The sequence below is a fragment of the Miniopterus schreibersii genome (genome assembly GCF_964146895.1).
Source record: "Miniopterus schreibersii genome assembly, chromosome: 5".
In the NCBI taxonomy this organism is placed as follows: domain Eukaryota; kingdom Metazoa; phylum Chordata; class Mammalia; order Chiroptera; family Miniopteridae; genus Miniopterus; species Miniopterus schreibersii.
The window spans coordinates 48,591,557-48,696,455 of NC_138106.1; the positions used below are offsets into that span (position 1 = coordinate 48,591,557).

Sequence of the window (104,899 nt, forward strand, 5' to 3'; positions counted from 1 at the left end):
CCCGGACCCCGGACCCTGCTCCGGAGGTAGAAGACACCCCCTTCCCTCCTCCTTGGAGATGGAAGGAGGCTTACGACGTGGGGGGCTTAGGACTCCGCCAACGTTCTCTGGGCCAAGAATGGGAATTTTTTTTTCTTTCTTCCCGATAAAAGGCCAGAGAGTCACAGTAAAATAAAGATAAATCCCGTGCCTGAACTCCTACGCATTCTGCAAGACTCAGGTCGAGAGCTGTCTACACTGCGAGACCTCGGTGCCCGCCAACAGCTCCCTCCTCCCACTCGCGCGCGGAGGGACGCGCGGTCCTCCCCCGCCAGAGGCAGGCGCCTGGACGGAGCGCGTGGCCCTGCGCTCCGAGAAGGCCGGGTGCGTTGCTCACCCCGGTCCCGAGCCCCTGGCATGGCGCCCAGCACCTATCAGGCGCTCAAATATTTTATGAATAAGGGGGAAATTAATTTCCTTGGTAGGAAACCAGATTTTTCTTTTTTACCCTCAAGTACCACACACTCCTTTGGGTAAGCAGTTTGCTAGTCTGGTCCATAAAGAGCCAAATCCCCTTTGATGTAGCAATTCCATTCTTGGGGAAATTTCCAGAACAAGATAATATTTGTGCAGATGTTAGTAACAGGATGATTTATTACAGAAAATAATAATTTTAAAAACCACAAAAAGCAAACAAACAAAGCCAAGACTGTCAACAAAAGGAAACTGGCTAAATAAATTAAGGTAGGGTAACTTAGGGTTATTATACAACCGTTAAAATGATAAACATCAAGGCGAGAGTGTCTCAAAATGTTTTTAGAACAAGGGGAAGGCATTTATGTATAAAGGGAAAAAAGACAAAAATATGAAGCAATATGATAAAGCGGATAAAGTGTTTACAAAATAATTATTAAGCCAAAAAGCAAAAAATTGTACAGTTAATGTGCTTAAAAATTTTAAAAATGCAGATTGCTGCTCTGTAAAATAAGGATTACACCTATTTTAAGAGGTTCTTGTGTTGTTAAACGAGATGTTAGAGGAAAGTGCCTGAGACATAGTGGATACTGGGCAAAAAGTTTCCATTTTCTTATTTCAAAAGAATGCAGACTCATGTCTAGAGTCTCAAGTACATCCTCACCAAAGCCCAGTTCTGCCCATTTGACTTCTTTCCCCTCAAATGCAGGGTAGGAGAAGGGGTTGAACAAATGTTCAAGCACTGCCTTAAAGTGACGGGGAGGGTCTAGTTAATAAGAATAAATGCCAAATCCTCCCTCGGGCCCAAATGCCTAGCAACACAAGTTCAGTACAGGTCAAAATAGCTTAGTGATTTTAGTTGGCTACAAGCACAGCCAGGTCAGTGTCTCAAGGCTGAATTAATTCAGCACCAAAGCTGAATGATGTCGGAGTCTTAGGCAGAATTTATACTCTTCAATATTCAGCTTACAACCTGGGCATAAAGTTCAAATGCCTTTAAGAAAGCATCACCCGGAAGAGCTAATATTACTCCCCCCTTAAAGATGAAACTGAAGTTTACACTGGTTAAGGTGTATAGGATTGGGCAGCCAGAGGGTGGAAGAACCATGACCTCAATCTGACCAGCTTGACCATAGCCAAGGTGCTGGACCGCTTCACTGGTTGGGTCCCAATGTGTACCTCCCCCGCTAGAGGTACAGGAGATGCTTTTGAGTGGTACACAGACAGTGAGGTTAAATAACAGATCACGTGGTGAAAACTGTGCCCTTTCCAGTTCTCTTGAGCCTATGATTATGTCAAGGAAGAAGTATCATTTTGTGGTACTTTGTCTCAACACCTCTCAACATCTGCTAATCTCCTGTTTCAACAAAGAGAGAGGCTGCCTCAGGCTCAGCACCTTTGCTAGGCAACACTTCCTAAGTAGAATTTAATATCATCACTTTCTCTTCCTTCGGATATTATTCCTTATGCTGTTTGGTTCCAATTTGTTACAGGTTTTCCACTTACAAGGTGATGAAGTTTGCATTTAAGATAAAATTACTTAACCTAAAAAAATTGGGTAATTTGAAAGAAAGATATTAAAAACTAATAGGACAAGTGATATTTGAACATGATAAAAATGGGAAAATAATGGAGGTGGTACTGAGATGCCTGCCTGACATTTGCCCCACACTCCGTCATGACCAGTGAATGGGAGGTATGGGGAGGCAGGTTTTAGTTAGAAATGAATGAGAACTTTCTGACAATCAGAGCTGTCTGGGAAGATGTGCTGGGGCTGCCTTGGGGGTGTTAACCACATTCCCTTCCTCCAGGGCTTGACTTAGAGGTTAGATGACTGCTTGTCACTAACGATGCCATGGGAGGTCAAACACCAGGTAGGCTAGAAGCTTTACAGTTCCTGCCAGCCAAGACAGTATGAGGTTCTTGACAGCTTAGCTTCCCAGGGACCCGACCATTGGAGAGACTGGATTTTGAAGTTACATTGCTCCCTTTAAGGAAAAAACCCCAGAGAAGAGTTCCAAGTGCGCTTCGAGCAATGGCAGCAACTACTGTGACAACCTTATAGTTCAGGGAACACTAGATTACCCCCAAGGTAACTGCTTTGGAAGAGACAGCATCTGGGGAGATTTGAAAATGTTGGGGTGTTTGCTTACAATTCAATCATTTACTCTACATTTACCCCTTCTCCTGGTGTAGCCTCTATTCATAGCCATCCCCAAGGGCCGAAAGGATGGGGCTTCTCCTCCTTCCTTCCACACATCAGCATTTCCCACTCCCAGGTTTCTTTGCGTGGTGTCTGCTTACCCCAAAACAGCTTCCCCTGCTGTTCATTTTAATTAGTATAAACATGCTTGTGTGGTGGAAAAGGTACACAGCGGTTAAAAAGTTACTTTGGTATAGAAAGTTTACTTTGCAACCATTTAGCCTAAAAATTTATGAAGTACAGAACTGTGTTCTGACTGCCTTAAAATCCCAGAGTATTTGACACATGAGATATCTTAGAAGTCACCTGGGCCCATTGCCTCTAAGGGTAGAAATGCTCTTAGGAGCTTATTTGGCAGGTTAGATAGAGTGAGGAGAGCCCTCTGAAGGAGTAACTGCCTCCACTAGAATAAATGCATCTAGGGAAAGCTCATTCAATTGTCAGACAGCTCCGTGGGATAGAAAGTTCTTTCCTGAGGCATCCCTGATGCCTCTCTTTCTTCACATTCCACATCCAACCCACCTGCAAGTCTTGTTCGTTCTAATTTCCAAATATATCTAGAATCTACCTCTTTCCCCCACCCCCGCTAGTAGTGGCTTCATCCAAGCCAGCATCATCTTTCTCTTAGAAAACCTCCTAACTGGTCCTGCCTCTCTACAGTCTGTTCTTCCCACAGCAACTGGAGCGATACATTTCAAACAACTTGAATGATGTCATTTCTCTGCTCAGAACCCTGACAGTAATGACTTTCTATCTCACTCAGAGTAAAATCCAGTAAAATCCGTGGCCCATAAAGGCCTGCATTCTCTAGCTCTTGGCCATTTCTCTGATGCCATCTTTTAAAACCTTTCTTGGCTCCACACACACTGGTTTCCTTGCTGGTCTTTAAATGTGCCCGGCATATCCTGCTCTGGAGTCTTTACACTTGCTTTTCTTAGTACGGAACACGCTTCTCCCTCATTTTTTTTGCTCTCTGTTTGAGTGTTGCCTTCTCAGAGAGGCATTCCTTTGGGATGTCTAACCCCTAGTAGCATAGCCCCCTTTTCACCCCATTTCATCACTATTTCTTTACCCTGCTTTACTATTTTTTAGGGTGTTGTAAACTTACTGATGGTTTGAGAGCAATAAATTGGGGGGTGTTAATGGGGTCGCAGAGAGGTTAGAGCAAACACAGCACCGAGAACAATTTAAAATGAATATTAAATACTCTGTTCTTTAAACACTTAGGGAATTCAGCTACAGTGAATTTCTCTTTGACTGTCTTTCCTCCTGGGTCCCTAGTCTTCTCTTTGATCACTGTAGGGTTTTCTTACTCTGATCTGTGGCCCATCATCTTTTTATTCTAACTCAGGATACTCTGAAAAACTGAAATAGGGCCTATCTTTTCTATTTGTTTTTGTTTTAATTAACTACTTTACTTGAAGTATAACATATGTTTAGTAATATGTACAGTTTGACCAGCATTCCAGTCTATAAAAACCCCAGAGAGTTATCACTGTCCTGACTTACAACATCATGGATTACTTATGTTTAAATTAGTGGAGTTGCTCAGTACTCTTTTATATCTAACTTCTTTTATTCAACAATCTGTGAGATTCAACCATATTGTGCAGTCATTTCTTCCTTTTCATTGCCGTATAGTATTCTATTTTGTGACAATATCAGTTTATTGATCCATTTTACTGTTGAATTGCTTCCAGTCTTGAGCTATTATGAATAATGTTGCCATGAATGTTTCTTTATATGTTTCTTGGTGTACATGTGTTTACATTTCTATTGGGCAATATACAGGAGTCGTATTACTAGGTTAAAATGTATGCATATGGTTAGCACTAGAAGATATTGCCAAAGAATTTTCCAAAGTGGTTATACCAATTTATATTTCCACCAGTAGTCAGTGAGAGTTCTTATTTATTCATCTACTTATCAACCCTTGTTACTACAGATATCTGTTTAAAAATATTTATTACTCTTGTAGGTATAAAGTAGTATCCCATTGCAGTTTTAATTTGCATTTCTTTTATGACCAGTGAAGTTGAGTCCCTTTTTTAATATTTACTATTTGTATATTATCTTTAATGGAGTATCTCTTCATGTCTCCCTCCCCGACCTGTTTTAAAAAATTGGGTGATCTCTCTTCTTCTATATGTGTTTGTTTTTTAAAAAATATTCTAGGTTTATATTCTAGGTTCTTTGTCAATTATTGATATTGAAAATAATCTTTTCTAATCCTGTGGTTTTACTTTTCACTCTCATAAGAGTGCTTTTTCATGAACAGAAGTTCTAAATCTTAATGCAGTTCAATTTATCTATTTTTTCCTTTATGGTTAGTGTGTTTTTGTCATGCTTAAGAAATCTTTGCCTACACCAAGTCATCAAAATATTCTCCAATGTTATCTTTTAGGAGCCTTACTGTTCGCCTTTTACATTAAGATCTATAATCCTCCTGGGTCAACGTCCATTTTTTTCTCAATGAATATCCAGTTGACTTGTCACCATTTATTGAAAAGATCAATCTTTCCCTACTGTTCTGTGTGTCACCTTTGTCAGTCTTAAAGTACCCAGATATGTGTGAGTCTGTTTCTCGACCCTATTGTATCTCATTGATTTATTTGTGATTTCTTTTGCCAAAATACCACACTGTTTGATTTATTGTGGCTTTAAAGTTTTGAAATCTTAGATACAGTAAGGTCCCTAAATTATTCTTCTTTAAGATCATTTTGGCTTCTCTTGGACCATATGCATTTTTAGAATCAGCTTGTCAACACACACCCACTCACACACACCAATACATTTTTTAAAAAATTGATTTTAGAGAGGGAGGAAGGGAGAGAGAGAAATATCGATATGAGAGAGATACATTGATCAGTTGCCTCCCAAATAAGCCCTGGCTGGGGATAGAATCCACAGTCTGGGTATGTGCCCTGACTGGGAATTGAACCCACAACATTCCAGTGCATGGGATGATGCTCCAACCAACTGAGCCATGCTGGCCAGGGCACCAATATTTTTATTTTATTTTATTAGATTACATTGAATCTCTAGGTCAATTTTGGGGGGAAATTGGCATCCTTATAATATTTAGACTTCTAGTCCACAAACACAGCATATCCTTCCACTTATTTAAGTCATCTTTAATTTCTCTCACTAATATTTTATAGTTTTCTGTTTATCAGCCTTGCACTATTTTGGTAGATTTGTTCCTAGGTTTTTGATGTAATTGTATTTGCATCCTTTTAAAATTTCATTCTTTTTATTTTTCAAAAAATATGTCTTTATTGATTTCAGAGAGAGGAAAGGCGAGGGAGAGAGAGATAGAAACATCAGTGATGAGAGAGTCATTGATCTGCTGCCTCCTGCACACCCCCTGCTGGGGATCGAGCCCGCAACCCAGGCATGTGCCCTGACCCGGAATCGAACCGAGATCACCTGGATCCTAGGTCGATGCTCAATCGCTGAGCAGTGCTGGCTGGGCTAAAGCTTCATTCTTAATTATTTGTTGCTGATAGCTTGCTGTACTTTTTCCTTAGGACATATCATCACCTCACCACTTGACATATATATTTATGTTAGTGTCTACCTCTCTCACAAAATGTAAACTTTGTGAAAATAGAGACTTTGTCCATTTTGATTACTGCTTTACCCCCAGTGCCCCAAAACAGTTGCTAACACATAATAGGCACCATAAATATTGCTGAATCAAATTGACTCGCATATACTGTTGAATATATTGAGCTGAAATCTTCTTCTTGCAACTCACACTTCCTTCCTCTAGGACAATATGGAATAAATCTCCTTATTCCTTTCTGGTGGCTCTTCCACTATCCCCTGGCAGCACCCCCTTCCCAAAGCCAAGCACTTCAGTCCTTCAGGAGTTCTTCACAAGGCAGGTTTTAGAGACTCTCATCACACTGTCTGCTTCTTTTATATGAGCTCTGGTTTGCCAATGTTCCCTCCCAATCTGGGCTCCCGGCACTGATCTGACCCGTGGGTTAGTGTATTTAGAATATTACTTGCCTGAACTGGCACATTCTTATTTGCTGAGTCACAATATTGATGCATAATAAGATTGTCATTGAACAATATCCCCCAGCCTGTATTACTGAAATAAAGTTTAGATATTTTAACATAAATGCAAAATTTTTGTCAGAAGTAGTTATACTCTGAAGCTAATAAAAGCTTCAGCTTCAAGGTCCTTCATTTCTAAGGCCCCTGTGAATGCAGGGAGATTGTGAAAGTTGAGTAAAGGGAACTAACTCCATGGCTGTGGTGATTTCTTTATCATGTTAGTAAATATTCACTTTTGTACTTTAATTTTTTGTATTCATAATGTTATATTATTTAATTAAAGAAGGGCTTCCAAATTCTATAGGCTTCAGGCCTTGCAAAACCTGTATCTGACTCCACTAAATTTTAATCTAGAATTCCAATTAATTGAGATCATTTTGAGTCTTGATCCTGTCATCAATTATATTATTAACCCCTTTGTATATCTAGAAAATTTGATAAGTAGGTCCAAGTAACTTAACACCTACAAACCTAGACAGGGCTAAAGTCCAGTTCCTGCTGCTCTTCACTTATTTATGCTTTTGGGTAAATACCAATCTCTATACCAACTCTCTTTAGAATCTAATACTTGGTGACCAGATTACCATCTAGGTCTCATTTAACCATCCAAGTAACATTACTATCATGAGAGACTGGCTAAACTCAAGGAATTTTATAACACCTTCCCTACTGTATGCCCAGTAATTCTGTAAAAAACAAAAAAAGAAATTATATTAGTTTGGTTCAACTTGTATCAGTGAACTCAATATGACTCTTGATTCTAAATACTAAAAAATATTGTTTAATAATATCTTTTTTTGTTTTTCAAACAAAAATAAAATTAAAAAATAAATAAATAAAAACACTATGCCAACAAATTTAAATACCTAGATGAAATGAATAAGTTCCTAGAAAGACACAAACTACTAAGAATCACTCGGAAAGAAGTACAGAATTGGAATAGGCCTATAATAAGCAAAGAGATTGAATTAGTAATAAAATAACTTCCTACAAAGAAACATCTAGGCCCAGATGGCTTCACAGATGGACTGCACCAAACATCTAAAGAATTAACACCAATCCTTCACAAACTCTTCCCAAACACAGAAGAGGAGGAAACACTTCCCAACTCCTTCTATGAAGCCAGTATTACTCTATTACCAAAATCATTTATAGACTTCACAAGAAAAGAAAATTATAGACCAATATCCCTTATGTATGTAGAAACAAAAATCCTCAACAAAATACTAGCAGACCAAATCCAGTAGCAACATACAGAAAGAATTATGTACCATGACCAGTTGGGATTTATTCCAGTGATGCAAGGTTGGTTTAACATCTGAAAATCAATTATTGTAATAGAGCACATTAATAAAGTAAAGGGAAAAAACACATGGTCATCTCAATAGATGCAGGAAAAGTTTTTGACGAAGTGCAGCACCCTTTCATGAAGATAAAAACACTGAACAAACTAGGAATAGAGAGATCTTCCTCTACCTGATAAAAGGGCATCTTTTAAAAATCCACATAAGGTGAACGACTGGATGTTTTCTCCCTCAAATAAGAAATAAGACAAGTAGACCTGTTCTCACTACTTCTATTCAACATTGTTCTGGAGGTTCTAGTGAGGGCAGTTAGGCTAGGAAAAGAAAAAAACCCATTCAGATTGGGAAGAAAGAAGTAAAACTATCTTTGCTCAGTGATGAGAGTGTTGGCCAGGTTTGACTCTAGCTGAGGGCACGTACCTCGGTTGCAGGCTCAATACCTGGGCCCAGCCGGGGAGCGTGCAGGAGGCAGCCAGTTGATGTGTCTCTCACACCGATGTTTTACTAGATCTTGCCAAACAGTTTCCCAAAGTGGCTGTACCTATTTATATTCCCAGTAGCAATAAATAAGAATTACAACTGCACCATAACTTAAAAAAAAAAGGCACCAAATACCACTGAATTACACACTTTAACAGGGTGAACTTTATGGTATATGAATTGCATTTCAATAAAACTATTATTAAAATTTAAACAAGACAATAATATTTGAAGAGGTCAATAAAATAGAAGAAATAGAAAAGTAGTCCAAATAAATGAATAAGTGGAGAGTAATGCCATTTTATGCATAAAAAAATAATATTATTATCGAGATTATTTATCACCAAATTAATATATAAATGCAGTGTAATCTCAATGAAAAATTGCTTTAATTTTCTTCAAGATGATTCTAAAGTTCATCTACAAATGTAAATACACAAGAAAAACCAATAAAATTTTAAAACAGGAAAAATATCAAGGAGTGACTTGCTCTAGCAGAACAAAAGCTTTTATGAAGTTAATAATTAGAGACTGTGAAACCAGGTTCAAGAAAACTATGGATTTAGTTTGTGATAAATGAATAATTGTTCATCTTTTTTTGGAAAAATAAAATAAAACTACAATTCACAATACATATAAAACTAAATTCCATATAGATTCACTAGCTAATTTAAAAAACACAATTATTAGAATAAAACTTCTGAGTATATTTTTATAATCTTGGGATGGGTAAGACCCTCCTATGCTAGATAAAAAAACAGTTACCGAAAGGGAAAGAGAGATGGATCTCACTACACACAAATTAAAATTTTCTGTACAATAAAAAGCATTAAAAACAAAGAAGACAGGGAGAAAGTATTATACATAATAGGCAATATAATTTAGTCACATTTAGAGGGCTTCTACAAATCATTAAGTAAAATATGAGCCACCTGATAGAATGGACAAAGTATGTGAACAGGTAATTTACAGATGAAAAAATATAAGTAGCTAGTAATACAAAAAGACGTTTAACCTCTCTAGCAGTCGTGGACATGTAAACTAAAATACTAAGATCTTTGACCATCAGATTGACCAAAAATAGTTATTTTAAGTTTTATAGTACTCATGGTTGCACACAGTGTAAAGAAATGAGTAATTTCATACACTGTTGGTGTGAGTTCAAAGGGCGTAGCCTAGTTGGAAGGCAATTTGGCATTATCTACCAGTTATCTAAGAACATAGTCTCTAAAAATACATGTCAGTCTGAACATCTTCCTTCAGAAAAGAAGCACGACTTAACAGAGGGCTTCCCTTGCACAGAAAAACTGGGATTCCCATTGGTATTAATGGGAGTAAAACCTAATTTACCAATATTTATCAAAAGTTTGAAAATTTCATAGCATCTGATCCAGTAAATTCCATTACTGGTAATTTGTCATGAGGAAATTATCCTATGATAAAACCTTTATACATAAATATATCCATAGCATCAACCTTAACAGCAAAATTTTAAAATTTATTTAAATAGGGATATATTAAATAGGGATATATTAAATAATCCATGGAAAATCTGCTCAATAGACTACAATTTGAAAATGATATTTATGAAGATAATGTATTATTAACATAGAAGGTACTTCTGAGATTATATTTGCAAAAAAGTCAGGGTACTAGATGAATATGAATGATCACAGGTGTGTTAAACAAATAAACATGTACAACTTGGAAAGCTCCTTTCCCTATAAGCCCCAAGGTCCCGTATCCCATCCGTGTCTCCCCATTCCCTGCCCCCTCCTCTGCAGGGCTCCTCTTGTGTCTGTCTGTCTGTCTCTGAGTTTGTCTGCACTGCAGCCTGACTCCCCAGTTTCCTGGCCTCTACCCTCTCTCTCAGCATGTGCCGCTCTGGTCCCCTGTCCCCCGGCTTCAGTCCACACGGGCACGGCCCTTCTCCCTTCCTTCCCCAAGGCTTCAGGAATACAAGGCGGGGGTCTACACTAGGTACTTACTGAAGGGGTAGAGATAAAAGAGGGGTGTTTGAACACGGCTGGAAAGAGCATCAGAATGAAGGAACATTACTGTTCCTGGATCAAATTCTCTTCCCTCTGCGGTCGTCTGGGGCCAACTGCTAAAGCAGCAATGGGCTTGCCTCTCCTTCTGAAAAAATCACACGCATCTTTGAACCGAGGAAACGTTTGGTGGCTTCAACCGCACGTGTGGCTGGCGCGGCTGCCGGGGCTCTGTCTGGGCCTGGCTTCAGCGCTGCCACCAGGCCCGGCCTAGGGAGGCCCCGGGCCGACCCCGAGCCAGGTGAACGTGACGTCCTGTGACTAAACAGGGTGACAGGCTGAGCCCGCTTCCACAGGCAAGAGAGGAAAGGAAATTCTTCAGCCTCCCAATAGGAACAGCTTTTGCTGTCCCAGAACCACATCAGACAGAATTAAACAAAACTGTGCTTTCCTGCGAAGGGTGCTGCTCTCATGGCCACGGGCTCGAGGAAAGATGACTCGCGTGGCTCTGTGCCCCAGTCAGCTGTGTCCCCCGGCTGCAGCCAGTAGCCAAGGAGGGAGCAGGACGTGACCCCGAGTCGCCCGCCGAGGTTTACAGCCGGAGGGCAAAGCCGGAGTGTCTTCAGGATGCTTAATGGGGCTGCAGCCTTATTAAGCCCCTGTTAATGAGCACGGCTTCCTTCTTTGTCAGGATAATGCCTTCTGGGATTATAGGGGGAGCCTAGTCTTTAGCTTTCAGGAAATAAACGTGGGTTTTTGTTTTTTTTTTGGTCTTACCTCACAGCTGTGAACCCAAGATTAACCATTTTACTGTCACAGTATTGACCTTAACTGTGATGTCCCAAGTTCATATCTGAGTGTCTAATTACATCTCAATTCTTGATTTTTAAAATTGTTGCCCGGTGATGAAAAAGAAAACCTTAATTACTGATATCAAACGTCCTTTCCAAAAAGTGGCTCAGGCTCTTTTGAGAAGTAAGATTCTGGCCTTATTTTTGTCTCTGTGGTAGAAGCTTATCTCCTCAAATTGTAGATGATTTAATCGATTGGGTTCCATCAGAATTTCTAGAACGAAGCTTACCCGCTCAGGTAGAGAGACATGGAGAACGCCTCTCTTCTCCCCTGACAATCCCTTCTCATTCAGTGCCATAGACTGGTTTGGGACACAGTGCAGTTCAGGGGGATCCCCTTTTACCCAGGTATCAGGCTCCCATGAGCAGAGTCCCTGCAGAGCCGAAGCTTCCCTTAACCGCTCAGGGAAGCAGCTAGAGGAGGTGGCCTTGCAGGCAGGTCCCCACCCCACCCTCTCACAGTTCTGGGGCCAGTGACACAGATGATGAAACAGAGAAGATAGTTTCTGCTGCTCCACTGGGAAAGTGGGTTTACTGAAGACCACCAGGGTGTGGGATAGAGCTCTGGTCAGGAAAGAGAGCTCTGAATCCTGGTGTGGGGGCTGAGGCTGGGTCACTGTTCCGCCGGGTAAAGCTAACACTATGCAATTTTATGTGTTGAGCAGGTGGTTGGCAAAGCCTCCCTGGCCAGCTCAAGTTTTCCTTTTAGCTAAGCTTGACTAAGAATGCTCATAAGCATCACCCGGTGCTTTTTATATATTTATTTTTAAAAAAGAATATTCAGCCCTGGCTGGTGTGGCTCAGTTGTTGGGTGTCGTCTTGTGCACCAAAAGTTTGCTGGTTCAATTCAGGTCAGGGCTCATGCTCAGGTTGAGGGTTCAGTCCTCAGTAGGGGGTGTGCAGGAGGCAGCTAATCAATGTTCTGGCTTCACATCGATGTTGCTCTTTCTCTCTTTCTTTCTCTCTCTCCAAAAATCAATTTTAAAAAGTATATATATATTTTAAAAAGAATATTCAAATTGCTCTCTGCTTCTGTGACCACGTCTGCCTAGGAAGGTGGAAGGTAAATTGGTCCAGTAAGGCACTTGGATCAGGTGAGTGGAGGAAGTCTTTTCCTTGCGTGTGGGCTTAGCTGGGCTCAGCTGTCCTGGAATGCCTCTGGCATTCTTTACAGACCTGATCACCAGGCCTCTGAAAGCATCTATGGGGCCGCAGAGACCACCTCCACATTTATCCCAGAGATGCAGCCTCACTATTTGAGAGAGGCCCCAATAATAAAAGCTAATCAAACAATACAATATTTATTGGGCACCTAATATGTGCTCAGCACTGAGTTGGGTGGTGAAAAAGTTATAAAATTATAATGCCTATCATATATTTAAAAAACTATGGGAGGCCCATTATTATCACACATTTCACACATAAGTAAACTGAGGCAGAGTAAGGTTAAACAGCCTATCTAAGATTATGCGGCTGATAGAGCGGAGATTTTATTGTAAATGCCAGGCCCTGAGCTTCAGGAAGACATTAGAATGTCCTTTCCTGTCATTTTAGGACTTCTAAGATGCTGAAACCATGAAGATATAATGGTTTATCTTGCAGACTATGGTGACAGGGAAAATGTGGACTAATTAGCTGCATACCCTGTCTTGTGTCCCAATACGTCCATTTGGGTTTTGTGACAAGATTTCTACTATAAATGTGAGGGCCTTTCTCAAGGCAGAGGAGGCATTTTCATGCCGCTGTTTGAAACAGCACTCAAATGTACTTTTATTTACTTTACTATCTGTTTGTTCATCTAAGCACGGAGGATTTTATCTGGATCAGGTTCATCTGGTAACTCCAGAGTGATTTTTCCACCCCTACATGCTCCAAACCCCTTACGTTAGGAGTTTTCTTCTTCTCTCACCTGTTTATTGGCTGCCTTTTCTCAGAACTTAGTTTCTCAGAACAAGAATGACTCATGCCATGCCAAGTCAGCAGGGCGGCCGAGAGTGGGAAGTAGAGTCAGGTCTGGAGTTTATGCCTGTTAGATGGTGGTTCAGAGGCAAACGCTGTCAGACAAAAGATGAATTGGTGGCCAAGGCACGAAAACCACAGCGATCAGACAATTAGAATAAGTCACAATGAGAGCCGCTGGGGAGGTGAGCCAGGCACAGCGAAGCCCCAACACCCATTCTCTCTCCCAGCACCGGCTCTTCTTTTTCCTTGCACTCACTAATATACTACCAAGTCTGTGGAAATTTGCTACAGCTACTCTAGGAAACTAGTAGAGTGAATGATCCGGCAAATGTGTCATTTCTATATACTGCAGGGATAAATTGACTTTTTAGATTTAAATAAAGATATCATACTAACAAGGGCTGATTTGTCTTTTCCTGAAGAGACCTAAAGATTTTTCCTCGCATGTATGAAGAAGTTGAGAACTTTAGGGAGTTCCTCTGGAAGGCAAAGATAATATTGGGTTTTATTACTCAGATGTTATAGACCCTATCAAAAATTGTCACAGAAACCTTGCTCTTGAGAGATGAATCGGTGAAGATGGATAACAACACGAGGCTTGTTCAAGTTACTCCTTAAATCCTCCTTGGTGTAAATAGAGGCCAAAAAACCAACCAACCAACCCATCAAACTATGTAGTTGAAGATTTTGATATAACTAATATTTTAATAGCACTTCGCAATTTGCAACATTCTAATAAGTTAATTATTTCACTTGGTTTTCTGCACAAGAACTCTGTGGATTGACATTATCCCTTTTTATATAGATGAGAAGACTTGTCTCAGGTAAGTTAAACAACTTGCCAAGGTTTCGCAGCTAGTAAGTTGTTTAGTTAGGACTCTTAAACCATGTGAACTTCTTTTTTTTTTTTTTTTTTTAAAAGAAACTTTACTGTGTTTGATACTCATTTTAAAATGTTTTGTTCTATACTTGCTTATGAGAAAACACTTCTAGTAATTAGGAAGCTAATGCTGCGTGCTTTCTTTTTTTGGGAAAATGGTGGCCTACATTATTTGTATCAGTTTTCCCTCTAAAAATTGACTAAAAATAATGATGAAAAACAATTTCTAAAAATCATCAAAGAGATAATAAAATAGTAAAGAATTAACAACTAAAGGGAGAAAGGAAGGCATAGGAGATGATCTAATTTTGAAGGCATTTCTAATTCTGGCAAATGTGAATCTTGTTTTCAATGGACTCTCAGATCTACCCAATGGGAGACTATAATTGGAATTCTTCGAAAAGTAAGCTAGCTTCCAAAGGGCTACACCTTCAAGGTTATGGAGAAGCAGAAATAATTCATCTGAAGTAGATTTGCAGCTTGAGCTTATGTGCTTTGGCTCATCTAGGGAACCTCTTATCAGGAACTTGGTTTAAAGTTTTCTCAGTGAAAACCCTTCTCTGAGGAAGGCGTTTTCATTTTGGCTATAGTATTTCTATAAATTCAAGGTCAATGAGCAGCACAAAGTTAAAGATAACCATGCACTAAAGGAAACAAAGTATACAGAAACAAACACACAAAGATTTTGGATATTGGCATTATCTGTCTATAAAAAAAATATGCTATGTTTTTAAAAATAAAAGACATTCTTTAAAACATCTACAGGGAACAGGATATTTAAAAAAGTAGAGAGAACCAATAGAACAAATAAAAATTAATAGCTAAGATAAAAAACTCAGTAGAAATGTTAACATTAGATTAAACATAGTTAAAGTTATAGGTTATTGAATTACATGATAGAATAGAAAAAATTTCTAGAGGAAAATAAGCTGAAGAACCCAGATAAAAAGTTAAAAAGACAAGGAGGATAGCATGGAAATATCTAATGAATTATTTAGAGTTGCAGTAGGAGAGGAAAGGGAAATTTGGAAAAAGAATATATAAAGAGATAATAGCTGATAACTTGCTGGAAATGAAAAAGAGACATCACCAACTTAAGAAGCTTAACAAAACCCAAGCAACATAAATAAAAAGAAATCCAGACCTAGATACATTCAGAACTCAAAAGACAAAAGGAAGATTTTAAAAGAAACCAGAGTAAAAAAAGACCAATTGCATTCAAAGGAGTAGCAGCTTGTCATTTGATTTCTCAACAAAACAAGGAAAACTACTAGACAGTGGAATAATACCTTTAGTGCACTGAGAAAATAAGTGCCAATATAGAATTTGATATCTGTCAAGAAAAGGGTAAATAAACCAAAGGTGAGAGAGTGTTCCAAGAGTAGACCTTCACTAAAAGAAATTCTAATGCATGTACTTCAGCTAGATAGAAAATGATGCTAGAAGGAAGGTGTACAATTTAAGAAGACATAAAAAGTAATAAAGTAGTAAGTATGTGGATTAGTTGATTATGTCAAACAATAATGACATCTGTGGTATTAAAAATGATATAATAAAATACATGACGAAATTATATGTAAATCGAAAGAGGTTTGAATGGAATTAAAAATGTTCTGTAAGCCTTGGATTGTCCAAGAGGAGATAGTGATTAACTATACACTTTTATAAGTTTGTATGTTGTAATTTCTGTGTAGTCTTTAAAATAATGGAAACAAGATGTTTAATTTCATAACTAGGAGAGGAAAAAACTAGAATGTTGGGAAATACTTTGAAAAGAAGACAAGAAAAAAAAGTACAGAACAGGTGGGACAAATGGAAAGCACAAAATAAAATGATGTATTTTACTGAAATTTACCGGTAATTACAATAAATATAATAATATTGACAAACTAGATATATAAAAACTAAAAATTTTTACACATATCTAAAATATAGACTTTGAGAGATTAAAAGTATAAGGATGAAAAAAGACACAGCCTGCAAATACTAACCAATAAAAGCTGGTGTGGTTAATTAACATCACACAAAGTAGACTTAAGGCAAAAAGAATTGCCATATGTAATGAGAATAACGTTATAACAATAAAAGGCTCAATTCACCAGGAAGACATTACAATTTAAAATTTATAATGCACCTAAAAACATGGTCTTTAAAATATACAAAGCAAAAATTCACAGGATTACAAGAAGTAGTAGAAAGATGCACAACTATAGTGGGAGATTTCTCTCAGGAACTGATAGAATAACATACAATACAAAAAACTAAGGATTTAAAAGATTTAACTAACATGATTAACAGATTTAACACAATGAACACATACAGAACACTGTACCTGACAACTGCAGAAATTACTTCCTTTTCAAGCTCATAAAGAATGCATTAAAAATTTTATCATATACTGAGCCATAAAGAAGTAAAAAAAAATCCAAAAGCTGGAAATCATGAAGATTATGTTCTCTGACCACAGTGTAATTAAGTTAAAAATTGGTAACAAAACAAAAACCGAAAACAAACCAGGAAATTTGCAATGTTTAAGAAGAAACACATTTATTTATAAATTAATATAATAAACACATTTATAAATAACTCATGGGTCATATAAGAAATCATAATGGAATTTAGAAAACACTATGAGCTAAACAATAATGAAAATGCTGCATAGCATACTTTGGGGACAGTTAAAGCAGTCCATAGAGGGAAATTTATAGCCTTAAGTAAGTAGATCAGAAAGGAAGACCACCTGAAGATCAATGGATGAATCATCAATTTCAAAAAGTTAGAAAAACAATTACAAAATAAACCAAAACAAAGTAGAAGGAAATAAATAAATATAAGAGCAGAAATTAATGAACTAGAAAACAAGCACATAATAAAGAGGATCAACAAAGCCAAAAGATAGTTCTTTGAAATGACTAATAAAATTCACAAACTTCTGGTAAGACTGAATGCATGCCTGAGAGAGAGGTGGGCGTGAGAGGTCGAGAGAAGGAAAGTAAAGGTACAAATAACCTATGGCAGGAATGAAAAGGAGTCATTACTACAGTTCTTGCACACATTAATATGATACCAAGAAGATTTTATAAACAACTTTATGTCAATGCATTTAAAAAGTTAGATAAAATGAACAATTTCCTAGAAAAATGTAACAACCAAAACTGATTCAGGGAGAAAAAGTAAACTTCAATAGTAACATACCACTAAAGAATCGTATCAGTAGTCAAAATCTCCTTACAAGAAAATCCCAGGCACAGGATGCTCTACTAGCAAGATCTATCAAACATTCAATATAGAAATATGTTTCAATACGACACAAACTCTTTTAGAAAATAGGAAGAGTGGCATTTGTGCAACTTATTATCAGCAGCTAATATACATTTGATACCTAAACTGGACTACAATAGTACAAAAAGGAAAACTGCCAGACAGTCTCATTCATGAAAATGGTGCAAAAGTCTGAAACCAAATATTTTGCTAGTCAAATTCAGTCATATATAGAAAGGATAAGTTGCCTTTATACCAGAGATATAAAGTTGGGTAACTTTAGAAATACAATTGATACAATTTACCGCTATTAATGAAATAACATAGAAAAATCATATTCTTGTCCCAAAGATACAGAAAGTCATTTGATAGCAGTCACTATCAATTTATAATAATAGTATTAAAATCTCTTAAACTAGAATAAAAAGAAATGTTCTTAATCTGATAATGAATGTTTATAAAAACCTACCACAAACATTATTTGTGATGGTCAAATATCAGAAAGCATCTCTTTTGAGATCAGGAATAAACAATGCCTGCTATCACTTTTCATCACTGTTGTACTGAAAGTCCTAGCAAATATAATAAGGCAAGGAAAAAAAATAAATGGTATAAGAATTGGAAAGGAAGAAATAAAGCTATCAGGTGACATGATTGTGTAGATATAAAACCCTGAAAGAATCTATTCTTAAATTAGTAGAATTAGCCTTGGCTGGTGTGACTCTCAGTTGGTTGGGCACTGAAAGGCTGAAGGTTCGATTCCTGGTTAGGGCATATGCTGGGGTTTTGGGCTCAATCAGGGGTAGGGGGAGTGCAAGAGGCAGCTGATTGATGTTTTGCTCTCACATCAGTGTTTCTCTCTCTCCCTCCCCCTTCTCTTTCTCTGAAAATCAATTTTTAAAATTAAAAAAAAAAATTAGAATTAATAAGAGTTTAGGAATTTTGCTTGTTATCAATCAATACACAAAATAAGTTATAGTTCTAGATAACAGTAGTAGCTCATTAGACATGAAATTAAAAATATCACACCAAGTGTCAAGGATTATGTCTATCAAAAGATAAATAGGTGAGTATGGCCACCATGGAGAAAATTTTAGCACTTTATTGAAAGTCATTGAAGAAGACATAAATGATTGGAGAGTCCTACCACACTCATAAGATGGAAGATATGAAGGTGTTCATTCTTTATGAATTGATGCATAGATTTAACGTAATAGCAGTTAAAACTTAAAACCTCTGTGAAATTTGACAAGCAAAGATAGTGAAGACACAAAAGTGAGAGAACTTGTTAAACCAGACATTAAGACTTCTTAGTAAGACCTAAATGGTGTAGCCCTGGTGTGTGTGAGGATAGTAAGTAAACAAATGGACAAAACCTAGAGCCTCAAAGCAGATTCATGCATCTGTGGACAGGTGACTTAGGGTAGAGAGAGTATGTCAGGGCAGTGGAGAAAAGGTGGATTTTTTTTTTAATAAACAGTGCTGGGAAAATTGGGTATTCATACTGAAAAAAAAGTATTTGGAACATTGTTACACAAAAATAAATTCTAGATAGCATTTAAATGTGAAAGAAAAAAACCAAAAATATTGAGCTACACTGGCCTGGTGTAGCTCAGTGGTTGAGCGTCAACCTAGGATCCAGGTGATCAGGGTTCGATTCCTGGTCAGGGCACATGCCTGGGTTGTGGGCTCTCATCAATGACTCTCTCATCATTGATGTTTCTATCTCTCTCTCTCCCTCTCCTTTCCTCTCTCTGAAATCAATAAAGATATAATTTTTAAAAATATTGAGGAGAATATCTTCATGACTTTGGCTGGAGGGACTGTAAAAAGCACTAATCATAAAGGAAAAAGATTGATGCTTTTGACTGTATTAAAATGAAGAACTTATGTTAATCAGAAGATACAATAAAAAGAAAGGAAAGGTAAGCTATAGAGGAAAAAACCTATACAACTGACTAAAAACCCATTAGTAATCAGAATACATAAAGAACTATAATAAAAAAAATAAACAATCCAATTTAAAAATTGTGAAAAGACTTAATAGGCAATTTATGATAGAGGCAATCTAATTAGTCAATAAGCCCGTAAAAACATGTAATTAGGGATATGCAAATGAAAACCACCGATAAAACACCATTACACACCCACCAGATTGGCAAAAATTAAAGAGTCTGACAATACCAAGATTTGACAAAGATAGAAAGCAGTGGAAATTGTCATACATGTTGGTGGGTATTTAATTTGGAATAGCCCTTTGGAAAATAGTTTGACTTTGTCTAATAAAACAGAAGCTAAGCATATCCCATGACCCTATGTACAAGCCTTAGGGACACCTGTGCACATGTGTACCAGGACATGTGTATAAGAATGTGTTTAAGAAAAAAAATTCCACTGAGTAAATTTGAAGACCTAATTGACTTTATTATCTGATTTATGAATCGGGGAGCATCTCATTTAGCAAGTAGAAAGGCACTCTGAGGAGTTGAAAAAAAGGAAGGTTTTTATAGGCAGAAAGAGGGTGGAGCAGTGGAGCTTTTGCAAAAGAAAAGAAAAGATTGTTTCAGGCCAGGTCATCTTTTTTGAGGGGAAAGGGAATGGCAGGGGTCTTATGCAAATTATCTCTCTAACTAGTGCTAATTAGGAATTTTCAGATTAACTGAAATTTCACATTCCTAGGAGAGGTTAGATACGGCAATTGGGTCTTGGTTTGCTCTCGTGGGGGTAAATGACTCCATTTGGGGCCTGTTATTTCTTTTTTAGCAATTCTCCCCTTTTGATCAAACTCTCAGCCTGAGAGATGTGCTGCCCTCAGCTGCCACTCTCCAGTTCTTGCAACTTTTGTTGCTCCTTTGTGGGGTACTCCTAGGTGCTGACATTGTGCCCCATCTTGGAACTCTCACAGGCCATGGCCCCAGGCTCACAGCTTTCAAGATTGTCACCTTCTCTTTCGTCCCAGGTACTCCAGTTCTAGGGAGATATTTGCTTATTAGTTAGCAGTTGTGAACATGCATTTAAACTTCCCCAGTTGCCCAGCCGGGCGTGGCTCAGCGGTTGAGTGTTGACCTAGGATCCAGGCCATCGGGGTTCGATTCCCGGTCAGGGCACATGCCCGGGTTGCGGGTTCGATCAATGACTCTGTCATCATTTATGTTTCTGTCTCTCTCTCCCTCTCCTTTCCTCTCTCTGAAATCAATAAAGATATATTTAAAAAAAAAAAAAAGACTTCCCCAGTAGTGTTGAACCAGGTACAGCAGGTGGTGTTGACCACAGCAGGCATCTCCTTGCTCAGCCAAAAGATAATCGAAGGTAATTCTATTATCAAGAATAACTTTGGCCAGAGAATCTGAGGATAAGGGGGCAGCTATTGCAGATTCTGCAATATTTTCAAGAGCTAAGGAGAATTTCCTTATTACACTTATTCCTCATTTGTACTTATTCCTACCCAGGGAAGTAGGGGCCTCACGAAGGTCCTTTTAAAATTTAAATAATGAAAGCCTCCTGGCAAGTCCTTTCTAACTCAACAATGTAAATTCAGGGTTGACCAATGAGGCATCCAAGTTCACTTGTGAAGCTAGGGTTACAGTTAGATAATCTAAGAGGCATTAACCGACTGTGTGCCAGCTATATGGAGAATGACAACCACCACAGACAAAGATAAATCCTATTGGGCACAAACCATTCCAATAAGATGCCACTGTGAATAGACCCATTTTTCAGGAATTGCTGCATTTACCTGTTCAAGCCAGGGGTCACTCTGGGTTTTAATGCATATGGGAAATAATTTCCTAGCCTGAAACAAAGAGTCATCCTAAATGCTTTGTAAAGACAGGTGCTGCTGTTGAGAACTCTTAGTGAATGGGGAAGAATCTGAGCTAGATAATTATGCATAGATTGGAATCTCGGATGACAATTCCAGCAATCTGAAAGGTTACCCCTCTTAGCAATGGCCTGGGAGACACGTGATGGTGTGATCTTTTCAGGCCAATACTGGAGTAAAGGAAAGGACAAGAAGGAGACAGTGTTTCAAGTTTATTGAAGAGTAAGTCTTGATCCTTGGTCTTGGGCAGAAACATTCCACATTGATGTCAGTGACTTCCCTTCCTCATCAATTTGATTTGGAGGTCTCCAGTGTCTGTACAGGACCAGATGCCAGGGAGAGCATGATGTATATTCACAACTTAATATCTTCTAGTTTAGAAGCAGTGTCAGTGGTCAGGAGTACTTGGTAAGGTCCCTTCCAATGGGGCTCGTAGACTCCGTCTTCCTCTGATGATGCTTCCAGGATACGAGTACCAGGCTCTAGACTGTAATGAACAGGATCCTTTGAATCGGGATCTGGGAAGGCTTCTTTAACCTGTTGATGACAGACTTTAGCATAAGACATTAAAGACTTACAGTAGCTGGTCATACTAACATGGACGACCGGGGATCAGCAGAAGGTTGTATACCATAGCCCCGACTGTTCATTTCATTTACAGGCATTGTTTACCCATCTTAATGCTCTACTTTTGGAGCGAACTGTCCCAATGTTACAAGAACATCAGGATGGCAAAAGTCTGGCAATGAAGTGTCGTTTTCGGCAGGTGAACTTTGAACTACCAGAGCCACGTTGCTGGCCCTACAGATTTGCAAGACAGAGAGAGTTGTTTCCAGTTCCCCAAGACCTGGATTGCAGCCTGCATAATATCAATGGAATGACACACCCATCCACCTATTGTGGAATGTTTCTTTCCTAGGTTTAGCATAGGGGAGAAGGCGTGAAAAAAATCCTATTAGGCTCCGAATGTCAGCTTCTGATTTGAACAAATTTCTGTTCAAAGGTTATTAATTTCTTTCAAGTATCTTGTCAGGTTTTAGCCAGGACAAGGCAGTAAATATTTCTGGCAGCACTACACAGCTCCATTCATTTTAATTTTAGTTTCTTCTTGGCTGTTTAAGTGAATAACAGCAGTTTTCTAGAAAATCTCTCAAGAGTCCCATCAATTTGGGGAGGGGCCCTCCTTTGAAGGTGGGTATGAAGGCCTCAGAGAATTTGCATAAGATCTTGAGGACAATCTCTTCTCCAGTGTCCTAGTTCATTACAATTATGACATCGATTTCTGGGCCAGTGTTTTGTTAGTGGTCACTGAGGAGGGTGGAATGAGGAAGCCTAAGGTATTGTTTTAGATACTTCTTGTATTTTTAATTTTTAATCATTAGTCTTTTGCAATGAATCTTTCAATGAAGGTATTTTGGAGTCTGAAGGCTTTTGTAAGCTTCTGCATACCAATTAAAGTAGGCATCCCATTTCTTTTTGTTCAACTGGCATCCTTTGCTCTCAAGGGCATTTCTTAAATAACAATTTTGCTTAATTGGAACTATAATTCTCTATAATGACCATTGTTAATACTTTGCCATTTTGTTAACTATCTGCAGTTTCTGGGACTATAATTGTTAAACAGGTGTGCCAGAAGGTGGCATACTCAAATTTTTAGATATAAAGGATCCCATTTCTCTTAACCTTTATCTGCACAAAACAAGACAAACCTGTGCACCTAAATATATCAGCAGTAACCAAGAGATATTACTGCATCCTGGCCAAGAAAAGGCCCTGTGGGCACCACTGACAATTCCCGTGGACTGGGGAAAGAATTGAACCAGCAAACCCCAGGAACAGGACAGCGGACTGATTCCTAACAAATGGAAAACTGCAGCTGGCACCACACCAACAGTTCCCAACATGAAATCTGGGAACAGAATTAAGGTCCAGAGTTTTCCACTATATAACCAGTAACCGAGGAGATGTTACTGTGTCCTGGGAATTGTAGTCTGAAAGGCTAGGGGCTTGGTTCTGGGGAGAGCCGCCCACCAGCTCAAGCTGGATCTTCCCTGTACGGGAAAGCCACTTAGATTGGGAGCTTAAATGCAAAGAGAGGGGAGATGGGTGGAGGGGGACAAGGGGGGGATGGGGGCCATCTGTAATACTCTTAACAATAAAATAAATTTTAAAAAACCACACACAGGAAAACTGAGAGGAACTTACAGATAGCCCCAGAAATGGTGAGAAAGACAGTGAACTCAAAAGGGTTCCTGGGTACCACTCCTATGTTTCTCGTCCCTGGAGCCGCTGGAAGTCTCCTTTGATCTCATCTCTGCCCCCAAATCTGTAATAAACCAAAATTCAACCAAGTAAATTTGAAGATATAGTTGGCTTTATTAGGTGACTCATGAATCAGGCAGCTTAACATCTAGCAAGTAAAAGGGCGATACCAGGAGTTGTATAAAATAGGTTTTTTTATAGACAAAAAGAGGGTGGGGCAAGTGAGTTATTTGCAAAACAAACAAACAAAAGGATTATTTCCGACAAGGTTATCTTTTTTAAGGGGGGAGGGTAAAGAGAATGGCAGGGGTATTATTATGCAAATTACCTTACTAGTGCTAATAGAAACTGTTTAAAGTTCACATTTCTGGGAGAGGTTGCAATTACGTTTTGGTTTGCTATCATGGGGGCAAATGACTCCATTTTTATAGCTCCCATTTATTGGCCTATTATTTCTTTTTAAACAAATGTTAACAGTATTCTTCGTAACAACCTTTACTTGGGAAAAATTCAATTGCCCATCAAGAATAAGTGGATTCTCAAAATCATGCTGAATGAAAGATACTAGTTGCAAAAGTATATATACTGTATGATTTCATTTATGTAAAATTCTTGAAAATCAATCTATTATCTATAAATTAATCTATAATGACAAAAAGCAGACCTGTAGTTGTCTGAGGGCCAAGGATGGAGAGAGGAAGGGCAAGAAGAACATTTTGGAGTTGAAGCTGAATCTTGGTTTTGGCAGCAGCTCTTTGGGCATATAAGTAGCATGAATTAAAAACTTAAATATAAGCCTGGCCGGCGTGGCTCAGTTGGTTGGGCATTGTCCCGTGGTTCGATTCCTGGTCAAATCACATGCCTGGGTTTTGGGCTTGATCCCTGGTAGGGGGCATGCAGGAGGAAGCCTATTGATGTTCCTATCTCGCTCTCCCTCTCCCTTCCTCTCTCTCTAAAATCAATAAAAACAGTAAAATATTTTAAAAAACTTGAATGTAAGACTTAAAATCATAAAACTCCTAGAAGAAATCACAGATGGTGACTTTCTTGATGTAGGTCTTGGCAATAATTTTTTGGATTTGACACCAAAAGCAAAGGCAGTAAAAGCAAATAAATAAATAAATAAATAAGTAAATAAACAAGACAACATCAAATAAAGAAACTACAAAGCAAATGAACCATCAATAAAATGAAAAGGCAACCTACTGAATGGGAGAAAGCGTTTGCATGTCATATATCTGATAAAGTGCTAATGTCCAAAATACATAAAGAATTCATATAACTCAACAGCAAAAAATAATATGATTAAAAATGGGCAGAAGATATTAATAAATTTTTCCAAAAAAGGCATATAGACAGCCAGTAAGTATATAAGAAGATGTTCAACATTAATCATGAGGGAGATGCAAATGAAAACCTCACACCAGTTAGAAAGGCTATTACAAAAAAGACAAGAAATAACAAGTGTTGGTGAGCATGTGGAGAAAAGGGAACCCTTGTGCACTTTTGATGGAAATGTAATTTGGTACAGTGACTATGAAAAACAGTACTGCCTGACCGGGTGAGGCTCAGCGGTTTAGCATCGACACAGGATCCAGGAGATTGTGGCTCAATTCCTGGTCGGGGCACATGCCCGGATTGTGGGGCACTCGGGAGGCAGCCAATCAATGACAACTCTCTCATCATTGATGTTTCAACTCTCTCTCTCCCTCTCCCTTCCTCTCCCAGAAATCAATAGAGAGATATTAAACAAACAAACAAACAAACAAACAGTACTGAGGCTCCTCAAAAAATTAAAAATAGAACTATCATATGATCCAACAATTCCACTTCTGAGTATTTACCCAGAGAAAGCTAGAACATTAACTTGAAAACATATATGTATCCTCATGTTTACTGCAGCATTATTTATAATAGCCAAGATATGGAAGCAACTTAAGTGTCCACTGATGGATGAATGGATAAAGAAAATGTGATATATATATATATATATAATGGAATATTATTCAACTACAAAAAAGAATGAAATCCTACCATTTGCGAAACCTGGATGGACTTTGAGGGGATAACGCTAAGTGAAACAAATCAGACAAAGACAAATTCTGCAAGATCTCACTTACATGTAGAAACTAAAACAAACCAACAAACCAAGATCATAGATACAGAGAACAGATTGGTGGTTGCCAGAGGATGGGGTGGAGTAGGGTGGGGGGCACAGGTGGGTGAAGGGAGTTAAAAAGTACAACTTGTAGTTTATCAATAAATGTTATGGGGATATAATGTAAAGCATGGTGACTATAGTTAATAATAATGTATTGCATATTTGAAAATTGCTAAGAGAGTGGATCTTCAAAGTTCTTATCACAAGAAAAAAAATTGCACAACTGTGTGGTAATGGGTGTTAAGTAGACTTATTGTGATATTTTGCAATGCATACAAATATCAAATCATTATGTTATACACCTGAAACTAATATAATGTTGTATGCTAAATTATACCTCAATAAAAATATTTAAAAATTAAAATGAAGATCCTACAGGCACATGCACAATTTGTAAAAATCTCACAAACATAATATTGAGACAAATTAGTCATAAACCAAAAACCATGTAGTATGAATCAATATAAATTTCAGAAACTGAGGCAAATAAAACTATATTGTTTAGGATGTATATATAGAATGTAAAACAATAAATCAAACAAAAAAGGTTTATCACGAAGATAGGATAAAGATTACCCCTGGGGGGATGGTAGGCTTGTGACCTCATTTCATGCGTTCTCCATCCCTTTTGATTATATATATTAAGTAGGACCCCTGATGGTGGCCCATCTCCTTGCCTCTAGGAAAACCATGTTCTATGAGCTACCTCTAAGGATCTCTGCAGGTTGCTGCCCCCTCTCCCCCCTTACCCCCTCCCCTGCTGCTGTTCCAAAATTACTATAATATAATAATTATACCCATTAACTCTGATGTTTAAGTGCTGCCTCTGGCTTCTGGTTATTCCAGAACCTTGTCATTCCCATTGATATTGTAAAGCCCACTTGTGTAATAGCTTCTTCTGTCAGTCCTGGCCTACAGAGAACAGATTCTCCTGGACTTTCAACAATGCATGAAAGTCCCCCTCTCACCAGCGTATTTCTTACCATCTTGGCTAATGAAGTGTCTTTCAGGCCCTCCTTGGAAACACAACAGTGGCAGGTCTTCCAGGTTTATACATAAGCTCCTTCCAGCATTCCAACTTCTCTAAGCCTTTTGAGATTCCCTCTATTTGCCACAGCATCTCTGGCACCCTCTGCTGCCTTTACTGTGGCCCTGTTTTTTCCAGTCTTCAAGCATCCTCTCAGTAGTGTATTAGAACTGTCACCCAGGACCCCTTTACAGACAGGTGTTACTGAATTCCTTATTTAGATTTTTTTCTGCCTCCCTTGATTCAGTACCCCCAGGAGCCACTCCCAGGCAAGCTTTCCAGGTTCCTGCCAGTACATGCTAGCCAAGTCCTGCAGCTCTTTTGGTTTATTTTCTCCCTCTTTCCTTAGCAAGCCTGGTACTTCCCTGGTCAGGTTTTGCTTAGACTTGATCTTAACTATATTCCTGGTGGTCAAAGGGAGGTGGGGACAGGTCCTCAAGAGGGCAAGGATTATCTTAAAAATAGAGTTGCCAGATTTAGCAAATAAAAATATGGGAAGTAGGAAATTAATATCCTAAAAAATTATTCATTGTTGATCTGAAATTCAAGTTTACCTGGGCATCTTGCACTTTATCTGGCAATACTATTTGTAAAGCACAGCTTCATTTGAGAACTCTTTATAACCTTGAAGCAGCGGAAGGGCTCTATCTTCCAAAAAGGGATTGTTGGTCACCTCTGTAGGCACAGAGGCTTCAGGCCATTCCAAGTTCTCCTAAACTCCTCAGCCTGACCTTCAGCTGTGCCTCCCCTCGGGCGGCAGGAAATGAGTGTCTCTTTAAATGCTGTCAGGGAGATACTCTGACTCTGCTGCTCAAAACTGTTGATTAGCTGAGCCTGTGATTTTCTCTCTGCAAAGAATCAATAGTGATTACCAAGACCTCCTCGGGTCCACAGTCCTTCCTTACAGTGCCTGTTGCTCCTGTACCTTTCAGCTGCCTGAGACAGTGGTTTCTATACTTCTCAGCACAATGGAATCACCAGAGGGCTTCTAAAACACTGGTACCCATGTCCTACCCCCAGCAACTGTGATGCGATTAGTCTTAGGTGTGGTCTGGGTTTAGGAATTTAAAAAAAATTTTTAAATATTTGTTTAAATTACAGTTTACCTTTAATATTATTTTGTATTAGTTTCAGGTATACAGCATACATGGTTAGATAATCATATGCTTTACAAAGTGTTCCCCCCAATATTTCCATTACCCACCTGGTACCATACCTAGTTATTACAATATTATTGACTATCTTCCCTATGCTGTACGTCACATCCCCAGGACTATTCTGTAGCTACCCATCTGTACTTCTCAATCCTTTTTGCTTTTTCACCCAGCCCTGTAACCCCCTTCCCTCTGGCAACCATCAGTATGATCTCTGTCTACGAGTCTGTTTCTGTTGCTTGTTCATTTATTTTGTTCTTTACATTCCACATATACGTGAAATCATATGATATTTGTCTTTCTCTGACTGACTTATTTCACTTAGCATAATGCCCTCTAGGTCCATAACACACTCTAGGAAATTTTAAAGAAATTTCCAGGTGACTTGCATGCTAGGACATTGTGCCTGCGAGTGCATCCCCTTGTGCCTCTATCCCATTAGGGCTCACTGCAGGTAAGTCTTAGTAATCCACTATCACAACTTCCAGGCAGTATCAAGACCTAGTCCCCACCGTCGTCATTCGGCTGGTGAGTAATCCGACTACGAAATCTCATCCTTCGTCTTTACTTCCTAGGACCCTTCCTGGTATCAGGTGTCTTAGAAAGGGTTCCCTAGATGCCGAGCCGAAGACAGGGAATCTTATCCAAGTGACTTGCTGGGAATGCTCTTAGGAAAAGAGAGGGAAGAAGTCAGGAATAGGGCAGGAATAAAAACCAGCAAGAGTGTGGTCCTAGCTGGAGACCTAGATCCCACAGGGAGCTCCAGAACACAAATTCTGCTGTAGAGGTAGCCCCATCTTGAGGCAAGGGGGCTGAGCTTTTACCTTTTTTTTTTTGAATCCTCATCGGAGGATATTTTTTCCATTGCTTTTCAGAGAGAGTGGAAGAGAGAGAGAGAGACATCGATGTATCAATTAGGAATATTTTGTTTCTAGAACAGAAAGTCTGATTTAGGGAATAAAATCAACTTGAGGAATAAAAAAAGGGGTGGGAAAAGAGAAGGAGAGGGAGAGAGAGAGAAAACGACTTATTGGCTCACGTAACTGAAGAGCCCAGGAGTAGATTTGTTTCAGGGGTGGCTGAAGGGGCCTGCCTGACATCACCATGATCCATCTCTTGGATCTGCTTTCTTAGGACTGGCTCCATCTTTGGGTTAAACATGAATTAGACAATAAGCTGAGTGACAGATATGCTGGTTTCCTCAAAATCTACTTACTCCTTTTGACAGCAGTTCCATGATTCCTGAATCAAACATCCATGCCTGGATTCTCTCTTTCTTTAGGATAAATTATCTCCGAACACCACCAGGTCTTCCCCACCACTCCTTTCCTCATGATTATACCAGAGCCTCAGCATAGGACCACTTGGGTTCACATTGCACCATCCTGCCCCAACACAACAAAATACTTGGTCACTGTCCCGCTGCTCTCATAATTCTTTTGTCTTCTCTTTATTCTCATACTAAATTACTTCAGTATGCTTTCTTTTTGGTTCTCTTTTCTCTTCTTAAAATGAGCTCTTCAACTTCTACAAGATGATGCAGCCTTTTCTCTTCTTCCCAAGATAATACATGCAAACTGTTTAACACAGTTCCTGGCACATGGTGGGCTCAAAAAATAGCGATGCTGATGCTGATGACAATGACAGTGATGATGCAACATCACTCCCTTACATAGGTTTGAGAAGACTTGGCAATTGTTTCTAATACTTAACACCCCAATGCAAGATTTTCTTCATATCTCACTTTTCCTGCTACAAACAAACCATTGCTAGTAAGTTCTGGATATAAGCAATTACACGGGGGAACGAAATTTCTTAAAATTCTCATTGACCTGCCATCTCGTTTCTTTAAATCTTGTTACAATATTTTTTTCCCTCCCAAGACTATTTAAACCCTGAGGACATTCACACACGTTAATATGCATGGCTGGTTCGGACACAGACACAGATTTATTTTTAATGTTAAAAAAGCATTCCTTTTCTTTCTTTTAAAATTGATAATGAGAGTCTCAAACTGTAAGAGAGTTCAATAAATAAATTTAAAACTAGAGAAGAAAACTAATGAATTGGTAAAAAAAAAAAAAAAAAGAGGACTGATTAGACTGTTTGGATTGACTTCTTTTTTTAATGGAATAGACTTGATGTTTTCCCATCAAGTGGGCACAGCTCAACTGTTCTTACAGAGGCCGTGAGGTCTGAAGCCTGAGGGCAAATACTTGATGTGTGCAGTTAAAAAGTGGCAGGTGGACTGGTGGAAACAGCATACAACTAGTTTGTGCTACCACTCAGCAAGGCAACCATCCCTGGCATGTTTAAACTTCGCATATATGCTTTGGGTTGCAAATATGAATTTAAGAAAGAGTTTTAATTATTTAATAGTCAGTTATCTAGAAATAAAGAGCCCCTGCTTCCTGCTCTGGTCTCTCGTATCTGAAATTATCCTCTGCCCTAATTCATGCTGGGTCTATGATAGAGAAAAAGACCTACTCACCCTTGGTGATTAAAAGACTGATGTATAATGCTATTTTTAGTCTGCTAGCTATGCCTGAGACATCTAGCCTTTTCAGCATCATATTTTAGGGTTTCTTTCCTCTCATTCTGACTTAGTACAGAGAACTCCTGTGGTTCATCTCTCATAAACAACTCCCTTAAGTTTCCATTGCCCTGTCATTGGAGTCTGCTTCTGTAGCGAAGTCTACTTGGCCCTGCCCCTGGTCTGATGAGCCCAGGCACCAGGATCCAGTCTCGAAATGTCAGGAGGCTTTGCCTAGTTCAGATCCTTAGAAATGCCATACTTGTGCCAGTTTCCTAACTGATCTTCCTGCCTCTGATTTGCACACACCCCTCTCCCCAACAAACCGTCTTCTGCATGACTGACCTCAAAATCTTGGCTAGGGACCCCTGCCCCCCTTTTTATCTCAACCTGACTGCTTAGAATTTTATTTAGCAAGAACAGAGCTCTCTGCTACCTTAACAGAGAAGCAGATATTTTTTGAATGTCTGTAAATAATCTTGACAAAGGGGAGATGAGGAAGGTCTTAGAGAGATGGCTTTGGCCTCAGACAGTAAAGATGGAAAAGTCCCATGGGCATAAGGTGATTGCATCAATCATCTCAGTCCTTGGGTTGAGATGCTGAGAGAGCGACTTCTTCATGTGATGCTGATGTAGGAGCAGTTGTAGGAGCATTTCTGGCTTTCAGCAAGGTGTGGAGGGACTTCTGGGCTGAGTGTCATATGCAAATCCTCACCCAGCCCTATTACTCCACGAGGGTTTCCTCTTCCCATTCTCCCACTACTAATGCCCCCTCGTCACCCCCAACCCCACTCTGCTACAAGCTTCACAATTGCATGTTTGCTGGGTTCCTCTCCTCTCTCTTCCTCTCCTCTTTTCTTCTCATTTGTATAATCTGGATTGTCCTTGATCTCATGAGGTATGTATGCATTATTAACTCTATTTATACATAAGGAAACTGAGAATCAGAGAGATTAAGTAATTTGCCTAAGGTAACATGCCAACTATAGCAGTGCCAGTCTATCCCACCCAAAGTCCACGCTCTTGCTGCATTACCCTGTGCTCATGCCCACTTCCCAGCTCTTCCAGCGAACAGGAGGAACCAAGCGGCACCTTGGTCTGAAGATTGGGAACCTAATCTGGTCATGGCTCTCTTTGGTGTTTGGTGAATCCCTCTTCTCTTTGCTCTCATGTGCCACATAAAATGGATGCTTTCTAAGTTTTTTCCATTTCTCAATAGACTGTTAGGAAGATTTAGTGACTTTTTACTCTGAACACTATATATTTTTTTAAAAAACCATACATTCACAGCTTTTAATCTCTGAAACAATGATATACAATCAGATTTTAGGAAGAGAAGCCACTTGTAGCATTGAGCTGGCACCAGTGTCAGGACAGAGAACTAATTTCTGAAATAAGTTAGTGTATGTTTAAAAAAAGTATCTTTTCATAATAAAAACACTTGAAAAGTACTGAGCACTCTAATCTCTATGTTACACTTGCTTTTAAAATACTTTACTGTTCTTGTGTGTATATGAGTAGGAAACAATATGACTGGTGCCAGGAGGAGGAAGGCTAGGATACTTCATCAGTAGACGGCCTTGATCCAAGACTAAGCATCTCTGGTTCCTCCAGCTCTGTGATTCTGATTTAGACTCTGCAGGTATAGGGTCCTATAAATATTGAGATGTATTTCCCTTTCCTTTTCCACTAACATTTTTTATTACTACAGTCAAAAGTGTAGATTAATAGGAAGTAATTTGAAAAGTGGGAAATCTTATGTGCTTCCTCCTAAGATGTGAAAACTGATTCTAATCTCTTTTCTGCTTCCTTCATTATTAATGCCTTTTATCCTTAATACTTGTTCACAGGAAAGTATTAAGTAATATATAAAGAACAGACAGAGATAACTGCCTACATGATTAAAAGTGTTTTGTGACATGCAGGCAAACATAAAGTGCAGCAAGGTTCAGAAATGTTGCCATAAATGGACAGTTTTCCTTTTCTATTTTACTTTAACCTTGCCACCGCCCCACACCTCTGAGTGAGTTCACTTCACTTTCTGTGTCCCATCTCTCCAGACCCTGTCTCCCAATTCCTGTGATACCCAGCCTCCATCAGTCCCCCATGAGGGACAATAACTAGTTGGCTTCTTTTAAGCTCTAAAATATAGTTTCATGAAATGAGAGGTTTTACTTTAGTTAATAAGGATGTCTACTAAAATTGAGGGGTAGAAACAGGGCATATCACTACCTCCTGTGTAGAATCCTGTACTCTGTTAACCCTGCTTCCTGTTGGCTGGGAAGAGCTGGTCTGGTGTGAAAGCTCTGAAATAATGGGTTCTGGAGGCTGGGATGGGTGAGGGGATGATTATCCTGGGTAGCCAGAGGCAGCTCTTTAAGGGAGTGAATCCAAGTTGTACTTAGAGTGGGTAACTAAAGTTCTAACCTGGGAGGAGGAGCTGATTATCAAGTCTGAGTGGTGTGGCAAGGACAGGAGGCAATTCAGTGGTTGAAAGCCAGGGCAGTTAGGGAGAAGTTGGCATGTAGAGCATGAAACGGCCCAGACCAAAGGGTTTAGAACTAAGGCTGTGCACAACCAGGAGAATACTTGCTTATTCAGTGACTTGAAGTTCTCCTTGGGAAACCTGGAGCTGCTCTATAAATTGGTCATTGGCCAGAGTCATGGTGCTTGGTGGGGAAGGAAAGTGTTGGAACAAGAATGAATTATTGCTGGAAAGGATGTTCTTGGATAAGAAGGATATGGTGTCAATTTTGTGCAGCCTGGGTAACAGTGAAGTATGTGGACCCACAAAGGTGGTGGTATTTGAATCAAGCTTTAACAAGAGTTCAGTAAGCAGAAAGAGATGGGGAAGAACATTCCAGAAATATTCCAGAATAGCATAAGTGAAAAACCCCAGATAATACAAGCTATATTTCAAAAATGATCAGTAGCTAAACTGGGCAGAATTATGGTTTTACAATATGAGAAGAGGAACAATAAGGTTGGTAAGAGAGTTGAGTTAGTTTTGAGTCACACTGTTGATGACTTTGGGTTTTAGGTTGAAGGCAGTCAATGGTAATGTTCTTGAAAATTTTGAGTAGTGGAGTTCCAGGTAAGGTGGTAGATTAAATATACACATCTAATTCCATTACCTCTTGAAATTCCATTAAAACTAAAGAAAAAATTATTTTTAAATTTAAATGGAAAAATTTAACAAGTGCAAGAATAGGGAAGGAGACAACAGTTTGGAATCTGAAAAGTAGGTGGATGAGTGGTAAATAACTGGCAAGACAGGACAGCCAAATCTTATTTGCTGGTTGGGAAACCCAAGAAACAACCCAATTTACACCCCAGCATCATAAAAAAATCTCAAGAACTGGCAGGACTGGTAAGCAAGTGAGGGTGAAGATACGGAGAAAAAATCAAGGCCGAAATAAAGAAGATTCGGTAAGGTTGTTTGAGAAGCAGCTGGAGCTGAGCTCCCCTTTCCTATTTCACACCACTGCACAACCTCCCTCTCCCACCCTGGCAGAAGCCTGGAGTCTTGTTGTCTGGAGAGGGTAAAGAAAAAAGTGTTTGAATTGAGAGACATCTCACACATTTGAAGATGGAGTTACCATACTGAAAATACATGGGTCAAATAAATTTATGTATACTAAGTCAAGACTGCAGAGACTGCACCACTAATACACTCATGAACACACACACACGTGGAATATATACATGAAATATATGGAATATATGTGGAATATACATAGAATATGTATAATATATGGAATACACACATATATAATAAATCCATGCACACATATATGTGCATGCATGTATAAGTATATACATACTATATATACACTACATATTGGTATAGTGTGTCTGTGGAAAGATACATCAGAAGCTGGAGGTTGGAATTGCCTCTGTGGTTAGGATAAAGGAATGTGAGAGGGGTCTTCTTTTCACTGTTCACCTCCTTGTTCCTTTTGATGTTCTGGACAGAATGCAGGGTAAGAGAGATAGTAGACTAGGGTTAGTTGGGTGGTGATTGTCATGTTCTTAGAAATAAGAGCCTGACTGAGAAAAGAAGGGGTGGATGCTAAAGCTGGAGGGACACTTGCCTGGCCTGGATGTGGCAATACAGTGGAGGTGAGCAGTGGGTGTTGAGGGAAAGGTCAGAGGGGAGTAGTCAGAGATGACTCTGTGCTTTCCGGCCTGTGCTAACACATATGAGGGCACTGAGTGGATGAAACTGGCTTCAGAATAGTGGAGGGAGGAGGGTGAATTGCAAAAGAACAGTAAGTGGCAGGGGCGGAGGGGGAGGATTGGGAAGCAGCAATTGTAGTTTACTTTCCCCCTGACCAAAAACTCATCTTCACTGGTCAAATCATGTGCCTTATCATCCACAGCTTCTGCCTTATGAGATGATGGAGTGGCTTCAGGAAAAGTAAGTGACATGTCCTCAGGAGGTACCACCTTGGAGGGCTGAGCTAGTGTAATGCAAGATGTGGTACAGGCACTCAACCTGCAACCAACCAAAATGCTGTCTGTTATGGCCAGAAAACATGGAGCTGGGAAATAAAGGGATAGAGGGGGTGATGCTTTCCAAAATGTCACCCAGCTCTGCCACTTACTAAGTTAGAGACCGTGGATAAATTGCTTTAACCTCGCTGTCCCTAAGTTTCCTCATCAGCAAAATGGGCATCATATCCCAATACTGACATCAGAGGGTCATTATGAGTATTAAGTGGGATAGTAAATTAAAGGTTCAGAAGAGTCCCTGGTACAAGGTAAACCTCTTTTAACCTTTCTTGTCCTTCTTTTCCCCAGAAAAGAAACATAGAAGGAACCCAGAAGGTCTAGAGAATTTAATATACAAAGGAAGGATGTTTTTACCAGAGGACATATTAATGTTTCATTCAATATTTAAACAAATAGTTTTGAGGTACTATCTTAGGTTCCCTGGGATTCATTGATGAAAAAGTTAGACACATTCCTGCCCTCACAGAGCCTAGACAGTTTTCCCCCCAGAATTTCCCTGCATTTATTTATTTATTTATTTATTTATTTATTTATTTATTTATTTATTATTTTTAATTGAAATATCATTGACATGTAACGTATTAGTTTTAGACTTACAAGATAATGATTTATGCTGTGAAATGGTTACTACAATAAGTTTAGTTAACATCCATCACTACACATAGTTACAAATTATTTTTTCTTCTAATGAGAGCTTTTGAGATCTATTCTCTTAGCAACTTTCAAATATACAGTATAGTTATAGGAATTTATAATAATGTAAGGACTACTTTTACATTAGCCTTTGTTTAGTGTATATAAAAGCACACAATTTAAAAATTACACAGTATACAAGGTAACAAACTGAAAAGCAAGTATCTCTTGCTTAACTCCAAATTTCCCAGTTGTCTTTAGAAACAACCTGTCTTACCCAATCTTTTATGTCTTATTACTGAGATTAACATATAGAATTATATTAGCCCCTCTTTCTCATACAGTGGTTGGGGAAAGGAAAGAGGAGAAGGTTTGGGATGAGTCAGAGGCTTCTAGTTGGGGTGCTTGGACAATGAGGCTACCACAGAGACATCAAGATGAAGGAAGTACATTAGGAAGACGGAGTAACGTCAGTCTACAGGGGTTGAGTAGTACTGATGAAGTAGAAGCAAAAAGTAGACTTTTACATCAATTTAATGAAAATTTACTGAGAACTGCTTTGTACAAAACATGTTAGGAACCAACAAAATGCTTAGAGTCTAAGGAAGGCAGAAGCAGGGCAGAGCACACAAATGGTAATGTTACAAGAACAAGCATGGCTATCCCAGTTGTCTAGAACTCTCCAGGGTCTACGGAGCTATTTCTGTAGCCTCCCAAAGTTCTCTCTAGGTTTCAACTGAAGCTGCTCCATCCCTTAGTGATGTTGCTTTAGAGCCAGGGTCTGGCTATTATATTCCTCTCCTGCATCCAGTTTTCTAGTTGAGAACGATGCTCATTGTCTTCAGACACAAGTTCACTAGCACTGTTCTGGGCCAGCCAATATGTTCTTAGGGTATCTATGAGCTAAGTAAGTCAACTTCTGGATGATTTGCATCCTGGTCTTACTAATTTTATTCCAGCTCTTTGTCTCTCAGCCATTAGTTGGAAAAGTCCTAAGTGTCCCTCCATTTATCAAGATGATAGCCCTCTATCCCAAGCTCCGCTTTCAGCCAGGTGAAACATCACAACAACCCGGTATCATCAAAACCTCTCGCTGACCACCCAGGAAACAACTGTCTGTCTTAAGTCCACTTGGACAAACTGTCCGTCTATTGCTTGTCCCAAGGCTTGTGAAAGGACTGGACAGACTGAGCATTCATATGCATCTCTGTTGGTCAAGATCTTTCATTTTTTTCTTTTTTGAGTATTGTGATCTCTCTATTGGCTCTTGCGCAGTTGCCCAGGCCACCATCTCAGCCAGTTTTGTCAACAAGAGAAGTAGGGCTCACGATGCACAGCACTGTCCTGCTTTATCCAGCACTCTCGGCTAAGGCTTAGCGATAGCTTGTTGGACACGTGTGTCCTCTTCAATGTCATCAACAACCAACATGGAAATGGCTCCAGGATCCAGAGTGCTTCCATCTCTGCCTCTCCTAGTCTCCCAAATTCTGAGTTCGTCTGCTTTCCTCACTGACCCTCACAGAAGAACAAGAACTCCTTACCAGAGGGTAGACATTTCTCAAGGCATCATAATTATATTACTAGAGTACATATTTCTTTATATTTCAAAATGTTAATATTAACACTATATACAGACATAAAATATATAGCTCCCACTTAGACTGGAGAGGGAGGTGTCCAGTCATTGATATACAGGATAGATTGAGGTACTACCTTAGAATCCAGAGTAGACAAAAGGCACTATTCAAAGAAATGGGAGTCCTACAGAAAACACACTGTGTAAAATTAAGAAAAGAGATCGAATCTGAAACAGGAGGCATCGGTCCTAAACATTAGGAGCCAATCAGTGTGCTCTGAGAGGAAAAGCAGCAGATAAAATCTGCTCCTGGCATAGGAAAAAGAGCTGGCATCATAGAGAGGCTGTTTCATTTAGAGGGGTCCTAGAGCCTCCACTGTTATTAATGGTAATATTGTCTTGCCCTCTGCGAAGGTTAAGAGAGATAATAAAAAGGTCAGCCAAGCCCTAGCCAGTTTGGCTCAGTGGTTAAAGCGTCAGCATGTAGACTGAAGGGTCCCGGGTTCGATTTCCGCCCAGGGCAGGCTCGACCCCCAGCCCTGGTTGGGGTGCATGCAGAGGCAACCAGTTGATGTGTTCCTCTCACATTGCTGTTCCCCTCTCTCTTTCTCCCTCCCTCCACCCTCTCTGAAAAGCTATGGAAAAACTACCCTCTGGTGAGGATTTAAAAAAAAAGGTCAGCCAAGAACTTGAAAAGGAAAGCATGTATATCATAGGCTTGTGCACTCGAAACCTATATGATCTTATTAACCAATGCCATTCCAATAAATTTAATTAAAAAATAAAAAAAATAAAGAGGAACCACCCCACAAGGGATAAAAAAAATAGTCAAATGGACTTTACTCTTTAATTAAAAATGTGTAGCACTTTTATCACCTGAGGCTGTCTCCGAAATGTTAACACATTGGGCTTCGTCAGACCTTTCAGGTACACGGTTTTCTACTCTGGAAAAAAAAACAAAAAAAACAGTTGGGTTAGATTTCACAGTAGAGCCACTTCCCTTTTTCTAGATTTCAATGACAGGGCCAAATATAGGGGGCACTGTGATAGGAGTGAGGTGAAACAAACTATTGAAGAGAGAGGTGGAGAAGTGTCATCCACACTTCCTCCAATAACTACCCTTTACTTTTGTCTCGGCCTGTCCCTGCCCTGTGCTGAGTCCCTGCTGCCTTCCCTCTGTAGGCTCTTCCCTTCCGGACCATTTCTGAACTGAGTCTGACAGGGCAGGCAAGATCTCAGGACCTTGGCTCACCACCCAGGATCCCTAGGCTCACAGTGGCTGGTGTATCCAGAGAGGCCCTATGCACCCTGGGATCTGAACTGCGTCTCTGTGACCAGGCTCTTCACTGAGGGTTGCTTTGACCCCAGGCCATGCAGCTAGAGCCCTGGCATTCTTGACAAGCTCGATTCCTCAATGGGGATGGAGGTATGGACAATCTGATTGCGTCATGTTGTGAAAGGACTGATTACCAGGAATCTTCATGTGTTCCTTCATGCACACATTCAATGTTTTCAATAAATATTTATTGAGCACCTACTATACTCCATGCGCTGCTGGGTGCTGGCGGTACAGTGATGAGCTTAACTGATACGATCCCTGCCCTCTATAGAGTTTAGTTTAGTTCAGTTTATAGAGTTTAACAAGACAATAACGCATATATGTAAATATACTTGGTATTATAAAGTAAGAGGACAGGGATTCACATGACATTATCATAGGCTGACATAATCTAGTTTGGGAAGGATTTTTAAGAAAGTGCTGCTTGAACCAAGATCTGAAGGACGAAGTGAAGAAGTAGCAGAAGAATATTCCAAGCAGAGGGCACAGCAGATTCAAAGACACGGAGCTAAATGGAACACCCTGTCATTCCTCACGTATTCGTGCGTTCACTCCACACGTGTGGGATGCTCACCAGTCCAGGCATCGTGCTGCGCCCCGGGGTCACCGTGGTGAATATGACTCAGCCGCAGCAGACCCCTTTGGTAATGACTGCTCACTTGGCCGTGACTGAGCACTGCGCATCGGACACCCCGCCATCCATTTACAACTAGGACATTTTCCTCCAGGTCCTTCTCATCTCGCTTTGCTTTCCCTCCCCGTTAGCTCGTGTTTGCTGGAATCTCAGCAGGCCTCAGATTGAAGCCTAGTCAAGTTATAGACCCTCTGGGAATCAGACCTCTTTCAACAACGTTGTAGGGTCAGGACTCACCTTTCCTGTTCGCTCTCTTCCTCTTCTGCTTGGACGACTTCTGAAAGAGAGCAAAACCACCTCAGAAAATGCATTGCCCAAAGACACTAAAAGAGGAAAAGTGCGAAGAGGCTCCGAAGTCCTAGGACTCAGAGAAAAGTTGTAGCATCCCATGTGAAATAGATGGTTACTTGAATCAGCATCAGGGGCACTGGGAAGGAGCTCCTCGCATCCAAAACGTAAATGTCTTCATTCGCTCACTGTGCCGCAAGTTCTAAGGTTGAAATAGGATTTTCACTTACAAATTTAGTCTTTGCTAAAATAAAAATACTAGTGGGAGGGGTAACACATTTAGTTTCAGCCGTCAGTTAGTGATCAGACAAGAGTTTCCAATCCTTTTCTGAAAGTAAGATTTAGGAGGAAAAGATGATGTAAAAGTGGGTTGGCCAGCTGGCACGACCAGCTACACAGTGTCGGATGCATGGGCCCGAGTGGGGAAGCTCCAGCCGGCTGGACCTCCCAAAGCCTGAGTTGCTACTGTACGGACTTACTACTGATGCAACCTGGGGTGCAAATTCCTCTAGGCTGACTGCTGTGATAGTGCTAGGTCCCACTCAGAGCCTGACAGCAGGGGTTGTTAACCTGGGTGTCCATGGAGGAATTTAGGGACCACAGGGATCCTCTCAACAGCTCCCCTGACGGTTTGAACACTTTCTATCAGTGGCAGTTCTCTAGTGTGTGTGTGTGTGTGTGTGTGTGTGTGTGTGTCTGAGTGCATGTTGAAAAATAATCAGCTTTATTGAGGTATAATTAATATACAATAAAATCCAATCATTTTTCATAGAGATTTTGGTGAGTTTAACAAGGGTATTCAGTCATGTAATTACCACCATAACCAAGATATAGAACATTTATATAAGTCCCCAAAGTTCCCTGCTGCCCCTTTCCCCCACCCTATGCCCTGGTAACCACTGATCCACTTATGTCACAAGAGCTTTGCTTTTTGCAGAATTTCGTATAAGTAGGATCATATAGTGTGTAGCGCTGTAGCGCCTGGAGTCTTTCACTTAGCACACACAATGCTTTTGAAATTCATCCGTGTTGTGGCATGTTACCAGCATTATCCCACCATTAGTTTATTCATTCGCCAATTGATAAAACCTCGGGATGCCAGGGATGCGTACCATAAAGAAGGCTGCTGTGAACATTCGTATGTGTGCCTTTGCGTAGACATGTGGTTTTTATTTCTCATGGGAAATATCTAGAACTGCAGGGCTGTGTAGCAACAGTGCATGAGAATGTCAGTAGTTTCACATCTTCCTCAGAACCCGGTACTTATTAGTCCTTTTAATTTTAGCCATGTTCGTGGGTATGTAATGGTATCTTGTTATGGCTTTCATGTGTATATCCCTAATGACTAATGATGTTGTGACTGTGTGACTATGTTTATTGGTCTTTTATATACCTTCTTCTGTTAAGTGTCTGTTCAAGTCTTTTGCTCCCTGCCTTTTGTTAAATGGATTGTCTTCTTATTACTGAGTAGTAATATATAATTATATATTCTGGATATAAGTCCTTTATCAGATATACATTTTTGCAATATTTTCTCCAAGTCTGTGGCTTGACCTTTCATTTTCTTAAGAAAATCAAAGGGCAAAAGGTTTTAGTTTTGATGAATCTCAGCTTATCAATTTACGTTTTTATGGTATGGTTTGCACACATTGTGCCCTAAGATTTGGGTAAGGTAAGGTCATGAAGATTTTCTCTTCTGCTTTCTTTCAAAAGCCTTTTAATTTTAGCTCTTACATTTAGATATATAATTCACTTCAAGTTATTTTTGTGTGTGCCTAGTTTCATATTTTCCATGTGGATATCTAATTGCCCAACATCATCTGTTGAAAAGACTACCCTTTCTGCATGGAATTACTTTCACACCTTTGTCGAATCAGTTGGCCATGTGAGTTTATTTTTGTACTTTCCATTTTGTTCCATTGACTGATGAGTCTGCTTTCACCAGTATCATGCTGCCTTGATTACTATAACTGTATAGTGAACCTTAAAATTAGGTAGTATAAGTCCTCTGTTTCGTTCTTATTTTTCAGAATTGTCTTATTTTTCTTGTTTTGTCAACTGTAGATCTTTTCCATTTCCACATCACTTTTAGAATCAACCTTTTAATTTCCACTAAACAATCTGCAAGGATTTTTATTGGTATTGCATTAAATCCATAAATCAACTTGGAGAGAATGGATATCTTAATACCTAGTCTTCTGATCCATAAACATGGCATGTTTCTCCACTTACTTAGATCATTTTCATTTCTGTGAGTCATAATATTTTTTAGTTTTTAGTATACGGGTCTTGTATTTGTTTTTTTAAATTTATTCCCAAGCCTTTAATATTATTTATGTTACTGTAACTGGTATTTAAATTTTGTTCAGTGTCCAATTGTTTGTTGTCTGTATATAGAAATACTATCGATTTTGATTTTGTATATTAACCATGTATCCTGTGACTTTGTTACATTCAATTAGTTCTAATAGCTTTTAATGGATTCCTTAGGCTTTTCTACAAACACGATAATGTTATCTGCAAAAAAGACAGAGTTTTGCTCCTTCCTTTCCAATATGTATGCCTTTTATTTCTTTTTCTAGACTTATTGCCCTGATCAGGACCTCCAGTAAAATGTTGAACAAGAATAGTCAGAGGGAACATTTTGCTTTATTCTTGATCTTAGGGGCAAAGCAATCAGTCTGCTGTCATTAAATATGATGTTAACTGAAGAATTTTAAAAGATGTCTTTTGCCAAGTTGAGGAAGCTCCTTCATATTCTTACTTTTATAAGAGATTTCCTTTCTTTTTTAAAATCATGAATGGATATTAATTTTGTCAAATGCTTTCTCTGTATCCATTGATGTGATCACATAGTTTTTCTTTCCAGTTTGTCAATATGGTGAATTTTAGTGCTTGGTTTCTGTATGTTAAACATACCTTATGTTCCTGGAATAAACCCCACTTGATCATAATGTATCATATTATCAATATATTGCTAGATTCTAGTTGCTAATTTTGTTAAGGATTTTGGCATTTATGTCCATAAGGGATATGTGCAGCTTTTTCCTTGTCATTTTTTTTCTAGTTTTGATATGAGGGCTCCCCTGGACACTTCAGAGCTGCCTGGACGCTGACCAGACAGTAAATTGGGGGCAATCAAAGATGGGCTCACCTCATCTTTTCTCTGATCTCAGGGACTGTAGTTTTCTGGGGCCAATTGTCCAATGTCTTAAAACCATTGTTTTACATAGTTTGCCTGATTACTAGTTGTTTATGGCAGGAAGGCAATTCCAGTAGCAGTTAATCCTTCATGTGAGGAAGAAGAAGTCTGTGCCGTCTATATACTTTTAAAAGAGCTTTAATTGTTAGAAAAGTATCTCTTATTTCCATATGCCTTCTTATAACCTTCATCCATTGAGATGCCCTTTGGAGCCACAGTTAAATATGATCTTTGTACCCTGTGGCAGATCTTCAGATATTTGTAGGCACTACTTGTGTCCTCCACAAGGCTCCCCACCCCCCAGCTAAGCATCCTTGGTTACTTGAGCTATTTGTTATGAGATTCAGTTTCCAGACAAAATAAACCTTGTTAGGTTCTGTATTTGTCCAAGTTCCTCTTGAAAATAATGGTGCTTATAGCTGAATTGAGTATTTCAAATGTCTGTAGGCCAATGCAGAATAAATTATCCTTTTATACCTATGACAAAATCATCACCATTTAAACACACACACACACACTCTTCTATTTTAAAGTGAAAGCAGACAATAAAAAAGATGTCTAACCTTTTGGATTTGATTACAAATTTAGCATTTAGAGGAGCAGATATGATATCACCAACTTTCAGTTTTTAAGCCCTGAGAAGATTTCCATTTAAATGGTGGTTAAAGTGATTTATTATGGAAAAGACACTGCCCTTTAAGAAATCATTCCTCAAGAAGATGAGACTCTTTCAGGTTTGGTGGAGGGAGGCAAGTTGAAAAAAAAACCGTTGGTGGCTAGGGCAACATTATATACAGATTTCAGTCACACAAAACCCAAATGAGGAAGCAAAACTTCAATGGGTAAGCTGATAGGGTAGCTTTTGATTGGGAAAAAAAAAGTAATTCAGGATGACAATTTCTCATGCCTTATCTGCCTTGTTTGACAAAATAAAAATAAAAATAGAGAAGAGAGATTAGAAGCCAGCTAGAATAACCATGCCATTTTCCCTTTATTAATTTAACAGGCTAAACAGGGTAAATATGTATGGTTGAGGGGGAAAAACACTATAATTATGAACAAACACTGGAAAGGACTTATGATGCCAAGTTAATTAATTTGAGGGTTGTCTCCTCTGAGGAAATGATTAATACTGGATTAGGAGGAAGCTCCATTTTCTGAGAAACTCCTATAGGTTATCAGTAAGCTTGTGTCTCTGTGGATGGATCATGACTGCTTTCATTCATGCCTGTCTATTGGCAGAATTTAGTTCCTTGTGGTTGTAGGACTATCTCCATTTCTTTGCTGGCTCTCAGCTGAGGGCCATTCCAGCTTCTAAAGGCTGCCTACATTTCTTGGCTCATGGCCCCTTCCTCCATCTTCAAAGCCAGCAATTGTAGGTTGAGCCTGTCTTAAGCTTTGGATCTCTCCTCCTTCCATCTCATTTTTCTAACCAAGCTGGGAAAGGTTCTCTGACTCATGTCATTAGACTGGGTCCACTTGGATAATACAGGATAATTTCATCATCTTAAGGTCAGTCTTAATCACATATGAAAGTGCCCTTTGCCATGTAAGGAAATATTATAGATTCTGGGGTATGGGAGGTGAATACCTTGTTGAGAGCATTATTCTGTTTATCATATAGCCAATGCCAGAGGAATCCACAAAGCAAGTGCAGACATTGCTGAAGTTATAGAGCCCAAATTTACAAACATCTCATATCTACATGTCATAGCTATTTGGTACATCTCCCTTCCTCCAGTGGTATCAAGGCTCTTCTCTTTGACCAAACTCACTGGCACAGGTGACTGACCAAACAGCTTCTTCCTACCAGTACTTTTTATCAGGTTCTTGTGTGTGTGTGTGTGTGTGTGTGTGTGTGTGTTGGGGGGGTGTCATATATGTGCTGTGCTCTCTTGATGTCTTCTGCCTTTTACCACTCATAGCTCAATTTGACCACTTCAAATGCACACATATAGCTTCTTAAAACCCCTTCCCATTTCTCTCATGTATACACAAACATCCTCCTCTTTAACTCCCTTCTCTACTCTTCTGAATTTTTCTGATTGCCTCCTGGGGGGAAGAAACATTCTTACTCTCTTTTTCTCCATCCCTTCTTCTTTGTTTTAATTTGTAAGCTAATCATTCCAATGTGAAAGCAAATTTAGGAGACAGCTTATTCCCAAAGGTTGCTTCTGCACAGTTAGCCAATTCTAAAGGTTATAAGACTGAAAGAAAGAGAAGTTCAAAACTCTCACCTTGAAAAGTCAAAGCCTGAACAAACATGGTATAGCCACATATCTGATCCTGTACACTGAATTTTCCCTACTGTAGCAGTTTGAATTGCTCTGCCATATGCTTTGTGTTAATTTATTGAAATTGGATAATCACTCCCCAATTTTCTATTTTTAAAATACAGTGGATGAAATGAATGACTGCTAATCTCATCATCTATTTTCTAGATGGGTCTTAAAATCAATACACTGAAATCTTAAATAAGATGCTGACCAGAAGCATTATTCATTTTACCATAAATGAATGAATAAGAAAGTTACCTTATTAACACCAACCAAACTTCTACTAGAGATCAATTACTGAGATAAAATCCAACCTTATCTTACAACTTTGCCTAAACCAACCCAAAGCATATACAGGGATTATTCTCGAGTCAGGATCTACCTTTCCCCCACTAAACACAGGCTACTTTTACAACAGATATGGGGAGGTTGCTGAATGTAGTGCTGTTTACAATAGCAAAAGTATGGGAACAACCCAAGAGTCCAACAATATGGAGTTGGTTAAATAAATTAAGGTATATTCACATAATGGAATATCTTGCATGTAGAATACTGTGGAATGATATTTAATGACATCAAATATTTTTTTCTACATTTAGTACAAATAAGTTAGAAAACATCTGAGGCTATCCTAATTGTAAAACAACAACAACAACAAAGAACAGTCCTTATAATATTATCCCACTTATGGAAAATAACATAGATTTATACATTAAAAATACCTGGAAGATATACACTAAATATTGTCGGCATAATGATTTTTTCTTACTCGTGAAACTATAGGTGATTTCCCTCCCAGTATATTTGGTAATGCATATGTAATACATGGTAATCAATAAAAGTTAATATTATTTTTAAAAGTCAGTGGGGAACAATTCATCTAACTGCTCAGGAAACCTATTTTAGAAATGAGAAGGCAAATCTGATGGTTATCTAATGCTCCCCTCCTTCCACCAAACATCCCTGCTTGATCACAGGTCTACAATCACAACATTTAGAAGTGTTTTCACTATTTTACTTCATTGAATTCTGACAGTAACCTTATGAAGAGGGAGGTAAAGCAAGAAATAATCCACTTTGTCTGGAAACCAGAGTATATTTGTAAATCTTAGGTTAGAACTGTTGCCTTTCCTAGAAATCCAGAGCAACGTTATCAGTTGCTGAGTCTCATCTATATGGGACTCAGTTCCAAATCCTGAGGGGAAACATTTTCCTCCAACCTCTTGTTGACTTTTTGCCAGTCTGGGCTCAGCCAAGGAGCTGCAGGAGGCAGCAGATAGGGAAGTGGCTACAAAGTGACACTCTGCAGAGAGGACGAGCAATGACTCACCACATTCATGAGAGGGGCAAGGCTTCTTCATTTTCTTTAGTATTAGATAGGACACCACACACACGAGTGGGAATATCACAATTATTAAACAAGCAGTCAGGACGACAAAGTCTTGGGCAGGCTGAGGTGGCTGAGGTGGCTTTGCATCTAAAAAATGATCACAAGTTTTCAATCAGCCAGGAGGGTTGATTATAAAAGGTTTATAATTGTTGCTGTTCTCTTATTTACATGCCAGCTTCTCCCCTGGGTTCTACCACTAGAGGAGCTGGAAATACATAATATGAGATCATAGTAAGTCCCAGTCTCAGGGTCTTTAGCAGCTAACTAAGAACCAAGCCAGTGCCTCTGACCAAATAAATGCCTGGACTGAGCTCCCTTACCTTCTCTGAGGTTTGGATGACAATGACTGTGATCGAGAAGATGGTCAACCTGGCCCTTGGTTCTGGAATCTGTGCCAAGGCTCTGAATGTACAGTCATCTGTGTGACACCTGCTTCCTCAGTCCCATGTGTAGTCAGGCCCCAGGTCCTGAATTTTCCTTTGTAATAAGGTAACTATCATCTCCAGATCAGGCTCCAGACACCTCTCACCTGGACAAATATCACAACCTCCTCACAGATGTCCTACCTTCAGTTTTGTTTTTGTTTGTTTTTTACACTTTTACAGATTTCCCCAAGTGTGGCTGTCAGCATGTCTCACCCACTAGAAAAACTTTGCTATCTCTTCATGTCCTGAGTAATCAGGGTCAGAATCAGCTCCTGGGAGGTCAAGACTTACTACCTGGCATGGAGACTCACAAGTTTCTAGGAAGTTGAAAAGCAGGCTTTGGGGGAAATACTTAGAACTGAGTAGCCCACTTCATAAACATTTATGGGAACAGTTCTGGTAGTTAATCCTAAATTATAGGAAAATAGGATCAGCTGACCTCCCGTTAGCTTAGCTGCAATTTGTGGACCCATGCCCTGATCCTGGGACATTAAGAAGAGGAGTTAGTGTAAACCTTATCCAATACTTTTTTAGCCTGTTTTAGTTCATCCCACTTTGGCCTGTTTGGCATTCCCAGTAAAGGGGGAGGGGGGAATATTCTTAACATGGAGACTGCTACCTTTTGACAACCAAAAAGATTCTTTGACTCAAAGTCTAACCTATCTCTGATCAAGCCATAGATAGAATAGGGTCACAGAGAGGCCAGACCCAGCTTCCTGATGCAACTAGAGCTGCAAAGTTGCTGGAGATGGTGGCAGCTGGGAACGTTTTAGCAATAGCTGAGAAGCTGAGGCTATAGTGGTCGGAAGGCCCTATTCATTTGTTGACTGTGGGAGCCATGGCAGAAGGCCCCAGAGCATGTCATGTGTGGTGATGTTAGGAGCTCCAAGAAGGTGCTGAACTTCAGGGATAGCTTGGGAGAGGCCTCTCTCAGGCTACAGTAGAAGCAACCAGGACAGGTTGGGTGACCTCACCATTTACTGAATTCTCAGAGGGGAGAGCATTTGAGCAAAGTTAATCAATAGCAGGAGAGAGAATTGGCCCACTGGTAAAGTTGGCTAGCAGGAACTGGCCCTAGGGGCCGTACATAAGAATGTGTCCATAGGCCAAATTATGTATGAACATCAGGAGAAAGGAGGCAGCAAAGCCAGAAGATGGAGCAAAGAGTTGGAAGGATCACTTAGGAAGGGACAAAGCAAGGGGCCAGAGCTGGAGAAGGGGCTAAGGCAAGCAGAAGGCAGATAGGTGGGGGGAGGGGTCAGCAACAGAACAAGCAGTGATGGAGACAGTGTGGGAGAAGAACGCCCATATTCCAGGAAAGAATCTTGCAGTCACTGCTCCTCAAAAGTGGGGTTTCAAATACAGATGCAGTCCCTGAAGGGCAAAGCCATGACTTTAAAATGGCAGGCTCCTATTAGTGGGCACAGCCTAGTCTCAACTCCTTCTTCCAGCTGGACTGGTCTCCATACTGCACTGTCAACATGCCGCAAGGATTTCTGCTTCTGAGTCTTTCCTTGACACATATGTACTGATGTCCACCATTATCGCTTGCGCCCACATTGGATACTGCTAATCCATTGTGGTCCTCTCACTTTCTAAGCCTGAATGCTGTCTCAGAATTTTTCCTCCTGTTCAGGAAGCCACCACAAGTCTGAGTACCTGTCATCACCTCACCACATTCATTAAGCCCAATTCTTTCTTTTATTGTGTTATAAGATCCCACTTCCTTTAGGAAGATGTTCCTGACCCTCAAGAACTTGCCTATGTCTGATTGCCTACAAAACTAATTACAGTCACTCTTGTTTTTAAATTTATAATTTATTTCCATGGAATATAATTTAGATTCCAATCCAATCTTTTTAAAATCCAGATTTTCATGTGCATACATCATGGAGCACTAATTCTATTGGAAGGCCTTTGAGGGCAGAGAGCATGTCTTATATCTTTTAGTTTTCACTCCTGCAACCAACAATGTCTAGAATGGTTCTATACTCACAAAAAGTGCTATATGTATATGTGCCTGATGTGCCTGATGTGCCTGATGTGCCTGATGTGTGTGTGTGTGTGTGTGTGTGTGTGTTAAAGAATGGAAGAATTCTAGCCTGGAGGAATGTTGCATTTTCTGACCTAAACTTCAGAATTGTCTATCCAAGGGTAGCCCAAAAGACTGGGTTAGTTTCAAGGCTTAAGAATGTGCTTCCTCATGTGCACCATAGGTTCATAGCCTCCTGGACCCTGCAGCACTCAGATGAAGCAGGAGCCCGCTGAGTATAAAATGGCTCCGTTGGAGGCTTCCTGGCAAGCAAGGGACATTGGATGATCTGCTATAACCATTTGTGTGTAATACCTGATAAAAGACATAGTCTTGGGAAGAAGCCTTACCTATATTGTAAGGTTGAGAAAGAAGCTGTGTCTGTGTTGTCTCAGGTTGCAGGACACAGAAGATGCTCACATTTGTTTCAGGAGACACCGGAAAAGGCGAGCTGATAGAAACGTTGTATAGTTCTGTGATGTTATTTTGAAATATTTTCATGACACCATCACACTCAGTAGTTGAATTCATGGTTTTTTTCAGAAAAAACATCTTCTTAGGTTTTGGGTAACCTTGTACAGATGAGCAGGTCAAATTTATGATGTCAGAATTTTCTGTTCTATTAGAAATTAGCATTATTTCAGGTTGACTGAAGTTAGCTGAAAGCAGAATAGAGATACAAAAAAAAAAAAAAAAGAGAGAGGGAGGGGTTGAGAGAGAGAAAGAAATCAGTCTAAATTTAAATGTATTTAGAAGAGAATAGCAAATGAGTAGGCACCTTATCTGGGAACTCTCTGGGGGTGCACCTGGGATCCTCAGGGTATCTAAAGGGTGGGCCTCAGCCCATGGTGAAAGCCACATTATGGCCCTATGTTTATTTTTTAAGAATGAGTTTGGGGCCATGATTACTTCCTGCTTACCCAAATCAAGGGGATGCTGTCTGAGTGATAGAAGGGTTAAATTTGAATCATCAAAAATTTATAATGAGGCTACTTCTCTAAGAAATAAAGTCTTTGGAAGGAGAAGTGGTCTGACTTTCAGACCCAAGTGTTCCATGGGGTACACTTCAGGTCACCAGACCAAAAGAACATAAAGGAATTGAGGCTAACATTCCACCAAGAACCAACAGAGTTCATGGTGCTGACGTGCTCTGGGCCTTATCTCCCAGAAATCCACGCAGGATGGTGGTAAGTGAGTGGGTGGGGATTTGGGGTTTAGATATTCAAAATACTGGTTTTGGGCATGACTGTCAAGGTATCTTCATCACATACTTTAAGATGAAGGGCAAATCCAGCCATATATGACGTTAATAAACACAGAGCTTCTCTTGCCTTGTTTACCATTCAGATTTTTATGGCCCTTGAGGATCACTGGCACCTACCCCCTCTGCCAGCCAAATATCTTGCTCTCCTTCCAGAGTAACTAGGTCATTTGTAGGTTCTATATACTGATGTATAATTTAGCATATTGTCTCTGAAACTTCAGTGATTTGCATGCCATAGTTACAAGTTTTGCTATATCAACACACTACTTAAGCACTCTGCTTGTAACTTTATGTGGTCTATAGAAGGTGGGAATGCCATGGTACTATCTACTGTAGCCTTGTTAGCAATATCTGTGAAATCACAGGTTGTATAATTTAGTTATAGTTTTTCTAATACATATTAAAATAAATATAAAACCATTAAAAATGTTTTAAAATGATTGTCTGTGTCTCACCTAAAACATACTATGTTTCTCTGTAGAACCTGGCCATACTTTGAAAACATTGCTTTAGCATTTGGTTAAATGTCCCTATAGCCCTGCAGCCTAGCTTGAGTCACACAGGGCTTAAAGGGAGCAACTTCCCATTCTACTTCTATTTTTACTTCTGCTTTACTCTGGTTTCAGAATTGGTGTTAATCTGCCTTTTCCAGTTTCATCAAAAATTAATCTGTAACTAATTAATCTGTAAAATTAATCTGTAATCCCACACCTGGCTATCTAGCCTAGAGAAATGAAAACGTATGGTCATACAAAGACTTGCACATGAATATTTACAGCATCTATATTCATAATAGCCTCAAAATGAAAACAACCCAATGTCTTTTCATGGGTTGAGTGGGGATAAATAGTAGAATGCTACTCAGTGATCAGAAGAAACAGACTTTTGATACATCTAATAACTTGAATATATTTCAAAGCATTACGTTGAATAAAAGAAGCTGATCTGAAAAGGTTATATGCTTAGTGGCTCCATTTACAGGATGTTCTCAAAAAGACAAGGCTATAGGATGCAAAAACAGGGGTCATGGGTGTGGTGAGGGTGTGACTGCAAAGGGGTAGCATGAGGAAATGTTTTCAGGGAGGTGGAGATGTTTTATATCCTTTTTTAAGAGTGGTAATTAGAAAATCTATATAGAAGTTAAAGTTAACAGAATTCTACACCAAAATAAAGACAATTAAATTTACTGTATTATAATTTTTAAAAATCTGTAGTGTCATTTAGGCTTTTCAAGCCTGGAGAAACAAAGGAGCTGGTTTGCCAGTTTCTAGACTATATGCATCGGGTTATTTCCCTTCTGTCTACCAGGCTCATGGTTGGGCAGCAAACAACTCATAAGCAACCTCTGGAAGGTTAAAGGGAAAACCCAAATTTGTCAGCCTCGCTAGGAGCTCTAAGCAAAGATTCAGTGGGTGAGAAATCTTCGACCAAAGGAGGAAATGAATATAAAAGAGATTTGAGGTCTATATGGTTATATAAACTGAGTAATGGCCAAATCACCCATGGTTTTTACTTAACCACATTACCTTTGTTCAGTTAGCTCTATTTTGTTCCCAAAGCAGATTCTTACTGATCCGTCAGAAGCAAACTATAAAAAGTACAAAGGACTTTTAGTTCCCTACTCCCAAACCCTGCATTACCTTCAAGTGGACTTCCCAGAAATGACTGTCCTCTGCCTTCTCTCTACGGGTCATCTCCCGCCCCCACCAATGTTTCTCTGCTCACTGCAATCTCATCTAGAAGGCCAGGGATCTGAACACGCCATTGACAACATACCAAGCACTGACAGGTCAATACTCATTTGGTGGATGGAAATCATTCCTTGGGGCCCTTTGCGATGATGGATGTAGCATTGATACAAGCCTTTGTCCTTGATCTGAACATTGTGTAGTTGCAGGGTCCAATTATCCTGGCCCAAGCTTGTGCGGCCCTTGTACTTGGGATGAACATTTTTAGGATTCTCTTTGCCTCCAAATAGCTCATACAGAACCAGCTTATCCTGGTTCTGCCAAAATACTACCAGCTCATTCAGGCTTATGTTTTGAGAGTTTGTAAAGTAGCATGGAAGTTCTCCAGTCTCGTTGAAATACGCTTGACTCTTCATGGAAGCAGCACCTAAAAAAGGAAAGGTGGATATTGGGAAAGAAGAAACAAGAGGGGAGAACAACCCCATTTCTATTTACGCAATCCCCAGATGCTATCTTGTCAGTAATGAGATCAAAGAACTAGATATTGAACTCTGGAACCGTGCATGCGTATTGGCATCTGGAGGATGGGACTTTTGTTCCCACTCTACTGCTAACTAAATGCCTGTGGCCTTGTATAAACTGCAAGTGCTATGAGGCTCAGTTTCCTTATCTGCTTAATGAAGGGGTGAACCGAATGTCATAAGGATCTATCCAGTACTATAGTTCTGTGAATTTAAATCCCAGAACAAGGAAAACCAGCAGTAGAACAACTCATTTGCCCATCTGTTACCTTCCTATAACCTGACCATCGATTCACTGTAGCTGTTACAGGCTCCATTACTTCTACACCATCACCAAAAACTCTCCCTTTTCCTCCCTTGCCCCTTATCCCTTGGACTGCTATTGGGAAAAGATTTCTGATGATGGTAACAACTTGATATCCCCCCTTTCATTATGTCTTAATAGTTGGGAATCACATTGAGTGATAGCTTTAAAATTCAAATAGTTCCCTGTATAGAGCTTCCCTCATGACTGCTGCTTTCACGGCCAGTTCTCACAAGGCTATAGCTCAGTTTGGAAATAACACAAATAGCGAACCAAGGCTTCTAATTTCAGTGCCTCTCTAAGCTCTTTCAGGGATCAGAAAGAGAACTGGGCAAATAGGATGGTTTTTTGGAACTGTGGTGGTCAAAGACCATTTAAGGTACATGAATGAAATGCTGGAAATGAATCATAGCTGGGAAGGTGAGGATGTCCTTTTGGAGTATTGCAGAAACCCCAATTACCATAAACTTGCTCTTCCCAGGATGCATTGCCCTGGCAATTTTTACAACCCCTGGAGGACAGGCTGGGAGAATTCAGAGAAAGGCTTTCCTCCCCAAGGGCATATTGGAGTTTGTGGAAGGGATTTTGGCCACCTAACTCCTAAGTGTGATTGATTATACATCATAATAACTATGTATGGTGCCAAGTGTGTACTTGCAATATCAGGGGGAACACTTTGTAAAGTATATGATTGTTTAATCACTATGCTATACACCAGAAACTAATACAAAAATAATACTGAATATAAACTGTAATTAAAAAATAAAATATTTTAAAAATGTGATTGACTATGAGGTTTTTGTAGGACCTATTCTGGGTCCCAGAATTACTTGAGACTTGGCCAAGAAATGAGTGGTGGGTGAGAAGTGCAGGGTGGGGGGAAAATGCTGTTTCTTAGTTAATGTGAGGTCAGATGCCACCTTGGAGAGGAAGTTAAGGTGGGTTCTAAATAAAGCTTCATCGTTCAGGACTTCGTTAAGGAGGAAAGTGAGGGGGGCTGGTAAGAGAGATGACAGGAGTTTTGTTTGAGGTGTTCATTGGGGGGTGGTAGGAGAAGTTAAATGGAGCTAATCAATGGGTTTCTCTTCAAAGAGAAAGTAGAAGGGCAAATAACAGTGATATGTGCTTGGCAAAACTGAACTGTGTACAGAACGGCCCGGTGAGAACAGATAATTAAGGGGGTTAGTGGTGGTCTTGAATTTGGAGGGAAGAGCACTCCAGGCCTCAGTGAGAGCTGGCACAAATCTGAATCACCCCCTATTACATTCTGCTCAGTAGAACCCCACGAACCACTTGAAAGTACAAAAATGCAGCATCCACATAGGATACATTCCCATATTGCATGGAAATGAAAAAAATCTACCTGGGTACCTGAAACAGTGAAAGGGGGACTGAAGGAAGGTTGAGTAATTATCCTACAAGGCAACCCTGAGGCTCCTGCTCCTTCTTTGCTAAACTCTGAACGGCTATGTAGTAAGAGTGCCACCTACTGTAAAAGCTTCTAGCAGCTACCTCTGGGGAAGCCGATTCTGGTTATATCAGTAACTGGCCATATGATATAGGGCAAATGACCTAATGGAGAAACAAAACAGTTGAAAATTCTGCCAGTTAGTGATCAATGTTATGTTATTACCCAGGGATCAACTGTGCCTCCTGGGCCTGGAGATGACTTTGTCTTAGGCTTCTGTCTTCTTGATTTACGGCTGTTTCCCGGAGCCTCATTGTGCCTTCTCTCCTTCCCACCCACTCTCTTCACTCACAGACTGGTCCAGCTTCTCTGACCTGGGACCCCCCTGCCCAAAGATTAAAAGGGCCTTTTCTCCCACCCCTCTAACTGCTCCCCTCCTCACCTACCAACTAAAAGTGTGGTCTGTGTTCTACAGGCATTGACATCACAGAAGGCTGGTCAGAAATGCAGAAGCTCTGGTCCTACCCAGACCTACTGAGTCACAATTTGCATTTTAACAAAAGCTCCAGTTTCAGAAGCTGCAATAGTGGATCTCTGCTGCCCCCCCCCCCCCCCCCCCCCCGCTATCTCCGAACGAAACAGAGGAGATTATGACAGGAACATTCGTTTCCATCCAAACCCTCTCGCCTACCCTGGGGTAGAAATTACTCTGAAGCCCATTTGAATGGAACTGAAAGTATTTCACAACTTGCATTCCATAGTTCCTCATCAACCACTGGCTTCCATGACATCACTCAGAGCTATGGATGCTAAGCTCCTCCCTGACAAAACAGGAAATATTTAGCTAAAAGTCTATTTTCCCTAACTGGCTTCATGCCTCCTTTGTTACGACCCCAGACCCTAGGCCACCCAGCTACTACAGTCACTGGGACTCCATTGGTGGCTAAGCACTGAGATTCTCTCCTTCCTCAGCACTTGGGTAATAGATATGGTCTGGGTCTAGTTATAACTGGCGGCTATGATGATGTCAGGAGCTAGGCACTCAAGGCCCCATCTAGATACTCCCTAAACAGCTGAAGGAGTTTGTTTCAAAGGATACTTTAGAACTTCCTCAACAATACATTGTTTGACTGTCACACAAAACTATAGTTTTCTCACCTTGTGAGGTCTCTGTCCCCATGTGGGATTTCATTCTTCCCTGGCTACTACCCCAAATGCATGTCTTATATAGTCGAGGGTCCTCTCTCACTCATGTTACTATGCTCATCTGTACTCATGCATTTTCCTTCTTTTACTAAACTTCCTTCAAGGCTATACAGGGTGGGACAAAAGTAGGTTTACTGTTGTTTGTATGGAAAATAATACAATATTAATAAATAATAATACAAGAATAAACTCTTATGTTTCACATACTCACAAGGATACACTAGGCCCTCTGGAAACTACATTCTATTATAATAAACTACATCTTCTACCTCTTCATTAAATTCCCCCTCCCCCCCAAGGTTGTGCTTTCTTTGAAATCTGGCCCTACCCAAAGGACACCACTTGTCCCAGCCACTGCTTGTTTTCTCATACTTCACAGAGGCCTTGAGCAACACCCTTCCCCTTTGAGGTGTCTCTGTCTCTCATGGCTCTCAGCTACTAACAGTGACATCATTACTTCCTTGCTCCCTGAGCATTTTGGCATTAGATGCAAGGTCTTTCTTTTAACCTATTATTACTATCAATTTGGGTGACTTCAGCAAGGATGAGTTCACCAACAAACTTGCTGAAAGTTCTTTGATCTTTTCCATTTTGAAGATGTTCTCCACAAACTATTTTAGCAGCCCCTCTCCCATGACATAATCTTGAATCTTATCTCCAAGAACAGCTCTGCTCCAAAAATCTTAAATCTTAGTGTACCTGTCCACAACATACCTTCCTCCAAGATTTGCTCAATTACTTCACATATATCTGTTTTTTATTTCATCAAGACCTCAGTTCTATCCAGTCTAGACTCTACAGTGTAGTGCTTTCCAAAAGAGCCCTGCAACAATGGAAATGTTCTATATCTGTGCTGACCAATATGGTAGTCACCAGCTGCTACCATTGAGCCACTGAGTACTTGATATGTAGCTAGTGTAACTGAGAACTGAATTTTTAATTTTATTTAGTTTTAACTAATTTAAATAGGCACATATGGCTAGTGGCTACCATATTGGACAACAGAGTGATTGTATATCTTTTCATTCATTCTTTTGCCAGCAATTCCAATAAGCTTGCCCTTTTGTGCAGAATTCATCCCAAGAACACCTTTTTTTTTTTAATCTTTACCTGAGGGTATTTTTTTCCATTGCTTTTTAGAGAGAGTGGAAGGGAGAGAGAGAGAAAAAAACACACACACATCAATGTGAGAGAGACACATCGATTGGTTGCCTCCTGCACAAGCCCCAACCAGGGCCAGGGACCGAGCCTACAACCGAGGTATGTGCCCTTGGCCAGAATTGAACCCAGGATCTTTCAGTCCTAGGGCTGACACTGTAACCACTGAGCCAAACAGGCTAAGGCAAGGACACTCTACTTTTGATCTATATATTCTGTTCTTACAACTGCATGTCTGATCACTCCTGAAGGAAATTATTCAATTATTCGAACTGGTGACACTACAAATTTTGTCCCACTTAATTTGGCCTCTGAACCGCTCACCCTGCTTACCACCCTCTCCCTTCTTCACAGCAGTTCCCTCTGCTACTGCTTTTAGTCAAACTCTCAGAAAGAGTAAGCAGCAATTGCTGCCTTCAATCCCAGCCTCTGACCCCCACCTCTCTGCTGAAACTTCCCTGGCAGAGACTGTCCGTGACTTCCCACCATTTTATTTGACCACTCTGTTGCCTGTCACACTGTTGGCTGTCTTGCCTTGAAACCCAGTTCTTTCCCACTCTCTGACCTCCTGGTCAGTTTCCTCTTATCCCTCCTTAAATAATGATTATCTCGAGTGCCTGCTCTTGATCTTCTCCTTACTCTCCATACTCAGTTTTTTCTCCTTTAGTGAAAGAAGGAAAATTCATGAGTACAGATAAGCATGGATCCAACTGCCAAATATATAAACTAATAATTTACAGATGTTTACCTCCAGCCAATAACTCTCATATCCATATCCAACTCCCTGCTGGAAGCTGCTATTTATTTATTTATTTATTTATCTTTATTAGATTTCAGAGAGAGGAAAAGAGAGAGATAGAAACATCAATGATGAGAGAGTCATTGATCGGCTGCAGCTCACAACCCAGGCATGTGCCCTGACCAGGAATTGAACCCTGATCGCCTGGATCCTAGGTCGATGCTCAACCGCTGAGCCACGCCCAGCTGGGCTGGAAGCTGCTATTTAAATAGCCATAGATACTCTGCTCCTCTCCTTCCAACTTCCCTGTCCTCTGTGTCAGTGACTGACCTCCCCACTGGCTGCTGTCAGTAACCATCTGAATCATCTGTAGAAAACACCCAAAGAGGGTCTGCACAGGTGTGGCTGAAGAGATCTAGAACTACCCACAGCCAGAGCTGAACTCATGGCCGGGCTGGTAAGTCAGGAGCGGCCTGCGTGCTGCTGTGGCCCACGTGCAGGCTCAGCTCACGCTCCGTCTGCCCCGCACCAGGATGGGTGTGCGAGATGGCTTCCCTCTCTGTGCTGAGGGCAGGAAGGGGCAGGACAGGAGAAACTAAAGGCACCCAGTCACAGGGTGGCAGGAACCTCGACCAGCCCCTTAACAGGTGATGAAACTGAAACTCAGAGAGGAGCAGCAAACAGGGAAGATCCAAGTTCTGTGAGGCCTGACACTTTTTAAATTTTCTTTTGGGGGTGGGGAGCTCTTTAAGAAAAGAAATGTGGAATTCAAATACAAAATGCCCACGGCTACTATAATATCACTCAACTGGAAGAGAATGTGATGGAGAGAAAAATCGCAATAAAAAGAGGCAGTGGTCTTAACTTATTGTGGTTAAGGTATCTTACTTTTGAAAATTTTACCAAAGCATAAGACACGTGACCATAGGGCCCCTCCTGGGATCTTGGATTGGGCTTGTGCAAGTGAGAAACCCTGCAGCTCAGCTTCATTAGCATCATAGTAAGTGCACAGAGGGGACAGGGTTCCATCCCAGGTCGGGCCTGCCTGAGATGCCTGTTCATCACCTGAGATGCCTGTTCTCAATCACGGTGTTTCCTTCTTCTCCACAAGAATCTGTTTCTGCATGTGGTATTGTGCATGCTGCATAGAAAGTGAGTAAAAGCCACTAAGTCTCAGCCCCGGGCTTGCAGTAGGCAGACTCATCAGAAGACAGTGGAAGGATTCTAGGACTTTATAAAGCCAAAGGTTCTTACCAGAGTGCAGGAAGGCCATCACAAAGAGAGTGGTACTCAATCCCATAGTGCTAGAGTTAGAAAAGAAAAGATAAAACATGATGAGAAAAATGAAACAAAACCAAAACTTGACAAGTGAAGTTGAGATTTACTTAGGTCCACGGGTGGGGCAGAGACAGTGCCATGTGGTCACCAAAGCCATTTCCTTTCCATCCTAACCCCACAGATACACCTTATTTCCCAGCCTCCCCTCTAGTTAGGGCCATGTCATTGGGTTCTGGCCAATGGAATTGTGTGCAGAAAAGTTGGGTGTTACTTTCAGACCTGCCACTAAAACTCTTTTCTCTTTCCTCCCTCCCTTGCCTTCTTGAACGCAGGGGAGCCAGAGGAGGCATCCAAGGGCATAGAGGATGGCAAAGCCTCACTGTGGAAGGAAGCTGGTTTGCTGAACAAATTAACAGGACAACTCTCTCCACTCCACAGTGATCCATACTGGGCTGTAACATGAGCAAAAAATAAATTTTTATTGTGTTAAGCTAATGAGAGTTTTGGCCTTGTTTATCGCAGTAGTAGCATTACTTACCTTGGCCAACACAATGGGTAATGATGAGACAAATAGAAAGTATTTACATTGAGAAATCAACGTTCCTTTGGTTCCCCTGTGGTTCTCAAACTTTAATGTGCATAAAAATCATCTGGGAGAATATATGAAAGCAGTTTCCTGGGCCTAGTCCACAGAGATTCTGATTTAGCAGGTTGGGTGAAACCCATGTTTAACAAACTCACAGGTGATGACGACGTGAGGACCCCACTTTGAGAACAAAGACACTACAGAATTCACTTAATCTATATGATAGAGCCAAGGAAAACGACGGGTATTGCTTTATAACCTCTGTCTCCTCTTTCTTCCTCTCTCTCCCTCCTTCTTTCTGCACTCACCCACTAATCCCAGCTTAGACCGAAAAGGCTGTAGAGTGGCTCGCAGGAAAGCATAGAACAAGGAAAGATGAGCAACATTAGAAATAAGTGAAAAGCAAACTAAGTGCAGGAGGATAAACAGAGCCAAGTACAAGGCCAGTGCTAAATGCTTCCCATAGAAATCTGCCCACCCTGCATGGTGCAGGTCAGGAGTTTGGCTCACAGTTTTTAACAGCCAAAGTGAAAGGAAAGCCTAATTGGTGGATTAATTTATAGATCTGTCTAGAAGATAAAAACAAACCAATGCTGCCCGGCTGGCGTGGCTCAAGGGGTTGAGCATCAACCTAGCATCCAGGAGATCAAGGTTCGATTCCCAGACAGGGCACATGCTCGATCCCCATTCGGGGGTGTGCAGGAGACAGCCGATCAATGACTCTCTCATCATTGATGTTTCTCTCTCTCCCTTCCTCTCTCTGAAATCAATAAAAAAAAAATATTAAAACAACAACAACACTCCCCCCCCCAAACAAAAAACAAACAAACCAATGATTAGGAAAAAATGAACAAGTATTTCTGATCCAATAGCAGAAAGATTTTCCTTGGGGGTGGATTGTCTACGAAGCCATTCTCAAGTTTCTTTGGGCTATGCAGGATATCCTTCCTCTGTTCCCAAGGCACTCTGCACAGGGCTTTGGGCTAAAAGTGTGTTATGTTTTTTTCCCTTCTAGACTATAATCTCTCTCTCTTTTTATTTTATTATTATTATTTTAAATTTATCTTTATTGTTGAAAGTATTACAGATACCCCCCTGTTTTTCCCCCATTGATCTCTCCCTACATCCCCCCTTCCCCCTAGGCCTTCCCCACACTATTGTCTGTGTCCACTGGTTATGCATATATGCATATAAGTTCTTTGACTAATCTCTCCCCACCCAATCCCCCACCCCCGCCTTCCCACTGAGGTTCCTCAGTCTGTTCCATGCTTCTGTGTCTCTGGATCTATTTTGTTCCTCAGTCTATTTTGTTTATTAGATTCCACGTATGAGGGAGATCATGTAAAACTGAATCAGGAAGAATCAGAAAACCTGAATAGGCCAATAACAACAGATGAAATCGAAGGAGTAATAAAAAAACTCCCAGCAAACAAAAGCTCTGGTGCAGACAGCTTCTCTCTCCCTCTCTCCCCTTCCACTCTCTCTAAAAAAAAAACAAAACAAAAAAACAATGGAAAAAATATCCTCCAGTGAGGATTAAAAAACAAAAAATTATTTTTCATTGTTGTATAATACACATAACATAAAATTTATCATCTTACTAATTTTTTAAGTGTAGAGTGGTATTAAATACATTCGCAGTGTTGTGCAACCATAATCTCTACCGTTCATCTTCAACAAGACACTTTTTATGTTGCCAAACTGAAACTATACCCATTAAACAATAACTCCCCTCTCCTCTACCCCAGCCACTGGAAACCACTATTCTACCTTCCATCTCCATGAATTTGACTACTCTAGGTACCTCACGTGAAGTGGAATCATTCAAAATCTGTCTTTTTGTGTCTGGTTTATTTCACTTAGCATAATGTATTGAAAGTTCATCCATGTTGTAGCATGTGTTCGAATTTCCTTCCTTTTAAAGACTGAATAATATTTTAATAATATTATATTGTATATAATATATATAATATTTTATACATATATATATATATATATCACACTTTGTTTATCCATTCATCTGTTGATGGACATTTGAGTTGCTTCCATCTTTTGGCAATTGTGAATAATTCTGTTATGAACATGGGTGTACAAATATCTCATTTCTTTTGGGCATATACTTGGAAGTGGAATTATTGAATCATATGGTAATTCTATTTTAATTTTTTTCTTTTTTAGGAACCGCCATACTGTTTACCATAGCAGCTGTGCCATTCTACCTTCCCATTAACAGTGCACAAGAGTTCCAATTTCACCATATCCTTGCCAGCACTTATTTTCTGTTTGTTTTTTTAATTGTCCCAATAGGTGTCAAGTAGTTCTCACTGTGATTTTTAAATGAATATTCTTTATTATGAGTATCAGCATCTTTTCAAATGTATAAGAGGTTATATTTGCTGTTCCTGCCTGCTTTTAATTTGGGCCTTTCACCTTTTTCTTGTTTTTTTATTGATTTGTAGGAGCTCTCTTACATTTAAAAATTAATGCTAATTAGCAACTAATTAGAAAATTAGTGCATTGTGACAATGCGTTGCAAATATATGCAATCACTAAAGCACACAGTGGGCGTTGGACATATGAACTCACACTGCTCCTGATTGCTCTCGCCTGCCCTTCTAGCGATTTCAATAGCTTTCAGAGCGTGGGCATTATCTGTTGGGCCAAAGCTCACACCACTCAAGGACAGGACCTAGAAACAGAGTTCTCTATTTGATTCTTGTGCACTTCCTCATATTAAATCACCACCAGAATGCTATTTGTCATAGAACCTGAGGACTGGGAACCCTTTGAATCTGAACTCCCACCTAATATAGGAATCTCCCATTGTTTTTAAACCAATAATCAGTGTGTTTGACCTAATCAAAGATTCTCCCCACCACCACCAGGTATGATGTGTTAAATAGGGGCACAAAATCAAATTACATTTTGCTACAAACTTAACAAATCACCTTGAATTCAAATAATTACAAGAAATTACTGGCCCTGGGAAACTTTGGATAATTGGTCCAGCCCTGTAATTCACACCCTGGGAAGGAGCGCTGGGCATGCAAGGAAGTCAACATCGATTTTGACTTCTCTATTCAGAAACTCTCTTCCCCTGAACGAGAAACTGCCTCCTGTTAACTTCCTCTCGTTGATACGGGTGTTGTTCTCTGAAACTGCCCAGAATAAGCCTAACACACTTTGCCGAAGCCCTTCAAGGATCTGGGGACAGTGATAACACCCCTCCTCAGAATCCTGGCCCAGCCGTGACAGTCCCAGTAAACTTCACTAACATTTAGAGAGTGCACGCTGTCGTGGACAACATTTTGGACACATATTTTGTCAGAGACTCTATTAAAATACGGTGCTAAAATACTTGAGGCTGACATGATTCTCTTTTATAAAGTATAAATGCCCATGTGAAGAATTTCCACTCTAGCTATCATATGGGGGGGGGGCAGGGCAGAGGGTTGGGTTAGTAAGCCAGTTTCTTCTATGTTGTTGGCTCTGTAAAAGAACAGAAACGTCACTGCCCCCTCAGGAATGAGACCTCAGCCACAATCACAAGTCCTTGCTTTCTCCAGAGGGCCTGCGAAGTAGAAACTCGCTTTTGGAGGGAAAGAGCCAAAAAGGGAATGGGAGAGGAAAGAACCTAAGAGCTTACAGGGGAGATTCTCTGAGAGATTTCTGTCAGCTGTGAGCAGAATAAGGCCTGGAAGTGAATGAACCGGTCACACACCTGAAATGAGTAGCCTCCATGTAGCTGGAGGTTCACTTTCAGAAACCAAAGAAGAGAGCCCACTGTGGACCACTTTTCCTTAATTTACATGCCCGGCCCAGTATGGACCGTGAGTGAGAGGCAGCCGAATGACTAATTGTACTGTTAGTCCTTGCAGTCAGGTGGGGTTGTTTGCCCCATGTTACAGATGAAGAAACGGAGTCTCAGAAGGGTTAAGAACTTGCCTTTAGCCACTTGGCCCGTAAACGACAGAGCTGAGGTTTTAAACCCACGCAGGCTCACTGTGTAGTTCCTTTAAAAGTCCCAGCTAGTTTCAGCTGTGCTGTGGGAGCAGGTGGAAGGGATTCTGATTCTGCCCACGCTCAGAGAACAGGGGAGCAGCGTACGCCCAGGCCAGCTGTACTGGTGGCTGCTGGAATCAGAGTGTGACGCTCAGGGAAACATGCTGGGATGGGGGTGGGAAGGGACCCAAAGTGTCCCTTTGTATCAGGGGAGTTTCTGTCCTGAGCTTCCATTCATTCCACACATATTGCTTGAGCACTCATTATGGGCCAGGCAGAGAGTGCCCCTCTTCCCTCCAGTCCTGAGAGGTTATCTGTTTCCTGTTGTGGGTTTAACTCCAGGCACACGTTACTGTGTTCCAACTAAGCCTCCCCTAGAAGAGCTCTGAAGCACATGTGAGATCTAGTTCTGGCAAAAGGCAATGTGAAGGGATGTGGACTGCTGGTGGCCAGCAATGGAGCAGGACAGGAAAGCACAGAAACGACGGCATGGAAGTGAGAGAAGGACTCCAAGGCAGAAATTAGGGGAGCAGCAAACAAAATGTTCCCTATTTCACAACTTTAGAATATTAGTGGTGATCAGGGAACTAGGAATAAATGCTGATAAGTTTGCTGCTGTTTTAGGAAAGTTGTTCACTGAGACCAGCTCTCATGCAAACATTTACTGAACTTATTCAGTGTCAGGCTTGCTTTAGAGGTTATGGGGGAATATAAAGATGTGGAGGCCTTGGTCCCTCACCTAGCCCTAAAAAGAAAGGTAGGGTCCACAAATAACTACAATTCAAGCTCCAGGACCAGTGCAGAAGGTGGCAATACTCATCTCCTCCCAGCAAATACAAGAGCTTTTATTCTAAGCAAAGCAGGACACCATGACCTTTGTGGAGGAGGGACTAGGTAGGCCTCAGCCCAGGCTCAGGGCCTGGCCCTGTGCCTTCTCCAGTTCATACTGTGACTGGACAAGGCAGCCTGGCTGGACCGGCACTGTCAGCCAGGTGAGAGGAAAGGGACATGCGGGCGGGGAGCACAAGCTCTCCAGGCCTTGGCTTGCCTATGCTGTGACATGCCACATGGATTACTTCTCAGAGCACCAGAACCTTTAGAGCAGCTAGAATTAGCTTTGAGATACTGAGAGGAATAAGGAAGCCTTGCTTCCTTTTTTAAATAAAGTTTCTTAACTGCAAATTAGGAAGAGTTCTGGGAATTGAATGTATCTGAATGTTCGCAAGGCTTCTTGACAAGGTGTCCCGTGATATGCGTAAGAGCAGTATGAGGAAATGTGGGGTTGATATTAGCATAAATACTTGGCTGAAAAGCTGTGCCCTAATATTGTTCATTCTTTCAACAAATTTTATTGAGGTGCTGGAAATATCATGATGAGCAAAACCAGAAACAGCTCCCCTTCACGGGGTTGCTTACGGTTAAGTAGAGGAGCAACGTAATGATCAAGTAATCGCACAGATAAATATACAATTATAATGATGACAAGTGCTACAAAGGAGAGGTTCGTGATATTTTAAGAACCTACAGCCTGAGTAGTCAAAGCTGAGATCTGAAGAACAACATGGACACATTTTATGCTCCTCCTTCCACGAAGAGGTGGAATCTAACATTTCCTTGAATCTGGGCTGGCTTCAGAGACTTGTTTGACCAGTAGAATGTGTAGAAGGGAGGTCTGGGACTTCTGAGGCTAGATCAAAAGGAGTTCACAGTGTCTGTCTTTCTTGGGGTACACTTTCTGGAAGTCAGAGCCACCATGTGAGATGTTCCACTGTCCTGAGACCACTGTGTCATAGAGAGGCCATGCGTAGGTGTTTGGGTCAATATTCCCAACTGAGTCCAGCTTTCCAGCCATCTCTGCCAAACCCCCAGGCATGTGGCTTGAATTCTCTAGATCAGAGGTCATCAAACTACAGCCTGCAGACCAAATCTAACCACCAGCTATGTTTACAAATGAAGTTTTGTTGTAAGGCAGCCATACTCATTTATTTAATTATCATCTCTGGCTACTTTTGCACTACAATGGTAGGGTTGAGTAGCTGAGATAGAGACTATGTGGCCACAAAGCTGAAAATACTTTCTATCTGGCCTTTTATAGAAAAAAAAACCCTTGCTCCAGATCAGCACTATCCAATAGAAATATAAGCCAAGCCACATAATTTGAACATTTCTAGTAGCCACATTAAAAAATTAAAAATAGGTGAAATTAATTTTAATAGTATATTTTATTCAATCCAATATATGTAAAATATTATAATCTCAACAAGGAATCAATATAAAAATTATTAATGGAAATTTTACGTTCTTTTTCTGTACCAAATCTTTAAAATCTTGTGGATATTTTACACTTACAGCACATCTCAGTTAAGACAAGCTACATTTCAAGCCATCAGTAGTCACATGTGGCTAGTGACTACCAAATTGGACAGTGAAGCTCTAGAGAACCCCATTCATTAGCTTAATACCACCAAGTGACCTCAGTTGATCTCATGAGAAACAAAACAACCACTTAGAAGCCTTCCCCACAACAGTGAGAGACAGTAAAATACTTATTGTGTCAAGCTGTTAAATTTGGGGGCAGTTTGTAATGCACCAATAGGTAAACAGAAGTGACTGAATAGGTGCTAAGTGGGTAAAAGGTTGGGGAATGGCTTGGGAGGATTTCTAGGCAACGGAAACAGCATGTGCAAAGGCACGAGGCAGAAGTGAGAAGAGAGGTGGGAGACATGGCTGGAGAGGTCAGCAAGAGCCAGACCATGCTTACCTTATGGGACAGTTAAGGATTTTGGTCTTTACTCTGAGAGCAATGTGAAACACTGAAGAAATTAAGGCAGAGGAGTTACATAATCAGGTTTGCATTTTGAAAAGGTCACTCTGGCTATTGTGTAGCAAATGGATAGCAGGGAAGCGAGAATAGACGCCAGAAGACCAATCAGCTGGCAGTCATTCAAGTAAAAGAAGATGGCTGTTTGGCCTAGGGTGGAAGGGGTAGAAGAAGAAAGAAGCAATATTTATGATTATAATCAACAGGATATGGTGATAGATTAAATATGGAGGATGAGAACAAGTTATCGATTGGCTCACTGATTCATTCACTTATTTATTCAACAACCGAGTACCAGGAATCATTCTTGTTTACTAGGCTGATATCAAAGTGGATGCTACAGACTTGGCTTTTTACTTTTTCACTTTCACATATTTAGTAAAACTATGAATGAAAGCACAGAAATCATGCTTCTGCTTTCAAATGTGCACATGACATGAAAATGAGCTAGGTAGCTACTGGTCAGCTGATCAACTGAATTAATAATCATAAATCTTGAAAAGGGAGTCTGATGGTAACATGGTGACTTTCATGAGGATAAGTGTAAAGATCTTGTTTTAAAATAACAACCGCAAAGTGCAATACATGGTCAATAGAGAAAAAGCGTATCCATAGTCAATGTAAAAATCACATAAATGTTAGTGTGGCTTGACTAAGCAAAAATTAATTCTAATCTTAGCGCAGAATTTGGCCACTATACTCGGTGCCTATCAGGCCATGTTACTTGTGGTATCACGTTCAGTGAGGTTGGTTATACTTGAATGACAGCGACAAATCAGAGTTTATCAAGAGAAGGAGCAGCGCAATTCACTAGAGAATAATGAAAGCGTGCCAAATGGGGAACAGTGAAAAGAACTGGGGCCAGTAAACTTGAAGAAGAGAAACTTGCAAGTACATGAAAGCTGTCTGCAAATATTTAAAGGCCCTCCTGTGGGACAACACATGCATTGTTGCTGGAGGGCAAGTAGTTCCAATCATTGGAAGTTATAGGGATCCAGATTTCAGTTTCAGGTAATGGGGAATCCTGAATAGAGTGCTACACCCAAAGACTGGACATTCTAGTGAGATGATGAGCTCCTCATCACCAGAATTGCTCAAGCAAAAGTGGGTTTATAATGCATTGGATACATTTTAGGAGGGATTATTGAATTGGGTGGGTGGTTGAACTCTATAACTTTTAAGTTTCCTTTAAGGTTCTCAGTAAATTCAAAGAAAAAATAGCTCAGACCTGTTCTAAGAACTGTACCCTTGCGATGGAACACTCCCTGAGAATGTCCTGTGTGCTATGGTTGCATTTGCAGAGTTGATTTCTTTTAGAGCAGATGAGGCTTTTACCCAGCGTTGGCTCCAACTAAGCCCACTCATTCTGATACTCTCACACCTGAGAGTTGCACTACACTGCTTAACAGACTATTTCTCTGAGACAATTGTTGTTTTCCTTTCACATTAGCAATTGTTTGATTTCCTAGAACTCAGTGTAATGACCTTCTGCCTCTGTCCTTCAAAGGCTTTGCAAGCTTCCAACAATTCTTCTTATGATAGCCCTTCAAACAGATTCCTGAAGAGGGACAACCCTGCATCCTAGGCATCCAGTTGATGGGTCTCCAAGAACTACAGCCTCCTGATGAACCACTTTTAAACGTTGAATTTAATTCCACTGGATAAATATTTCAGCCATACTCTTGATACTTACATGCACATAGCGGCATAACTCAATGTTTTATTCTTCTTATTGGTATAATATTCTTTGACAACTTTCTAAGTCACAGATATAATAGTCTATAAGGACCTATGGAAATGGAAGAGTGATCATGGCCTTTTTGTAGAACACTAAGAAAAGCTGACTGGACTGGAGAGAGGTTGACTTTGGACAAATAATGGGATATTAGCTTCTGTAAGTAGGGTAGGATAGCTTAATGGGGCCTAGACAGTCAGATAAGGAGTTTATATTTGATTTGATAGAGAATTAGGAGTTTGGGATTAGTAGTTTGGGAGCAGAAAAATTATAAAATGAAAGTTTAAAGAAAATAAGCCTATCAGTAGCCTGAGGAAAGAGGTGAGGGTTGATATCAGAGTGCTCAAGAGAGCCAGTATTAAAAGCCCATAGACCTGAGATGAAGCGGCTGAACCAGAACAGGGACAGTAGGCGTGACAAAAAAGATGACTGCACATGATGCCTCGATGAAAACATGAACACTTTCGGGTGTCTGGTGCACACGTGAGATGATTGGCTATAGGTACATACCACCCATCCTGAGCTCTGCTTTCCTTGAGCTCCCCCACCAGCTACGTCTCCTTCTAGCTCAGGCTGGACCACATGTCTGACTTGGTTTCCAGTCTCTTCTTGGAGCAAATCCTTTTGGGCCCCCATTTTTGGACAATCTTTCTATTTCACTGTTTTCCTTTCATTAGCTGTCTTTTCCCTCATTCATTTGGGAGCACAGTGTTTCCAAGTGGATATGAGGGGAGCAGCATCAAAGACGTACAGGTTCAAAGAGGAAATGTCTATGCAGATTCCTAAGGAGCAGAGGATGCTTTTATTCACTCCCCAATATTGTAGGTAACTAAAGTATTAAAATTAAGAGTCCATTCTCCTCGCTCACTCAGGAGAAAGAGCACAGCGTGGCGATAGCATGTAGCTTTCCTTGTCTCCCAGCAGCAAGTCTGTATATAAGACACATGCCCGGCTCTCCTAGTTACATCTAGAACCAGACCATTCTGTGTCAAGGAGCATGCCTTTTTCAGATAGTCAGTGGCTTTGAAAACCACTTCTTCCATTTTGCCAAAAAGCACCTATGGGTAAGCACCATGCAAAGTTTTATAGGTATTCTGAGTCCATACACATCCAGTCAAGGGCTCTGTATGCCAAAAATAAACCCACAGAACTGCTAAAGGCAGCCATGCCAAGCCCGGGGCCCCCCCTGCTCTCTCAGGACCAGAACTGTGGTCAAAGAGAGAAAGGCAGTGTTTCAAGGGCACAGCTTGAGAGGTCTTCCCATTTCAAGCACCAGCCCTATTCTGGTGCTTGGAATTCCCAAATTACTCATTCCTTGGGGCAAGGCATTTTTGAAAGCCCCTGCTAAAAGGCAAGTGCTAGTTGGAAGGGAATGCGTTTTTGTTTTCAGCCATTAAAAGTTAAGTTCAGGTTAATTTATCTAAGTAGGAAATGGAACTCCGAAAGGAATCATACGAAATGAGAGAGAAGAACAGGAAATGGGACCTTTCCCATCCTGACGAGAAGATGAAAAGCGCTGAAAATATACTTTTCTTCCTTAACACATGTTCAAACGGCATCAAATTTCCCAAACCTCAACCAGAGTATACGCCGATGTGGAGTTCAGAAACAAGTCTCTGTATGAGATTAGAGATAAAGATAAGGGTCCAATAAAGGCTGTGTGCCCAGCCCAAGGCGCTAGCCTTCCTGCCTGCCTCCCAAACACTCTTATCTGTCTGACCATGAAAGGCAAATTGTCAACACTTCCTTGGATTCTGGATAACCATCCATAACTACCACCCCCCAACTCCTTATCTATTTCAGAAAGATTTTGCTCTAGTTCTGCCTCTTCACAGCTTCAGAGACCCCTAAACTCACTCCCACCTCTATCTGATATTTGAAACATGGTATTTGGACCTTGATTTTCTCCGAAAGAACCTGATTTGGCTCATTGTTTCACCTTTTGTGTTCTCTCTCTCCCCTTCCCTCCCCCACCCCACCTCATCTCCCTAAAATCCAATCCTCACCTCCACCAGGAAGGGACATCTGACATCCAGGGATATCAGAGTAACCAAAATATCAAACTCAAAGACATAGTTATTGAACAGTGAGCACAATCACAAAGAACTATTTCCTTCCCTTCAAAGCACTGTTGCTATGCTGTCATTTTTAGTGTGACTATTTTCCCCCTAGGCTTACAAGCTTCATGAGTATAGGGACTATATCTTTTATGCTCCCCTTTAAAAATCCAGCACCTGCGACATAGTAGGCACTCAATAAATATATTTAGAGGACACAAATGAACAGAGTTTTATAAAAGCTCTCATTACATACAGGACAGCTCTTGTAAATAGCATTAGTGGTATCTGCAGCAGACATAATAAAGAACTGTGAACCTGTGCACATAATTAAATAGACTCATTTTAGTTCAGAGCCTTAGTCCCAAGGCTGAGGTTGCTGGTCAGAGAAACAGGTGATCTCCTTAGTTATAAAAACTTGAGAGGAGTGGGAAGTTCCCTTGGCCCCAAATTATTTTCACCTGTCTCTCCAGAACCTTAAATACCTATTAGCCGAGGCATTATTTTAAGCCTATTTGCAAATGCAAATATGTTCATGGTATACAGAACACAGTAAACCGTCTCTTGGGCTCTTTTTTTGCCCAGACTATTTCTTTCCAAATGAGCTTTTGGGGTCTCTGGTGCCAAGAGGGGACAATATTAGGATGGGGCACTTGGAAGGGAAGAAAGAAGTAAGGAAAGGTTTCCAGACCAGAGGAGGGTAAGGCCAAAGAAGAAAGTAGTGGCCACTGCAAAGGCTGTGGGTTTTGCCCCTCTGCCCCTCGACTGGGCCTTTCCACTGCCACAAGGGTCTCGGGCAGGGCCAGCATCCTTGGATAGCTTCTCCTGGAGCAGAGCTACTCGGAGCCCCAGCACTTTAAGGCCAAGAGAGGCTACCGGTTGTTTAAGTGGCCTCTGCTAGTTCCTGCCTGTCCTGTCGCTAAGCTCATCAAAGCAGAGAAAGGAATCTGGCTGAGTCAGTTTTGTAATGCTCTACCTCGAATGTCGCCCGTCTGAGAATCAAGCCTCATGGTCAGAGGTTTTAAGTACATACTCCACACCCCTTCTCACCCACTCCCTTGCCAGCCATCAGCCCCACCTCTGAACATCTGCCCCAGATTCAGCTTTACCCCACGCCACGCTCCCCAGGCACACGAGCTTCATGAGAACGTACCCGTCACAAGTGTCCATCCACCGCAGCTCCCAGAGACCAGATGTATAAGCCCAGTGGCATTCCCGGGGACCAAAGAAGTAAGGCATCAAGAATAAATGAAGAGGAGCCGTTGTGAGCTACCCATTTTTCCTAACACTCCTTGTAGAGAGAAAAAGTGTTAGGGCTGAGGCCAGAACTCAAATGCAGAAAGGGGAACTGACTAGAGAGAAATAACACCGCAGAGAGGGCAGGGCTCTTGTTCCAGATAAGATTGGCAGGTGGGCATTTCCACTGATCATGATGACTACGAATGTACTCTCAGAGAGTGAAGGAGTGTAAAGCCCTGAGGAAAACCCCCAAAGACAGCTCCGACCACAAACATGAAAGGCACATTCCCTAACAGAGGGACAGATGAAGGAGTGCAGCCTTTAGACCCACAGGTAAAGATCCAGCTCGGTTCAACAAATGTTTTACTGGGAAGCCATGTGCCAGGCACTGTGTCTGGCCCTGAAGGACTGCAAGACACAGTCCTCAACCAGAGGGAGCAGAGAGGCCAGGTGTTTCACCTGCCACCGTCCCCCCACGTTATTCATTGAGTACCTGCCTCTCCGTGGATCCTACCAGAAGCCAATAACATACACAGCCCTATTTTCGTATTAGCCTAATCTAGTCCTAGATGTCCTAATCTGTAATGTTTCCATTACCGTGGTCCACTATTCCTGGAAGTGCGTGGCACTCTTGAGACTGGAAACAAGTCAGGGCAGAAGTGTGAAATGTGTGTGAATGCCCAGTGGCGTTTTCCAAGCCTAGTACTTCAGCAGGGACAGGCTTTACATATGTGACCCTGCCCCCACCTGAATGGCTTCTTTGTCTGGCCTGATCAGGCCCTGCAAGCCCTCTCCTCAATGTGGGAGACATTTATGTGCCTTCCAGCCTGCAGCATTTGAGCTCAGGAGAGAGGCAGCCTCTCCCGCCTGCCTCCCCTGCTCTCCGGGGGGCTAGCTGTGTTCTGCATGGCTGGAGAAATTAAGTGGCAAAGTGAAAGTTGTTGTTATCTGGTTTGAGGAGGCTCACTCCAGCCAGGGTGTGTGGTGCAGGGGAGGCAGTGCAGGTTTGGAACTGGTGGTCCAAGGTCAAATCCTGGCTTGACCGCTGGACTCTCTGTGAGTTACTGGGCATCTCCCAGGCTCAGTCTTCTCATCCATGAAATGGTAACAACTTATTTGCTGCATTGTTGTGAAAAACAAGTGAGATCTTGCATGTCAATCACCTGGCCCAGAGCGTGCCATGCAGCTATTTAGTCTTCATGTTACTTTCCTATCTCCTTTTTGGACTTCCAAATTCTAACTTTGAACTTACCACAAAGATCTTCCCTCTATCATCGGAAAGGTGATGATCACTCTTCCCAAAACAGGTCTGTAAACCCCTTCACCTTCCACTCAGGGCCTCCCAAACCCAAAGGTCTCCTGTGTGGGTCCTGGGCCCTGACTCACAGGTCATCACTTCCCCCCAGCCAGTCTATGTGCATACCTTGGGAACTTCATCCTGTATTCGAATAGGCCCCACCTGGGGGTTTCCTCTGGATTTTACAGTCATATCTTTGTTGTTTTTTTATTTGCAAGGGTCCATTTGGTCTCCTTATTGTAACATGTGAAATTACCCACCCATCAGAGCGCGGGAGAATTAATGCACGTTCAACTTAGTTTTAAAGTTTCCTTCTTTTCCTGGTACTCAGCAGTCAAAACACAAGGTAGGCTACATTGAAAGGTCCTGCTATTAAAATATTTGGAATAGTATTTCCCAAAGTTCACTCATTTTAGCTACCAGTACCACTTCCTACCCATGTAAGATCTGTATTATTCGTTATACAATGTTTTTCTCTTGACTTTAAGTAAATTTATTTTATACAGAATCTTTATGTTAATACTAAAACTTTTTTTAAAAAGCAGTATCATTCGCCCTAAGTAAAGGATGGGTAAAAATAACATGTCACACTTGGTTTTAGACTCACAGAGAGCTGTGTTCAAACCCTAGTTCCACTAGTTAATGCCTGTGTGTTCTCGGGGAAGTGACTTAACTTCTTTGCGCCTTAGTTTCCTCACACAAGTAATACTAAATATCTCATAAGCTTGTTGTGAGGATTAAACAGGATGCCATCTGTGGTGCCTAGCACAGATTCTGGCATATAGTAGATGCTTTTTTTTAAAAAAGTTGTTTTATTGTTTTCTCTTTTCTATATCCCTTCCCTCATCTACTTATTTCAGTTTCTTCTTGGAGAGCCCCCCTCAATGCCATGAGCCAGGACGCAGAAATAAGGGACAAGAAGAATTCTCTTACTCGAAGATTTAGAGTCGCAAGGTTGTTTAGGGGATCTCAGAAGCCATTCCAGTCTCTCACTCAAGCAAGGAACCCTTGATGTCACCTCTGACAGATGGATATCTAGTCTTTGCTTTCTTACTTATGCTGGGAAAAACTCACTCCCTGGTAAGACAGTTATAAGAGAAAGGTCTTCTTTATAATAATCCCCAATCTCCCACCCTCTACTCCCCAGCCCCATAAGTACCATCAAGCTGTCCCTGTAGTGTTTTCTGGAACTACAAGAATATATCTTAATGTACCCCTTTTTATAAAACTCTCCAAATACTTGAAAGCAGATTTTATAAATTTCCTTAATAGTCTCTCCTCTCAACTAAATATAATCAATGTCTTCAACTGTTCCTCATACGATGTGGTCACTAGACCTAATCAACTTGGTGGCTCTCCCACTGGCACCCATCTCCCTGAATCTGTGAATGTACCTCTTTGCAGAGAGGACTCTTAGGATAGAGTGGACAATGACAAGATTACTTTTGTTAGTGAGTCAGAGATCAAATTAGCCTGTAAACAGTTGCATTGGGAGAGTGGCTGACCATGATTTTTTTTACATGTCAAGTCCAATCACCACCCCCTGGCCCCATCTTGTTTGTGTGTCTGTGTTTGGGGCCAATTAAAATTACTCTGGCCCAGCAGGCATGGCTCAGTGGCTGAGCATCGACCTATGATTCAGGAGATCCGCGGTTCGATTCCCAGTCAGGGCACAAGCCCCAGTTGGGGGCTTGCAGGAGGCCGCCGATCAATGACTCTCTCATCATTAATGTTTCTCTCTCTCTCTCCTCCCTTCCTCTCTCTGAAATCAATAAAGACATATTTTTTAAAAAATTACTCTGAATCTCATATATGTTATCCATTACATTAGCCATCCCTCTAAGCTTTGTGCCACTCAAAAATCTGATAAAGATGCCTTACCTAAGGGTTATAAGAGCCAAGGACAGAGACGTTTCAACAGTGATGGTGGTGAAATGGTGGTCAGCCGTATCAATTGATGAGAGGAGATCCAGTAGACTAAAGATCAATTGCTTGTGTTTAGGGAGAAGGAAGTTGCTAGTAACCTCAGAAAGCTGCTTTCTGTGTGGGGCTGTTTCCTCCAGTGCCTCACTCCCGGATGTTCTCAAGTCTGAGGAAGCCAAGGCTAAGCAGCAGGAAGGGAGTGGCTACAGGCTGCAGATGGGTGGGAGAAACAGATAACTTCCTGACGTCCCAGCTCAAGGCTGTCCAAGGGATATTTCCCTGGGACCACATGGTTAAGGTCCACTCCGGGAGGCAAAGCTGGAAACCTGCAGGCATTTGGAAACATCTAAACACTTAGCTGAATGTTTCAACTCTAGCCATATATTTGTTACAATCTGTAAGTGGTTTCCTGTGGTCAAGAGTCAGCCCAAAGGTATTCCAGGTGGTGCTGCTGCCAATATAGGATAAAACAGTTTCCACACATAATTGCACCAGCATTATTAATTGAAATGTCAATTAGTGTTTGTTTTCTGAGTTTTCTTGATACAGGGATTTTAGCAAGAGAAAGGAGAAGAAACCTGTAGTCAAAGGCACTTCTGGGCTCTTGTGAAAGCCTATGGAAGACACAATACAGGTGCCCTAGGAGGCAAGAGAAAAGAGACAGAGTGCTTTTGAGATGCAAGAGGAAGGGAGGGAAGGGCAGAGGTGTGCGGATACTGTGAACAGTGGGGCTAAGCAACCCCTCTCAGTGCTCTCAAGGGGATAACAACCTCAGGGGTGATGGCTCATTCCTACAGAAGAGGTACCCTTGGCTCAGGGGGCCCAGCCTCAGTAGATAATGTCGTTCCCCACTGCGGAACGGGGGCGGAGAACTGCCAGGCTTCACAGCCCACTATGGGCTAGATGGTAAAGTTGCCAATGCCAACCAAGACAGACTAGGAACTTGAGGCCCTCTCACCACTTTCTAAGCACCAGGTAAGCTTCCTGAATTCTGACTGGGCTGGAGGAGGGGATCATATCTGTATGATCAGAATAGAGTCTCCTGTCCAACTGGTAGAATGGGGGCTCAGAGATGGTATTAGGCTGAATGAAAGGAAATTTTTAAAAAGTGATAATCTCTTACATACTTGGATTCATGGACAGAAATTCATACCCTATACACAGTATAATCCGTGCAAGGGGGCCCGGGGTTGGACTGTAAACAGAGTTCTCCAATTGTTCTTAATTTAGAAGTGATGCAGCTCAGGGCCGGGTCCTGTTTTCATTCCCAACCCTGCTGTACAACCTCTAGTGTTGCAGGACAGTCAGCAGGACCTGACTCTCCCCTTTCCATGAAACTCTGCTGGGTCCACAAACAGGGTTCCCTGACATAACCTGAGAGAGAACATAGAACATTTGCTAAGAATTTTCCTTTTGCTGCTATTGTAACATTGTATTTTTAGAACACTTTCTCCTTAAAGCATAAACAAACTAACTGCTAAGAGAATGAAAAGACAAGCCACAGACTGGGAGAAAATATTTGTGAAACATGTATCTGATAAAGTACTGGTATCCAAAATGTACAAAGAACTCTCAAAACTCAAAGATAAGAAAACAAACTCAATTTAAAAATGCGCAAAAGAGTAAACAAACAAAACAGAAACAGACTCATAGATAGAGGGGTCAGTCTGCTGGTTGGTTGCCCAAGGGGAGGAGGGTTGGGGGGCTGGGTGAAAAGGGAGTACAGAGGTAGTTACAGAACAGTCATGGTGATGTAAAGCACAGCACAGGGAATATAGTCAATAAAAGGGGGGGCCACTTTGTAAACTATATGATTGCACAACCACTCTTCTGTACACTTGAAACTAATACAAAATAATATTGAATGTAAACTATAATTCAAAAAACATTTTTAAATGGATAAAAGATCATACACCTCACCAAAGAAGATATACAGATGGCAATTAATATATGAAAAGACGCTCAGTATCACGTCATTAAGGATTTGCTAAGTAAAACAATGAGCTACTACTATGCACCTACCTATTCAAATGGCTAAAATCCAAAAAAATGACAATACCAAATGCTGACAAGGATGTGGGTCAACAAGAACACTCAGTCATTGCTGGTGGAAAAATGATATAGGCACTTTGGAACACATTCTGGCAGTTTCTTATAAAACTTAATTAACATAAGCCTACAGTACGATCCAGCAATCACGCTCCTAGGTATTCACTCAAATGAGTTGGAAAGTTATGTCCACACAGAAGCCTGCACATAAATATTTATAGCAACTTTATTCATAACCTCCAAAAACCAGAAGCAACTAAGATACCCTTCAACAGGTGAATGCATAAACAAACTATGGTACATCCATACAATGGAATATAATTCCATGATAAAAAGAAATGCACTATCAAGCCATGAAAAGATGTGGGGGGACTTTAAGTGCATTTTGCCTAATGAAAGAAGCCAGTCTGAAAAGGTTACATACTGTGTGATTCCAACTAAACAACACTCTGGAAAAGGCAAAACCATGGAAATAGTAAAAAGATCAGTGGTTGCTAGGGGATGGGAGGATGGATAAATAGGTGGAATATAGGGATTTTTAGGGCAGTCAAACTATTCATTATGACACTGTAATGGTGGATATGTTATTATAAATTTGTCAAAATCCATAGAACTATAGAACACATGAGAGAACACATTATTTTAGTTACTAATAATGTATCAGTATTGGTTCATTAATTGTAACAAGTATATCACACTAATGCAAGATGTTAAAATAGGGGAAACTGGGCAGAGAAAGGGGCATATGGGAATTCTCTGTGCTATTTGTTTAATTTTTCTGTAAATCTAAAACTGTTCTGAAAAGAAAGTTTATTCATTTAAAAAAAATACACACATTAACCACATGTACCGATTCCTGGTAAAGTAGCTAAATTAATGATGTGACATTTTAGAGGCCTTCTAGACTAGTAAGAAAATTAGCATCAATTTCACGGTACAAAGCTTCACTTCTCCATGTTGCACACATATAATCAAATGCCATCCACACCGTGTTGCTGTGAAAAATCTCCAGTTTTGTATTTCTGTCCTCTATTTTGACATTTTCTGCAGATTTCTGGTGCAGGACCATAGACTTTTATGTCAATTCCTTAGGCAAATTAAAGAAAAAGCCCCACTGTTTTCTAAGGGCCAGATCAATTAAAAAAAAATAGCTTTCAGTTCCATGTTTCTGGAGGAACATTCTTAGAAATGTAATAAGCTTCTTTTTTTTTTCTTTGAGGTGGTGATACAGTCTTGACCTACCCTTAAAAGCAAATTTTATACAGTTAAGCATTAGAAGTTGAGTCTTCTTTGTCTGAGCCAAAATTTCGCCACCTCGGTATTTATATCCTGCAACTGAGTCTCCAAGGTAAGGAGAGAGCCTCACTCTTACAACCTCTACCACAGGCTCCCCTCTCATCCTAGGCTGGCTTTTTCGGTCTCCCTAACTGCCCTGGGGTACCTTCTTTTATTGACTTTCTCATGATGCAAATTCACAACTATCATTCATGCATGCCAAAAAAAAAAAAAAAAAAGAGGCAGCGTGTCTTGTTTCTTAACTTGTATTTAATCAACTCCTGAACACAGACACTAGGACCTAGTGACACACTTTTGCCTAGATGTCCTCTAAGAAAAACTCAGAAAGGCAAGACAGTTATTTGTAAGATACCAAGAGTTATTTGTAAGGTTCTATCAAGTGAGAGCAAAAGATTCTTGTCTGCACTTTCTCTCAAAATCAAATGGTGAGTTAATAAAATATACCCGACTTCAGCAGCAAAATACATTTATTTAAGCTGAAAATTACGTTAGCATGTATTAAAAGGAGGTTAAGAGAAAAATGTCAAAGGGGTAAGCATCGTGATGCATGCAGTTTAGAAAAAGAACTCCTGTCCTACTGGGGATAGGTGTGGCCTTCAGGTGAGCTGTGACTTTAGCAGTGTGGGCAAGTGGGCAAGGCGAGATGAGGAAGATGGGTTTGGGGGGAGCTCAGCTAGGAACAACACCCCCTGCAAGTGAGGAGCCAGTCTTCCCACACCCGGGGTCAGAGAGGGGCTGGTGGTCTGGCGGAGACATGGCAGAATGGGGTGGGGGTGCTGCGGCACCCCCAGAATCAGGAGTTTCTGGGAAGTGTGATATCTACGGTGTGGTAGGTGGAGACACTTCATGATTTCTCCCTGAGGAACAAGGCCCGTCACTGGGGGACAGGCCCCAAGGGCCAGTGGGGAACTGGACCACGGGTCAGGAAGCAACGCTAAGCCACAGAAGGACTGCAGCTTGTGGAGCCGCAGGACTCACAACTCACCTCATGGAGACTAGAGACTAGGATTGTGACAGCAAGAACACCCCCAGAGCAGCTCCCTACCCCCCTTCCTTGCTTGCCTGACTGTGTACAAACACGTCATGAAAAGGGGTGGGCAGAGCTTCAGGGGTGGCACCAGGGTGTCCATGGGAACTGGTAGTAACTATAGACTTCAGTGACACACAAATTCACACACTTTTATGCTTTACATTTATTCCTATTGTTGTATCTCAGTAATATTTCCCATTTTCCAATAATACTTTCACATCCACAGATGTAACTGCACAGTTTGGAATTTCTACTTTTTAGTTTGTCTTCATTCATTCAACAAATACTTAACCCGCCCTGATTGAGTGCAGGCCCTGGGCTGGTCCTGGAATCCAAGGTGAGAAAAAGCAGAGGGCCCTTGCCTTCCCAGAGCCTGCCGGTGAGTGTAAGAGACCTACACCAACCTCATAGTGTCAAGGTACCTGCCACCAAGTGATTTTCAACATAAACTACTTCAGTGAAGTACGATGTCATAATGATTAAATACCATCTTAGGAGCATGAGGTAGATTTTCTAGATTGTGCAGGTCACAAATTAAGAAAAAATTCCCCAGGCCCCCCCATCTCAAGAATGGGTTTCTCCAAGAGACACTGGTTCTCCTTCACTTCATATTTTAAGTGGCGACAGTGTCGACATGACTGTTAGTCATGGACGGTGCGGTAGAGAGAACTCACTCAAGGGAAGGGTAGATTAAGTGATCTGTAACTCCTAATTTAATAATTCTGTATTCTAGCTATTCAGTAAGGTTTACAATACAATACGCGAAAGATGGCCTATTAGTTAACAAATAACAAAACTACGGTAAAATCTTTCCAAGGCAAATGAAACACATACAGCAGCAAGTTTAAATACCAATAGGCTACCAACATCAGTGATGGCACTTTTCAGAATTCAAAAAAATAAATATCTGATTCCAAACTTATTATCCTTTCAATCTTTCATGCTCCCTGGGAATGTTAAACCCAAATTCAGAAGGCTGCGATCTGTGAATTTGAAGTGGCCCCGTTTGTTTAAGGGTACGCACTTACGCGTTCTGAGAAACTGTCATTTCTTTCATAAAGCATCTGTCATCCGCCATTTCCTTTATAATCTCAGAAGAAATAAAATGAGGTAATACTCTCAAAGTAAGTTTCTTGAAGAGTTAAGTCCGTATGTTTTTTTCCTATGTGTGCAAAGGAGAGAATATAAAGCATAACAAAACTAACACATTTTAGCACAGAGTAAAAGAAAATAGATTGGAGCATACAGAACACAGCCAATATGACTAAGCTCGTTAAAAAACAAAACAAAACTGGATGTTTTAAAGCTTCCATTTCACAACAGGGTCCAGGGAGAAGGCACACTGCACCCCCAAAGGTTCACTTCCCTGTGGCACCTTGGTAACCAAAAGCAATGCACATAGACTTCTGAGAACCCTTAAAATAGGCATTTCTCAACCTGGCCTTGTAGTTTTCAAGCAGTGGTGCAGAACCACAGAAGTGTAATTTTTGCAGTTCTCTTTGTGTGCCTTATCTAAAAGATTGCCCAGGTCCACCACTACAAGAAGTGTTGCTGCTTGAAAGGAATTTTCCAGTGAAAGAAGATGTTGCTTCTCCTCTCTTCAGTGATGTAAGGGACGACCTCTTTTGAAAAGGGCCTTAAATAGCTTTTCTCAAATGTGATTTATGATCGGAAACAATCGCACATAATCCTTGTACTAGTTGGCTATAGTTTTAAAGTGAGGAGTTGGAACGTTTAAGAAGGACAACGTTGGTAAACGAATTCTATTTTTGCGTTTTATGTGTTGGAGACAAAATATTGTTCTGGTCCTCTCCCTTGAGTTGACTTTTCACTGCGCATGGCCTATTTGCATACAAACAAAAGAGGTTTACTTCGTTTTTGTTTTGGTCCTTTGGGGTGACTGTGGTAAGCAAGACGGGACAAAACCATTTTCATACCTTGGATTTCACTATTATTTTTACGTCACCCTTCACTTTCTCTTCCTCACCACCCACTTCCAACTCACTGGTGGCTAATATTGGGGGCTACGTCACCTCTTGTCTGAGCTACTGTAATAGCCTCCTGGTTGTTTCTCTCTCACTAGTCTTTTTTTTTTTTTTTTTTTTTTTACCTTTTTTAAAAATTGAATTTATTGGGGTGACATTGGTTAATAAAATTATATAGGTTTCAGGTGTATAATTCTACAATACATCATCTGTATATTGCATTATGTGTTTACCACCCCAAGTCAAGTCTCCTTCCCATTCTCACTTATTCGTTACCCTTCATTAAAAACAGACTGATTACAAAATGTCCTTTAAAGACTTGATCTCTGTTCTTCATGAGCTGGTGGTCACACTTCTTAGCAGGGCACACAAGGCCCTTCACGGGGGCTCTTCAAAGCCTGAGTCCCATTTTTCTCTCCTGGCGGTCAGCCCATATACTTACCTTCTGGGCATACTTTAACTGCTCACCATTCCCTGGTCTTCCCAGGCCTTGTTAGACTTTTTGCCTTCTTTGATTTTGCACAAGCTGTGCCTCTGCCTGGAATGCCTTTCCCGCCTTCTCTGTTTGCAAAACTCTACTCTTCCTTTGAGACCCAGGTTACTCCATAGTTCACAGTTGAAAACGTCCCTGCCATCCTTCCCTCCTCTTTTCACCATATCTGTATCTTTCTCCCTCCCAAATAACATTATTTATTCTTCCATTATAACAGTTTCCTCACTGTGTTAAAATGTCACTGCTCATGCCCTGGCTGGGTGATTCAGTTGGTCAGAGCATCGTCCCATATGCTAAAAGGTTGCGGGTTCGATTCCCTGTCAGGGCACATACTTAGGTGGCAGGTTCGATCCCTAGTCGGGGCCCTTATAGGAGGCAACTGGTCGATGTTTTTTTTTTCCTCTCTCTCCCTTCTTCCCTCTTTTTAAAAAAACCCAATAAAAACATATCCTTGAGTAACGATTTAAAAAAATTTTTTTTAAGTGTCACTACTCATATGGCTGTCCTGTCCTGAGTTCCACAAAGTCAGGGAACATGTTTCATTCCCCTTTGCATTCCTGGTACAGTAACAGGTCCAGTAAATGTTATTAAAGTTAATATCGGTCAGCTGATTGCTTATAAGCTAGATATTCTGCTAAGAACTTTAAATGTATTACTTCATTTAATCTATACAATAAACATACGAAGTTTTACAGATGAGGAAACTGAGTTTCAGAGGGATTAGGCTGCTCGCTTAGGGACACACAGCTGGTGACCTTAAGGTTTTAGCAGGATATAGAATTGAATCTGTTTGAATTTCTAGCCAATAATGTTATATGACTATCATTAGAATGTCAGGCAGATATCAGCATACCTTTTTTTTTTTTTTTACATAGTTTGGCACTTTTTGAGTAAGCGTCTATACTCTGCCCCTTACTAATTGTGTGATCTTGACTAAATTACTAAAACCTCTCTAAACCTCAATTTCCTCATTTTAATGTTTAATGGGGGAAAATAACACCTCATTCACATGGTCATGTAAGGATTCCTAGCCCCATCTCTGCTCATCACAGCAACCATTTATTCCTTCCTACTCTGACCCACGCACTTGCTTCACAGTCCTCCATTCACTCCCTCAATCCTTACCCTCTGAAAATTTGAAACTATTAAACCTTCTAACAGATGAGAAACTGAGGCTTAGAGAAGTAAGTAACCTGTCCAAAGATCCTTTAATCTAAGGAAATGTTTTTCCTAAGGTTCCCAGAACTAAATGGGATTCTCAGATCAATACCTAAGTGGGTAAATGAATCACTCTGTCTGTATGTGTGAAAATATAACGAGAGGCATTAAAGAGACTGGGTTTGGATTTTTTTGTTTTTCTTTTTTACTAACTAGTTTTCTGGGCAATCACGAACACTTAGCAAGCCAGAGAATTCTCTTGGAAACAGAATCTTGAGTGAGCCACTGAGCAGTCACATTCACTTTTTTATTCTCTGTGGTCTAAATTCTCCATGTCCCTCAAATTTCCACCTTCCCCATTGAGCCCTCAATCAAGATACAATCCCTCTCCCCAAGTTCCCTTCCTTCCAGCCTGCAGCTGAAGATCTTGGGACCGTGTCCAACCAGTCTGAAGGGAATAAGATAAATGGCCTCTGCCTTAGGATCTGGCAACCTCAGAAAGTGTCTTTCTGGGTCCACACTTTCAAACACCCTTAGCTTCTCTACTAGCTCTCACCTGCCCTGTTCTTTTTAGTTATTCCTTCCCACATGCTGATGCTGTACTTCCTAGGCCAAGGCTTTAAAAAAGACTCACGTGCCTGAAGGTTTCTGTCGGGAACTTAAATGAGCAAAGTAGGCCACGTGGGAAGAGGAGAGCTTATATCCCATCGAAAGTCGAGCAGCCTCTGCCAGATTCACCAGTTGTTACCGCGAGGCAGCGATTTTCAACCGCTGTGCTGCAAGAATTTTTAAAAGATGCAATACCTGACTATTTAGTCAGGGGCACTGACTTCTTTTCCCTTAGGTTGTCAAATAAAAAAATGATAACCGCCAACACGATGATAGCCGTCCAATGTGAATGAATCAAAATTATATCATTTTCTGGTGTGCCGCAGAATTTTAGTAATTAGTTTACGTGTGCCATGAGAAAAAAGGTTGAAAATTGCTGCCATAAGGGAATGTGGGGCCAGTGTTGCTAGGTATTCTAATTGCCCAGGGGAGGTGGACATCCAAATTGATGTGACTTCTGCAGACTTTTAAAGTATTGACAACTAATTATAAAGTTCTTTTTAAAAATTATTTTTAAAACCTACTGTCTGTCTGTGTACTATTTTTGATTTACTAGCCTTTAGTTTTCAACCTCTACCCCAGAACAACAGCTCCCTAACTCTTATCTTTATTACTCAGTTGCCAGAGCTTGTTTTAGACCCTGACCCAACACAGCTTTCTCCAACTGCACATCTTTCCATCCACACATTTTTCTTGCTACTAAGAGTAATCTGTTCCTCCCCTGATCTCTGTAATATGTAATATAACATGCTTGTTTATAGCTTTGGTCTAGAAGCAGACCGGGGTTTGGAATCCTGGCTCTGTTACCAGCTACTTGACCTGGACAAGTCACTTAACATCTCTAAGATTCAGTTTTCACTTGTGGAAAATGGGGGAACAATAATAGTTCCTACCCCTTGGAGTTGTGAGGATTAAATGAAACAATATTCAATATAATATGGTATATCATAACGCCTGCCATATGGTAAGAAATGTTAGCTAGGGGGAAACCTCCTTCCTTAGCAGCTACTAAATAGGATCTCTATCTGATTCATCTGTATTTTCTCAACATTAAATAAAACGTTATTAAGTAAGTTAATAAACAAACAGTCCCCTCCCTTCTACTCCTGATTCATCAGAACCTGGAATATAATATATTCCTAAACCACTCCATTCACAATGATCTCTCTCTCCTCTAAACCTCTGTTGCACAACACGGGCCAGAGGTAAAAACTGGTGGCCTGGGCCAAATCAACCATCCAGATACTGAAGCATTACGTATGTGAAAATCAGGAGATTTCGCCTATAAGTCTGCCTTTCTGACTTCCCTTGAAAAATAAGACTGAGGTGTGCTGGCCCGCACTCCTGCACACAGGACAATGGAGTGGTGACCAGCAGCGTGGCCAGGTGGAGTCACTGCTGGTGTAATGCAGCCCCACCCTTCACATGTCCTGGGGGGATAAACCCGGGCCTGCGTCACTCCCTTGCTATGGGACAGTCTTCCTAGGGGTTCTAGGTTTGCTACTCCTGACTTAGAGTCTGTACCTCACCGCTCGATTATTTTTAACTTGATTTCACCCTGCTTAGCTGAGAGATGTAAATTCACTGTAGACTTAGCAATGTCAGTCAAAGGAAAACGCCCGATTTCTGTAATCTTATCATTTTTGACATATTTGCTCACTGTCTCTTTTCTACGCATTATTTTCTTTCTAATTTCTTTTTTTAAATTTAATATATCTTTATTGATTTCAGAGAGAGGAAAGGAGAGGGAGAGAGAGAGACAGAAACATCAGTGATGAGAGAGTCATTGATCAAGCCCTCAACCCAGGCATCGAACCCGCATCGCCTGGATCCTAGGTCGACGCACAACCGCTGAGCCACACCCTGCTGTGCTTTTCTTTCTAATTTCATAGCCTTTGTTTTCTTCTGTAATTTCAGTCATTATCAACTTCATTTTTAGTGTGCTTCACCACTCACCTATTATGAAACATTTAGATTGCTTCTTATTTTTCATTATATTAAATAATGCTGTAATAAACATTTTTGTGCATACTTCTGTTTCCGTACCTATTATTATTTTATTATCTAAATTCCTAAATGTGAAATTATTAGAGCAAGAGGAATGAGCATTTTTTTATAAAGAAAAATGGTAGTTTACATATCTTCTAGAATTAGAAATGCAAATTTGAACACATTAACCTTGACGACTAATGAGCAAAAGTGTCTTTATAAATTAAAAGCAGGCATAACAGACATAAATTATCTGAAGTTCAGAAGGCACTCACATGATCACATCTTGCAGGACAGGATTTTATTTTAATGTTTTGGCACCCTACCCTTACAGAAAATATATTTTAGGTGGCTTTCATTTTATTCACCTTCACTGGGCCTGCGCTTCTCTTATCTATACTTAGGAGTTATACTGCAGCAGCTTCTGGGTTACAAGTAAGAATCTGTTTGCTAGAACTGAATCAGAAAAGGCAAAGCTAAAGAAAATTGAGTCTTAATTTAAAATATAGGAATCCATAAATAAGAGGTGTTGGTGAGGATGTGGAGAAAAGGGAACCCTTGTGCACTGTTGGTGGAAATGCTGGTTGGTGCAGCCACTGTAGAAAACAGTATGGAGGGTCCTCAAAAAATAAAAAGTGGAGCTGCCTTATGACCTAGCAATTCCACTTCTAAGTATATATTTGAAGAAACCCAAAACACTAATTCAAAAGAATATATACACCCCTATGTTCATTACAGTGTTATTTACAATAGTCAATATATGGAAGCAACCCAATTGCCCACCAATAGACAAATGGATAAAAAGTGGTGGTACATATATACAATGGAATATTACTCTGCCATAAAAAAGAATGGAATTTTACCATTTGTGACAGCATGGATGGTGGACCTGGAGGGTATTTTACTAAGTGAAGTAACTCAGTCAGAGAAAGACAAATACCAGATGATTTCATTTATATGTGAACTCTAAAAAACAAAATAAATTAACAAACAAAACTAAAACAGACTCATAGACACAGAGAACAGACTGATGGTTGCCAGAGGGGAGGGGGAGGGGGGACTAGGTGAAAAAGGTGAAGGAATTAAGAAGTAAAAATTGGTAGTACAGAATAGCCATGGGAATGTAAAGTACAGCATAGGAAATATAGTCAACAATATTGTAATAACTACGTATGTTGTCAGATGTGTACTGGAAATATTGGGGGGAACACTTTGTAAACTATATGATAATCTAATCACTGTGCTGTACATCGAAAACGAATACAAAATAATATTGAATGTAAACTGTAATTGAAAAATAAAATTAAAAACAGAGAGAATAGATTTTAAAGAAAAGAATGTGAAGCCTCAAATATTTTATTTCCACAAGATTTTACATTTATTATAAATTCTTATAACCCTCATGGCATTCGTAAGTACTAATAGCCGCATTTTACAAATGGGAGCACTGAAATACAGGAAGTTGGATAGCTTCCCCAAGATGATACTGCTAATAATATGAAACTACTTAATAATTACTTATTATTTGACAGCAGCCTGACTGACTCAATACTCTGGCTCTTATTCAAGACACAATACTGTCTACAGACAAATGGAAAACAGCTACCTTTGTGCTCCTGTGGAACCTCACATACTTCACTGTTATAAAAAAATCATCACATTTGAATATTTACCACTAAACTGAGCTCCTTGAGGACAAATCATATTTACTCATCTTTGGTATATTTGTTTTTTATTTTTAAAAATATGGTTCATTGATTTGAGAGAGAGAGAGTAAGGGGGGGAGAGAGAAACATCAATTGGCTGCCTCCCACACACGCTCCCCCCCCCTCCGGGAATTGAGTCTGCAGCCCCAGCACGTGCCCCGATCAGTAACAGAACCGGCAACATTTCAATGCAAAGGTCAAAGCGCAACCAACGAAGCCACACCTGCCAGGGCTTTGGTGTATTTCTATTGCGTGGCACAGTTCCTGGAACAAATGTGCTGAGTGAACTGAAAAAATTACTAGGACATAGAGAAATAGGCAGTGGCCAGAATGGGTGTTTATTTGTACAGATGTTTCTTAACTTCGATGGGGTTATGTTCTTTTTTTTTTTTTCTAGTCATTCTGATAGGTGTGTAGTGATATCTCAGTGGCTTTAATTTTAATTCCCATAGTGGCTAATGACACTGAGCATCTTTTCATGTGCTTATTTGTCATCTGTACCTACATATCCTCTTTGGAGAAATGTCTTTTTATATCTTTTGCCCATTTTTGAATTGGATCACTTACTTGTTTGTTTACTATTTAATTTGACAAGTTAAAATATATAATTGGTGTTTGTTTAATATCTAATGAGAATGAATTTTTTTGGTCATTTGTTTTAGTTTTAAAATTATTAACTGCATTGGATTGCTTTTGTCATTTTATAATTGTTTTATATTCCCAATTTGACTATTAAAACTACATGCTGTCCATTTCTTCTGTATTCTTCACAGCGCCTTAGATAAAGATTTATTGTTTAGTTGGTTGAAAATAGTTGTAAGATGGGGGTGATGATCTAGGTTTGTCTTTTGGGTATTTACTCCAGGTTTTAGCCCATGGTAGTTTCTGGTTGGTACTAATTGGTTTACTTGATTAAGTAGTCATTCTTTTTATTTTTACTAGGTCCTCTATTAGATCTTTCAGTCAAATCTGATTAATTTGATCCCCTAATATAGAACTGGACATTTGGGTTATTTGGCCAATGACATCCCTGAGACTACAGAAATAAAATTTTAGACTCATTTTGAGTTCAAAGCTTTCTAAGAAAATGCTTTAATACTTCTCCATTTCAATTCTATAGTTTTCTTCCTGCTTATTGAAGTAAATTATAGGTGATGCCCAAAATTTCACTCAGACTTGTTTTCTTCTTTACATCACCAGATTCACGGTTTCATCTCTGAGAAGCCTCAAATGACAACTTTCTATGGTTTAACAAAGCAGAGTGGAATCTGTGTTCATACCAAAACCCCAACATGTAAAATGACAACTGCAAGAATACTTTTTTTCCTGAAATTCTTTCCAAACCAGTTTTGAGTGGAATAAGAAGTATTGACCTTTCTCTCCTGTGTTTAGCTATTAAGTTAAAGGAGACTCCAGGTCCAGCTGACTCAAGTTCTTTCCGTTTGGCTCTTTATGGACAGTGGAGGTGAGTTCGGTCCATTGAGGAAGTCCCCTGTCATCAGCAAATGTCTTGCAGAAGTGGTGTATTTGCTGTCTCTATGTTCTCAGCTCTCTGAGATCTACTCTGCTTAACTGGGAGTGCTCTACAAAGGTCACGGAAAGCCTCAAGACTGACATTTTCAGTCATTCTCCTACTTCGCCTTTCTGCAGAATTTGACCCTGTGACTACCCTCTGCTTTGTGAAACATATTTCTCCTATTTACTTAGGTAACCTAACCCTTTTTGGACACTCTCCCCTCCCATGTCTGAGACATTTATTCAATTTCTTTCTCTGGCTGTATGTGCTCTTACCAAGGTATTATGCACATTCACCAAATGTATTAGTTTATTAGGGATTGTGGATGAAAAAGGGCACCATAATAAATCTAACGGAAAGTAACCTCACAGAGTGATCTGATCAAAAATTCCTAACTGGGAAGGTCCCAGGCATATAACTTCTTTAGTAAAAGGTTTATCTTTGCCTTAAGCAAGTCCTGTCCATTGTTTTAGTGCATCTAGGTTAACATACCATTGAAATGCTACTTTTTCAGATCCTTCAGAAGTGTAATCACCCTCAAGAGAGCACATAATCTTGTTAGCTATTTTGTAATCCAATCTCTGCCTGGTTTTCTCTCACCTGCATATAATCTTCCCTATGTTCCCTCCTTAATTCCAAGTGCATGAAAGAAACTGCAAAACTGTCACTCTTGGGAGCATTTGCGATCTTGCTTCCCAGCGACTGTCGTCAGTTTGGCCCAAATAAACTAACAAAAATTCTCTACAGGTTTGAACATTCTTATGTTGACAGGATGTAATAACAAAGTACCACAAACTGAGTGGCTGAAAGAACAGAAATGTATTGTCTCACAGTTGTGGAAGCCAGAGGTCTGAAATGAAAATATGGGCAGTGGTAATTCCTCCTGAGGGCTGTGAGGGAAGGACCTGTTCCAGGCCTCTTTCTTTGGTTTGTAGATGGCCATCCTCTCCATGTCTGTTCACATCACCTTGCCTCTGCGTGTGTTTCTGTATCCAGATTTCCCCTTCCTTATGGGCACACCAGTTATCTTGGATTAGGGCCCACCCTGATGACCTCATTTGAACGTGATTACCTCCAAACATGATCACATTGTGAGGCACTGGGGGAGTTAAGACCTCAACATGAATCTTGAGGGGACACAATTCAGCCTTTAACACTGAGTCCCTAGAGTCACGTTTTCTGTTGTATCTCATGTGCTCAACGTAGAAGTTTGGTAAATAATATAATTTGTCTTTCCATGGACACACCCTCCTCTTTCTGTCATCTCTCTCCTGCGTTGCTCCAACCTCTGTAGTCCCTCCTTGGTGTCTGTTTTAGACTCTTCATCTTCACCTTAAATATCAAAGTTTAACAGGTTCCATCCTTGGCTTCTTCTCACTCCACCATCTCTCCCTAGTGATCTCCCCCACAACAGGAATTTCAACTATGGGCTGTGCATGTGCTGAAGACTCTTAATGTCTGCGCCAGCCCATACCTGTTTCTTGAGCTTTGTCCTGTATGTTCCCTTGTCTACTGACACATCACCATTCAGCTGCTCCACAGGATCTCAAATTCAGTATGCTAAAAAATGAACTCAACTTCGCCCTTCTCTTTCCTCCAGCCCAAACCCAATCTATTTCCTATATAGCCCTCATTTTGTGAAGGATGCCACTGGGTACTTAGATCTCTCCTCCCAAGCTCCACATCTGTCAAAACCAAAATCCTGTCAACTCTAGTGATTAAAAATCTCCTAAATGCATCCTCTCCTCTCTGATCCCACCATAACTGTCCTGGTTTCATGTCCTTAACATACCTCCTTGAATTATTACAATAGTTTTCTAAATAATCTCCTTGTCACCCCAAATCAGTTCTGCACTCTGCTACCAGAGGAATTTTTTAAAGCAAATTTAATCATTATCTTTTCTTGTTAATGACTCTTTGAACTTAGGCTGTGGCTTTAGGATAATCACGACTGGATGCCTGGGCTCTGGTGGCTCCTTGTCCTGGTCCCTCCCAGTTTCTGCCTCATCCTCTTATATTACTATCTGTAAGGCATCTTCTTGCAGCTTTAGTTGCAATTCCCCCCATGCACCCTATTTTGTCTATTTAATTACCCAGACCTTGGGTCTTTAAATCATGTTGACCCCCGCCCCCCATGAAGCCCACAGCTGATGGTCTACAAAAGTATCGGAGTCATCTCTTTTCTCCTGCACTAGCTCTTGGCTCCAGGCTTTACCTCTGTGCCTAACCTGGCCCTTAGCTTCCCTGGCTGCACCCTCCTCTCCAGCATTTGGTTTCCTACTGTGATCAGAGTCATTCCCTTGAGGTGGCTGGCCTTGTACCTGGACTCTGTTTCAGGTCAGCTCCTCTTGGAGCCAGCCTGGGATTGTCCTGACGAGCTCAGAGGGTATTAAACACCTGCTCTAAGAAAACCTTCCTGAATTCTAGTCCTTATTTTGCCTTCAAGTAGTTGTGTGATCTTGGATAAATTACTTTTCCTCTATTTCTAAATCTTAACAGTAACAGTAGTAAAAACAACTAATAATTACTGAGTACTTATCAGAACAAGGTTCTAAGCACTTTACACGGATTATCTCATTAAAATCTCACAACCACTTTATGACAAGTCACAGCTATCCCCATTATACAGATAAGAAATGGGATTACAATTGTCAAGCAACTCGTCCAAGGTCGTATAGCTACAAGGTGGGAGAATTGGGATCCAAATCTCAGCACTCAGGTTCCAAAGTGTAGCCACTAACCACTACACTGTTCTTCCTCCCAGTGTGCAACTCATACTAGAGCCATGCTATCACATCCGTAAAATAAAGAAATGAGAGCTCTGGTCTCTTCCATATAGAACATTCTGTGAAAACAGGCCTATTATAGGGTCTAGTGAATTATGGGTAAAGTAGGTATAGTTGAAGAGGAGTCAAGAGACAAAAAGTTAAGCATAAAAGGCCAGAGCCCTAACCATGAAATTTTACAAATTATAAGTTATTGGTTTCTTTTCCTTGGATATCTAATTTTCTTTTTCTACAGGCAGATGTAATCCAAGATTAAGAACACAAAGTAGAAAATAGAAAACATCTATATTTCTGATTAACATTGTGTGTATACAGGTATCATGTACAGGGGTGGACAAAAGTAGGTTTATGGTTGTTCATATGGAAAATAATGCAATGATAAATAATAGTACAAGAATAAACTCTGTTTCACAGATTCACAACTGTAAACCTACTTTTGCCCCACCCTGTATAAAAGTACTAGCACTGCATATTCTGCTAAATTTGTTCTTAAGTTAAACGCATCAAAAATTGTTCTACAATAGAATTTTTAATGATTGTATGGTATTCCATTATGGATGTTCCCTAATTAACCTTGTTTAGAAACTCAAGTTGTTCCCAAGAGTTTCCCTATTAGAAACAATGGCAAGAAAAACAGCCACATCACTAAAACTTTACAAAAATATGATTATGTCCTTACAATCAATTCCTAAAAGTTGAACCGCTTGACTAAAAGGAAATATATGTTTTAAGGATTTTTGATATGTATCACCAGATTATTGTCCAGAAAGATGTTATAATTCCTCCCTCCTTAGAATCATGTAGGATTTTTGCTTGCTTGCTCTCTTTTTAAACAAAATATTTGCCACTTTGATAAAAGAAAAATAATATTTCACTGTTCTAATTTGCATTTTTAAATTTCAGATAAGACTCAACATTATTTATTGACCATTTATATTCTAAAATGTCCTGCCCATAATCAGTTTTCGGGCACTTTGAAACAAAGAGAATCTAGACAGTGGCCTGTGGTTCCACAGACATCTGCAGGCAGTATTAACATAATTAAGTGGTACCACTTCTATGGCTCCACAAAAGTAAAAATTCTGAAAAAAAAATGCATACATGTGTCAAAATTCCACTGGAGGGTAAAGGAATCTTTACTTGGAAATTAAATTCTAATCAACCGAAATAAAAGCAGCAAAGCTGTTTCCCAAACCAGTGAGCACTGGGTAGATGAGGGTTGCTTCGATTTTCAAAGAACAGTAGTAAATAATGACTGACCCCAGCTCCCATGAGCCAAGAGAAGGGTGGGCGTGACCCTTCCGGTAAGTGACGGCCATAGGGGACTGCCAGGGCATGGAGAAATCTTGCGGTGTGCAAACAAGCCGCAAGAAAGATTTTAGCTCTGCTTCTCAGGGGCAGTGTGAGCTTCAGCCTCCTCAGCCAGTTAATCTCATTCATAAAACACAGTGATGATATTATCTGCCTGAGAGTCATAGCAAAGATTAAAATTCAGTAAAATAACAGTAAAAGACACAGCACATTAAGCATGCTCAATGCCCAGTAGTTAATTGCATTACTCTACTTTTTCCACCGCCTCAGCCTACTTAGACTCTCCCATGGCCTGTTTGTGACTCATTATCTGGCTTCTGGTTTTTTTTGGTGTTTTTTTTTACAACTCTTCTTCCCCTTCCTTTTCCTTAGCATGTCCCTTTCTATCTTCTCTATCTCATTTTTTATCTCATTCCCCCATCCCCAGGCCAAACTGACCTCGGTGTACACAAAATATGCTCCCTATTATTCGTCACGCCTATTCAGACAGTTTAAAATTTCATGATTCTTAAAATCAACAACTGCAACATTGAAATATTTGAAAAACAAATTTACAAAATTAACATTAACCACTTTAAAAAAAACCAACAAGCAATACAACTTTGGGCAGCTCGATAATTCCCTCCTTCAACTGGCAGTCAAATGTCTCGGGTAGAGATTTTTTAAAAAGCTTCCCTCCCTTGGAGCTATGGAATCACCCTAGAGTGGATGCTCCAGAAAGGGAAGAATGGTTTTGGAACTTAAGCTACAGTTTCAAAGCATCGACCGTTCTTTCTTCCTGGTGTTTCTACTTTGGCTTCTGCTAAATGTGTTCTGAACACATATTAGCATTCTTGGGCAGGAAAGACAGAAAACAACACCATCCTCAACCTCAGCCTGCCGCTGAGGTCACTTGACTCAAAATTGCCTTTCAAAGTCTAATAAGAATGATCACTCACCATCCGAGATCCATCTTGCCTGTGTCCACCGCTGGGCAACGTCTGGGAATGACCCCACTGGTCGGTCTGTCTGTCTGTCTGGGCTAGTCCCTGTTACAGTGGAAGGAGGAGCAATCTCTTCCACCCCTGAGAAAGTCTTCCTTCTCAATGACTGTATATATACCGTGTAACTTTCTTTAATAAAGGCTGTTCCTCTTTTCTGTTTTGTCAGATTCTGCTGACACTTGTGGAAGACATTAACCCTTTCTTTGCATTTGAATCGTTGACCAAGGTCTAAATACATGCTTAAAAAATAACTAGTGACTTGAGTTCCAGACGCATTAAGATGAGGCAGACTAAAAATATTCCCTCTTGAAATTTCCTCAAAAAGCCTAGAAAATAAGATAATTAAAAAGAGGGGGAGGGGGGAAATCTCTGTATCTATAAAATAGAATAAAAGAACATTCTATAGATTTTGGTAAGACAATAAAAAGTGTGACTTATTATGCATGTGGGTTGGGAGTGAGTAGCTTTCCCTTGGCGATTCCCACCACCAAGATGATGGAAGATTTTAATGAACTTTGAGGGCAAGGAGGTGAGAGCTGCTCAACCAAGGATGGCAAACAAAAGCTACTGCTCTTATTATTTCATTCCTATTATAGCCAAAGATTAAAATGGCCAAAGAGACGATTCCTCAAATAGAAGCCTTAAAAAAGACAGTATCTTAAAATTAAGAGATGTATTTGTGAGAGAAACATAAAATTCATGAAGCAGAAACAATTACCAGAAGAAAAGAAATCTCCCCATATGAGCTATAAAAGGGCACTATTAGGGAACTCAGAGGGTTCATATTGTCAAAAAATTTATGAAAATGAATTTTTATTCAGATAAATATTGTGAACATTTAAAATTCCAAAGACAAAAAGAGCTAAAATCAAAATTAAACTGTAGAATGACTGCAGAGAAAGATAAAACAGCTTGGCTTCTTAACTCTAACTATCAGAAAACCACAAAACAATATCTATAGAGCTTTGGGGTAGCATTCTCCACCCAGATAAGATTCCAGTTAAATGTAAAGTCAATAGAAATATGTTACCAAGGGGACATATGAATCTGGGGGCATACAATTCAGTCCACAACAAATACTTTTAGTTTCTATTAAGACTATCTCTCTCTCTCTCTCTTTTTTTTTTTTTACAGAGTTTCAGATTTGCAAGATGAAAAGGTTCAGGAAATTGGCACACAACAATGTGAATATACTTCACATTTCTCAGCTGTACATTTTAAAATGGCTATGGTGGTAAATTTCATGTTATGCATTTTTATCACAGAAAATAATTAATTAAAAACCTTTTGTGCATCAAAGGATGTAATCAACAGAGTGAAAAGGCACCCCACAGAATGGGTGAAAAAATATATATATATTTTAGGTTCCCAAGCTCTTTACAGGTATTGAATTTTATTTTTTATTATTATTATTTTTAAAGTTTCTTTATCTTTATTGTTGAAAATATTACAGATGTCCCACTGTATGGGAGAACATATTTGCCGATGACATCTGATAAAGGGTTACTATCCAAAATATATAAGGAACTCATACAACTTAATAAAAGGAAGACAAAGAATCCAATTAAAAAATGGGCAAAGTACCTAAATAGACACTTCTCCAAAGAGGACATACAAATGGCTAAGAGACATATGAAAAAATGCTCAACGTTGCTAATCACCAGGGAGATGCAAATTAAAACCACAATGAGGTATCACTTCACACATGTCAGAACGGCTGCCATCAACAAGTAAACGAACTACAAGTGCTGGCGAGGGTGTGGAGAAAGGGGAGCCCTGGTACACTGCTGGTGGGAATGCAGACTGGTGCAGTCACTGTGGAAAACAGTATGGAGGTTCCTCAAAAAGTTAAAAATTGAATTGCCATTTGACCTAGTGATCCCACTTCTAGGAATATATCCTAAGAAACCCAAAACACCAATCACAAAGAACTTATGCACCCCTATGTTCATAGCAGTACAATTCACAATAGCTAAGATCTGGAAACAGCCCAAGTGCCCATCAGTAGAGGAGCAGATAAAATAGCTGTGGGATGTTTATACCATGGAATACTACGCAGCTGTAAAAAAGTAGGATCTTTTATCCAGCATGGAGGGAACTGGAGGGTATTATGCTAAGTGAAAGAAGCCAGTCAGAGAAAGACAAGTACCACATGCTCTCACTTATACGTGGAATGTAATAAACAAAATAAACTGATGAACAAAATGGATCCAGAGATATAGAAACATGGAACAGACTAAGGGATTTCAGAGGAAAGGTGGGAAAGGGGGAGTGGGTGGGGAGAGATCAATCAAAGAACTTATATGTTTATAAGCATAACCCATGGACACAGACATTGGTTTGGGGAAGGCCTGGAGGTGGGGTGGATGCGGGGTGGAGGGGACCAATGGGGGGGTAAAACGACTATCTCTTTTTGTTACTTTTTTCCAAAATCTCCAAAAGTCATAGTTATTATTCTTTTTACTTACACTCTGGAGTAATTTTGTTATACTTAAAAATAAGTCTGTCTTTAACTAAGTATGTTAAGAACTCAGTCGCTTGGCCGGGCGTGGCTCAGCGGTTGAGCGTCGACCTAGGATCCAGGCGATCGGGGTTCGATTACCGGTCAGGGCACATGCCCGGTTGCGGGCTCGATCAATGTCTCTCTCATCATTGCTGTTTCTATCTCTCTCTGTCCACCTCCTTTCCTCTCTCTGAAATCAATAAATATATATTAAAAAAAAAAAAAAGAACTTAGTAAATTTTAGAATTGTGCTATTTTCACCATCTATTTTACTTTTACAAGTTATAAGACAATACATTGTTATTATTTTGTTTTAAACAGTTAGTTATCTTTTAGCACAATAGATTTTACTTTCTTTCATTTATTTCATTTCATTTACTCCATTATTCCATTTTAATTTTTGTGTATATCCAATTTTCTGACCTATTTCACATTTTTGTACCTGAAGATTTTTGTTTGTTTGTTTTTACATTTCTTGGAAAGTATGTATACTGGCAGTGAATTTCATAAGTATTTATCTGAAAAAGTATTCTCCATCATTTAGGAAAAATATTTTTGCTGAGCAAAGAATTTGGGTTGACAGTTTTCTTTCAGCACTTTAAATATGTCACTACATTTTCTAATTACTTGTGTGGTTTCTGGGAGGTGGGAAGCCTGCTGTAATTTGTACGCTTATCCTTCTGTATGTAATTTTTTTCTGTGTATATTTTTAAAATTTTCTCTTTTTGTTGTTATTTTCTCTAGCAGTTTGAATATTGGTATGAACTGAATTATGTCCCCCCAAAGTTCATATGTTGAAGTCCCAATCCCAAGTACCTCAGAATGTGACTTATTTGGAGATACAGCCTTTAAAGAGGTGATTAAATTAAAATGAGGCTGTTAAGGTGGCCCCTAATCCAATATGACTGGTATCCTTATAAGAAGAGGAAGAGACACTGTGTATGACATCCATGGACAGAAGGCTGACCATGTGAAGAGACAGCAAGAGGGCAGCCATCTTCGATGCCTCAGAGAAAATCAACCCTGCCAGCACCTTGATCTTTAACTTGCAGTCTTCAAAACTGTGAAATATACATTTCTGCTGTTTAAGCCACCCAGTCTATGGGATTTTGTTATGGTAGCCTTAGCAAACTAATACAAATATGATATGCCTAGGACTAGGGTTATTGTTTTGTTTTGTTTTTTGGTATTTATCCTTCATGATATTTTCTGAGCTTCTTAGATCTGTGGTTTGAGTTATAACATTAATTTTAGAAAATTCTTGGCCATTATCTCTTCAAATATTGTTTCTGTCTCATATTCTTTCTCTCTGCTCCATCTGGGATTCCAATTACATGTATATTATACCATTTGAGATTTTCCATCAGCTTTTGGTTGCTCTGTTCTGTTTTTTTCCACATTTTATTTTTTCTCTTCCTTACCAGTTTATGCAATTTTTATTGACTTATTTTCAAGTTCCATGATTCTTTTGCTGTGTCAAGTCTACTGATGGGCCTCTTTAAGGTATTTTTCATCTCTGTTAGCAAATTTTTTTTGTTAGCATTTCTACTTGATTCTTTCTTATAGTTGACATTTCTCTGCTGAAATTATCTGTCTGATCCTGCATGTTGCCTAACTTTTCCATTAGATCCTTTAACATCTTAATTATAATTATTTTAAATTCCTTGTAAGATAGTTTCAACATCTGTGGCATACTTTTGCCTCATTCTGATCATGCTTTGTCTCTTCAGATTTTTATTTCTGTTGCCATATTGTTGTATGTGACCCCCCCTCATATGTTGAGGCCTTTTTGGAGAAGGAGCCTTTGGGAGATAATTGGGTTTAGATGAAGCCATGAGGGTGGGGCCTTCATAATGGGATTAGTGCTCATTTGAGAATAGACACCTAGAGAACTTTATTTCTCTCTCCGCCTTATGAAGACTTGAGAAGATCACCATCTGAAAGCCAGGTAGAGAGCTCTCATCAGAACCCAACCATTCTGGCACACTGAAAACACTGATCTTGAACTTCCCAGCCTTCAGAACTATGAGAAATAAACTTATGCTGTTTAAGCCACCCAGTCTATGGTATTTTTTTATGGTAGCCTGAGCAGACTAAGATAATTTCACTATTTTTTGGCCAAAATCAGATGTGTTATAAAAGATAATAGATACTGAGGTAAATATATTTTATCCTTAAAGATAACCATGCCTTTCCTTCTGCTAGGCCTTTAGTAATGTTGGGTATTTGTGTTAATTTTTGTGTGGAGTTGAGTTGGGTTTGAAGTTTCTTGTTGCTATAGTTAACCTTAGTGCACCACAGGCTTCAACTTTCTCCAGTGATACCTTGAGTGGACTATTTGCCAGAGTGTTTCTCTCAGTATCTGCTCTACACTTGGCTTCATGTCTCTGCTTTGTTTCTAGTCTTCCCTTTGAACTTCTCCCCAGGAAGAATCTGTCTTTTGAAGCTTTCCTAGCTGTATTTCATTCTTATTTTTACTTGATGGTTATTAGAGTAGTTACGGGAGTGGGGGTGAGGAAGTCATAGTTCTCTGATCTTCTAATTGCTTCAGTTTTAGTCAGATGTTGTCAACCTGCTTCTTGTGGGCCTTCACTAGTGTTCCTACCCCTCCTCCAGATCTGGTGCTGAGCCAGAACTTATTCCCAGGAGTAAATTTTTTTTCTTGATTTCTTCCCATAGTGTCAATGGGCTCACACCAAAGCCCTAAGGGTACAGTTTTTGTTTGTTTCCATTATCCCTGCACATTAGGCTTTTTGTTCCATAGGGGAGATAGAATAGATGGGTTTGGGCAGAGTTCTAGCAGCAACTTTTAGTCCCCCTCAGCCAGCCATCCCTGTGAGGAAAATTCCACAGGATTTTCTCCAATTTCTCCTTGTGAACTCCTGGTGAGGTTCTCACAGAAAAACCCTGCAAAAAGGTGCAAAACCCAAGGGCTGCACTGTATAACACTAGCCCACACTCAGCCTTTAGGAATTCATTACAATATTCCAGTTGATTCTTGTTATTGGATTGTATGGCATCTGGAGGCATCTGCCTCAGGTAACGGAATGCTCTGATCTTATTTTTCCATATAGGATCTTGCTGTTCCCTAAATTTTGGGTTACATTTTTGTCCTGTGATAGAAATTCTCTTAAGGAGTCAAGAATCTACATTAGTTTGCAGTTTGCCTAGCACTTTCTTATTGTAAGGGTGAGAATAATTCTCTTTATTGCTCTCTACATCTCTGAGGTAAAACCAGAATTAATCTCTATAATTTTTCATATGCAATTTTTGGGACTCAACAAAAATAACCAGACACACAATTTTGTTGAAAAGAAAGTCAACATACAAAATCGACTGAATATCTATATACCAGCCACAAACAATAATAAAAAATTTTAATGATACAATTTACCATCAAACTATATTAATACCTAAAAAGAAAACAATGATGATGTGTGAAATTTTTACCCTGCTCCCCCCAAAACAAAACAAAAAAATTACTGAGAGAAAGTGAAGAATATAAAAATACAAGGAGGTATATACTAAGTTCAAAAATTGGAAGGCTCAATAATATGGAAATGGCAATCCCCCTCCAAATTGATCTATCAATGTAAGGCAATCCTAATTCAGATCCTACCAGATTTTTGTGGAAATTAGCAAGCTCATTATAAAATGTGTGTGGAAATGCAAAAGACTAAGAAAAATCAAGGCATTCTTGAAGAAGAAAATGATGTGGAAGGACTTGCTCTAGTAGATATCAAGACTTGTTATAAAGCTATAATAATTAAATGAGTGTGGTACTTGCAAATGAATAGACCAATGGAAGAGAATAGAAAATCCAGAATCAGATATACACATGGATGTACACTTGACTTTTGGAAAAGCTGACACAGCTGAGTAGAGAAAGCATTTTCTTTCTTTCTTTTTTTTTTTTTTTTAATATATCTTTATTGATTTCAGAGAAAGGAAAGGAGAGGGGGAGAGAAAGATAGAAATATCAATGATGAGAGAGTCATTGATCGAGCCCGCAACCCGGGCATGTGCCCTGACCGGGAATTGAACCCCTATCACCTGAATCCCAGGTCGACGCTCAACTGCTGAGCCACGCCCAGCCCGGCAGGAATTCATTTTCAATAATTGGAATTATGAAAAAAAAAGTGAAACTTAACTCTCTATTTCACACCTTAGTTTTATGTGGATTGTAGATCAAATTTGAAAAGGAAAACATAATGCTCCTGGGGGACGATAGAGGAGAATATCTTCATAACCCTAGGGAAGGCAAGTATTCCTTAAATAAAACATTTAAACCTTAAGGATATTAAAGGAAAAGATTATTAACTTAACTTCATATAAATAATGAAAATATCTATTTACCAAACAATATTATTGAAAGAGTAAAAAGGCAAGTCACAAATTGGGAGAAGATATTTTTAACTATATAACCACAAAAAGGGCCACACACAGAACACATGAGAAACTCCTACAAATCAATAAGAAAAGGATAGGAAACTGAACAGAAAAATAAGCAAAAGATTCCATCGAAGCCAAGAAAAGGGTATCCAGAAGTCCAATTAAGATATGAAAAAGTGTTCAACTTCATTAGTCATCAGAGAAATGCAAATTAAACCACAATGCAATACTGTTACATATCCACCAGTAAAACTATAACTGAAAAGGCTGTCAATTTCAAATATTGCCAAGGATGCAGAACAATTAAAGTTTTCATACACTGTGGTATGTAGGTAAATTTGGAGAATTTGGTATTTTCTACTAAGGTTGGCCATATGCTTACTATACTGGTAATCTATTGGTGCAAAACGGCAATATTGTTCTAGTGGCTTAAAACTGTAAACATATATTCTCTCACTCTGTGTAATTTGACAGTGGCTTATCTGTATGGTTTTCAGCTCGGGTTCTCTTATGAGTTTACAATCAAGATGTTAGCTCCCCTGAAGACTTGACTACAGTTAGAAAATTTCCTCTCAAGATGGCTCATTCACATGACTATTGGCAGATATTTCCTTACCATGTGAACCTCTCCATAGGACTGAGTGTCCTCATGATAGTGCAGCTGGCTTCTCCGGAGTGGGCAAGGAAGAAGCTATAATGCCTTTTAGGACCTAATCTCGGAGGTAACACTCTCACTTCTGCTGTTCTGTTCATTACAAGTGAGTCACTAAGTTCAGCCTACACTTGAGGGTCATGGATTTAGATTCCCTCTTTGGAAGGGAAGATGGTGAAAGAACGAATGGACAGATATTAAAATTACCACACTAAGCCTGTTGACCAAGCAACTTGCCACTGAGTTACAGAGGCAAAAATGGGTGGGTGTACGGCTCCTCAGACATTTACAAGGATGTTTAGAGCATCATTATTCATAATAGCCAAAGAGTAGAAACAAATCAAATTTCCATCAACAATAAAATGGATTAATAAATTGAGGTATATTCTAAGGATAGAATACTATTCAGAAATAAAAAAACTAATAAACTATAGATATGCAAAGCCATAGATGAATTTCACTAATATAATACTGAGCGAAAGAGACAAACTCCAAAACATGTAACACATTATTTCCTCCAAATAAACGTTAAAAGAGGCAAAGTCAGTCTACAATATAAGAAGTCAGGATGGTGGTTACCTTTGGAGAGGAGGAAGGAGGAAATGATTAAGACAGGTTATGAGGGGGAGCTTCTGAATGGCGATACTGTTATATAACTTGCCCAGAGTGGTAATTGCAAAGGTGGGTTTACATCACCGTAGTTTATTGAGTCATACACCTCTGATTTGTACAGACTTTAGAATTATCTTATACTTCAAATTTGGAAAGTTTAGAAAATATACCAAGGAAAGAAAGAAGGTACTCTGTAGACAAAAACAAAACAGGTAATTTGGATTGCAGATAGACAGTTTATAGTATCTGTTGTAGACTACATTGGTAAGTACCATCTTTGGCAGATCTCAAAGCATATGGGTTATGATAGACTTTGTTAGTAGCATAAATCTATTCCTATGGAATTTAGAATTGTCTAATATTGGTTCTGGAAAAGACCTTCTGGGATCATTTGATCCTGTGATTTTTTTAAATCAACCTCTCTGACAGAAGGCCACCCCACAGAATGCCAGAGCTTCTTAGAACACAGTATGAAAACCACTGATCTAGTCTAAATTCCTTGTGTTACATACAAATAAAGAAACTGAGACTCAGAGAGGCTGTGTTACTTGTCCTACACAGCTACTTGGTGGTAATGTTCTGAGATTCACTCCTATACAATGATACCATGAGTATATTATGCTGTCCTGGTGAAGAAGCCAGAAAAGGGAAGCTACACATCTCAGAACCCTGGGCTTTGGAGTAGAAACTCTCCTATTCTATCAAGGCAGTGGCAAAGCTAAGTTATCAAAGAGCAGCTCAGACAGGAAATGTTTTGGAGAATGTTCCACTTAGGGACTACCCTGGGGAATGCCCTATTTGGTAACAAATCCTTTAACTATCTTTTCAACTCTGGCTACACATTAGAACTCCCTGGGAACTTTTAAAAAAATACTGCTTCCTGGGCCTCCCCATAGACTAATTTAATCAGGTCCTCTGGAGTGGGTTGGAAAGAACTGGATATTCTCACTTTACTAAGATGTCCATGGACTGAGTTCACTATCTCAGAGGGGCCTGAACAACAAACTGGATCTTGCCACACGAGGAAGAAACACCAGAGAGAAAAGTGAATACCTGTGGCGGTAGCAGAAGTTGAAGCTCTCTACCTTTGTTTCTATGACCTCTTCTCTATGGCTCTAATCTCAGAATGCAGCCCCCAATTTGTCCCTGCTTTCTCTCCTTATAATAAAATATTGAGAGAACCAGATTCTTAGGCCTTGCATGACAAGTACAATTAAAACAACTTGGTTTCATGCATGACTTTAGCAGAACATGGAGTCTCAGTCAGTTTCCAATTTGACAGATAAAACATTCTTGGCCAAAAGTGGCTTATATAACATCACACTGGATGTCAGTGGAAACATCCTGGCACAAACACATTTGGTCTGATTCTATACCTACTGCTCACTCTTTTTTGTCTTAAAAGTATTTTTAATTACAAAATATGCCAAAAATACAGAAAAGCACATAAAATAGTATAATTGGCACCACTTAAATTTAACAGATTTTACATTTTTAGTGTATTTGTTTCAGATATTTAAAAAAATAAATAGTACAGATTCAGCTAAAGTCCCTCCTGACCCATTCCTCTCCTCTTTCCTCTCAGGAGTAATGATGCTCTAAGATTGGTGAATCTCATTTCCCAGAATGTTTTTATACTTTGCTCTACATATATATGCATCTTTCATAATACAATATGATACTGTTTTTGTCATAACATTTGACAAATTCCTATAGTCTTTTAACTTTTTTACTCATTATATTTTTAATATTCATCTGTGCTAGAGATCTAGTTAATTCATTTTAACAGTGGCATATTATCTCATTCCATTGATAAGCCCCATGCTATTTATTTATTCTTCTTGATGGGAAGTTTCCAAGTTTGCACAAATTGTTTTGCAATGAACATCCTTGCTCATGTATCTGCTTGCACAGAGTGAGAATTTCTGCAGAGTGGAGACCTAGAAGGGAAATCACAAGGTCCTAGGATACGTGCACCTTAAATTTTATGAGGTTTTCTCAAATTGTTCTTTAAAGTAGCTGAGCCAATTTACACTTCTCACATCTTTACCAACACTTGGTTAGCTCAGACTTTTACATCTTAACCAATTTGCCAGATGTGAGATAGCATTTATTGTTTTAAATTTCTGATGTCTGATTACTAGTCAAGTTAGGCATCTTTTAGTATGCTTAACAGTAAATCAGATTTTCTCTTATGTGAATTGCCTATTTATCTCCCTTACCATTGGGCTGTCTCCTACTTACTTTTTAGGAGTTTTTTAATTTTTTATGTATATTGGTTATAATTTTTTGCTTTTTAAATGCATAGCAAATATCTTTTCCTAGCTTGTGGCTTGCTTTTTCATCTTGTATATGTTATCTTAAATTTAACATAGTCTTATGTATGTCTTCCTTAATGAATTGTTTTTGTTTTTATTTAAGAATTCACTCTTTTCTTCAAGGTTATATGAGTATTCTACCATATATTCTTCTAAAAGCTTCATATTTTTCATTTTTAACATTTAGATTTTAATCATTTTGGAATTTTGTTTGTGATATAAAGAAAAGGTACAGGCATAATCTCCTTTAATTGTACTTCACTTCATTGTGCTTCACAGATGTTGTGTATTTTATAAACTGAAGGCAAGACTCACCACTAGCAAAAAGATTATGACTCACTTTATTGAAATACTTGCTTTATTGCAGTGGTCTGAAGCCAAACCTGTAATATCTCTGAGGTATACTCATACATCTTATCTTCTAACATAACAAACACTAATTGTCCCAGGATCACTTATTAAATAGTTTATTGTTGTCCCATTGGATTATAATGCCACCTCTGTTATATATCAAGTTCCCATCTATATGCATGCCTACTTCTAGAATCTCTTTTATGCTCCACTTATCTGTTTGTCTGTCTATATGCAAATGCCACATTGTTTTAATTGCTCTAGCTTTATCATTTGAAGAGGCAAATTTTCCTCTTCCTCCTTATTTTTCTACAATATTAGCTTGGCTATTTAACACCCTATAATTTCCATTCAACTTTAGAAATGGATTATGAAGTTCTGAGATTTTTCATATTTTTGTTAGAAATATATAGAATTTATTGATTATTTTGGAAAAATTATCATTCTTAGTAATACTGAATATTCTTATCCATGAACATGGTACATCCTCACATTTAAGCCTTTAAAAAATGTTTTCAGTAACTTTTAAAATTTTCTCCAAGAAACTGTTCCATGTGTACTGTTAGGTTTATTTCTAGTTACTCTATAGATTTATTGCTATTGTAAATATATATTTTAAAGTCATATCTTCCCAATGGATGTTGCAGGTATATACAAATGCCAGTGACATAAATATATTGAACCTTGTTTCTAGCAACCTCTCTTGTTAGTCTTTATACATAATTATAAGATTCTCTTAAATATTCTGTGTAATCATAATACTGTGAATAACATCTTTATTCTTTATTTTCAGCCTTTTTATCTTTCTTATTGTACTAGCTATAATGTCCAATATAATATTGAATAGAAGTGGTAACAATGAACATATTTGCTACCAAACTCTTTCACTAGATTCCACCACCTCTTGTTTTCAGCTCTACTTTAAGGTTAATTATCTTGTTATATTACACTAATCAAGAAGTAGGTCACCCCAGGACCCTGCTGACCCAGACCTCCTTATATAAGTATGCAGCTCCTACTAACCTCATTCAATTAATTGCACTTAACAAAGTATTCCAACCATCCATAGGCATTTCATTTGGATGGTCCGCTATTCTTTCAGGTACAATGTATCTGAAGTGATTAAAAATCTTCCTGTATATTTATGTTCTTTAAAAGCATTACCATCCACCAAGGCTCAATAGTCAGAAACTTACATTTTTTTCTCAATTTCCACA

General features: G+C 39.9%; 1 protein-coding gene across 9 annotated transcripts; it reads right to left on the bottom strand.

The window, feature by feature from the left end:
- Positions 1 to 21,467: 21,467 nt before the first annotated feature.
- On the bottom strand, positions 21,468 to 92,962 carry CD86 (CD86 molecule). Of its 9 annotated transcripts, none has more exons than XM_081138486.1 (9): positions 92,810 to 92,962; positions 58,260 to 58,309; positions 51,758 to 52,096; positions 49,068 to 49,376; positions 46,201 to 46,347; positions 39,342 to 39,381; positions 38,008 to 38,075; positions 23,476 to 23,596; positions 21,468 to 21,757 (listed from the first exon to the last, which is right to left on the bottom strand). In XM_081138486.1, exons 1-8 carry the CDS (start codon positions 92,821 to 92,823, stop codon positions 23,511 to 23,513), a joined length of 1,053 nt encoding a protein of 350 aa, XP_080994612.1. In that variant the 5' UTR covers positions 92,824 to 92,962; the 3' UTR covers positions 21,468 to 21,757; positions 23,476 to 23,510. The 9 variants fall into 9 exon arrangements, with proteins under 9 accessions (XP_080994612.1, XP_080994610.1, XP_080994611.1 ...); XM_081138484.1 differs by having other exon boundaries at positions 21,468 to 21,807; XM_081138485.1 differs by having other exon boundaries at positions 21,468 to 21,821.
- Positions 92,963 to 104,899: the final 11,937 nt, after the last annotated feature.

Bases quoted from the DNA above. Each gene is read 5' to 3' on its own strand.
- CD86 (XM_081138483.1), bottom strand. From the start codon at position 70,723: ATGCCTTACTTCTTTGGTCCCCGGGAATGCCACTGGGCTTATACATCT. The intron at 58,310-70,637 runs GTACGTTCTCAT...TTCTAACTCTAG, and splicing joins TGGATGGACACTTGTGACGG to CACTATGGGATTGAGTACCA. The intron at 46,348-49,067 runs GTAAGGCTTCTT...ATCATTTTTTAG, and splicing joins TTCTCAACCTTACAATATAG to ATGCAAAGCCACCTCAGCCA.